This window comes from Phyllobates terribilis, unplaced genomic scaffold (assembly GCF_046119375.1).
Source record: "Phyllobates terribilis strain yellow unplaced genomic scaffold, ASM4611937v1 Scaffold_11__3_contigs__length_659146591, whole genome shotgun sequence".
NCBI lineage: Eukaryota > Metazoa > Chordata > Amphibia > Anura > Dendrobatidae > Phyllobates > Phyllobates terribilis.
Genome location: NW_027362771.1, coordinates 184,204,819 through 184,348,997, shown reverse-complemented (window position 1 = coordinate 184,348,997; position 144,179 = coordinate 184,204,819). Strand labels below are relative to the sequence as shown.

The 144,179-nt window shown below is 43.3% G+C and overlaps 1 protein-coding gene across 5 annotated transcripts; it reads right to left on the bottom strand.

Annotated features, from left to right (window-relative positions):
• Positions 1-38,894: 38,894 nt before the first annotated feature.
• PPP1R12A (protein phosphatase 1 regulatory subunit 12A) lies at positions 38,895-130,193 on the bottom strand. Of its 5 annotated transcripts, XM_073651871.1 has the most exons (26): positions 129,680-130,193; positions 100,753-100,883; positions 97,128-97,246; positions 94,245-94,404; positions 93,968-94,112; positions 92,567-92,641; positions 87,659-87,741; positions 85,940-86,097; positions 85,371-85,486; positions 80,748-80,864; positions 80,066-80,281; positions 76,789-76,883; positions 73,211-73,327; positions 72,480-72,641; positions 65,996-66,166; positions 64,177-64,267; positions 60,660-60,836; positions 60,106-60,280; positions 58,500-58,618; positions 57,501-57,566; positions 56,559-56,575; positions 56,068-56,200; positions 55,796-55,900; positions 54,322-54,369; positions 50,089-50,139; positions 38,895-41,072 (listed from the first exon to the last, which is right to left on the bottom strand). In XM_073651871.1, exons 1-26 carry the CDS (start codon positions 129,914-129,916, stop codon positions 40,986-40,988), a joined length of 3,171 nt encoding a protein of 1,056 aa, XP_073507972.1. In that variant the 5' UTR covers positions 129,917-130,193; the 3' UTR covers positions 38,895-40,985. The 5 variants fall into 5 exon arrangements, with proteins under 5 accessions (XP_073507972.1, XP_073507976.1, XP_073507975.1 ...); XM_073651875.1 differs by lacking the exon at positions 65,996-66,166; XM_073651874.1 differs by lacking the exon at positions 72,480-72,641 and having other exon boundaries at positions 129,680-130,192.
• Positions 130,194-144,179: the final 13,986 nt, after the last annotated feature.

Below are 144,179 nucleotides of genomic sequence, written 5' to 3'. Positions count from 1 at the left end.
TAGTTGTACCTGGCTGGGCACAAAAATAGGGCGAAGCCCCACGCATTTTTTTTTTAAATTATTTCATGAAATTCATGGAATAATTAAGAAAAAAAGGGCTTCCCTATATTGTTGTGTCCAACCAGGTACAAATAGGCAGCTGGTGGTTGGGGGCAGCCCGTCCCTGCCTGCTGTACCTGGCTGGACACAAATATAGTGCGAAGCCCCACGTCAATTTTTTTTTAATTATTTCATGAAATAATTTTTTTAAAAAAGGGCTTCCCTATATTGTTGTGTCTGGCCAGGTACAAATAGGCAGCTGGTGGTTGAGGGCAGCCCGTTCCTGCCTGCTGTACCTGACTGGACACAAATATAGGGCGAAGCCCCACATCAATTTTTTTTAAATTATTTCAGGAAATTCATGAAATAATGAAAAAAAAATTGATGTGGGGCTTCGCCCTATATTTGTGTCCAGTCAGGTGCAGCAGGCAGGAACGGGCTGCTCCCAACCACCAGCTGCCTATTTGTACCTAGCCGGACACAACAATATAGGGAAGCCCTTTTTTTCTTAATTATTCCATGAATTTCATGAATTTAAAAAAAAAATACGTGGGGCTTCGCCCTATTTTTGTGCCCAGCCAGGTACAACTAGGCAGCTGGGGGCTGGAATCTGCAGCGCAGGGAGGCCCAAGCTTTCTGGGCCCCACCCGCTGCAAATTGCAGTCCGCAGCCGCCCCGGAAAATGGCGCGTTCATAGAAGCGCCATCTTCTGGCGCTGTACCCAACTCATCCAGGGCCCTGGTGCGGTGGCTCACTGGGTAATAAAGGGGTTAAGGCCAGCTTGGCATTATCAGCTGGCCCTAAGCCCGAAATTCATGGGGTCACGCCAATATTAGACATGACCACCATGAATTTCTAGTAAAGTATTTAAAAAAAACACAAACACCCAGAAAAAAGTCCTTTAATTGAAATAAACACACAATTCTTTATTGTTCTAAATTAAACCATACTTACCGCCACGCCCATTCCAGCTGAAGCCAATGATCTCCTGCAATAAAAGTAAAATAATAAAGCAACATCATCCTTACCTTTCCATGGTTCCCACGACAGCTTCAGCTCTGCTACATCGAGATGACAGGCTGGACCGCAGCAGAACGCTGCCATCCAGCCTGTCATCCCGCGGACACTCAGAAGCGCAGGCTTGCTTGCGCTCCTCAGTGTCTCGCTGTGACGGCATAAAGATGAGACGAGTTCATGTTCAATGAACTCGGCTCACCTCATGCACGTCACTGACAGCGTGGGAGAATTCTCCTGCACTCAGCGCTTCAGCGTGAAAATTCTCCCACGCTGTCAGTGACGTACATGAGGTCAGCTGAGTTCATTGGACATGAATGAGCTCACCTCATGCACGTCACTGACAGCGTGGGAAAATTCTCACGCTGAAGCGCTGAGTGCAGGAGAATTTTCCCACGCTGTCAGTGACGTGCATGAGGTGAGCTCATTCATGTCCAATGATCTCAGCTCACCTCATGCACGTCACTGACAGCGTGGGAAAATTCTCCTGCACTCAGCGCTACAGCGTGAGAATTCTCCCACGCTGTCAGTGACGTGCATGAGGTGAGCTCATTCATGTTCAATGAACTCAGCTGACCTCATGCACGTCACTGACAGCGTGGGAGAATTCTCACGCTGAAGTGCTGAGTGCAGGAGAATTCTCCCACGCTGTCAGTGACGTGCATGAGGTGCGCCGAGTTCATTGGACATGAACTCGTCTCATCTTTATGCCGTCACAGCCAGACACTGCAGAGCGCAAGCATGCCTGCGCTTCTCAGTGTCTGCGGGATGACAGGCTGGATGGCAGCGTTCTGCTGCGGTCCAGCCTGTTATCTCGATGTAGCAGAGCTGAAGCTGTCGTGGGAACCATGGAAAGGTAAGGATGAGGTTGCTTTATTATTTTTCTTTTATTGCAGGAGATCGTTGGCTTCAGCTGGAATGGGCGTGACTGTAAGTATGGTTTAATTTAGAACAATAAAGAATTGTGTCTTTATTTCAATTAAAGGACTTTATTCTGGGTGTTTGTGTTTTCTTTTAACTTTGACTATGGGGTTAGTAATGGGGGTGTCTTATAGACGCCTCTCCATTACTAACCTGGGCTTGATGTCAGCTGGCATTATAAGCTGACATCAACCCCAACCCTATTACCCCCTGCCACCGTACCAGGGCAGCGTGGAAGAGCGAGGCTAAGTGCCAGAATTGGCGCATCCTATGGATGCGCCATTTCTGGGGCGGCTGACGGCTGGTGTTTCTAGCCTGGGAGGGGGCCAATATTCATGGCTCCCTTCCTGGGCTATTAATATCAGCCCCCAGCTGTCTGCCTAGCCTTTGCTAGCTATTAAATTAGGGGGGACCCCACGTCATTTTTTTGGGTGGGTCCTCCATTTTAGTAGCTAGTAAAGGCTAGGTATTCAGCTGGGGGCTGATATTAGTAGCCTGGGAAGCTCCGTGGGTATTACCCCCTTCCCAGGCTTCAAACATCTGCCCCAGCTGTCTGCTTAACCTCCGCTAGAGACTAAAATTACGGGGAACCCCACGCCAATTTTTTTTAATAATAAATCCTTTATTTTAATACTAAATGACAAGTACAGTAACCAACACTGTCACTGTACTTATTATATATGTGACTGACATGTTTCTATCTATCTAATCTATGTGTGAAGCTCTATTCTGTCTGTTATAAATTGTCGGGTACAGATGCTGAATTGCCGGCCGGCTTTTTTAAAGAGACAGTGCATGAAAACACTATTATTTTTTTTTAATAAATCCTTTGCAGTAAATGACAAGTACAGTAAGCAACACTGTCACAGTACTTCATATATATGTGACTGACATGTTTCTATCTATCTAATCTATGTGTGAAGCTCTATTCTGTCTGTTATAAATTGTCGGGTACCGCTGCTGAATTGCCGGCCGGCTTTTTTAAAGAGACGGTGCACGAAAACACTATTATATTTTTTAATAAATCCTTTACACTAAATGACAAGTACAGTAAGCAACACTGTCACTGTACTTCGTATATATGTGGCTGACATGTTTCTATCTATCTAATCTATGTGTGATTCTCTATTCCTTCTATTCTAAATTGTCGGGTACAGATGCTGAATTGCCGGCCGGCTTTTTTAAAGAGACGGTGCATGAAAACACTATTATTTTTTTTTATAAATCCTTTACACTAAATGACAAGTACAGTAAGCAACACTGTCACTGTACTTCTTATATGTGTGACTGACATGTTTCTATCTATCTAATCTATGTGTGATTCTCTATTCTTTCTGTTATAAATTGTCGGGTACAGATGCTGAATTGCCGGCCGGCTTTTTTAAAGAGACGGTGCATGAAAACACTATTATTTTTTTTGATAAATCCTTTACACTAAATGACAAGTACAGTAAGCAACACTGTCACTGTACTTCTTATATGTGTGACTGACATGTTTATATCTATCTAATCTATGTGTGATGCTCTATTCTTTCGGTTCTAAATTGTCGGGTACGGGTGTATACCGCTGCTGAATTGCCGGCTTTTCATGTTTCACTGTGAGCACTGTTCCCATCGATTTGGGCAACCACTGTAATGCCACAACCACCATGGCTGTGGCATTACAGTGAGTGGCAGGCAATCCCTGCATGATTGGTGCTCTAAATAGCACCAGACATGCAGGACACGCTTTTGGTGCACGAACAGTTATCGAACATAACCTCGAACAGCCGAATTTTTTGCAAATCGTTCGGGTTCGTCGAACAACTCGAACACCACCCAAAACAGCTCGAATTTGAGATTGGCGAACAGTTCTGGTCGAACACCGCTCATCTCTACTCCCTTTCTCTATCTAAAAAATCAAGACATAAAAACATATTATGGGAATGATACAGCCTGGAAAACAAATGTTAGCAAATCTTTTAGGTGCTTACTGATTACAGCTTCAGTGTGTTTCCTACATTTATCTTACTGAAATTCCATGTAAAGTAAAATTAGCACTGTGTGGTTTGCATAATGACGATAAAAAGGATTAAGAAAGATTCAGAAAACTAAAGTGTGAGTCATGGTCCTGGCAAAGTCAGAGGAAATAAAATCCTCCTTTAATCCTAAAACCAGTGGGACATTTTCTAAACAGCTGCCTTACAATGCCCTAAGCACACCAGGGGTACAGAAGGAATCTTCTTCCTTCATTCATAATATCAGATAAGAGTTATTTTTGTTTTTGCTTCTTTTATGCCATTTAATATGTTTCTTTTAGAAATTGAAGTGAATTGAAAAAAAAACAAGCGATTAAAAAAAAACATAACCATGATTGAACTTGGGTGCATGGGTGCACTTACATTGCACCAACACTTGTCTCCTTCTCACCCAACGTCTTACTTATGGTTTTGTAGCCCATTCCAGCTTTGTGCAGGTCTATGATCTTGTCCCTGACATCCTTAGAAAGCTCTTTGGTCTTGCCCATGTTGTAGAGGTTAGAGTCTGACTGATTAATTGAGTCTGTGGACAGGAGTCTTTTATACAGGCGACTATGTAAAACAGCTGTCTTTAATGCAGGTAACAAGTTGATTAGGAGCATCTAACTGGTCTGTAGGAGCCAGAACTCATAATGGTTTGTAGGGGATCAAATACTTATTTCTCACTGCAAAATGTAAATAAATTTATTTTTTTTATACAATGTGATTTTTTGATTTTTTTTATGGATATTCTATCTCTCAATGTTAAAATTAACCTACCCTTAAAATTATAGACTGTTCATGTCTTTGTCAGTGGGCAAACTTACAAAAACAGCAAGGGATCAAATAATTATTTCCTTCACTGTATATGGACAACTCCAGTCTACTTGCCTTATGCCAATGCTGATGAAGGGCAGATTTCACTGAGGTTCCAATTTTGGGGATAAATGTATAATGTGCAGATTTTCATGCAGAAAATCCTCAATGTAATATGGTACCAGTTTAGGTAAAAAGATTTAAAAATTCTCCTCTACATGTCATGAAAACTTTTCGCATTTAAATTGACCTGTGCGCATTTCAATTTTCTTGTGTACAATTCACTGCAAATTTCACTCTTTGCAAACTAGAAGGTAAAATTCCTTTATAGCTCTTATTTCAACTATGGATACTGTTGTGAAAATTGTGTAGGTAAGCCACACATCAACCATTGCATTGCAAATCATGAAGTATACACTGACATCTGCAGGATAAATTGACTTTCTGCAGATTTTAAATTCATAGCACTGGTAAATTTCCTGGCAGATATTTTTTTCCAGTTTGTGCATAAGATTACTTAGATGACCTTTCACCAGTTTGAGCATGTTAAACTGGCCACATCATGGAATAGTGGCTGCTGAACTGAGTAAAACGTGTTTTTTATGTTTTTTTTTCCATTGTGAAAATATTATTTTGTAAAGCTTAGGTTATAATTTATGATAAACCCAATGGGGCGTTGCTTGAGATTTTTCTCTGGGGTTGTATACTTCTTCCCCTGCATGAGGTTGACCAACTATAAACAGGCAGAAATATCTAGGGAGGGAAAAAAAAAAGAACATTTCTCACAATAGCATAGAATAGGCTTTTTCCTGTGTGAAACATTTAATGAGAGACAACCTAATCTCTTCACTGATCTCACTGCAGATCTGTGTGTAATTACAAAGTGTTGGTAATAGAGCAGAGGTGAGTGTGATTACAAACACCTTTCAGCTTTCATCTCATGAAAGTCAGTGTGGGGGGAAAGGCAGTACAGCAGAGCTAACAGCACTGTGAGAGGAGAGCTTCAGTTGTGTAGGCGTGTTCTTTTTTTTCTTGGCATGTTGCTGCCGGCCTATGATTGGTCAATTTCATGCAGGGAAACACAAAACATTAGCAGCAGTAGCGTAAGTGGCAGAAGCAATTTCTTTGAGTCCTTTCACACATTTTTTAGACCAGCTCCTGCACCAGCACAACAGAGTACAAATCTAACATGTGGTGAATGACTGGAGAGGATAGTGCAGGAGTATCTTGAGCTTAATATCAGTACCATCATGGAGGGTTTGGACCCTTTTACATTTTGGTCTTTAAAAATAGAAGAGTGGCCTGACCTCGCCTGTCACGCCTTGGAGGTTTTATCATGCTCGACAACCAGCGTTTTCTCAGAAAGTGTCTCCAGTGCTGCTGGTGGTGTCCTGACAGAAGAGCGTAACCGGCTGTCCCCTGAAAGTGTGGACCGCCTAACTTTCATCAAGATGAACAAGTCATGGATCTCCAAGGACTTTTGTACCCCAATCGCAGACTGTGCAGAGTAGGCGATGGTGTAGTTTTTAGTGTGCTGCATTGATCTCGCATAATTGCAGTCTGTGATATCTTTGTCGTGGCTTCTGTGCCTGCTGTTGCTGCTGCTGCTGATGTTAACAATCATTTTTTGAAATGTGAAGACTCCTGATTGGGTCTCCAGCTGCGGGGTTGGCTGTAGTGGAAGGGTGTCGGTCCCCATTATACTAGTTCTACTCTGGTGAAATTGATGCCACTTTGGTGGTGTGTGCCCTTAATTTTTTGAAATATGGAGACTCCTCATTGGGTCTCCATCTGATGTGTTTTCTGTAGTGGAAGGAGTGTCAGTGCCCATTGTACAATTTATATTCTGGCGAAATTGATGCAACTTTGGTGGTGTCTGCCCCTAATTTTTTTAAATGTGGAGACTCCTGATTGGGTCTCCATCTGGTGGGTTGGCTGTAGTGGAAGGGTGTCGGTCCCCATTATACTAGTTCTACTTTGGTTAAATTGATGCCAATTTGGTTGTGTCAGCCCCTAATTTTTTGAAATGCGGAGACTCCTCGTTCTCCATTAGGGTTGACGTGATAAAATCTAATTTGTTCTGTTACCACCGTGCTACAGAAAGTAGGCGACATTTGAGGTTGTAATTCTTTTGCGCTAAGATTCTGCTGCATTCAAGGCTCGTCCACAGTAAAAAATCTAATTTTTTCTGTTACTACTGTGCTACATAAAGCAGGCCGCATTTTATCTTTTAATTATTTTGTGCTAGTATTGTGCTCCAGCCAGGAGTCCACATTTCACAATATAAATTCTTTGTGCTAATAGCATGCACCAGAAACCAGGCCATATTTCAGCAGATAAATATTTTGTGCTAATATTGTTCTCCATGCAGTAGTCCAACTTTCAGAATCTAAATTGGTTGTGCTAATAGTGTGGTCCTGAAACCGTGCCACATTTAAGCATTGGACAGGGCTTGGAGCAATATTTCTAGCTTAAACTTTGATCAGTAACTGGTGGATAAGTGACAGGTGTAGGCCTGGTGCTCTGACAGCTCTGCCAAATTCAGGCAACACAAATGAAGGAGACCCAACTTGGAGACCAAACATTTCCAATAATTATGGACAGGTACCACTAAAGTGGCATCAATTTCTATTTATTTATTTATTTTACTCACTTTTATAGTGCCAATAATTCCACAGCGCTTTACAGACATTTACAGACATTAGTGGCATTGTCCCCATTTGGGCTCACAATCTAAATTTCCTATCAGTATGTCTTTGGAGTGTGGGAAGAAAAATGAATACCTGGAGGAAACCCTAGCAATCACGGGGAGAACATACTAACTCCTTGCAGATGTTGTCCTTGGTGGAGTTGGAACCCAGGACCCCAGCGCTGCCAGGCTGCTAATTAGTGATGGGCGAGCACTAAAATGCTTGGGTGCTCGATGTTTGGGTCGAGCAAATTGGAATGCCCGAGCAACGAGCCCAATGTAAGTCTATGGGAAACTCAAGATTTTTCAGGCGGCTCCCCTCGGTGGTCTGCAGAGGGCCTAAAAATCGCCCAAATCGATGGGAACAGTGCTCAAATGACATGGGAACAGCATGAGGAAGACCCCTGGAAGCATTTCTGACTCAAAGGTCACTGCTGTCAACAACATTGTCAGAGGTATTACGCCACTTTTACGGACTGATAAGAAGTAGATTAGAAAAACTCCAGCACCTTCTCCATATCCATTACAAGAGATGTAAAGTTAAAACGTCCATTTTATTAGTTCCATTAAAAAAGCGCCATATGTAAGGCAGACCTTACGTGTTTCGAACCAAACAGGGGTTCTTAATCATAGGTTACATTGCTATAGTTAAAAGACATATATATACACGTATGGACTGAAAACACAAGAGAAAATAGAGTGGAGACAACAAAGAACAGGAAGTTCATTAGTGAATGAAAATCCTCCTGAGGATAATTCCTCAGTAATATGCATAAATTAAACTTATGTGCATGGTATGCTGGTAAATTAAGTACACCATTAGAAAAAAGTATCAAAAAATGTACATTAGATCATTGCGAACATTGAGACCATTGGGAATGCGAGAGTTAAGTTTAAGAATCCATGAGGCTTCTCTGGCTAAGAGAAGCTTGCCTCTATCTCATCCATGTATTTGTCTTTGCACCTTATCTATACTAATAACCTTAACGCTGTGTGCCCACAATGCGTTTTTTAAGCGTTTTTGAAGCTTCACATCCGCATGTCCCTGGCAGGAAAAACGCATGTACAATCCACATGTACAATCCGCATGTACAATCCGCATGTACAATCCGCATGTACAATCCGCATGCGTTTTTTCTGCCAGGGAGATGCAGAAACGCTCAGGAAAAACCCAGAGCATTTCTGCATCGTGGGCACATAGCCTAAGGCTGAGTTCACACGATGCGTATTTAATGCGTTTCCGCGGCGTTTTTGCAGTTGCGTAAACGCCGCAGAAACGCATGAAAAACGCATGGTAGAAGGGCAGCAATGTTCCCCAATTGAAATCCGCATGTGCTGTGCCCATGATGCGGATTTTTCCGCAGCGTAAACGCTGCGCTCAAAAATCCGCAGCATGTCAATTAATTTTGCGTAAACACGGCGTTTTCGCCGCCATTGACTTGCATTAGAATGTGCCAATTCCGCAAGACAGCATCTGTACTTGCGTAATTGGCGCGTTCTAATGTGCGGATGGTACCCGGGTGTGGAGGAGAGGAGAGTCTCTTCCACACCCAGGTACTATTAAAAAAGCTGTAAAACAAGAATAAAATAAAAAATATATATATACTTACCATCTGTCGGCCCGCGCTGCGCTCCTGCTTGGTTCCCGGCACTTGCAGTGAGTTGAAGGACCTGCGCTGACGTCAGAGTCATGTGACGGGTCACGTGACGCTGACGTCGGCAGGTCTTTCAATTCAAAGTTGCCGGGAGAACGGAGTGTAAAGCAGGACAGCGCGGACCATCGGAGGTAAGTATATACACTCTCTCGGGTCACACTATATAAATCCACGCTGTTTGCATGGATTTATATAGTGTGACCTAGTTGTCAAGCACTTTCCAGGTGATGCTAAAATCGCCTGGAAAGCGCTTGTCAATCTGCATGCGGAAACGCATGTGAATCCGCATGTGGATCCGCATGTATTCTGCAGGAAAAACGCATGCACAATCTGCATGCGTTTTTTCTGCCAGGGAGATGCAGAAATGATGCACAAATTTTCTGCTTCATTTCTGCATCGTGTGCACATAGCCTAAGTGTGAAAAGATCACCACAGTGAAAATCAGCAAAATAAAGTGCTTGATATTATATATTTTGCCTGCACTGTCAGTAAACGTCTGGGTCTTAAACATAAATTTGCAAATATTACACTTGGTGCCTCCACATTTATAGGATCCATTAATATGAAGCCATGTGTCAGACTTTGGGCTTTTGGTGGGCAAAAAACTTGGAGATTATAAATTTCCTATATTGGGGGATTTTTTAGCAACAAAATCAATTCCTTCCTTAAGGATGCTCTGAAGTGCTTTGTCCTGATGTAATATATAAGCATATTTCCGAATTAAATCTGTAATAGCCTGATAGTCTGTACTATAAGCTGTGGAGAAAGTAACTTGTTGTTTATTTCTCTTACATACCGTGTTATTCTCCAGTAAAGATGTTTGTGTTTTGTGAAAGGCTATATTACGGGCTCTGCAGATCTGTGTATGTGAATAACCTCTATGTATAAACCTGCGCTTCAGTAAGTCACATTCATGACTATAGCTCTCATCCGTAGAGCATAGACGTCTGGCTCTAATGTGTTCACCTAGTGGTAGGTTTTTAATAGTATGTGCTGGATGACAGCTGTTTGCCGTCAACGTCGCATTGCCACTGGTTGGTTTTCTGTACAGATATGTGTGGATGCAGTTATTGCTGCTGTCTCCAGTTAAATATACATCCAAAAAGGCGGTCTCATTTTGACAAATGTTAATGGTAAATTGTAAATTAAATGTATTGTCATTTAAAAACTGTAGAAACGTGGATAGCATATAAAGGGCCTCATCATCAGGGGTACGTAAGATCATGATGACATCATCTATGTATCTGGCGTACCACCTGATGTCAGGCAAAAAAGGATTGTCAAGAGTGTGAATATGAAATAATTCCCACCAAGCTACGTATAAATTAGCTAATGATGGGGAAAAAGACGCACCCCTGGGGCAACCGCAGATTTGCAGAAAAAAATCTCCATTAAAGTAAAAAAAAAATCTTTTCAAGTATGAATTGTATCAAATTTAGTATAAACTCATTTAATTCTTTTGAATAGAGATTGGTATTGTTAAGGTGATAGGAGATAGATTGTAATGAGAGATGGTGCGGGATGCTAGTGTATAATGACACAATATCTGTGGTGACCCATCTATCATTACATTCCCACTCAAAAGATTTCACAGCAGATAATAAATGCTTGCTATCCCTGATATATCCTGTAGTGGCCAAAACTATAGGCTGTAGTAGCTGATCCATCCATGCTGCAGTTCTTTCAGTAAGTGAACCAATTCCAGCCACAATGGGGCGGAATGGGGGTGGAAATATTTCTTTGTGCAGTTTAGGAAGGGCGTGCAGTATAGGCACACTGGTGACTCAGTTAATAGATATTCATACAATTTTTGATTAATGAGTCCCTTTTGCAAGCCTCCTCTTAGGATAAAATCCAATTTTCCTTTTAAGTGATTAGTTGGATCTTCTGCTAGTTTACTATAGGTTTTAGCATTCAATAGCATGGAGTTAATTTCTCTGATGTATAATGCCTTATCAAGGATTACAAGAGAACCACCTTTGTCGGACGCTGTAATTATAATATTGTCATTGTTTTTTAACAATTTCAGTGCTTGTCGTACTTTGGTGGTCAGATTATCCATTGTGACTGATTCACTATCCAGTATTTTTATGAGTTCTCTTTCAATTATATTTTGAAAACTGTTCATCCCAGGTGTTCTAGAGGCTAATGGATAGAATAGTGGATTTGGAAATAATGTTGTGAATGAGTCATTTGGTATATCTGTTACAAAATCAGCATCCAAAGATTGCAAAGTTTTTACTGATATTTGTTCAAGTAAATTCCTAGAAAGATCAATGGGAGGTGCTGTCAGGAAAGATTGATCCACAATATGTTGTTCTTTATCCCTGTTCTCCTCAAAGAAATGTCTCTTGACTGTCAAAGATCTTACAAATCTATTGACATCCTTGATAGTTTCAAATAGATTTACTCTAGTTGTAGGAATAAATTTACTTCCTTTGCTTAATAACCATAATTGAGACAGAGAAATAATATTCGCAGAGAGGTTAACTACAGCAACCTTCTCATTGGTGATTTTTCTTACTGCTTCTCATCCCTGGATTTGCTACCAAGGATTTCCGTGCACCAGTGGACCCTTATGGCATATGCATGGTAGCCTGAAATTTTCCATTTTTTTTTCCTTATACACTTTTACGGACTCACAAACCATACAAAAATGAAACCAAAATGGATTTTTCTGGGAAATATTTTAAGGAACATCCTTTCTATGGTAATGACTTGTTTATAAGGCAAAATAAATATACATAAACAAAAAATGCTCCTCAACACATTGGGCTATGTTCACACGTAACGTTTTTGATGTGTTTTTGCACTTTTGCATTGCTTTCAACCAAGACAAATGCATGCACTGGGAAATGTCATTTTAACATTTTACAACCTTAACTGGCCATGTGGTGTGTGACGCATCATCAGACACATCCTATTTCATTTATGATGGAGGGACTCTGAAAGTCACAAAGCCTATTTTTTAAAGGGCAATCAGGCGGCCCTTACTATTCTTAAAGGGCCAGCAGTCGGCCCTCGCTATTGTTAGAGAGCCATCAACCGGCTATGTTTTGTTGTTCCCATTATTAACGAGTGTGTCTCCTATACTGTTATTGGGTATACAGTGACTGCAGTGACGTAGAGGTCAGAGAGCCTCCTAAAAACAATGTTCCCTTTATTAGGAAGTGGGTCTCCCATAGTGTTTGCCTATGCAGTGACTGCAAGGGCTGCCAAAAATTTGGAGGCACTCCAATGCCCCTTGCAAGAGACGTAGAGGTCAGAGAGCCTCCTGAAAACAATGTTCCCATTATTAGGAAGTGAGTCTCCCATAGTGTTTGCCTATGTAGTGACTGCAAGGGCTGCCAAAAATTTGGAGGCACTCCAATGCCCCTTGCGAGAGACATAGAGGTCAGAGAGCCTCCTAAAAACAATGTTCCCATTATTGGGAAGTGGGTCTCCCATAGTGTTTGCCTATTCAGTGACTGCAAGGGCTGCCAAAAATTTGGAGGCACTCCAATGCCCCTTGCAAGAGGCGTAGAGGTCAGAGAGCCTCCTAAAAACAATGTTCTCATTATTAGGAAGTGGGTCTCCCATAGTGTTTGCCTAGGCAGTGAAGCAACGGCTGCCAAAAATTTGGAGGCACTCCAATGCCCCTGGCAAGAGACGTAGATACGTTGATATGGTACATATGGTACATATGGTGGTGATATGGTGTTGGAGGATGAGGATGCAGAGGAGGAGGACAAGAGCAAATAGACAAAATCAGGAAGCGTATACCCATGTCTGGGTGTGAAGACAGAGGTGCATGGGAATAGAGTTAGACCTCCCCGAAAAAGACACTGTATTTGAGTTTATGTTATGCTATCATTTGGTGGTGTTGAGAAGTCTAGCCCAATCCAGCCTGTCAGCATTTTCAGGTGGATGCACCTATCGGTTATAATTCCACCGGCGGCACTAAAAACCCGCTCTGACAAAACGCTAGCGGCAGGGCAGGCCAGGACCTCCAAGGTGTAGAGAGCTAGTTCATGCCACTTGTCCAGCTTGGATACCCAATAATTATAACGCACAGAGGAATCATGGAGGACGTTGGTACGGTTGGCAAGGTACTCCCTCACCATCTTCCGAAACTTTGCACTCTTTGTGAGAGTACCCCACGCCTCAGGGCCTGTGCGATGGGAGGGTCTGAGAAAACTGTCCCAGAACATTGACAGTGTTCCCCTGCCTCTGCTGGATTGTATTTGTGGCTCTCTCGCCTGTAATCCTTGGTTGTCCAATGAACTGTGACCTCTGCCGCCAGCGTTTTCAGATGGGAATTTTTTTTTAATAATTCCGCAACAAGGGCCTTCTCATACTACACCATTTTATTAGGCCTGTCCTGCAAGGGAATAAGAGACAGAAAGTTCTCCCTGTAGCGTGGGTCTAGAAGTGTCACCAACCAGTAATGACTGTCACCAAAAATTTGGACAACGCGAGGGTCACGGGAAAGGCAGCATAACATAAACTCAGCCATGTGTGCCAGACTGAAAAGAGGCAAGACTTCCGTGTCGTCACCAAGAGGACGACTAACCATGCTCTCTTCCTCATCCTCCTCCTCTTCCTCTTCCTCTTCCTCTTCCTCCTGCTCCCTGTCCTCAGGCCATCCACGCTGAACAGATGGTAAGACAGTTTTGCAGGTAGTAGGAAACTAGCTCCTGTTCTTCCTCCTCCTCCTCCTCATTGTCACCCAATCCACATTGGGATGAGATAAGGCTGTGTGTAATCACCCTGTATGGTTCCTTGCTCCATCTCATCGTGCTCCACCTGCAATACATCCTCTTTAATTAAAAGCAGAGAGCATTTCAGAAGACAGAGAAGCGGGATGGTGACGCTAATTATGGTGTCATCGCTGTACACCATCTTGGTGGAGTCCTCAAAGTTTTGAAGGATGTTACAGATGTCTGACATCCATGTCCACTCCTGAGGTTTTATGTGTGGAGTCTGACCTGAATATCTACGGCCTTGTTGATGCAGGTAGTCAACAACTGCCTTCTTCTGCTCACAAAACTTTCCAAACATCAGCAATGTAGAGTTCCAATGCGTGAGGACATCACACAACAGTCGGTGAGCCGGAAGCTGCAAATGCAGCTGAAGCACGGCAAGGGCGACGGAAGCTGTAGCTGACTTTCTAAAATTGTCACACAGGCGGCGTATTTTGACAAGCAGATCCGAGTAGGTTTTGAGAAACCGCTGAACCACGAGGTTAAGCACATGGGCCAGACATGGTATGTGTGTGAGCTTGCCTCTCCTCAGAGCCGCCACCAGATTCCGGCCATTGTCACACACACGACCATGCCTGGCTGTAGGGTCAGCGGTGTCAGCCACAGATCTGACTGCTCTTTCAGAGTTGTCCACAACTCTTCAGCGTTGTGTGGTTTGTCACCTAAGCATATTAGCTTCAGCACAGCCTGTTGCCGCTTGGCCGAGGCAGTGCTGCAGTGCTTCCAGCTTGCGACTGATGTCGTCATTTCGGAGATGGATGCTGAAGAGGAGGAGGTGCAGGAGCTGTAGAATGTGGGGGCAACCCTGATTGACCCAGGGCCCATGATCCTTGGCGTCGGGAGGACGTGTTCCACCCCAAGGTCTGACTGGGTCCCGGCTTCCACTATGTTAACCCAGTGTGCCGTCAGCGAGATGTACAGTCCCTGCCCACAAGCACTTGTCCACGTGTCCATGGTTAGGTGGACTTTCCCAGTAACTGCATTGTTGAGGGCATGGCTAATGTTGTGGGACACATGCTTGTGTAATGTGGGGACGGCACACCGGGAGAAATAGTGGCGGCTGGGGACTGAGTACCGAGGGACGGCTGCCGCCATCAGGATGTGGAAAGCTTCTGTTTCCACGAGCCTAAAAGGCAACATTTCGAGCACAAGCATTCACAAAATGTGTGAATTTAGTAGTGTGGCCTGTGGGGCGTTAGCTGCGTATTTGCGCTTGCGTTCCAAGGACTGGGGTAGGGACAACTGAACGCTGCATTGGGACAAGGATGTGGACGTGCTTGCAGATGGTGCTAGTTGAGAGTGTTCAACGACAGGTGCAGGGTGGGAGGCATCTTGTCATGTGCCATGAACAGGGGATTGGCATGCACCCACAGACACTGTTCCTGGACCCTGGGGTTCGGCCCACTTAGTCAGGTGCTTTGCTACCATGTGCCTGAACATGCTAGTGGTGGTCAGGCAGATAGTTTTGCTACCCCTGCTGATGCTGGCCTGGAAGGTGGTGCAAATGGCCTTTTTGGGGTTATTGTCAGTCTTTAAAAAACAAGAAGACTCAGGAATACCTAACAGTTGTACTGGCAACTTCCGTCATGTTGATGTTACGGGGAACTGTTGCCCGCTTTCTGTCTGCGGCCACCACACTGCTTGTTCTTGCCTGTTGTGGTGCTACGCCTCCCTCCACCTGTGTGCTGCTCTCCTCGCTCTGCAGGTTACCTTGCCAGGTTGGGTCAATTACTTCATCGTCCACCACCTCATCTTCCACTTCCGCACCCTGGTCCTCCTCCTGACTTTATGGCAATTGTGTCTCATCATCATCGACCTCTTGGGACACTTTCCCACCGTCGCCTTCATGTACCGTGGCTGCTTAAATATTTGGGTATCGCTACATGTGATCTCTTCTTGCCCCGCCTCAAGTGGGCCGAGTGAGAGGCCCGAATCTATGAATGGAAAAGTGAACAGCTCTTCAGAGTGTCCAAGTGTGGGATCAGTTGTCTCCGGGCACTCGGCATGGTGGGAGGAAGGAGGATCAGGGTGAGGAATATGCAGTCCAGACTCACGGCTACTGAGACTTGACCGTGTGGAAGTCAGGGTGATGGTGGTGGCTAAGTGACTGGAAGCATTATCTGCTATCCAACCAATAACCTTTTCAAACTGCTCTGTGTTCAATAGTGGTGTTCTGCGGTCCCCTATTAATTGGGACAGGAAGGTCGAGCGAGAAGATGTGGGTGTTTGTTGTAGCACAATTTCAGCTTGCCCACGGCCTCGGCTTCGTCCTCTGCATGCACCATCACCATCACGCCACTTCCCCATCCCTTGCCCCACACCTTGCCCATTTTAAATGGGGGACAATATTTTCCAAGTTCACTACAAATGGCTGGATTTGAACCGCAGTGATATGTGATACGTATGACGGAAAAACGCAGTTTTAATTTGCTGGCCTGTAGGTTACTATTTTTCATAGCGACTTGGTGTCAATAACTTCACTGACACACTGCAACAAAATTTAAATAGAGGCCAGAAATGGCTGAATTTGGAGCGAACTTGTATGTGATACGTGTCATGGAAACCACAGTTTTAAATAGCTGGCCTGTAAATTACTATTTTTCACAGCGACCTGGTGTCAATAACTTCACTAACACACTGCAACAAAATTTAAATGAAGGCCAATATTTTCCCCATTCACTACAAATTTCTGGACTTTTATTGCTGTAATATTGAAAGGAGCTGGCTGTATTCTGCAGTGGCAATAAGCAAATGGAGCAGAAAAACTGTGTTTTCTGGATTGCTTTTTAAGCAAATAATCAGGATTAAGATAAAAAAAATTATCCCTGGCCCCTGAGACCTGGAGCTATTTCTAGAAATATCTGTGAGAGCAGCAGCAGACAGAACTGGAATGGAGCCTCTTGTGCTGTATGAACTGCAGTCTGCCACATACTCTGCCTGTCTGTCTAACTCCTACTGTCACCACTGAATATATGCAGCTGGACTAGTCCTCAGAAGGACTTTTAGTTCAGATGGATATACAGTATATAGATGTTGCGGTATACCTACACTAACTAATAAATAAGCAAATCTCTCCCTAGCTCAGCAGCACATCTCCCTACTCTGCCTGATTCTGGGGTACACTGTGATGAGCATAGCGGAGCCAGGTCTTATATAGACCTGATAACGCCATGCGACCAGCCAATCACTCTAATGCCACAACCAACATGGCTGCGGCATTACAGTGTGTGGCAGGCAATCCCTGCATGCTCATTGGCTCTCTAAAGAGCGCCAAAGATGCAGGGAGGGGACCTGCGCTCCCGCCCGAGCAACCAGGAAATACTCGCCGAGCGCCAAGCATCTCGAGCAGTGAGATGCTTGGGCGAGTACCGAGCAGTGGTGAGCAAATTCGCTCATCACTACTGCTAATGTTTTTGCTTTGATGACTCAATATTCCTGGGGTTGAAAGTCCATCACTGCGATACATACTGTTTGCCTCACTGCTGTCTTGGGGAAAACCACTCTCAATATTGTCTTCAAGCATGTTTTGATACTATAGCATGGGCGCATCCCTTTCCAGGGGGGGGAAGCAACTGGCAAAATTTACTTTTGTACCTTGGATTGAACAGAGTTGCAACCCAGTAGTCAGCACTATTTTTAATCCTAACAATATGGGCAACAATCATGTTGCAGATAGTGCTGCAAGAAGGCGCTCATGGGTTGGTCTCTCATGAGGTCCAAGTCTATAGTGTGTTGGTGGCAGGATAACACTCAAGGTTGCTTCCTCCATCCCCTCCTGGCATCCACGGACAATAGAGAGGGAATCATTATTCTCTTCATCTCCTAAATGTTGCACGTCCATCACCTCTTCCTCTTCGTCCTCTTACATTTGTTCCTCTCATGGCAAGCACCTGTGCGACGACAGACCGGAACTTAGAGATATTGTTAACCCTTCTGCATCCTCCTCTGCTTCCTCCTCTTCCTCTGGGACCACCACCTCCTCCCACGTATACTGTTCAAAGTGTGCTCCAGCATGTAAATGACCAGAATAGTGATGCTGATGACAGCATCGTCTGCACTATCCATCTTAGTAGTCATTTCAAAAATGTGCAGATGGATGCAGAGGTCCTTCATCATTCATCTGTGTCCACTCCACAAGTGTCATTTGCACCACGTCTGTACTGCATTTGTCCAGGCTATATGACATGAGATACTGTGTCAGGCCTCATCGCTGCTGTCACAGTCACTCTAACATGTGCAGAGTTGAATTACACCATGTCGGCACATTGCATATCGACCAGTTAACCAGTAGGCCGAAAGATCTCTGTAGCGACTCAAGTCGATGACCCACGGGTTGTGAATGGCAGAAGTGAGCACACAGCAACCGTGGTTTCTGCAGCAGCGCATCCAGGCTGGGATAGTGGAGGAAAAATTGCTGTACCATCAGGTTGAGAACATGAGCAATGCAAGGCACGTGTGTGACGTTGACCTGGCATAGGGCAGCCACTAGGTTTGCACCATTATTGCACACGGCCTTCCCTGGCTCCAGGTTCAGTGGAGACAGCCATTGCTCAAACTTGGAATGGATAGCTGTCCACAACTCTTGATCTGTATGACTGCGATCTCCATGGCATATTAATTTAAACACTGCCTGACTTCGGTGAGCCCTGGTTGCGCAATACGGAGGTGGGGGGGAGATTCTCTCTGCACTGTGTCTCGTTAAGGCAGAGGTTGAGGGCACAGGTGGAGGCCCTACAGGATATGGGGGAGGCAGAAGCAGTGCAGGAAGTGTTAGATATAGAGGTTTGTCCCACAAGCCTTGGGAATTCCAAGACTTGGTGTCTAGTGGTTTAGTCTCCATCCCCTGGTGTGTATTGGTTTAATTCTCCAACCTTAGCTGTTTAGTAGTTTAGTTCTCCAACCCCTGTTGTCTAGTAGTTTAGTTCTCCATCCTCTGGTAGGTAGTGGTTTTGTTATCCCTAAGCACCCTGCAAGCCTTGGGGATTCCAAGACTTGTGGAGTAGCCCATTCCCCGCCTGCCCCCACAGCCACCAGAGTCACCCAGTGCCTAGTTAGCGAGATGTAATGCCCCTGGCCATGCTTGCTTATTTAGGTGTCAGTGGTGAAATGCATCCTGGCAGACGTAGATTTTTTCAAGGAACAGGTGATGTTGTCTGCAACATGCTGGTGTAGTGCAGGCACATCTTTCTTAGAGAAGTAATGGCGACTGGGCAACTGGTACTGGGGGACTGCGACGACCATCAGTGTTTGAAAAACGTCTGTATCCACCAGGTGGAAAGGCAGCTTTTCCGTGCCCATCAGATTGGAGATGGTAAAGTTCTTCGCTTTGGCATGTAACATAGTAACATAGTTTTTAAGGTTGAAGGAAGACTAAGTCCATCTCGTTTAACCCATAGCCTAACGTTGATCCAGAGGAAGGCAAAAAAAACATGTGGCAAACACTAAGCTCCACATTGGGGAAAAAAATTCCTTCCTGACTCCACATACGGCAATCAGACTAGTTCCCTGGATCAACGCCCTATCAAGAAATCTAGTATATATAACCTGTAATATTATACTTTTCAGGAAAGGCATCCATGCCCTTCTTAAATTTTAGTAGTGAATCACTCATTACAACATCATGCTGCAGAGAGTTCCATAGTCTCACTGCTCTAAGGCTATGTGCCCACGATGCGGAAATGCTGCATATTTTTTCCGCTTCTCCCTGGCAGGAAAAATGCATGCGGTTTTTACATGCGTTTTTCCCGCCAGGTAGAAGCGTTACTCAAGCGTTTTTGCATGCATTTCTGCATCTGGGTTATCAAGCGCTTTTCCAAGCGATTTTAGCATCACTTGGAAAAGTGCTTGACAACTTGTTCACACTATATAAATCCATGCAACTGGCATGGATTTATAGTAGTGTGACCAAGTTAGTTAAAAAAAAAAAGAATAAGAATGGTAAAAAATAAAAAATAAAGAATATACTCACCTTCCGATGTCCTCCCGGTGTTTTCTCTGCTCCGTCCGGTGTCTTGGGTGGCTCACGGTGGTGTGAAGGACCTGCGGTGACATCATTGAGTCATGTGACAGGTCACATGACTCAATGACGTCATGGCAGGTCCTTCACAACAACGCGACCCATACAGCAGAACAGACGGAGTGGAGAAAACAACGGGAGGACATCGGAAGGTAAGTATAATCTTTATTTTTTAATTTAAATTCTTTTTTTTTACAGTTTCTATGGTACCCAGGTCTGGATGAGAGTCTCCTCTCCTCCACACCTGGGTACCATCCGCACATTGAACCGTGTGATATCCGCTTGTGCAGATGCAGTGATGCGGATGTCACACGGTCCAATGCAAGTCAATGGCGGCGATTACGCTGCGTTTCTGCAAAATTAATGGACATGCTGCGTATTTTTCCGCAATGATAATCCGCAGCGGAAATTTCCGCAGCATGTGCACAGCACATGCGGATTATCATTGGGGACCATGGGGCACGTATTACCAAGCGTTTTTTAAGCATTTTCGCTGCAGAAATTCCGCTGCAAAAACGCTTGAAAAGCGCATAGTGGGCACGCAGCCTTACAGTAAAGAATCCGTGTCTGTGATTATGATTAAACCTTCTTTCCTCCAGACGTAGAAGATGCCCCCTTGTCCCCGTCTCAGGCCTCAGAGTAAAAAGATCAGCAGAAAGGTCTTTGTACTGTCTCCTCATATATTTATACATAGTAATAAGATCACCCCTAAGCCTTTGTTTTTCCAAACTAAATAACCCCAAGTGTAATAACCTGTCTTGGTATTGCAGACCCCCCAGTCCTCTAATAACCTTGGTCGCTCTTCTCTGCACCCGCTCTAGTTCAGCTATGTCTTTCTTATACACCGGAGCCCAGAACTGTATTCTAAGTGTGGTTGCACTAGTAACTTGAATAGAGGTAAAATTATGTTCTCCTCATGACCATCTATGCCTCTTTTAATGCATCCCATTATTTTATTTGCCTTTGCAACAGCTGCCTGACATTGGCCACCAAACCTGAGCCTGTCGTCCACCAATACACCCAGGTCTTTTTCAGTTACAGTTTTGCCCAGTGTTTTACAATTAAGCATATAATTATACATTTTATTTCATCTGCCCAAGTGCATTACCTTACATTTATCCCCATTAAAGCTTATTTGCCATTTATTAGCCCAAGCTTCTAGTTTACATAGATCCTCCTGTAATATAAAATTGTCCTCCCCTGTATAGATTACCCTGCAGAGCTTAGTGCCATCTGCAAATATTGAAATACTACTCTGTATGCCCTCTACAAGGTCATTAAAAAATATGTTAAAAAGAAGCGGGCCCAATACTGACCCCTGTGATACCCCACTGTTAACTGAGACCCAGTCTGAGTGTGTTCCATTAATAACCACCCTTTGTTTCCTATCACTGAGCCAGTTCTTAACCCACTTACATATATTTTCCCCTATCCCCATTGCTCTCATTTTATGTATCAACCTTTTGTGTGGAACCGTATCAAAAGCTTTTGAAAAGTCCATATACACAACATCCACTGCATTTCCTTGGTCCAGTCCGGAACTTACATCTTCATAAAAGCTGATCAGATTAGTTTGACAGGAACGGTCCCTCGTAAACCCATGTTGATATTGGGTCATGAGGTTATTCTTCTTCAGATACTCTAGTATAGCATCTCTTAGGAAACCCTCCAGGATTTTACCCACTGTAGAGGTTAAGCTTACCGGCCTATAATTTCCAAGTTCAGTTTTTGTCCCCTTTTTGAATATTGGCACCACATTTGGTATACGCCAGTCCTGCGGTACAGACCCTGTTATTATGGAATCTTTAAAGAATAAAAATAATGGTCTATCTATGACTTTACTTAATTCCTGCAGTACTCGCGGGTGTATCCCACCCGGGCCCGGGGATTTGTCAACTTTAGTGATTTTTAGACACCGCCATACTTCCTGCTGAGTTAAGCAAGTGACATTTAATGGAGAATTTTTGTTATCACTGATCATGTTTTCTATCATGCGATTTTCTTGTGTAAATACTGTTGAAAAAAAATCATTTAGCATATTGACTTTTTCCATATCCTCGTCCACCATTTCACCCAGACTATTTTTAAGGGGGCCAACACTATCATTTTTTAGTTTCTTACTATTTATGTAGTTAAAGAATATTTTGGGATTATTTTTACTTTCTCTGGCAATGAGTCTCTCTGTCTCAATCTTTGCTGCCTTGATTTGGTTTTTACAGAATTTATTTAATTTTCTGTATTTATTTAATGCCTCATCACTACCTACTTGCTTTAGTTCTCTAAATGCTTTCTTTTTGTCACTTATTGCGCCCCTTACATCTTTATTTAGCCATAGTGGTTTCCTCCTATTTCTAGCATGTTTATTCCCATAGGGTATATATTGTGCACAGGTCCTATTCAGGATGCTAATAAATGTCTCCCATTTGCTTTGTGTAGCTTTATGTCTCAGGATATCGTCCCAGTTTATGGCACTAAGATCATCTCTCAACCATTGGAAATTTGCCTTCCTGAAGTTTAGTGTCCTTGTAACCCCACTACCAGGGCCGTCTCCAGGTTTTTCTGGGCCCCTGGCGAAAGAGTCTCAGTAGGCCCCTTTAACACATACCACGATTCATGATGCATAGATACCGCAGAGAAATATAGGTATAGTACAGTGCCAAAGATTTCACTTCTTACATTACATGAGTGATATCTATTGTAAATTCCACAATAGCTCAGAAACCGGCGAATCGCTCCACACAGTATACTGGCCCCCATAAAATGCTCCATATAGAATACTGGCCCCCATAAAATGCTCCATACGGAATACTGGCCCCCATATAACGCTCCATATGGAATACTGGTTCCCATATAACGCTCCATACAGATTACTGGCCCCCCTAAAACGCTCCGTACAGGATACTGGCCCCCCATAAAACACTCCGAACAGGATACTGGCCCCCCATAAAACGCTCCATACAGGATACTGGCCCCCTTATAATGCCCCATGCAGGTTGTTCCCCCATATAATTCCCTATGCAGGATGTCACTTCTGCCCCCCATATAATGCCCCATGCAGGAAGTCCCTTTCCCCCCCTATATAATGCCCCATGCAGGATGTCCCTTCCCCTCCCCCATATAATGCCCCATGCAGGATGTCCCTCCCCCCCATATAATACTCCATGCAGGATGTCAACTCTCCCCCCTATAAAATGCCCCATGCAGGATGTCCCTTTCCCCCATATAATGCCTCCTGCAGGATGTCCCTTTCCCCCCATATAATGCCCCATGCAGGATGGATACATGAAAGCTTATTATTTTGTGATTACTATTACCCAAGTGACCCCCAACTCATATATTTCATATGCGGTCTGGCCTGTTGGTTAATATTAGGTCTAGCAGTGCCCCCCTTCTTGTTGGGTCCTGAACCAGTTGTGAAAGGTAATTGTCTCTCATAGTTGTCAAAAACCTATTACCTTTGCTAGAACTACAGGTTTCTGCTCCCCAATGTATTTCAGGGTAGTTGACGTCCCCCATAATAATGATGTCTCCATGAGTCGCTGCTTCATCTATTTGCTTTATGAGGATATTCTCCGCTGCTTCCATTATTTTTGGAGACTTATAACAAACCCCTATCAGTAATTTATTATTTTTTCCCCCTCCCCTTATCTCCACCCACAGGGACTCTACATTTTCATTAGATTCACATATATTCTCACGCAAGATGGGTGTTAAGGATGATTTTACATATAAACACACAGCCCCTCCCCTCGCTTGCTCGTACGGTCATTTCTGAACAGACTATAGCCCTGTAAATTAACTGCCCAGTCATGGCTCTCGTCCAGCCATGTCTCAGATATCCCCACCATGTCATAATTATTTTCCAACAAAATTAATTCTAATTCTTCCATTTTGTTGGTGAGGCTTCTGGCATTAGTGTACATGCATTTTATGTATCTCTCTGTACCTCTATTCCTTCTTACTATGTTGACTGTTCTAACCCCACCCCCAATTTCTTTATTTGTGCCCAGGACACTATCTGCACTATCTTCCCCACCTATAAAATGAATACCCTCCCCCCCAATCCCTAGTTTAAACATTCCTCCAACCTTTTCTCCCCCAGCACAGCTGCACCCTCCCCATTGAGGTGCAGCCCGTCCCTAGCTTAGAACCTGTAGCCAACTGAGAAGTCGGCCCAGTTCTCCATGAACCCAAACCCCTCATTCCTACACCAATTCCTGAGCCACTTATTTATCTCCCTAATCTCCCGTTGCCTCTCTGGCGTGGCACATGGTACAGGCAGTATTTCACAGAATACTACACCTTGGAGGTCCACCTACCTCTAACTTTGTCATTTGTGCCAATTTGCACCATTACCGCTGGGTCCTCACCAGCCCCTCCCAGTAATCTGTCAACCCGATCAGCGATGTGCCGGACTCAAACGCCACGTAGGCAGCACACTGCTTGACCATCCCTGTCTTTGTAAGAGATTGCCCTATCTGTTCCCCTAGTAATTGAGTCCCCCACTACCAGCACCTGCCTGGCCTGCCCTGCTCTCCTATTTCCCCCCTTACTGGAGCTGACACTCCTCCGTCTTTCAGAGGACATGCCTTGCTACAGCAGTGCTACCCCTGTACTGACATCCCCCTCATCTGTCAACTTTGCAAACTTATTGGGGTGTGCCAGATCAGGACTAGCCTCCCTGGCACTACCCCCCCCACCTTCTGTCACCCAGCTAGCAGCCACACTGTCCTGCAGCTCCATACTACCACCCTCCCCCACGTCTACCCCAGTGAGCAGCAGACTCCTTTCCATATTGTCTATGGATCTCAGTGTTGCCAGCTGCTCATTTAGATCCAGTACCTGGGCTTCCAAACGCACAACGTGCACACATCTCGCACAGCAGTATGCACCCCCGACCGGTTGTTCATGGATTGCATACATGTGGCAAGATGTACACTGGATAGCATTGTCAATAATAGAGTTCATTTCCTAATGGGGATTGCACTAGACAGAAATGTTAAGTAAAAAGAAATGTAAATAATTAATAAGATACAGACAGCAATTCAGTCCAAATTGCTCCCTTCTAAACTTGTGATTCACTGAATCACAAGTCACACACTTCCGTTTGCACTTACGCTTCATTCACACTCGCTAAGGAAGAAGATTTAAAGAGTTTTTTTTTCCCTTTAGCAACAATCCAACCTACAGCTCAATGCACTTTCAAAGGACTGGAAGCCCCAACCAGCTGCCACTTATAAACCATTAATTATGACCCCTCACCCTTAATTAACCCCTTGTGAGTATAGCTACAAGGAGGTGTGTGTAGAAGGAAACAATCTTTTACGTGACTGTGGGACTGAGGGCTGGCTGCTGTGCTGAGAGAGGGTGGAGTAGGGTGAACACGACAAACTGCTGGACTGCGAGCGCGATGCAGACGGAGATGTTATGGTGGATTGAGAAAGATGGGGTGTGCTCGGTGTCTGAGATTGGTCAGAAACAGCAGGCATGTCCACTTCTGTAACAGCTGATGGGCTCTCACTCACCCTGACTGTAGCAGTAAACATGAGTTTCTGTGGGCCGGTGACCTGTGTGAGAATGCTTTCCATGGTGACAGAGGAGAAAGAAGCAGCAGTTGTGGTTGATGGGGTGGCCGGTGGTTGGCGAGGCCTGCTAGTCTGCATTTTAGCGCAGTGAGATTCCCAGTCTAACGCATGTTGATCACGCATATGCAAGTTCATGCATGTAGTAGTCAAGTTATTTCAAATTTTGCCTCTACTCAGTCGTTTTTAACAAAGTTGGCAGATAATGTACGTTGTGTCATCCTTTACGGTCTCCAAAAAGACCCAGGCTAGGCAACCCTGCGAACTGCAGACGCGTGACGTCTGCTGAAATCTTCAAAAGGAACCTGAAGATCCACCTCTTCTGACAAGTGTACAACTTGCAGTAACCCTTACTCCACCATATCGCTGCACGACCAGCTCTACCCTCACCTACTGTATCCTCACCCATCCCTTGTAGACTGTGAGCCCTCGCGGGTAGGGTTCACTCTCCTCCTGTACCAGTCGGTGACTCCTTTTGACATGTAAAGCGCCATGGAACAAATGGCACTATAATAATAAAAAGTAATAATTATACTATTTGTACTGTGAGTCATTTGATGCCACTTTTCCTGGTGTCTGCCTCTAATTTGAGCTGTTTTGCCAGCTTTTGGGTCCCTTAGAAGGCATTGTGTATGCGTTTGGTTTTGCCTCCCATTGATTGCAATGGGATTCGGATATGTTAGACGAACCGTTTGACGAATTGTTCTGAGACCATTGGTAAGTTCGCCGATCCAAAACTAATCGAACCTTGAGAGGTTCACTCATCCCTAGTCCTAAACTCTATTATTAAAACCTTACCATTTGTCAAGTGATGTAAAATGTGAATAAGGGCTAAGAAGGACTGAGACTCGGCTAATAGACACCCCGCCATGGTGAACTATATGAATGTAATGTCCAGCTCAAGGAAATGGGAGGCCACACCCTTATTTGCACAGAGCGAAAAAAGCCTGAAACAAAAATCTAAAGCGATGAACAGGAATATAACTTGGTGTGTATGCAGTGTGTAGGTGTATGTTCTCGCTGGCCACTAAACAGACAAAACCTAAGATAAAAACAAAATAAGCATATAGTTTCACATGGCAGGTCCATTAATCGGGTCTCAGTCCTTCTCAGTCCTTATTCACATTACGTCATTTGCCATTTGGTAAGGTTTTAATACTAGAGGTTAGGATCGTCCCGATTAGGGTCACCTTGACGTGGTGGGATGGCATTTACATTTTTTATATCAAAATTACGTTAACTTAGTACCCTATATTATTTTCATGCACTATTGTTATTTATTTATTTACTGCAGGGTATTTGTTTATTTTTATCTTAGGTTTTGTCTAACACACCTGAAAAATTCTTCAATAAATGTGAAAAAGGTTGAACAATATAAAAAATGGTCCAATCTCTAAAGTAAAACCTCTCTATGTGCCAGCAGGCCTCAATAGATGCATGCAGAACAGAACACAGGTATGACTGTTTATCACCTGCCCGTGGAAATCTATATAAAGTAAAAGCACAGACCAAAAAATGGGAAGCCATGCCCCTGCATGTACTAAAAACTGAAGCAACACCAAAAAAAATGATCTGGAACATTTCTTCGGCTGGCACATAGAGAGGTTTTCCTTTAGAGATTGGACAATCCTGAGTGGGCACATCTTGTGGCGGTGGGATGGCTTATACGCTTTTTTGATCAAAACACTGTACACTGAGTACCCTATGTTAGTTACATGTGCTATAACTATTTACTTATTTGCTTACTGGTATTTATTCATTTTGTTTTAATACTTGGTTATGATCCTTAATGACCACAGTGTGAATGTGTACCTACACAATACAATTATATCAAAATGTGTTTCCGTTCACTCATTTCTTTGGTGTTGCTTTATTTTTTTGTACTTTATACTTACAGGATTGTGGCTCCCCTTTTTTTGGGCTGTGCAACTAGTTTATATAGCTTTCCATGGGCAGGTGTTTAACCCCTTCATGTTGCAGCCCTTTTCCGTGTTTGCGCTTTAGTTTTTGCTCCCCTTCTTCCCAGAGCATAACTTTTTTTTATTTTTCCGTAAATATGGCCATATGAGGGCTTGTTTTTTGCAGGACAAGTTGTACTTTTGAACTACACCATTGGTTTTACCATATCGTGTACTGGAAAACGGAAAAAAAATCCAAGTGCGATGAAATTGCAAAAAAAGTGCAATTCCAGAATACTTTTTTTTTCCATGTTCACTAAATGCTAAAACTGACCTGCCATTATGATATGATTCCCCAGGTAATTACGAGTTTGTAGATACCAAACATGTATAGGTCCTTTTATATTTGAGTGGTGAAACAAAAATCCAAAGTTTGTTTTAAAAAAAAAAAAAAAAAATGGCGCCGTTTCCTGAGACCTGTAGTGTCTCCATTTTTTGGGATCTGGGGCTGGATGATGACTTATTTTTTGCGTGCCTAGCTGTTTTTATTGATACCATTTTGGTGTAGATACAATCTTTTGATCGCCTGTTATTGCATTTTACTGCAATGTAGCAGCGACCAAAAAAACGTAATTTTGGCGGTTTGATTTATGTCATTTACCGATCTGATTCTTTTTTTATATTGATAGATCCGGCAATTCTGAACATACCAAATATGTGTATATTTGATTTTAATTTATTGTTTTATTTTGAATGGGGTGAAAGGGGGGTGATCGCGATTCCACCCGCAGCTGTTAGGGGTACATAACAGCTCAGCTGTCATGTGCCCGGAAAGGTGTGGGCTCCGGAGCTCGCACCAAATGGGGAGACCCGACATGTGCCGTACATGTGAAGGGGTTAAACAGTCAGATCTGGATCTTGCTTTGCCTGCATCTATTGAGACTGGCTGGCACATAGAGAGGTTTTACTTTAGAGATAGGACCATCTTGAGTGGGTACACCTTGCCGTGGTGGGATGGCTTTTATGCCCTTTTGATCAAAACAGTGTCATCTAAGTACCGTATGTTATTTACATGTACTATTACTATTTACTCACTACAGTGTATTCATTAATTTCGTTTTTATTCTGGGTTATGTTTTTGATAATGGCCACAGGGTGAATGTACACCTACACCTTACACTTATATTAACATGTGTTTCAACTCAATTCTTTAGTGTTCCTTCTTACCTCTGTTGAAGCGATGTCTGGCTTTTTAGATGTTTTTCAGCACACAAAAGTGTTGTCTACCACAGTTGTGTACATGCCCAAAAGGACAGATACCGCCAGAACAGAGGCCAGACAGAGTCTAAAGTGATCCCATCTGCCTCATTATAGTTAGTGGTTCTATTGTGGGTTTTGTTTGAATGACATTGTTTGGAAATTTACATGGAAACCTCGAGATAAGTGCTCAGAATAGAGCACAGGATAAAAGAGATTCTAGCCTCACACTAAAAGAAATCAAAAAATTTTATGTACTCCAAAATGTTACCAATAAAAAATTTCAATTTATTCTGAGAAAAAAACAAGTGCCCACTCAGGTCCATCATCTGTCAAATTGCTGCTTATTTATATGACAAATGTTCTGGAAAAGCGGCATGTAACTCCCCTCACCAAATAAAATTCAGGGAAATCTGCGCTCTCATATCCAAATCTCCCACTTCTGAGTCCCACAGTGTGCCTAAACTGCAGTCAGCATTACAGCCGTTATCCATATATTCCTGGAGGGGCTTAGTTTCCAAAATGAGGATCCATTTTCCGGTTATCCACTGTGAAAATTACACATTTGGGCCTAAAACAACATTTTATTTCAGAAAACTAAATTTTTAATTTTCACGTCCAAATATAAAGTTCTGTAAAGCACCTATGAGTACAAAATGGTCATCACACAACTAAATTCCTTGAAGGATCCAATATTGGATGGGGTCACATGTGAGGGATTTTCTGTTGTTTTGGTACATCAAGGGCTCTGCAACTGAGACAATTTATCGCTAACAAAGTACAGTGTGTCACAAAAAACTTTCTCAGAATCACTGGGATACACTGAAGTCAAATGCTTAATACAAGCTTGATCAGTTGGCTCCGACAGTGGAGATATTACTTGTTTCAAGATTAAAGATAAGTCCCAAGACAGAAGAGGAGCATGAAAGATAGAGGTTACATTTTTTTGAAAAAATTATGTATTAGTGCGTGACCAGATAACGTGCTTAGTAGATGAGCATTGATTGCTAAATGCTAAAAAATGAGCCTTTAATGCACAGTATTGTGCAAAGGCTTTAGGCCGGTGTGGAAACAATGCTACAAAGTAAGAATGCTTTCAAGAATAGAAGTGTTGAGTTTATTTTTATCAATTAATAAAATGCAAAATGAATGAACAAAAGATAAATCTAAATCCAATTAAGGTTTGGTGTGATCATCCTTTGCCTTTAAAACAGCATCAATTCTTTTTGGTACACTTTCACAAAGTTTTGGAAAGAACTCGGCCGGGAGGTTGTCCCAAACATCGTGGGGAACTAAGCAGAGATCTTCAGTGGATGTAGGCTTCCACAAATTCTTGTCTCATGTAATCCCTGACAGATTCGATAATAATGAGATCAGAGCTCTGTGGGTGCTATGTAATCACTAGGACTCTTTGTTCTTCTTTACGATGAAGATAGTTCCAAATGGCAATGTATGTTTTAAAGTTGTTGTCCTGCTGCAGAATAAATTTAGAGCCAATCAGATGCCTCTCTGATGGTTTTCCATGATGGAATAGAATATCAGTCTATATTTCTCAGCATTGAGGACAATCTTGACCAAATCCTCAACCTCATTTTCTGAAATGACTTGCAAGGCCCATCCACCATACATCACTGTTGTTTGTAGACACTCATTTTCGTACTTCTCTCTAGCCCTTCAGCAAACAAAAGCCTTCCGTTACAGTCAAATAGTTACAATTTTAAAAAAGAAAAGGGGGGGTTGGTGGCATTATTTAGGTAGGGCTTTGACCTGCTGCAGGAGAGACAACTACCACAGTTGTCTAATGGATAAATAGAGATAAAGTCTATATAAATTATATATAGGCCTGCGCTGGTAGCAAAGTCTATACCAATATAGCCAATTCTATTAAACCAATGTTATAAAAAGATAGGGGGGGGGGCAGGTTAAATAAATAAAAGGTAAGAATGAAAGGTGAGGGTTAAGGAAGATCCTGTTGGTCCTGGGTAAAGTGCAGAGTGCTTCTTAGTATAGCAGTAGGGAGTTCTGCAAAGGGGTAGAACTCCCTACTGCGATACTAAGAAGCACTCTGCACTTTACCCAGGACCAACAGGATCTTCCTTAACGCTCACCTTTCATTCTTGCCTTTTATTTATTTAACCTGTCCCCCCCCCTCCCTGTCTTTTTATAACATTGGTTTAATAGAATTGGCTATATTGCTATAGACTTTGCTACCAGCGCAGGCCTATATAATTTATATACACTTTATCTCTAGTTACAATTTTAACTAAGTCCAGACCACATCCTGCCATTTTTCTGCACCCTAGTTCCTACATTTTCATGCAGGAGATGAATATGTTGAGTGCCTTCGGCCATAACTTCTGCCCGCTTTTCAAAAAAATAAAAAGGAGCTGACCAAGATTGCTGTGAAAACACAAAGTGTAAAAAAAACTTTCCAACATTTTAAGCAGTATTACATCAGAATTCTGCTGCAAACTGTTTGATAAATTGGCCATCTTTCTTCAATTGACTAAGCGGCTTGTTTTGTCCAGAATTTTGATTTTGTATTTGGCCTGCACTTAGGTTTCCCTGTAGGTGTTTGATAATATTCCTGGTGTTCTTAAGGTTTGGAAGCATTCATTAATCTATGCTTATTTTGGCTTATTGAAGGCTGTGGTCTAACATTCTTGGTGCCCTTCAATCTACCTAGGTAAACTCCTCTTTGAGACTAATTCACCTCCCCCCTCACTACTCCTCTGCCATTCCCTTCACTGGTTTCCAATTGTCCAACAAATCCAGTTTAAATGACTAACATTGCCTTACAAGGCTGTCCATAATCTGTTTCCCCCATACATCTTAGAACAAGTGATGAGCGAGTATGTTCTGTTAACCCTTTCAGCGAGTATGCTCGGGCCAAGCACCTGAGTAGTTACAGCTGCTCGGTGTTATGTTTGAATCACTCCCGTGTGCATGATTTGCGACTGTTTGACAGCTTTATTACATGTGAGGAATGTCTATTTCTTACACATTCCTCACATGTAATAAAGCTGTCAAACAGTTGCAAATCATGCACACGGGAGTGATTCAAACAAAACACCGAGCAGCTGTAACTACTCGGTGCTCGCCCGAGCATACTCGCTCATCACTACTCAGAACTAAACTGCTGATACCTCCCCACACGTGATCTCTGGTTTTCACAAGCTCTCCCTTCCTCCCAAGACTTCTCCTGAGCATCCTCCATCGAATGGAACTCAATTTCTCACCATCAGATTGTCTTCCCAAATCAAAGTTTTCATAAATAACCCGAAAACCCATATTTCAGGAAATTTTATAACCGGTCACCTCATTACCAGCAGAGCTGTTCCAACCCCCCTAAACTACAGTCGCCCTACCCCAAAACATTAAAGATTGTAGGTCCACTAGGGCTGGGTACTCTCCTCTTCTGTACCAGTTATGTTACTGTTGGTTTGCTTATTGTACTTGCATTTTATACATGTATTATGTGCGTAAACCATCTTCACATGTACTGCACCCTGAAATTAATGAGGCTTTGAAATTAATTAAAAAATCTACTTCTGTATAGTTTGTATTGTGAAATCTGGTGATAGGAAATAGGTGACTTTGTAAGACTGTTCATTTCAAGTGAATCTGAGTAAGCCTGCCTCTCCATCACCAGATTCAAAATACCACCATAGCTGACCTTTGATAGCAGAGGACCTCCTTGACTATGTACATACGCCTTAGTAGTGTTCCTCATGACACAAACTACAAAAAGTTGGGAATGTATGCCTTTAGTAGATGGCAGCACAAATTGTAGATAAACTAGTGTTTCCATGGACAACCAGGAAAATTTAGAAACAGATGTTCTTCTAAGAGGAACATAGCTGGTTTAGTTAATAAGTCATGTGACACTCATGAACAAAGCAGAAAAGATGTGCATTGTGCTATATAAGGCAAGACGAATCTTAAGTTGCATACATTTTATAAATAGGACTACAATTCTTTTTTGGTGCTTTATAAACTAAAACTTCAGTACTTGTGTTAAAAATGCTATGCATCAGATTTCAGTTCCCTATTGGCAGCAAAGCTTCAGTTTCTATTAATGAAAAATTCTGTAGCACCCTCTACTGGATAGAAAGTTAGAAATATCCATTTGAAATGTTCAAAAATAGCTCTACTATTTGTGATAAAATCGGGCTTATAAAATACATTTTTCATAAAAGGTACGAGGTACAATGATATGATCAATGGTTTTATTAATGCATTTAGTATCTGCTGCCATAAAATTGCTAGGTGTAACATACAGTGGAATTAAAAAGTCTACACACCCCTGATAAAATGGCAGTTTTTTGTCATCTTAGAAAAAAAAATCATACCAAGAAGAATCCATTTCAGAACTTTTTCCTCCTTTAATGTCACACAATCTGTACAATTCAATTGAAAAATAAACAAATCTTTTTGGTTGGAAAAAGAAAAATAAAAGACAAAGGAAAAAAACTAAAATAATGTGGGTGCATAAATATAACTAATACTTTGTGAAAGTACCCTTTTAATTTATGTTGGCATTTAGGCTTTGTGGGTATGAGTATCAGCATGGCACATTTAGAACTGGCAATCTTTTTCCACTCTTTCTTGCAGTAGCACTCCAAATTTGTCAGACTGTAAGGGCATCTCCACTGTACAGTCCTCTTCAGGTCAACCCACAGATTTTCAATTTTACTCAGGTCTGGGCTCTGGCAAGGCCATTCCAAAACTTCAAACTTCTCATGGTGAAGACATTCTTTTGTAGATTTAGAGGTATGCTTAGGCTATTGTCGTGTTGAAAAGTAATATTCCTCTTCAACTTTTTGGCAGAGGTCTGAAGATTTTGATGTAAAATTCACAGATACTTGAACATGTTTGTAATTTCCTCTACTTTGACAAAAGCCCCAGCTTCAAAAGCCAGCCCAAATGCATAATTCTGCCTTCACCATGCTTCACTGTGGGTATAGTGTTCTTTTAGTAATGTGCAGTATTGGCTTTGCGCCAAACATACCCTTTTAGAATTATTGTCTGAAAAATCAACCGCAGTAGTCTCAAACCATAAAGTGTGTTCCCACATGCTTTCTGCAGACTTGATGTAGGTTTTTGCAAAACATAGCTTGGTTGGGTGTTTTTCTTTGTAAGAAAAGGCTTCTGTTTTCTCATTCTACCCCAAAGGCCAGCCATATGAAGATAACGGGACATTGTTGTCACATACACTAAACAACCAAGTTTCCAGAAATTCTTGACAGCTCATTTAAAGAAGCATTCCAATCAAACTTTTTATCCACTTAATATATTGCAACCACTTATAATTGCTCATTTTGCTTTTCTACCCAGTTAATTCCTCTTTTCTCTGGTCTGAGTCATCTTCCTCTTCCTCTCCTTCCACTGGCCTGGGGCTTTTGCAGTGATGACTCATGCAGGGGAAAGACTTCCTGTTTCTACATAGACCTTAGAAGGATTCAGCTAGTCTGTTTTTAATCATGTGATGTCACAAACCACATGGAAAACAGAAGAATTAACTGGATAGAGGGTCAAAATGAGAAATTGTATGTACTGTGCACAGTGCTATATAGTATGATGACTGCAATTACATAAGGCTAAAAATTGTGATGGGAGTGCTTCTTTAATGTTGCTGATGGCCTCTTGGAAGCATTCTAAATTTATTTTCATCTCGTACTTGTATTTTCATACGTTTTGAGGGACAGCCAGTTCTAGGTAATGTCAGTGCTGTGCCTAATTAAGGCCACTTCTTAATGTCCGTCTACACAGTGTTCCAAAGTGTAACTTTCAACAATGCGATCTCTTTGCCGGGTTGTGTGGAACATGCTGAATAATGCAACTAAGGAAAATGCTTCTGGAAGAGATACATTAAACGGGGCTAATTAGAATCACTTTAAAGCACCACTCCAATGTTTTTTTTATTGCAGTGCAGGAGTGGTGCTACTATTGAAAGGTCCCTGCACCTATTATACTCAACACCTGCTGTCTTCAGCTGTTCCTGGTGCCATCCTGTGACCACAACTTCAGACTGACCAGAAGTCAGAGGTAAAAGTCACAAGCTCTCAATGTAAGTCTGAGAGCCAGAATGAGGCTCTCACAGATTTACATTGAAAAGTGACCTCCGGCTTGTTCCAGTAAACATTGGAGCAATCAAGCAGGTCACAAACTGCTCGACACCAACCGGAGTCGATCAAAGATGAAGATGGCAACTGCTAAGAGTAAGACTAGAAGCAGGAATCTTACATTATTCGCATCACTCCAGCGCTGCAACAACAAAAAAACACTGGAATGGTGCTTTAAATGATGGCAGCTATGTACTCACTACCATTTATGAGTTTAAAGGTGATTGGCTAATTTTGAACACAATCACATGACCAATTATAAGATTCTGTTCACAATTGTGCAACCACTATTATTTTTATTTTGTTATTTTTATTTTCCCCCTCAAAATTATTTCACTTGGGTCTCTCAACGAATTTGTGCAGTTTATGTTTGACATTAAAGGGAGCCTGTCCTCCCAGGAAATTTTTACCTATTAATATGGGCATACAGGTAATAGAAGGGTTAAACTAGTCTTACCTGTATGCCCATATCTGCAGTCTTGATGTACAGAAATAGTCTTTTATTCTGATTTCTACCAGGCTCCAGGGCGCAAGGTTCCTGGAAGAAATCTCCACCTCCCGTCTTTAAATAGCACCTCTCTCCCATCGGTGTCACACTGGCCCGTGACCTGCATTTCTGGCCACGGAATCCCGTGCCTGAGCCCTGCAATCGCACGATTATACTTACCTATTCCTCCCTTCTATGGGCAGTGGCTTCATCATTCTTCTGTGCAGGCGAGTGCTACTCAAGTAACAGTGAACTGCCGACGTCTGCGTATCACAATGAAACCCTGCTGTGTGCAGAACAGGCGATCGGATGATCGCAGCTTCTAGTCTCCCATGGAGACTATTGAAGCATGTGAAAAGTACAAAAACAATTGTGTTGTTGAAAAGCACAACTTGTTCCATAGGTGAGCATACCAGTAGTGACAGCGATCCGATTTCCATACTGTTACTTTTTCTTCTAGTTGTAGTTTTCATGACATTAAGGGAGATTTGCTAAGAAACGCACCCGCATTATGGCTTACAGTGCCTTGAAAAAGTATTGATACCCTGTGAACTTTTCCATTTTTTTTTTCATGGTACACCCACAAACTTAAATGTATTTTATTGGAATATGTGATATGCAAGCAAATGTAAGAAGTATTTGTTAAGTGTAAAGGAAATTATACATGGTTTTCTAAATATAAATCTGAAAATTGTGTTGTGCACTTGTACTTACCTTGTGTAAGCAGTAACATCTGTATGTCTCTGCCTCTGTCTCTCTGAAAATGCCCCCTTACCCTCCTTCTCCCTCTGCTTTTTACATAGATTCCTTTAGTCAGTAACTATAAGCTGATCCCTCAGTGTTTTTACCTCTCCAGAAAGGAGTAAGATTGGGGTCACAGTCTGACCATGAGAGTGCAAACTACAGCCTGGTTTGGGTCAGGAGACGCATGGCTGTACATCACCGTCCGTAAATGAGCCATGGATGTAAGACTTGTCTAATATGATCAGTATAGGGGGGCAGAGAAAAATAACAGTATAAGCGAAGAACAGCATTATGTAACAAGATAGAGTAAAATGTTTCATATCTTTGCTTGTCCTATTTATGGATTTCATGCTAAATTTATTGAAAAGACAGCAACTCGATCCAGGCTTGTACTATGTAGCCCAGGAGTCTCAAACTCAGCCGGATAAATGGGCTGCACATAGAAAAAAATCTGAATATGCAGGGCCCCGTTCTTTGCAGGAGATTACATTTTCAGTGATGCCATTATTTTTCTATATAACTGATTTTTTTTTTTTATACAAAGGTCTTCTGTTGCTTAAATTTTTACATAAAACAGCATTTTATAATGGGCAAATATTATTCCATTATTTTTTCATTATTATTCAATTTTATTTATTTATTTTTACTCTCAATCAGCCCTACACAGTAATATAGTTTTACAATTAGAACCATATAGTAATTTTGGCACCATTCCTGTAATGTTTCCAATCCTGTAATAAATTTCCATATCCTGTAATAATGTCCCTTGCCCTGTAATAACATACCCAAGCTTGAAATAATGTCCCTCAGCCTGTATAAGTGGCCTCTGTCCTGTAGTAATATCCGCAAACTTGCAGTAATGTCCCCATCCTGATGTCATCCAATACAACCCCTGGCAAAAATTATGGAATCACCGGGCTCGGAGGATGTTCATTCAGTTGTTTAATGTTGCTGAAAAAAAGCAGATCACAGACATGGCACAAAACCAAAGTCATTTCAAATGGCAACTTTAGGGCTTTAAGAAACACTAAAAGAAATCAAGATTAAAAATGTGGTACTCATTAAGGGTCATTTTTTTCAGACAAAGCAGAGGGAAAAAATTATTGAATCATTCAATTGAGGAAAAAATTATGGAATCACCCTGTAAATTTTCATTTACAAAACTAACACCGGCATCAAATTAGATCTGCTCGTTAGTCTGCATCTAAAAAGGAGTGATCACACCTTGGAAAGCTGTTGCACCAAATGGACTGACATGAATCATGGCTCCAACACGAGAGATGTCAATTGAAACAAAGGAGAGGATTATCAAACTCTTAAAAGAATGTAAATCATCACGCAATGTTAAAAAAAATGTTGGTTGTTCACAGTCAGCTGTGTCTAAAATCTGGACCAAATACAAACATGGGAAGGTTGTTAAAGGCAAACATACTAGTAGACCAAGGAAGACATCAAAGCCTCAAGACCGGAAACTTAAAGCAATATGTCTCCAAAACAGGAAGTGTACAACAAAACAAATGAGGAAAAATGGGAGGAAACTGGAGTCAATGTCTGTGACCAAACTGTAAGAAACCGCCTAAAGGAAATGGGATTTACATACAGAAAAGCTAAACATAATACTGGAACTTTTGTTTGGTGCCGTTCCAATTAGATTTATAAAGATGACTGCATGAAGATAACATGCAAATTTCCACAGGTCATTGATGATATGGGGCTGCATGTCAGGTAAAGGCACTGGGGAGATGGCTGTCATTACATCTTCAATAAATGCCCAAGTTTACATTGATATTTTGGACAGTTTTCTTATCCCATCAATTGAAAGGTGTTTGGGGATGATGACATCATTTTTCAAGATAATGCATGCTGCCATAGAGCAAAAACTGTGAAAACATTCCTTGAAAGACGACACACAAGGTCAATGTCATGGCTTGCAAATAGTCCAGATCTCAATCCAATTGAAAATCTTTGGTGGAAGTTGAAGAAAATGGTCCATGACCAGGCTTCAACCTGCAAAGCTGATCTGGCAACAGCAATCAGAGAAAGTTGGAGCCAGATTGATGAAGAGTACTGTTTGTCACTCATTAAGTCCATGCCTCAGAGACTGCAAGCTGTTATTAAAGCCAGAGGTGGTGGAACAAAATACTAGTGATGTATTGGAGTGTTCTTTTGTGTGTTTGTTTTTCATGATTCATAATTTTTTCCTCAGAATTGAGTGATTCCATAATTTTTTCCCTCTGCTTGGTCTGAGAAAAATTACCCTTACTGAGTACCACATTTTTTTATCTTGATTTCTTTTGGTGCTTCTTAAAGCTCTAAAGTTGCCATTTGAAATGACTTTAGTTTCTGCCATGTCTGTGATCTGCTTTTTTTCAACATTAAACAACTGAATGAACATCCTCCGAGCCCGGTGATTCCATAATTTTTGCCAGGGGTTGTAGTAATGTCCTTGTCCTGGTCCCATCTTAGAGTAATCTTCCCATCCTAGTTCCATCTTATAGTAATCTTCACATCCTGGTCCCATCCTATAGAGATGTTCCCTTCCTTGTCCCCCTTCTTGTAACAGTGTCCCACATTCTCTCACTCTTTACACAAAAAAATTCTTCTAACTTGACCTCGCTCCCTCTGCAAAGTGTCCTCTTCGTCCTCCACAGCTGGGGCGCAGAGCAATGATGCCATGTGGGGTCGCACCAGGACGCTGACATCAGCTGCTGGATTATGATTGATGATCAAGAGCAACGGACGTGCATTCAATTGAAAAAAAGCGCTGCTGTCACCGGCCCCTGACTAGTTGGATGCAATTGTTTCAGGGGTCCTCAGACCGCACATCAGAGCCCCTCTGGCCGTGTGTTTGAGACCCCTGATGTAGAGGCTAACAAACATTTTAAAGCTCAATATTAATAAAGCTAACATGGTGATGCACACAGTTAAAATACTTTAATTCATTTTTATTTGTATATGTCAAAATACACTTTTCTCCAAAAGATTAGGTTTGTTACTAGTTTCATGCAGATACAGAGCCTGCTCAGTACTACCAATAAAATCAATGTAGCACAGTAGCCAATCTGTTTCAGATAAAGAATAAATAACCTAAATATAAAATACTAAATTAGAAATATATTTCATCATTCTTCACAGACACCCAAGCTTTACCAAGTACAGTTCAAAATAATTAAACTTGCATCTCCAGACAGCCATATCAGCTGCAGATTTGTTTGTTTTTTTGCCAATCTGCATCCTCAAGATGCAAATCCCTATCACCCCACATACATATTAAATGAATATAACAAAACCCCACAACTATCTTTGTACCTTAAAAGTCAAGAATCCTGAGCTTGGCAGTAAAAGAGAGGCTATGTATCTCCATAAAACGTAGGAACCAACAGGAGGACATCAAGTTTGGATACCCAAAAGAAAACAAAACCCACAAAATATAGGCAGTAGATCACAATGACCTTTTTTTTTGTTTTGCAAATTAAAGGGGTACAAATTCACATTTAATATAGTATACATTATAGTCAACATTACAATAGCTGCTGCAAGCTTTACAATTTACAGTTTTGTTTTAATTACCAAGCTTTTTCAGTGGATTAGATTCATGTGCCAGTATTACACTGTTCATGGGTCAGTGAAAATATAAAAGCTAACAAAAAAAACAAAAACAACAAGAAAGCATCAACTCACTTAGCCGTATACACATACATATTTAGAATATTGGTTACTTTCTGCAAAAAGGCCACTGAAATGTAGAAAATGATATGACGGTGGTTTTAAATTACATGCCTTGTGACATGGCAACAGTGCATTTATACAACAGAGTGCATGGTAGGAGTATAAGCATAGTGACTTCACTCTGGCTAGCACAAATGATATTAACAGTACTCAAGGAAACATGAAATGTAGTGAAATAATATACGTTTAATAATAATTGTGACTTAATAACAAAATCAGATTTTTTTTTTCCCAACAGCTATAATTGAAGTCACGCCTCTGTAAAACAGACAAGATATCATAAAATGACCGAACTTTAAGATCACTATTCAGGAACATTCTTTGACCGGGAGTAACAGACGTTGCAGAGAGGCCAAGCTAGGCATGCCACACAGTGGTATGGAAACGCAATAAGGATTCTCCATATATACGTATATATAGATATATGGTAGCATATCTATATATAGTTATATACACACACGCACACAAATATATACACACGCACGCACTCAGTACCTGCTAAAATGAGAGAAAGCTACAGTACTGAAAAGCTAATTGAAGCCTTCTTATAAAAAGAGAATGGAGAAGGGGCAACATTACTAGTTTTCCACTGAGAAAATGGACAAAATGATCAATTCAACTGCCCCAACTAATATAAGAGTAGTCAAATATATGCAATACAAGAAGAGAAAATGGTGCCTTGGTGCTGCAGTTCTAGGTGCTGTAAACCAATACATTAATTTTTGGACTGTCATCTGCTGAAATACATATTCCGCCAAGCCTTGCCAGTTTGGGCTTGATAAAGCCACGGGCAGTTTCTGCAATCAAGCAGCCTATAAACAGTGCATGAAGAAAACAGCTGGCAATCGCAGTTAAAACCTCAGTTACACAAAAGTAATAATAAAAAAAAAAACCGTGAAGGGAAGGATCTAGTCTGTGGCACAACATAAACTGTGTAGTAGCAGAAAGCTTTTGGATTGCAAAAGGCTTATGTACAACTAAGGCTTACTGGTTAAATGCAGGAGGCATCTGGCCTTGAACACTTTCCTTGCACGATGTAACTGTAAACAAGAATTCATAGTCATGTATCTCCTCAGCAGCCACACTTTAATACAAAACAAAGATCTCTGTACAAAAAAAAGAAAAGAAGAGGGAGTTTGGCAGGATATCTGAAAGTTGCAGTCGCCAAGTAATTGCCCCCCTCCCCCCACATATCCAGTGACTGCCATGTAATGGTCCACTGGAGTAACTTGTGTGCAATGCCATTAAATTGCTGCTGCCGCTGTAGGAACCATTTATTTGGAAAGTTTGCTTATAACTCTGATCAAGGCGCCATTCTCATCCTTTAACCGCTGGTTGTCTGCTTTCAGGTCAGGTAACATCTAAAAGACAATAAAGACGGTAAAATGTGTGTAATTGCAGATTTATATAAAACCTTTTAGAGACGCAATACTGAATTGTAAGCCTGTGTCAGTCCTTTGCCATTTTAGGCTAGTTTAGCATTCCTTGTAAAAGCATTGGACATCAGTCCAAAACTGACCGCCATTTAAAGAGGACGCAACAGGTTCCGGACATACCTACATTAGTCAATACTTGTACGAAGCAATTCCAGAGCAACTTTTAGGAACGCTGTTTTGTGCCATTCTTCTGTTATTTCTCTAAACATATGAATATATTGACATCTGGGAATGCAAAGTGGATACGTCCACAGTCAATGATTGGTCAGTATCAGATTATGAAGGGACACGTCCAAAACATAGTACCACCCATCTGGTTAACGGGCAGAACAATTGAGGAAATGCACATCACAGTAGATGTTTGAGAATTGTACAAGTATTTACTAAAATACACATTACAAGAGCAGACAAATCCCTTTTACACTGACCATAGACAAGATTAAGGTCATCTTGGCACTATACTGACAGATAGCCTGCCTATTTCATGCCCCAACAGTCTTACTAACAGTTAAGGCAATGATCCCACAGTGTTGCAGGTCAGCCTTTTATTTTTCAGGGATAAAAGCTTGTTAGGCTGTGTGCCCACGATGCAGATTTAATGAGTTTCCGCGGCGACATTAAAATCGCTTGTTAAGAGGTCTGGGATGTAGCCCAATGATAATCCGAATGTGCTGAGCACATGTTGTGGAAATTTCCGCTGCGGATTATCATTGCGGAAAAATCCGCAGCACTACCAAATTGGGTGCGATTTCGCGGTGAAATCGCGCCCATTGACTTGCATTGAACCGCATAACATCCGCATGTATACATGCGGGTGTTATGCGGTTCAATGGACGGATGGTACCTGGGTCTGCAGAAAGTGAGACTCTCCTCCAACCCGGGTACCATCGTACCTGCAAGTAAAAAGAGAATTATAAAGTAAAAAATAAAAAAAAATTCACACACACCTCTCCGGCAGCACCGATCTCCACCCGGCGGCGTCCTCTCTCCTCAGCGTCCCGCGGTGTATTGGCGGGACCTGCGGTGACGTCATTTAGTCAGCTGATGGTCAAGCGACCATCACCTGACCACAGCGGTCGCGTGACCATCAGCTGACTAAATGATGTCACCGCAGGTCCTGCCAGTACACCAAGGACGCCAAGGAGAGAGGAAGCTGCCGGGTGGAGAACGGGGGCCGCCAGAGAGGTGAATATAAAGTTTTTTTTATTTCTCTTTACTTTTTAATTCTTTTTTTATTTTATATTAGATGCAGCATTTGATAGTAGAAATTTCCTCTAAGTTGGTCACACAATATAAATCCATGCCAGTTGCATGGATTTATATTGTGACCAACTTGTCAAGCCCTTTTCCAAGGGATGCTCAAAATCGCTTGGAAAAACGCATGTATGAACGCATGTAAAAACGTTGAAACGCATGGAAAACCCGCATGCGTTTTTTCTGCTAAGGAGATGCAGAAATGCTCAGGAAATTTCTGCTTCAAATCTGCATCGTGGGCACATAGCCTTATCATATGCCTATGACCAGTTTTGCTTTATACAAGACACATGTAAATGTCCAGGCGGCAGTACTTGGATACGGTCATATATTTAATCATTGCATATTACAGGGGAAGCTAAAATAGTGAAAAACGAAGGTTTGGACAAAGCACAAAATTTGTATTAATTACCTTAAGGAGGTAACTTTTTTTTTTGTATAAACCAAAAGTACACTTGAAAAGAAGAAACTCTTTCTCCTGCACTGGTTATTCAGTCTCGAAACTCTGAATTCAGAGGCAAAATACGTCTTCTGGGAAGACAGATCTTCCCATTATGGAGATAGGAGTAGACAGTTTATGCTCAAAGATCTATGGAGAAATGTAATTGTGGTTACACAAGAACATGCAGCAGAAGTTCTGCATCTTTCTCCAGATACCCCCATAGAATCCTAAAAAGTACCAATTATCATATCTCTCAGTAATGGGAAAGTTGGTCTTTACTGAATACAAATTTTACCCCTGAATTGAAAAGAGAAAGCTCAGTCCTGGTGGAGAAAGAAGCAGATTTCTCTGATAATACGTTACTTATTTTCATGTATACTATTGGTTTATGAAGTAAAATAGCGGCTACTCTTTAACTGCATGAATTCAGTTCATCAAGCCCTCTGTATGTTACCTACGTGTTAATTCACAAAAAAGAAATCCACAGCCATTATTAAAATGGGCAAGAACATGCTCGAAGCTTTACAAAATCTGAAAAAAACCACACCCCTACAACTACTCTTTGCTTAATTTAGCTAAACGCTTTATGAAAACTAAAGGTTTTCTAGATATTTGAATTTCATTGCTAGATTATAAATATATATTTTTCACAAAAACATTACTTTGTGCTTACAAAATAAATAAAGTGAAAAATTAGAAATACATAGCTTAAGTCCAAGTAGAGTTTACCCTTAAATCTGCAGCAAGAGCAGAATCAGGTTTGCTACAGATTTCACCCTGTGCACTGCAAAGGGTCAATCAGGCAGCAAAAATATTTGGGGCATTCCTGCAAAAGAATGTTCAGGCTAGTGATCTACAAAAATGTACAGGGAAATTACCCAACTAATTGGTCATTATTTAGAAGACCACAGATTACTGCACATTAGTGATGAGCGAGTATGTTCCGTTAACCCTTTCGGTGTGCATGCTCGGGTGCTCGCCGAGTATCTTCAGCGTGCTCGTGTGTTATGTTTCAGTCAATCTGTGTGCATGATTTGCGACTGTTTGACAGCTTTACATACATGTGAGGAATGCCTAAGAAACAAGCATTCCTCACCTGTATTAAAGCTGTCAAACAGTAGCAAATCATGTGCAGAGTGACTCAAACATAACACCAGAGCACGCTGAAGATACTCGGTAAACACCCGAGCATGCTCGCTTATCACTACTGCACATCAGTTTCACCATTAAATACTTGCTTTGCCAGGCAGTAACGCAGTCTCTGCTCATTTAAAAACATATTTTACAAATAGGTCATAGGCAACTAAATTCATGCTGTTATCGTCAACTAGTCAGAAAAGAATAGTGGAGAGTTATCAAAACTGGTAAAAGTGAAATAAGCAGGAATTGCAAACAGCAACCCAAAGGCGATTCAAATCATGGGTCTCTTGAAATAAGAGATGAAATCTCTTCATGGGTAACACATCCAATCTTTCTTTGTAGCAATTTTCAGATTCCAAATTTATAAACGTGTACTCCCTACCCATCCAAAATGAACAGTCTGTGGGCTATTAGGAATAAATTCTTGTGTGCAGTTTTACCCCCACTTAAGAGTCAGTCTAAATACTTGGCAAAGCTTGAAATGGACATTTTATGTACAAAAACTGAGAAAAAAACATGCCAAATTTTTAAAATAAAATAACTCCTTAAGGACGACAGCAATACGTGTAATGTGAGCCGTGCAATCTATATGGAGCGGGCTTAGGAGTTGAGCCCGCTCCATGCAGCTCAGGTGTTTGCGTTGTAAAAGCCAGCACCCGGCAGGAACTGGTGTGATTGGAGCGTCAAGCTTGGCAGCGACATTTGAGAGGTTTTAATATGGCAGCTGTCATGGTGGCAAACTGACTTGTTGCCATGGCAGAAGGGGGCCATCTCAAGGGCTTTGTGCCTGCCATGAGAAATTTTATATGACGCCCAACCTGTGGCTCAACATCATAGAAAACCAGTGATTTCAGTATGGAGGATGAATCAATTTCAGGTTAAAGGCTCTACGGTGGGCTAATAAATTAAAAGCCATAAAAAAAGTAAAAAGTATAAAAAACAAATTAAAAAAAACACAGTAAAAGGGAAAAAAAAAAAAAGCAACAATGAAAAGGTCGCCCACTCCCCTCCCAGGTACATACATACACATATACACAGCTCAAAAAAATAAAGGGAACACTTAAACAACACAATGTAACTCCAAGTCAATAACACTTCTGTGAAATCTACCTGTCCAGTTAGGAAGCAACACTGATTGTGGATCAATTTCTCCTGCTGTTGTGCAAATGGAATAGACAACTGGTAGAAATGATAGGGAATTAGCAAGATACCCCCTATAAAGGAGTGGTTCTGCAGATGGTGACAACAGCCCATTTCTCTGTTCTCATCTTTTTTGGCTGCCGTTTTGGTCACTTTTGCATTTTTTCATTGCTCTCACCCCTAGAGGTAGAGTAGCACGAGGCAGTGTCTACAGTACAACCCACAGAAGTTGCTCAGGTATTGCAGCTCATCTAGGATGGCACATCAACGTGAGCTGTGGCAAGAGAAGTAGCGGTGTCTGTCAGCGTAGTGTCCAGAGGCTGGAGGTGCTACCAGGAGACAGGCCAGTACACCCGGAGACGTGGAGGGGGCCGTAGGAGGGCAACAACCCAGCAGCAGGACTGTTACCTCCTCCTTTGTGCAAGAAGGAACAGGAGGAACAGTGCCAGAGCCCAGCAAAATGACCTCCAGCAGGCCACCAACATCCATGTGTCTGCTCAAACTGTAGGAAACAGACTCCATGAGGGTGGTATGAGGGCCTGACGTCCATAAGTGGGCGTTACACCATGCAGGTGTAATTGGCACTTGCCAGAGAACACTAAGATTGCCAGGTTCGACATTGGCACCCTGTACTCTTCACGGACGAGAGCAGGTTCACACTGAGCACATGTGACAGTCTGCAGACGCCGTGGAGAGTGATCTGCTGCCTGCAACATCCTTCAGCATGATCGGTTTGGCAGTGGGTCAGTAATGGTGTGGGGAGGCATTTCTTTGGAGGGCCGCATAGCCCTCCATGTGCTCGCCAGAGGTAGCCTGACTGCCATTAGGCACCGGGATGAGATCCTCAGATCAATTGTGAGACCATATGTAGGTGCAGTGGGCCCTGGGTTCCTTCGGATACATGACAATGCTAGGCCTCGTATGGCTGAAGTGTCAGCAGTTCTTGCATGATGAAGGCATTGATGCTATGGACTGGCCCGCCTGTTCCCCAGACCTGAATCCAATCGAGCACATCTGGGACATCATGTCTCATTACATACACCACAGACTGTCCAGGAGTTGGCGGATGCTTTAGTCCAGGTCTGGGAGGAGATCCCACAGGAGACCATCCGCAACCTCATCAGGAGCATGCCCAGGCGTTGTAGGGAGGTCATACAGGCACGTGGAGGCCACACACTCTACCGAGCATCATTTTGTTGTCTTGAGGGATTCCCACTGAAGTTAGATCAACATGTAATTTGATTTTCTACTTTGATTTTGAGTATCATTCCAAATCCAGACCTCCATAGGATATTAATTTTGATTTACATTGATCATTTTTATATTTTTGTTTTATTGTTCTCAACGCATACCACCATGTACAGAATAAAGATCTGCAACTGGAATATTTAATTCAGTGATATCCAGGATGTGGTATTCTAGTGTTCCCTTTATTGTATTTTCCCCGTTTTTCAGTACATTATATGTCATTCAAAACTACAACTCATGGTTATGCTGAAAGGAATAAAAAAAAAACAAAGGATTTGAAAGGGAAGGAAAGGAACGAATGCACAAAAAATAAAAATCACCCGGTCTATGACAGGTTATTCGGAAGGTATCCGGGTCTTGAATGGAGAGGAGGTGCAAACACTTGACCGCTGCTCCATTCACTGTCAAGTCAATCTCATAGGAAGCAAATTATAGCCCATAATATAGATTATGTCCAAAATCTAAATGTCAACAGTATTCTGGTCTCGTACAACAAAAACATTTAGATATATGGGAATAAATTATAGTCAGTTTTTCCTTTTTATAAGCAACACTTTTATAAGCTGTTGAGCTCTGTGATGAAGTGAAGGCAGATTGAAAGATCTTTCACCATACCTGAAAGGGTATGTGCACACACGTTGTGTTTATTCTGCACCAAAATCTGCATGAAAACTGCTGATAACTTTTCTTTGGCAGGAGATGAGCTGCATCAAAAACGCAGGTTTAGTTGCGTTTTTTGTTGGGTTTTCGCAGCGTTTTTTTCACTGTCCTGTCTATTTAGTAATGCTCAAAGTTCTGTGAAAAAAAAGACTACCATTCTATTTTGCCATCAAAAACGCTAAAACGCTGCAAATACGTAGCAAAATACGCAGGTGCGTTTTTGCAGCGTTTTTTCATCCCTCCATTGCTTCCTATGGGTGAAAAAACGCTGAACGTGACATGTCACTTCTTTAAGCGTTATTCTAATCACTGAAAATACGCAGCAATCAAAAAGCAACATGTGGGAACAGTGAATTTTGGTTTCTCAGACTTTGATGGTACTGCCAGACAGCAGAAAAAAAATCTGCTGCAAAATATGCAGCAAAACACAACATCTGAGCACATACCCAAAGACTATCAACAATAACTACATCACTATCTTTCATTTAGAAATGGTTGCTGAAGAATGATAAAATATGGCTGCTATCTTACAAAAATAACCCACCCCCTGGGTCTGTTAATACAGCTCAGCCCCAATGAAGTAAACAATGCTGAATTGCAATACCGCACACAAACGAGTGACAGGGGTAGCGCTCTTTTTGGTAAAAAGTAGTTTTTGTGAAAAGTATCAGAACTGGCAAGTAATGTACTCGCCATATGACAAGAATAAACACTTCAATGACTGCTCTATGGTTTAGGCTCTCTTCACATCAGTGAGTGCAGTGGCTTGCACCCACAATGCTGCCTCAGATGCATTGCAAGGCCTGGCCAACATTTTGATGATAAACTATGCACTGCATGCACTATTATATTTCCAGAAATCTGCGACAAAGGAATCGCTAGGAAGCAGATTTTCTAAAAGGTGAGGGGGAAACAGATTTTGGGTAAGTGTTTGTGCTGGGGATCAGGATTTCAAACAAGCACTGCATGCACAAAGCCACACTGTAATTTACAAGCAATCCCCAGGCACACTTATGCACTAGTAACAATCCATAGCAAGGCAAATGCTCCACACAGGGCACCTGCCTGGCTAGCCAAGGGTGAGGAAACTACAAGTCCACAGACTGGAGCTGTCTACAGGACTCGGAGAGCTTGCCAACAACTCTGGTCAAAGCTCTATTCTCAGCCACCAGTCGTTCATTTAACTGTCTCAAAGACTGTATCTGTTTTACTTGATGGAGGTTCTGCAAGGATCAGATATGACAGACGTGAGAATGATTACTGGAAAATATACAAAGATGAAAGGGAAAAAAACTGAGTAAATCCGACATTCAAAATTTCCAAATTCCTACAGTTTAACTAGGATGCATAATTTTACGTATAAGATCAAAAAGTCATGGTGTTACACTGAAGGTCTTAAGAGGGTCGTACAGCTTAGACAGCTCTCTCCTGGTGTATTTGGACCTGTTCAACTACAGCACTAGCGGGATAACAAACCTCATTCAGACAACTGTTTTTCACAGACAGAACCTATACTCAGTCTATATGGCTGTTCGCCTTTTTTTGTGCAGATTTTGTGTATCTGCAATAAGAAAAACCACGGAGACCCGTTTACTTTTGACCTACCCCATGAATAAAAATAACCCATACAAGTCTATAGGTCCAAGAAAATCATGGACAGAACAAGAATGGCGATGGCATGCAATCTGGGAGATGTCCATGTTTAACACTGTAAAGGATAGGAAAAGCTTTGCACTTTATTTTTTTAAATGTGAAAATCAGTGATGAAACTGATGGTAAAACCTAAAACACTGAATTTCCTCAGTGATTTTTCATCTACGCCAAAACAGATGTCTGAATGAGGCTTAAGTGCTTTAACACACAACGCAGGCTCAGGAGCAGTGCCCAGCTCACCTGCAGGTGTCAGCTGGATGATACCTCCAATTTCAGCTGTTTAAAAGAACACCTACACTGTTCAATAGGTGACAAGGCCTGAAACGTCCTGTAAATTAAGGGATTGATCAGGGTCCAGAGATCCAATCAATCACTCAGAATACTTGTCACAGATATACTACTCTGGAAGCATGCACACAAAGCGGTGTATGGTGTTCCTCCTTCCTGTCCATACATAACACTTGTCATGAACAATCGGTAGGGGTTTTCAGGATCTGTAGGCACTCTAAAGGAAATCTGTCAGAAGGCTTTTGTTATGCAATCTGAGGACAGCATGATGTAGGGAGTTGAAACACTGAATTCAGGGATGTGTCACTTATCAGGCTGCGTGCTGTTTACTTACAATAAAAGTTTTAACACCAGGACATTATGACTGTGGACTAGGGACTGCTACACAGACAACGTCCCCTCCTGTGATAAGCAGCTCACCATCAAACAATGTACACAGAAAGCTTTTGTGTTGGCGGGGTTAGCTTTCTGAGCTCTGCTTCACACAAGAAATCTGTCAACTGCTGCACCCAGTAAACTAAGTGATACATTACAGGATTCAGGGTCTCTAATCCTACATTATGCTGTTCTCAGATGAAATAGCAAAAACCTGGGGACAGATTCCCTTTAAACCCTCAAAACGCTGCTGTCAATAATGATCACAGCTGTCAAGTGAGACAGTAGCAGCAAACCCTGCCATTTCTGCCAGCCACGTACAAGAGTCTATTAGTCCCACTTAAAGGGACTCTGTTTGAACAGTCGTCCTGTGCTGACAAAGTAAAGGCACTCAGTGCTTCATGGTGGGGCCACTCATTTATATACACCTCCCCACCTGTTAGCTTATTCTCAATATCCATCCTTCTCTAGCTCTATGAAGCCAGAGCTGTCAATCAAAGAGGGGGGCTGGAGATTGAGGGCAAACAAGAAAGTGGGAAGGAGTATGTAAATGTTAGGCCCTGCCATGATGCACCACCTGTACTTGGTTTGAACAATTATTTTCTGTTGACAGAGTCCCATTAAGTATAATCAAAATTCTAAATTTTAGGACATGATGGTTTTCCTAAAATCAAAGTGAAAAAAAAAAGTGTTTAAAAAGGCAAAAACTGTTTCATTCTTAGTCTCAAAATCGTTACTTACTTTAAGTTCTTCTTCCATTTCAGATATTCGTCTTTCCAGAGCTCTTCTTTCCTAATGTAAAAGTAATGATAATTAGTTGGATGAGGCCCTTATGGACTAGTAGGAATAATGAGAAGGCATGCATATGTAACACAAACAAATCTTTACAGTGTAGGAACTCCCTGTGAACCAATATACAGTGCCTACAAGTAGTATTCAACCCCCTACAGATTTAGCTGGTTTGATAAGATGCAAATAAGTTAGAGCCTTCAAACTGCAAACGAGAGTAGGTTTTATGAACAGAAGCATAAATCTTACAAACCAAAAAGTTATGTTGCTCAGTTGAATTTTATTAAATTCTAAACATAAAAGTGTGGGTCAATTATTATACAACCCCTATGTTTAATATTTTGTGGAATAACCCTTGTTTGCAATTACAGCTAATAATCGTCTTTTATAAGACCTGATCAGGCCGGCACAGGTCTGTGGAGTTATCTTGGCCTACTCCTCCATGCAGATCTTCTCCAAGTTATCTAGGTTCTTTGGGTGTCTCATGTGGACTTTATTCTTGAGCTCCTTCCACAAGTTTTCAATTGGGTTAAGGTCAGGAGACTGACTAGGCCACTCCAACACCTTGACTTTTTCCCTCTTGAACCAGGCCTTGGTTTTCTTGGCTGTGTGCTTTGGGTCGTTGTCTTGTTGGAAGATGAAATTACGACCCATCTTAAGATCCTTGATGGAGGAGCGGAGGTTCTTGGCCAAAATCTCCAGGTAGGCCGTGCTATCCATCTTCCCATGGATGCGGACCAAATGGCCAGGCCCCTTGGCTGAGAAACAGCCCCACAGAATGATGCTGCCACCACCATGCTTGACTGTAGGGATGGTATTCTTGGGGTCGTATGCAGTGCCATCCAGTCTCCAAACGTCATGTGTGTGGTTGGCACCAAAGATCTCGATCTTGGTCTCATCAGACCATAGAACCTTGAACCAGTCTGTCTCAGAGTCCTCCAAGTGATCATGAGCAAACTGTAGACGAGCCTTGACATGACGCTTTGAAAGTAAAGGTACCATACAGGCTCGTCTGGAACGGAGACCATTGCGGTGGAGTACGTTACTTATGGTATTGACTGAAACCAATGTCCCCACTGCCATGAGATCTTCCCGGAGCTCCTTCCTTGTTGTCCTTGGGTTAGCCTCGACTCTTCGGACAAGCCTCCCCTCGGCACGGGAGGACACTTTCAAAGGCTGTCCAGGCTGTGGAAGGCTAACAGTAGTTCCATAAGCCTTCCACTTACGGATGATGCTCCCAACAGTGGAGACAGGTAGGCCCAACTCCTTGGAAAGGGTTTTGTACCCCTTGCCAGCCTTGTGATCCTCCACGATCTTGTCTCTGATGGCCTTGGAATGCTCCTTTGTCTTTCCCATGTTGACCATGTCTGAGTGCTGTTCACAAGTTTGGGGAGGGTCTTAAATAGTCAGAAAAGGCTGGCAAAAGAGATCTTTAATCCACACATGTGAAGCTCATTATTCTTGGTGCCTGAACTACTTCTTAATACTTTAGGGGGACCAAACAGAATTCTTGTGGTTTGAGGGGTTGAATAATAAATGACACTCTGAATTAACTTTTAACGTTTTAAAAAAACAAACAAAAAAAAAAAAACAATATTTGCTGCAGTGCATTTCCCACTTCCAGGCTGATCTACAGGACAAATGTCACAATGCCAAGTTAATTCCGCATGTGTCAACCAGCTAAATCTGCAGGGGGTTGAATACTACTTGTAGGCACTGTAAAAGCATATATTACATAAAACAGACTAAGTTCACATGTTAAGCAATTATCAGCTTTCTTAACAACCCTCTGTCTTCGATTTGAAAAGGATTCAGTAAGAAAAAAAATGGATCCTTTTCAAATAGATGAAAAACTGATTGCTATTTAACGGATCAGTGTTCCAGAGACTTCAATGTCAAAAAAACTAATCCAGTTAAAAAATCTTTTTTTTTTTTAAAGGCTGCGTGCTTACTATGCGTTTTTCAAGCGTTTTTGCAGCGGAATATACACAGCGAAAACGCTTAAAAAGCACTTGGTAATAAGTGCCCCATGGTCCCCAATGATAATCTGCTTGTGCTGTGCACATGCTGCTGAAATTTCCGCTGCGTATTTTCATTGGGGGGGGGGGGGGGAATAAAAAAATATATACATTATACTCACATTCTGACAGCCCCCGGTCTCCTCTATGGTGCGTCCAGTCTCTTGTACAGCTCGCGATGGTGTAAAAGGACCTTCCATGACGTCATTTAGTCATGTGACGCCATCTCACGTCAGCGGTCACGTGACCTGTAACATGACTAAATGACGTCATAGAAGGTCCTTTTACACCACCGCGAGCCGTACAAGAGAGGAGACCGCGGGCCATCAGAAGGTGAGCATAATGTATATTTTTTATTTTAAATTTTTTTTTTTTTTTTTTTTACAGGTTCTATGGTACCTGGGTCTGGATGAGAGTCTCCTATTCTCCAGACCCGGGTACCATCCGCATATTGAATCGCTCAATATCAGCATGTGCACATGTAGTCATACGGATATTAAGCGATTCAATGCAAGTTAATGGCCGCATTTCCACAAAAATAATGGACATGCTGCGGATTTTTCCGCAATGATAATCCACAGAGGAAATTTTCGCAGCATGTGCACAGCACATGCGGATTATTATTGGGGACCATGGGGAACATATTACCAAGCGTCTAAGCATTTTTGCTGTGGAAATTCAGCGGCAAAAACGCATAGTGGGCACGCAGCCTTAGCCGGACAAAAAAAAATTGAGTCTGCACAATTTTTTTGTCAACAGATTGCTACTGGACCCGTTCTAACGGATGATCACTGGACATGTGAATTTAGCCTACAATTTACAACCTCATGAGTAAGGAAGGCTCCTGTGCAGCTACTATACACAATGAAAATATGCAGACTCGGACACTCACTGTGAACAAGATCAGTAGAGTCCGGCTTCAGAAATCATTGTAAGATTGACTGAAGCCATGCCTACTCTTCGTGCAACACAGTGATGCAGTGTGTGTCACCAGCACAAGAAGCTTTATATCCATCTGGTTATAAAACTGAATGAACAGTTATTCAGTTGTGCTATCCCATTGGGAGGAATAGGAGAAAACTAATGCTACACGTCATGCAATTTTATTTCCAAAACGAGGAAAAGAGAGTATATTAAACAGGTGAAAAATCACTAAATAGAACAATGATTAACCTCTTCACGCCATGGCAATATTCAGTTTGGTCTTTTTTTTTCTCATCCCCTTCTTCCAAGAACCATAACTTTTACTTTTCTGTCAATATGGTCATGTAGGGGCCCGTTTTCTTGCGGGACGAGTTGTACATTTGAATGACACCATTCATCTAAATCACAGTGTACTTGAAAAAAACCATAATTCGGGCTTTTTGTTCTTCATTGCGCTGTTTACCGATCGGATTAATTTATTTCATATTTTGATAGACTGGACTTTCATGAACGCTGCAATACCAAATATGTGTACTCATTTTTTTTTAATTGCTATATTTTTAATAGGGGCCAAAGGGGGTTGATTTGAACTTTTTTTAATATTTTTTTACATTCTTAAATTATTTTTTTTTTTACACTGTATTTAATAGTCCCCCTTAAGGAAACCATATGATCACTTGTGCTATACATATTAGTGCATCAGCATTGCTATGTATAGCAGAAATCAATCTCCTACAAATGCCGGCCACAGGCTGGCTTTCACAGGAGAATTGCAATGTAATGGCTTAATCAGCCATCCTGTGCGGGCAAAGACGTGGGCTCAGTGTGAGAGTCTGCATCAAAGTCAGAGTTGTTTTTTTTTTTTAAATGTATACTTTTTCAATAGAAAAAAAAAACTTAATACGGAAATTATCAATTTATCAGTCTTAATCTTTGTGCCTTCCACACAAATGAATGGGTCCTGTGTAAGGACAAACAGAAGATTCTGCAACTTTAATGTCCCCTTATTTCTATCCATCTTGGCTAGACAGCCAAATCTGACCTACTTCAGAGTGTAAATGCAACAAAAACACTAAAATACATGAAAAAGTAATTTGAAGCAATTATTTTGCAAAATGTTACCCCCAGATATCCACAGACACAATTTGCACCATGGATTAAAAATTCAGGGTAATAATACGAGACCTTTAATCATATCTGCAACACAAGCCAAAGAAAGGAGAAAAAAAAACATCACACTTACCCTTTTTTCGATTTCCAGAAGTGATCTGTCTGCAAATCTTTCTTGCCTCTGTAACATAGAAAGCTTGGGTTACGTTACATAATTGTGGCCACATTACCTGGATAGCTAGCTCATTCCAGGAAGCTCCTTCATTGTATTGCTTCCACTAGGACAACTGTACTCTACAGGCTAACCAATAACCAAGAGACCTGTTTTATGTCAATTGGATTTGTAACAATCAGATTCAAAATGTCTTTTCTTGGGCTTGGTCTTTAAAGGCTTGTCATCAATAACATGAGGATGGGACCCGTATCCACGTTTGAATAGTGCTATAGCCACTAGCTGGAGAGGTGGTACTTGTATAGAAGTCCACAAAAGCACTAAGGGCATTTCACCTCTCCAGTCACAGGGGCCGGACCACCAGTCAAAATGGGGAATTGTGTAGACAGAAGATAAATGTTGGTACTTTTAAATGGCCATTTTACTAGAGATCAAATTAGTTTCCAATTGTTTAGGATGTGGACACCTTAGCAGACAACTTTTTACTTAAAAGGCATGTATTTGGTGTTAAAAATCTGCCAACTCAACTACAAAAATGATTTTTAGCCCAAAATACGAGCATTTAAAAGAACATCTGTCAGTAGGATGAACACTCATAACCTGTCTATATGGTCATAGAAAGCTAAAAAAAATTATACATTAATATTTGCAACTCTGTCTTATTCCAGGGAAATCCACGTTTTTCTTATATGTAAATGAGCTGTTTCCAACTATTGGCAGAACACTGATCTGCATGAGAATCCGCCAACAGAGCTTATTTTACATGAAGGGGACATAACCAGTGTGATGTGTAATGGCTTCTCTCTGCTCTCCTGATCTCACTGCAGAGCTGTGTGTGGTTATACCTGACATCTGCAGGGTCCTCTCAGCTTCCAGCTCACAGGTAGACAGGGCTGTAATATTGTTGTAATACAGCAGAGCTGTGAGAGCTGCAGCAAATGTGTTTGTAACAAGACAAAGTTCAGTTCTCCTGTTCTGTGGTAATTACATGTCTCACACTGATAATGCCTCCTTTCATTTATAATCATCTCTGGAAGCAGATTCTCATGTAGATCAGTGTCCGGCCCATAAATCTTAGCTCATTTACATAGAAGAAAAGCATGGACTTCGCTGGAATAAGACATCTGAGCCACTCGCTCTTCAATTATGTACTGCAGAACCGGCTGTTAATCCGTGCCAGGGGGTGCTTTCAGTCGCTGCTTTCCATGCTGTTAGCAGTGACTTATTGCTCTGCGCACACCTGTATAACCTAAAGCCGGCAGCTCCAAGGAGAAAAAGTTAATTTTCTTCTGGGTTCCGCACAGCGGCCAAGCACCTTCATAACGCCATTATCCTGCAGATTAACAGTTATCGGACCTCAGAAATGCCCCTTAAATACTAAACCCACAGTGAAATGTTCTATTCCAAGATGAAATGATTAAAGCTTCACGCAAACCTGTGTTGCTTTTTCAAGTTGTAACTTAAGCTCTGTCAGCTCCAGGTTGGTGTCGTGCAGCTGGGCCTTCAATTTCTCATTTTCCGCCATAATCTGTTCATATAGCTGAAACAGGTAGAAAAATGAATTTCTTAGTTACAGTCTGAAATTGTGAACGCCAAGTAATAAAGTATGACTTTCTTATTGGCACACAAGTAAAGGAGAGGCAACTAAATAAAGCTTCTCAATTAGGTTTCACATTTACAGGACCCGCACAGAAGCCTTTTTATTACCTTTTTAAAGTCTGTGGAGTCATCTTTATCTAATCTGCTATGGCCAGGTCTAATCCTTTCTAAGTAACTGGACGACCCAGTATTGGATTCATAACGGTCAGTCGATAAAACACCCGTACTCCCGGTGGTATATCTAAGAGCAAATGTAACAATTGTACAATTTATAATATACACACAACTCTCACGTATATGTCTGCAGCTTTAAAATAAGATAGCGGTGACAACTGTGCTAACCAATGGAGATGCAATAATGCTGCTCAGTAAGCAGAGTACACGCTGCAGCCATCAGTCTATAAACATCTCAACTATGGCATCTGTTAAAAACCACATTAAAGGTCGACTGTTACTACGGGCAATTATTTTGGTACCAAAAAAAAATCAATCATTTCATGAAATGGGAATAATCAGGATAAAAGTTAAGATTTATTTTTGAAAAATACATATGCAAAAGATAAAAGCAATTCTTGTATAAAATGCAATTTAACACTTACCGTGATGTGTTATCAGTCTATAGAAAAAGGGGAAAAGGAAAAAAAAAAAAAAAAATTACACACTGGCAAGGTTCAGAGGTAAAGAAGCATAGCCAGGTTTTAGGCAAGAAAATGCTGGTGACAGTACATCATAAGGTGTGGCCTTTGGTTATCGTTCAAGGAAACTACAATTCTTCTTAAAACTTACCAGGAATATATAAAAGGTAATTTATAAACTTACAAAATAGACTTTAGGGAGTTTGTATGTCTGGTTACAGAATTTCCAGGCAATAGTGCATATGTCATAGCCCCTCAGCAAGACACTTACAGACTAGAGAAGATCAAAACAGATTTAAATGGTTGCCAAATCTTGTCGTATTAAATCTCTTTAACTGGTTTGTCAAGTTCCCATTAAACTTCTTGGCAATACAGGTTAGTGTTGGGTTGCTCTTGGATCTCCGTGGCTGACTAGTGACCTCTGATTGCTTGCTAGCATTCTTGAGCTGCTGCCAGGTTCAGTGCTATGCTTTACACATCAGCAAGAATAAACTACTAAGAGGAACCTGTGAAGTCTGTTAATCTTATTTACACAAGACATGGCAGAAAGAATGACTGACACAAAAATCTCAAACATCCTGTCCTGCAAGCAGTTTTGCCTATGTTTATGCAAGCTTCATTGCAAGCATACATATTAGGAAATGCCTCTCTGCACGTGTTAAGCAAAAAATGAGGAAACTATGTTAAATAAAGCAGATCTAGACTGTGAAAGGCACATAGCTTATAAAATGATGAAAGCCAACTTCTGGAACATTATAAACATGTTACAAGTTTGTATTGATGAATGTCCATGAACTGGGAACCCCACAAACCATAAATTACTGTGATGATCATCATGTATACTAGGAGAGTCATCACACCAGCATTTTTTCCCAATGAAAACCCTACATATATGAGAATACTCACTCTACTGTCCCTCCTATTCGTGCTGTCATCTGTATCTGATTGTTGGTCTTGGTCATTTTCATCACTCTGTAGGAAATGACAAAGGGAATGTGACTATGTGAATGACCTAGTGACACAGCAAAATATACTAATCTAAACCTAAACACCTCGCTGTATTAAATATTTCCAGAAGTTTAGTATCACGGTACTCTTGAATCCATAGAAGAAATTAAGAATCTGGACTGTTAAGAGTTTTCCCACTGACAAGTCTCCACCAGACCAGAAGGTATGGCATCATGACCAGTGACCTGACAACAGAGGCAACTGATTGGCTGAAGGGCAGACCACTGGTGGTCAGGACATCATTGCTCCGGTGTAGGCTTTCCATTGGTATGTCTTTTTTTTTTCCCCCTTTCTTCAGGCTGACTTTCTCCTGTGAAGTCAAAAATGTAGCGTGGGTTGTACGCGACATTTGCACTGTTATTGTGTCAACTCCTGCTCCATACTGATGTGGTGAATGTGCATGGCCTAGATAGTGTAAATTCATGGTAGACATCCTGGTACACCAGCCTTTAACAAGCGTCTCTGCCCTGCTAGCAAAATCTTGAAATAGTGTTGTGGCTAGAGCTATCAAAAGTACATTTCTTCCATAATTAAAGTAATTCTTATTTACAGAATAAAAACTGAAGGAATCTGGAGATTGCTACTCTCAAAACATTTCATAACTACTACTCCTATCTGACGAATCTACACGGTGGCTCAGTGGTTAGCACTACAGCCTTGCAGCGCTGTGTACAAATCCCACCAATGACAACATCGTTAAGAGTTTATGTTCTCCCCATGTTTGCGTGGGTTTCCTCTGGGTTCTCCGCTTTCCTCCCACACTCCATACTGATAAGGAATCTAGATTGTGAGCCCCAATGGGGACAGTGCCGATAATGTGTCTGAGTTGTAAAGCGCTGCGGAATATGTTGGCGCTATATAAATAAAGAAATTATTATTATTATTAGCTACACTTACATCTTGAGTCCAAAAAGATACTCCTGTAGACCGCCTTTTCTCCCTTGGCCGTCGTCTTTCTCTTATTGATTTAGACTGAGATTTGTCCTCAGACTCTTTTTCCTCCTCTTTTCTCTCATCTACAAAAGACTTGATTGTTAAGACATTAAAAGGATGTTTAAAGGGGTAGTCCCTTCTCAAAGATCCTGTCCCAATATGTAGTAGGTGTAATAATAATATTAGCAAGTGCTTTCAAATTAGAAATGTAGTTTAGTACTTCTGATTCGCCATTTCATTTGCCCCATGTGCAGGGCATTATAGTAGCTTAGTTATTCATGGTTACAACAACGCATAGTGCCAGTTAGTTGTTAGTGGCCGTAACCATGGCTATCCAAGCTACTACAATGCCCTGCACGTGGGGTAAGCGACATAGCTTATCCGAAGAACTATACTACATTTCTAATTGGAGGTATTTTCTAGTAGTATTAGACCTACTACATATTGGGATAGGATTTTGGAGATGGGAATACCCCTTTAAGTATATAAAAATCACTTCCCATTGAATAGGTGAAATCTTTTAGATTTCTGTGGGTTCTGCTGTTAGGATCCCCATGAAGATCGCAGAGAGCTGTACCCATCATCACTCCCATAAACGACGAAAGAGGGCGGCAGAGAAAAAGTGAGATTTGGCCTCTCCATTCAACTCCACAAGTCTTTCATTAATGCAGGTCCCTCCGACTGCTACAATCTGAAAACTTTAGTGTTTAGGTGATCATTTTTATAGACTGGCATATAGCTTTTTAAATAGAATTGGGCTTATCAGACAGACCTTTTATATAAAAAACAAAAATAAAAAAGCATGACTTGTTTGACAAATTCCCATTAAGTGTATACCACCATCTGTTGGTCTGCCCTACTAGGTCAGCATTTTATAAAATATTTCCATATTACAATTACTCAATGTAATTTTTACTGTTTCAGCCTTAAGTAGTTGAGTGCCAAGTTATAGTATAGTTATAAGTAGGGAAGCTAAAGAACTGTGCACACTCCTAAAGCTGAGATTTGCCATTCTAGGGGAAATTATTTTCAGAGACATTCCCAGTCTCATGCTGTAGTTTTTAAATGCAGCAATGTCCTGTCATCTTGGACTCCCCATTTAAGCAACCCCATGTACACACTGCTAATTATATATATATCATATTATATATTGGTATAGTGTAACAGTAATAAAAAGAAGGATAGGAGTTACAATTAAGTACAGTGGTTTTAAGATGGAATTTCACATTAGTGGGGTTTGTCCTAGTTTAGGAGTCTACAGTCACTGTCAACCCCTCAATACGGTCGGTGTATGCGGTCACGTACCAGATTTTCTCATTTAACTCCTATTGAATGATGCCAAATGTCAAAAGTGGGAAAGTGATCGTGTGAAAATCACATACATGTGGTTGTGTGAGAACTAGCTCAACCAGCAACACAGAGGAATCGTGATAGTGTGCGCAACATTCTGAAGTCCGTAGTCACAGTCACTCAAACCAGGCCAACCGCTTCCAGAGTTGGAAAAAAAAAAAAAAACACTACTACTATTTGTGCAGTTAAACATGGTTTAGAGGAAGACCTTGGAAATTACCTCTCTCCGGCTCTTTTGAGGAGAACCTTGATAAGTTGGAGTAAGAAGAGGACAGTCCAGTTAGGCTGCTTGGTCGATTTAACAAACTTGAAGAAAATAAAGAACTGGTGGATGACGACAGTGATGGCGTGGACGACGATACAGCAGTAGTATTTGTTGATGATGGCCGGTACCTCTGAAAATTACCAACAAATGAAGGTTGTTTTATGCAAAACTTGCAGAGCTGATGAAAGAATGCCAGATGCATAGAGCATTACATACATGCTACGTTCTACATTTGGAAAGTCCAACATAGAAAAAGTGGAAATTTCTTCATGATCATTAGCAAAAGTCGGAAGCTTAGGGTCACGTATATTTCTTTTGTTTCGAATGTGTATTTATAATCGCAGACAATCTTTTTGGGGTGGTTTCATTAATAGTGGCTTTGACTGTTGCTTTTTTCATTTTTGCAGCTATTGCAGAGTTTTTGTAAAGCTTTTGTCTTTTAGGCCTTGGTATGTAATCAAGGGGAACTCCTGAATATGCCCACATCCCATTTTACATAAAACATTTACCTCTTCCACACTGCGAGAAAACCTATAGCGGTAATCATCATTTTTAATTTCGGCTTCTTTCTTTTCCTCTTGTTTTTCTTTGTCTTGTTTTTCTTCACTTTCCTGATCTTTTGTTTGAGTAGGGCGAGTTCTTCCAATTGTTTTCTCGGCTTCCTGGAGATCTGTTAACGTTACACCCTGCAAAACATGCAATATGAAGTTAATCAATGGACAAAGTTAAATGTGTGGGGTTTTTTTTTGTTTTTTTTTAAAGGCTTCTTTTAAATTTAGTTTGGTCAATTTACATTTCCTGCACTAAAGTGAATGCATAACATTTTGTCTAATAAAATGTGAAATATTTAATAGGTTTTCATTTTCTAATACTAGTTTTTATTCTCTTTCGTACATAATTGCTAATTAGACATATGCTTTACATCAGCCTCGTTCATAGGAAACGTGATGATGTTCACAGCTTTTATGGAACGCTTTCTAGGAAAGCTCTGATCTGTGCAGGGGTCACAGCAGGAAGATTGGGGGAAGTGAAATTTAACCATGAGCTACTGTGAACATTGTCATCCTGTGTTATCCATATATAGCCTACTCACAAAAAGTTAGGGATTTTTGGCTTTTGGATGAAATTTCAGGATGAACCTAAAATGCACTCTAACCTTTTCAGGTGAACTTAGTGCGACCTTTTCTAAACTATTGAATGCACGCGTCCAACTGTTCAATGTTTCAGTACTTTTTGCACAACTTACTATTCTGCAACAAGGAACTTAATGGCAAAATTCACAACAGTGTTTGAACCATGAATCGGCCAATAAACTTCAGGATTCAATTATAATTGATATTTAAACAGTCCTTCACATCATGAGACCAAGACACCTAACAATTGATCAACAATACCTTTGCCATTGCGAGGCTTCAAGCAGGATCTTCTCAGATGGAAGTGGCCAATGAGCTTAGAGTGTCACAGAGTGTCATCAGCAGGTTGGAAGAGAGTTTGGTAGAGTCACTGAAAGGCAGAGAAGTGGACGTCCTTTGGCCACATCCCACACCGATGACCGCTTCATTGTAAACAATGCCCTTCAGAATCAGATGATGAATGACACACAACTCCAGGCGCATTTAAGGGAGGCGAGAGGCATTCAAGTGTCACACCAGGCCATTCGAAACCATTTACATGAACGTGACGTGTGTGCTAGACGACCTGCAAGGGCACCTGATCACGCCAACAGGCACAGGAGTCATCGTCTTGCATTGGCCAGGGAGCAACTACTCTGGACCAATGGGCCTAAGTGCTGTTCACTGATTAAATTTATGTATGCTGAGCAGAAATGATGGCTACCAACGATGTTGGAGACGTCAAGGAGAGCTCTATGTAACAGCCACTGCTGTCACCAGTGGTGGTTCGTTACAGTGTCTAGTCAATACAGAACTGCCCTACACTTTGTGAATGGTACAGTGACCAGCCCCTACTACTTGAATAACAATCCAGTCATTGTGCCTAGGCACAAACACCACCAGCCTAATTTCATCTTCATGGATGACAATGCTCCAGCTCATTAAGGTGACATCATTAGGCAACAGCTGCTGGAGACCGGGTACCTCAAATGGAATGGTCTGCACTTTCTCCAGACCTGAATTCCATAGAGAACCTATGGGATCAGCCGAGTCGCCATGTAGAGGCTCGAAACTCTGTACCCCAGAACCTCAGTGACCCGATGGCCGCCCGTTAAGAAGAGTGGGATGCCATGCCTCAGCAGACAATAACCCGACTTGTGAACAGTCATTGTCAAGCTATAATTGATGCTCAAGGCCACATGCCAAGTTAAGACTGGCATTTTTGTTGGGCTATACTCAACACTGTTGGCTTTGGTTTCAATAAATTGTTTGACATGAGGAAATCATTGCATGCTTCTACTTAAATGCCCTAACGCCAAATATCCCTAACATTGTGAGTAGTGCAAGTTAATTCTCATTAGATTCATCAGTCTGTTAAGAGGTTGTTAAAGAAATGTTTAATTTTATTTAAATAGGTAATTTTCTGATGACATTTCTTTTACTTGCATACATCAATAGGTTTTGGCAGGAATCGCACATGCAGTTTTCTGGAATGGGTAATGGGCATCAAAAAAAGAAGAGGAATTTTCCATCTGTTTGGATTTACACCTGGCCGTCAAAAAAAAAAATGCATGTGCAATTTCATCCCTATGGAGAAAAGCAAGCATACTTCCCCAAGCATGCAAGGCCGCTACAAAGCAGTTGAGCTGGAAGAAACGCTACCTTGAGCGAATTACTTATCAGTCATGCTTTCACACTGCAATGTGTTTTTTCTTGGGCCAATTCCTCTGTCTTTCTTATATAATATTTTCTGCATGCTTAAAGAAGCTCAGAATAAAATAAACTTGCCTATCCTAACCAACAAAACCAATGTCAGGTGTGTAATTTTACGCTCATCTATGAATTCCAAAAAAGCTACACACTACTAAATCCTGCCTAAGAACCTGCACAACCCTAAAAGGTGAATTCAATGCTCAAGAGAAACCAAGGACTAATTTATTTATTTTTTTTACTATGGGCCTGAAAAATAAAAGGCAGGTAGTTGCCAACTACCGGCTTGTTCTAACCGGCATTGACACAGCTGCTCCACGTCAACAAAGCAGCTCTTCCGGGCTACTCTGTGGATGGGGCTAGACTGCTGACATCATGCTGATTAACAGCACACTTCCTGCAGTTAAGCAGTGGGGAGCCATCTGTCAATCAGCATGACTTCAGCAGTCACGCCCCATCCACAGAGAAGCAGAAGCCCCTGAATCCCTGGCAGGGGAGGTCTGTGACTGTTCTGTGCCAGACAGAGACCGGCCCCTGGCAAAACAGGCAGGCAGGTAGCAACTACTTGCCTGTTCGTTCTTAGGCCCATAGTAAAAAAAAAAAAAAACAGTCCCAGATAACCCCTTTAAGTACTGAAAACAATTATATAGCCCATAGAGAGCTTTGTATAATAATTTATCTATACAGCACAGAATAGTCAGCATTTTTGCACTATAAGACTCAATTTTTAGCAAGAAAAAAAATCTTGTTAGAAAGAGTGCGTTTCATTATCTGAAGGTAGCTTCCTGTGATCGAGGAGAATGGTGACAGTCCTTCCCGATCACAGACAATTCGTGGTGTAGCTGAGCTGTGCGCTTTGATGATATTGCTGATGTAGCTGTGTGTACTGTGCATGCAGCAGTGATGTGTATGTGTGTGCACTGCAGAGCATACATAATCTGCGTACTGGACCGCTATGTGTGTGTATAATACACATGCTGCAGAGAAACACTAATAGATCCATAACTCCCTATTCTTTCTTTGGGCATTTAAATTTAGTGATATAAACCACTTTACTTCTTTACAGCGCCAGGGAAGTTTTACCCATTAAAAAAAATGTTTTTCCTATTTTCTATTGTGTAAACCTGGCGTGTGTCATACATATGGCGTGTCCTACAGTCTGCCGAATACGGTAGCTCCTGATTACAGGACAATTCAGGCATACCTGTGTTGATCTTCTGGACTGCCTTGCTTGTCTTGATCTAGCTTTTCTTTGAGACTCTGACTCTTCATCCCGAACTGGAGTGAGATATGACCTGGAAGTATGACAACATAAGGAAGGTACAGTAATTGCAAACAGTGTCACTAACTGGGTTAACACAAAACAAAAAAATAAATAAATAAAAAAAATCTACACTTAAAAATAAAATCTAACAGTAAAGTTTTGTGGTCTTTTCTGAACTATATGGACCCTTGCCACTTTGCTTAACTCCGTTAATTCATAGTGCATGCATGACTGCCATAGCCACAGCAGGTTTAAGGTCTCAATTCTAGACAACCAACAGATTAGACCCCTAAAATATAACTTATTTGAATATGCTAAAAAGGACTCAATAGTCACCACAACAACAAACACAAAAACAAGACAAAATGCCAGGGAACAGGGATAAGTCACACATCAGTCAGGAAGGATTACGGGCTCTATCTGTCCCTAAATTCTCTCCCTTCCTGACAGCGGAGGTTGGTACCCTAATTTTTGCTCCGTGGCGCCCCCGCTCAACGTCGGTGTCCCTAATATCCCTGGTAAATCTCTATCTTTATATTTAAAAAACCACAATCGTGAATAAAAGATAGAGAAAAGTGAACGTACAGATTAAGAAGCCGACAATTCATCATAGATATGCACTTAAGGAGACCCAAGTCTATATATTGAGACAATAATAATAGCCCTGGGAATTTTTAGAAGGTAAGATTTGTCTCAAGATAGCTGGTTTATTACATTCATACATAAACCAGCATATACTAAATAACCAAAGCTAATAAAGCAGGTTCTGTTATATATGAGACTAATCCCCAGAAGTAATGCCCACAGACCGGTATCACATGTGCATCCTGCTCTATGTCGTTCTAAATTGTCAGAGCCAGAATGTGATAGAGACTAACACATACAAGCAAAACAAATGACCAATTCTAAATGCATTAAAACAATCTCAATATCATTTAGTAAGGAATAGCATTTATCATTGGTAATGCATTATGTCACATCTCATAGATATCAAAGAAATAACACATATCATTGGTGATTCCTAATATCCTATCTCAGAAAATACAGGGACTTAGCACTTATCATAGATAGTCCCTTATATCATGTCCCAAATGCAAAAACAGTCTGATATCATATAAATAGATAGGGAGCAGCACTTATCATTGATGATCCCTCATATCTCGTCCCAACGCGTTTCTCTCTGGTACTCTCCAGGGTTCATCAGGGGAACTGGAGAGGCAATCAATCCTTCTCTCATATGCAGCACTGATTAGGGTGCCAACCTCCGCTGTCAGGAAGGGAGAGAATATAGGGACAGATAGAGCCCGTAATCCTTCCTGACTGATGTGTGACTTATCCCTGTTCCCTGGCATTTTGTCTTGTTTTTGTGTTTGTTGTTGTGGTGACTATTGAGTCCTTTTTAGCATATTCAAATAAAAGTTATATTTTAGGGGTCTAATCTCCTGTTGGTTGTCTAGTTTTGTAATTGGGCCCCGCTTATACATTCCTTGTTCAGGTGTTTTATTAAGGTCTCAATCCCAAATGAAGTGTGGCAAGGGGTGTTATTTTGTCCAATTGTGGGAGAAGCTAGACAAAGATAAAAGCTTAAAACTTAAGCGCAAAAGCAAATTGACATATGCTACAACTTTACCTCATTATAGGCAAGCCTGGAAATCTAGCTTTCAGAAGACATCACACAGACCATATAATTCACTACTGATGCACAAACAATACGGCAAGGCAAGAACAGAAAATAGACGCATGCAAGAAAGGTACACACCTGCGTCTTTCCCTGACCTCCGCTGTGGAAGGAACGGTGCCAGTGGAAGTTGTGGTCATAGATGTGTAAGTGGGATTTACAACAGTTGGTGCAACTGGAATGGTGACTGCTGTAGGGACAGTATCCTTGTCTTTCTCAGAGCTATCGTCTGCCCACAAACGGTTTGAGGTACTAAAACATGGCCAGTAGCAAGACACAGAGGAAAGAACACACACACACAATGAAAGCCAATACTATGAAGCACAGTTACAATTAAATACAATTAAACAAATCTGCTTATATATAAAAGAGCATGGCACAAAGAGGCACAGGGACATTAACAAAAGAAAGGCTAGAAATTACATGGCGGAAAGGGTTTTTTTTTTGGCTTTTTAATGGTCAGGATATCCGCCAAAAATGTAAAGTATATTAAAAAGCCAGAATTTTAGGCAGTGATTAGACAGTATTTTGGGTAAAGAGGACATTTCAGTAAATGTTTCAAGTTGAACTTGACACATGATACATCATGGCTGCAGAGTGGAAAATAGACCACTAAACGTTTTAAGTGGACAAAACCAGAGATATTTCTCTGTGGGGCATGTACTTCCTCTTTCTCACCAATCATAAGCAGGCAGCAACACCCTGGCAATCTCATTATAAACACTTCTCATAGCTCTCCTCTCAGTGCTGCCAGCTCTGCCAATCATAAGCAGGCAGCAACACCCTGGCAATCTCATTATAAACACTTCTCATAGCTCTCCTCTCAGTGCTGCCAGCTCTGCCAATCATAAGCAGGCAGCAACACCCTGGCAATCTCATTATAAACACTTCTCATAGCTCTCCTCTCAGTGCTGCCAGCTCTGCCAATCATAAGCAGGCAGCAACACCCTGGCAATCTCATTATAAACACTTCTCATAGCTCTCCTCTCAGTGCTGCCAGCTCTGCCAATCATAAGCAGGCAGCAACACCCTGGCAATCTCATTATAAACACTTTTCACAGCTCTCCTCTCAGTGCTGCTAGCTCTGCCAATCATAAGCAGGCAGCAACACCCTGGCAATCTCATTATAAACACTTTTCACAGCTCTCCTCTCAGTGCTGCTAGCTCTGCCAATCATAAGCAGGCAGCAACACCCTGGCAATCTCATTATAAACACTTCTCATAGCTCTCCTCTCAGTGCTACCAGCTCTGCCAATCATAAGCAGGCAGCAACACCCTGGCAATCTCATTATAAACACTTCTCATAGCTCTCCTCTCAGTGCTGCCAGCTCTGCCAATCATAAGCAGGCAGCAACACCCTGGCAATCTCATTATAAACACTTCTCATAGCTCTCCTCTCAGTGCTGCCAGCTCTGCCAATCATAAGCAGGCAGCAACACCCTGGCAATCTCATTATAAACACTTCTCATAGCTCTCCTCTCAGTGCTGCCAGCTCTGCCAATCATAAGCAGGCAGCAACACCCTGGCAATCTCATTATAAACACTTCTCATAGCTCTCCTCTCAGTGCTGCCAGCTCTGCCAATCATAAGCAGGCAGCAACACCCTGGCAATCTCATTATAAACACTTCTCATAGCTCTCCTCTCAGTGCTGCCAGCTCTGCCAATCATAAGCAGGCAGCAACACCCTGGCAATCTCATTATAAACACTTCTCATAGCTCTCCTCTCAGTGCTGCCAGCTCTGCCAATCATAATCAGGCATCCACATACAAGGGAAAAAAGAACACGCCCCACTATAGCTTAGAATAGGCTCTGTGAGAGACATGACAACATTCAATGTGGGGAGAGATGCAGTTGCTTTGGAAATGTGAAGGATCTTTATTGGCAGGACCAAATACACATTGTAATTTGAGAGCAGAGCTATTAGAAGTGTTTGTAATAAGACTGATCTCCTACAGTATTGCCTTTCACCACACAATGCCAGAGAGGAGAGCTGAATGACACTCAGGTCTGCTGTGCACCAGCACGTCATCACACAGCAGTGAGGAGAGCAGACCATTTCTCAATGCTACTATGAGTGTGTTGTTCTTCCCAGTGTATTGCTGCTTGCTTTTGATTGATCAAAAATGCAAAACGTATTATAGGAGGGATACAGATGGCAATCCCCACCTTACCAGATCCACAAGGTAAAGCAGGAATAAGCATATACAGTGGATATAAAACTTAACTTTTACTTTATAATAGTTAAAAAACTGGCAATCCTAAAACGTTTGTAGACAATACACATAACATATACATAAAATACAAACAGCTGAAATATTTAGCCTGTGTCCCTGTATGGGATCAGAAGACTGGCTATAGTCAGAGAAAAGGGAGGCGCATAGGGTCAGTCCATTGCTGTCTAGCTACAACAGGGCCAGCTGTGGACTGCCCTTGTAAGGGCAGGAGTCTGGGGGTCCCAGGGTCAGTTCCAGACAATAGGGACTGACAGTGACAGTCTACCACCACGACTCGTTGTGAAGGGGTGCTTGGAGAAGGACATTGGAGGTGCTCAGAGAACTATGTAATTGGTGAGACCGTTCCTGCTCTCTTTCCTTCATTAAAAGCACTGTTTCTCAGACAATATGGTCTGTTTTTTGCTAGGCTGCTTTTCACTGATATAGATATTTGCTGATGCCATTTTCTCTGACTAAAGTAAATTTTCAGACCCCATACAGGGACACAGGCAAATATTTCAGCTGTTTGTATTTTATGTATATTATGTGTATTGTCTACAAATGTTTTAGGATTGCCAGTTTTTTTAACTATTAAAGTAAAAGTTAAGTTTTATATCCACTTTATATGCTTATTCTCGCATTTGATTGGTCAATGCCAGAAAGAGAAAGTACACGTCCTCGGTGAAATCTCTGAAAATGTCAACTATAACTAATAACTAACTGTTTAGGTGGCAAATACTTTGATCACCAATATCTACGCAACAGAGGCGAATAAAAAAACAAACATTTTTTAGGTTTAAAAGAGTTGTCTTTGCTGGTCAGTCTTTTTGTTAGGAAGTTTCCTCAAATAAATGGATAAAAATGCATTTCCGAGATCAGCTGAAATCTGTACAAGATTCTGGCAGATGATGTTCAATCCCCTTAAAGTGCCAATATTAGGAATTATTACCTAGTTCCCATTGAAAAACTATAGTATGTCATCCTGTGATTCCCTGAATTGAAAAACATGTTTTGTTTTTTTATAATGAAGAGTTGATGGGAACAGAAAAAGAAAAAATTATATCTGCTTTCTCTGAAAAAAAAAAAAAAACGTTGCAGACCTCTACACCCTGTCTGGGACCACAGACTAGCATCACTCACTTCAACTGAAATGTGCAGTAGTCCAGATCCAGCTCCTGGACATGTGTGGAATGGTTTCTGGCAGGAAACTATATTTTCAATATCTTGTAAAACCCTTTTAAAAAAAAAAAAAGTGTATGGGCTTTTTCACTTGTTGCATTTTACAGAACATGTGCCCACGATGTAGAAATGCTGTGGATTTTTCCTGAGCGTTTCTGCATCAACCTGGCAGAAAAAACGCATACAGATTTTCCATGCGTTTTTTCTGCCAGGTAGAAGCGTTTGTGAAACGTTTTGAACATACGATTTCGCATGTGGGTTGTCAAGCGATTTTAGCATCACTTGGAAAGTGCATGACAACTTGGTCACACGATATAAATCCATGCAACCGGCATTTATATAGTGTGACCAAGTTACTATGCTGCAAATGCAGCATCAATAATAAAACAAAAGAATAAAAATGGAGAAAAAAAAAAAAACACATTCTACTCACCTTCTGATGGCCCCTGGTCTCCTTCTCCGGTGCGTCCGGTGTCTTCGGCGGCTCGTGGTGGTAAAAGGACCTTTTACCACCGCAAGCAGCCGAAGAGCCAGCAGCACCGCAGCCTGCAGACAGGGGGCCATCAGAAGGTAAGTATATGTTTATTTTAATTCTTTTTTTTACAGGTTCTATGGTACCCGGGTCTGGATGAGAGTCTCCTCTTCTCCAGACCCGGGTACCATCCGCTCATTGAATCACATAATATACGCATGTGCACGTGTAGTCATGCGGATGTTATGAGGTCCAACGCAAGTCAATGGCGGCTAAAACGCTGCAATTCCGCAAAATTAATAGACGTGCTGCGGATTTTTCCACAATGATAATCCGCAGCGGAAATTTCTGCAGCATGTGCACAGCACATGCAGATTATCATTGGGGAACATGGCAGACCTATTACCAAGCAAACGCTTAAAAAACACATAGTGGGCACACAGCCTTACAGCAAAATGATTGAGATTTGTAAAATCTCATTTCACATAAGTTTTCCTTGAATTTTTTATAAAAAGGGAGCCTCTCAGTGTTTTTACTGTAGCTTTTCTACATCAAGATCAAAATGGTTTACCTGCATAAAAAAAAAAGAAAACAAAAAAAAAAAACTTCTAGAAATGCATTAACAAACCACACCAAAAGGCGTGTGATTTTAATTTGGGGTTTTGGGGGGCATGGTCAGCATTTCTCATGCAAAAATGCCTTCACACAGTGCTTTCTGATACACAGAAAATGACTCCACAGCTTGTGCACAAACATCCAGGTTGTTGTACTGAGCATCAGCATCCATCACCACGTAGTGACAGTAAGTGGACATTGTAAGAGGGAACTGATCCATCACCAGGGGACGACATAAGTTGATAACAATCATATCGATACATTGATTGTAAGAAAAATTCTGAATCAGAATAATAAGAAAAGCAGCTTCTAACAGAAATTACTTAACAGAGAACCTGTCAGCAGGATTTAGCCCTATAAACTAAAGGTATGGCTATAATGGCGCTGTGAAGCTGAGTAGTATGATACCTGATGTGAAGGAATCCACTTACTCTCCTTATGAAGTTTTCAGAAAATTACATTTTGTGTGCTTCGGGACGGGATGTGGGGGCAGGGTCTTCTTCTGGTTCTCCGCCCCACCACCAGTCTCCTCTGTTTCATGCGTAGGTCACTGGTTATTCAGTGATCTGCCTCCTTTTTAAAATTCCACGCTGCCATCAGTGTGCGGGACCAGTCGTCCTGTGTGCAGGACTTCAATAAAATGGAGCCGGAGGCAGACCGAGATTTCTGCTCTTAACGCAGCATGCATCGCCGCCGGCGCCATTTTACTCAAGTCTTGCACACAGGATGTCAGATCCCACTGCGCACGCACCGCCCACACAATGATGGTGCACAGAATTTTAAGGAGGCAGGTTACTGAATCAGTGACTTGCACAAGAAACAGAAGAGGCTGGTGGATAGGGGGGGAGCGGAGAATGAAGACCCTGCCCCCACGTCCCGCCCTTAAGCACAGAAGACGTCATATTCTAAAAACTTCACAAGGTGCGTATCCAGCAGCCACTGATCGGATCCCTTCACAGCGCCATTAAAGTCATGCCTTTAGTTTATAGAGCTAAATCCTGCTGACAGGTTCTCTAATATTTTACATTTGATCTTTGTATGTAACCCCTTGTCATGTACAGCAAAATGGAATCAATGAAGGTGAAGGGTGATAAAGAGGAACAGTCATTCCGCCATTGCTCTTTGCTTTTACAGCATTCAGTGTATGGTAAAAAAACGACCTGGTAACAATTCTCCAAGTCCATATGATTACAACACTGCCAAATCTTTTCAGATTTTTTTTTTTTTTTTTTTAAAGGAATTATACAAGTGGTGACAAAAAAAAACAAGAAAAAAGAGAAACCTGTAACTTAATTTTACCATTGATAAAGCTGTGTGAGGGATGATTATTTTTTGCACCTTGGGCTGACATTTTTATTGATATAATGTTGGGGAACATATAATATTTTTTCATGGGGAAGTAAAGTGGACAAAACGGCAAATCTGTCATTCAGATTTTTTACTTTTTGGCGTTTAATATACAGTATAGCAGAATATAAATCACGGCTCTCCTTTGAGGCTTAGACCGTGGTTACCTCAACAGGGAACAAGAATGGCAGTTACAAGGGGTGGAGGGTGTTCTTTAGCGATCGCGGGGAATCCGATGAATTAATATGGCAGCCTGGGGGCGTCGAGTCACAGGAGACAAAGTAAGCCAATGAGTATTTAAATGGCTAAACTGCAGCTCCGGTCCCTGCAATTAAAGCCAGGTGCCAGCTTTGTCAGTCAGCATCTGCCACTTATGAAGCAGGCTCAGCTCCTGAGACTGCTACTTACTTTCCTTAGTGACCTATGACATGACAGATCATTAAGCAGTTAAGGTACTTTAATATTTAAAGGGAGTCAGTCAGCTCAAACGTCCAGTAAAAACTAAGCACATGGCCTTGTAGTCGATAGAAAGGAAACCAAAACAACTTAATGGCCAGTTACTACCGTTCGTTAAAATACAGCATAATATACAAGTATTATCAAGCTCACCAAAATTATTCATGGGTCAGTCGTCCATATATAATTCTCTCTAGACCTTACATTTCATTTAAACTTTGTTTTAATATAAAAAGGTGAAAGATCCAAAACCACCTGATGAGGAAATTAGCTATAAATACCTGCTTGATAAGCCTGAAGAGCCTATACTACTCCTTGAAGTACTAAAGGTGCTAGACAGACTCCGTGTTAGCCCAGAAGAGGTAATAGTTGGTGTAGAACCAGATGTAGTACTTGGAATACTAGAATTTATGTGATCATCTTGTCTTCTACAAAAAGAGCCACTAAAAAAAAAAAAAAAAAAAAAAAAAAAAAAAAAAAAAAAAATCAAAAGTGAAACCATTACAAACAAAAAATACTTAACCAAAAAAATAAAGATGGAATACACTCATAATAGGTTTAAATACAGGATTGTGTGTCAATTTTCACAAAAATGATAGCAGCAATGTGCCTTGGGACCCATTTTAAAGGATGGATGGCTGAATGTATATGTTACTTCATCATGAAGAGGCAGATAAGTTGTTAAAGGCTTATTAAGAAATTAACTGAAAAAGATACGATCTGGAGTTTCAACTGAAATTTATGGTGTATGTCATGTAAAATCTAAACAATCTTTAAAGGGACATAATTACTAAGCAAGGACTTGAATCTGGCGAAGAGGCTTCAGTGTAACAAAATCAAGTAACAGTAAACTTCAGATCCCAAGTCCTTAGAACATCCAGCAAATTGTACCCTATTGAGTATTAGAGGGGTGTCATCTTCTAGGGAACCTACATATCTGAGCAGAGCGATGGTGGTCATCTCACCACGTGGCTATGTTATGTAGTGTAAAACTAATGAAAGCTGTGCAGACCTTCCTTGATAGCTGGTATTTAAAATTTCATTAACAGAACTGTTCTTCTTCAGGTCATCCTCCCATCTTCTTCTTGTATAGGAGCCACCAAGGCGTGATAGCCCAATAGAAGATTCTCTGTGAAAGAACGTACAACCCAATTTAGTAAATGGTATGTACATTCACATCTAAAAATAGAAGATTAATTATATCAGATCAGTAGGCATTGTAAAAAAATTTCAAAATGCCAGAATTACAGGTTTTGGCTGCCACAACTCCACAAAAAAAATCCAATAAAAGTGTCGTATCTACCCCAAAATAGCATAAATTAAAAAAAAAATTTAATCACAAATAGAGAAAAAAAATTATATGCAAGTTTGGTATAGTATAGTATAAACCATATGAGAAAATCAAAATCGATAGTGTCATTCAAAAGTACAACTTAGTCCCACAAAAACCAAGGTCTGTCAACAGGAAAATAAACTTACGCCTCTTTGAAAAATATAATTAAAACCAGGTCGGGTCTGAAGCCATTGAGAGATGCGTACAAGTCTGAATGTGATCGAAAATCTAAAAATCACATACGGCGCAGTCATGTCACAACGGCCAGGAGTGTGTCAAAGAGGAATCCAAAGGCTACAAGTCACATTTTTGAGAATGCACACTGACTACAGAGTTTCAGAAAACCAGTCATGTGTTAGAAGATTTTTGCTATGTAATCTGAAGGCAGCATGGGGTTAGGGTTAAAAACACTGAATTCAACCATGTGTCACCTAGGCTGTGTGGGATTTTTACATCTAATGAAGGTTTTATTACTAGGACATTGTCATTGCTGTGACTAGCTGGCGCAAGCAGTCATTCAACCACGCCCCCTCCTGTGATAGGTGGTTCACTCTTAATAGACTACGTACATAAAGAGCCTGGTGAGGGCGGGGTTAGCTTTCTCAGCTCTGCTGCATTTAAGAACTCTGTTACAACTGCTAAACCAGTAAACTAAGTGATACATCGTTGGATTTAGGGCTTAATTTCCTACATTATTCTGCTCTCAGATGAAGCAAAAACCTGGCGACAGATTCCAATGGATGGAAAACTGATGGACACACTAAGTGTTAATTAGAAAAAAGGTTGACCATTTACCTTCAATTTTTAAAAAACGTGTAAACAGAGGCATAGGGGTAGACACATGGGTCTGTCCATTTTTGATGGATGTTAAAACTGAAACATATGTGGATGACCATTACACTGTCTATTACACTACCTACCTCCCTAGATTTATATATGGCCAAACACTATGCACAGGGGGTTATTCACTATTCCGATAACCCCTGTTCAATCAATAAGTCCCCCCCAATGTAAAACGGCAGCAGCAATACTCCCCTCCGATGCCATTCCAGCGATTCTGTGCTTGGTCTCCTGTGACATTGACTGCTGGACTCACTGGGCATAACAATCAGTGGCCACTTCACTCTCACTTCCTTTGGACGAAACTGACACGTAAGAAAATATAGGGTGCTGCTGCTCTCAGACTATTCAAGTATGGCAGTTTTGCCTTGAAGGAGGAGAGAGTGAAGCGGCCACTGATTGGCTACAGGGCTCAAGAACAATGTCACGGGAAACCAGGTGTCAACATCTCTAGAATGGCACCGGAGGAGAGTATAGCTATTTAACATGGGGAAAATACAGTGATTGAGCAGAGGTTATCCAGGTTATTACAATGCATTAGGAAAAAAGCAAACAAACCATAATTGCTTTGTAAACACGTAGGGAAAAAATTCTTGACAACTTTAAACATATTCCTGTTTCCATTTCATTTAAAGCAGGGGTCTCAAACATGCGGCCCCTGAGGCTGCTTTATGCGGCCCGCAGGCACAGACCCCTTGACGATCCCGACCTGGTCCAGGAGGAGCCGCCGACAGCAGCGCTGCATTGCCGCACAGAGACTGTTTCCCAGCACTGTATTTCCAATGCCAGCCGCTGGCCAATCAGAGGCCAGCAGCTGATATCTGCGTGTCGGCGCAGCGAGTATGACGTCATTGCCATATGCAGATGTCAGCTGCTGGCCTCTGATTGGCCGGCGGCTGACATTGAAAATGCTGTGCTGGGAGACAGTCTCTGTGCGGCAATGCAGCGCTGCTGTCGGCGGCTCCTCCTGGACCAGGTCGAGATCGTCAAGGGGTCGGACTCTGTGGTGCCTGCGGGCCACATCTGCAGGAAGGCCGCCGAGGGAACGGAGGACAGGTGAGAATCATCTTCTTTTTTTTTTCTATTTTATGTGTGTGAAGAACAGCACAGGGGGCACAGAGCCACAACATGGGGACCAGGATGGGGCACATAGCCACAAGAGGGGACCTGGATGGGGCACATAGCCACAAGAGGGGACCTGGATGGGGCACATAGCCACAAGAGGGGACCTGGATGGGGCACATAGCCACAAGAGGGGACCTGGATGGGGCACATAGCCACAAGAGGGGACCTGGATGGGGCACATAGCCACAAGAGGGGACCTGGATGGGGCACATAGCCACAAGAGGGGACCTGGATGGGGCACATAGCCACAGGATGGGGACCTGGATGGGGCACAGAGCCTCAAGATGTGGACCTGGATGGGGCACATAGCCTCAAGATGTGGACCTGGATGGGGCACATAATGGGGACCTGGATGGGGACCAGAGCCACAAGATGGGGACCAGAGCCACAAGATGGGGACCTGGATGGGGCACATAGCCACAGGATGTGGACCTGGATGGGGCACAGAGCCTCAAGATGTGGACCTGGATGGGGCACATAGCCTCAAGATGTGGACCTGGATGGGGCACATAATGGGGACCTGGATGGGGCACAGAGCCACAAGATGGGGCACAGAGCCACAAGATGGGGACCAGAGCCACAAGATGGGGACCTGGATGGGGAACATTGCCACAGGATGGGGACCTGGATGGGGCACATAGCCCCAAGATGGGGACCTGGATGAGGCACATTAGTACAAGATGGGCGCCAGGATGGGGAACATTGCCACAGGATGGGGACCTGGATGGGGCACATAGCCACAGGATGGGGACCTGGATGGGGCACATTAGTACAAGATGGGGACTTGGATGGGGAACATTACTACAAGATGTTTTCCATTATTACTATATGATGCTAATTGTAAGACAATATTACTGTATGAGGCCAATTGGGGGAAATAAAATTGTAAAAAAAATAAAAAATAAAATAAAGCATGCAAAAATATTGGGCACTAAAAATGCTGTTTTATATGTAAACTAAAGTAAACACAAAAAAGTGCACGTTTATTATCGCCACATCCATAACGACCCAAGCCATAAAAAAATAAACACGGCAAAAATGTTCAAAAGGTGTATACAAAAAAAATGGTATCACTAAAAATGTCACATTGAACAAAGAATGCGGCCCCCCAAATTAAAATTTTTTCCATGTGCGGCCCATATACCCAGCCGAGTTTGAGACCCCTGATTTAAAGCCTCTACAACAAAAACAAAAAAAAAAGGGGGCACTAGCTGGGACCTGACACATCAGACGTTTAGAGCATGGATTAAAGAGAGGTCCAAGTGAGATGGAAAATAGTGGGTATACATTACCTGTTCTCCTTTTCTTCAATGTCAGAAGTACTAGCAAGCCGCCTTGGGATTGATGGAGCAACATACGCTAGCCTGGTTGATCTAGCATCTTTCTCCTATAAAAACAGGACAGAAAATACATTACATAAAACAATCTCTAGCAAAACAACTCCCACTGCTATAAATCTTCCTACATCCAAAAGGAAAACTTGTCATACAAGAAAAAGCACTTGGTCTAATTTATAGGATGGATTTTTTTTCTTTACTGTTCTATTGCTTGCATCACTCCAAAATCACCAGAGATTTCACATAAGCGGCAACTTTCTGTATATTCAACACATGCAGGAAGAGTCTGAAATCCTGAAACAGATCTTATTTCTACCCTCCGAATGCAAACCGCAGCAGCACAGGTCCCTACATTACACCTTAGTCCCATGCTATTCTTGTATTGTTCTTGTCGAATGGAAAAAAAGGACTGATCTTCATCTGAATATCAGCTTTTGCGTGTGTGTGTGTGCGTGTTAAGAAGTTCTCAAGCTTGAGCCGTACACTGACCAACATCAGAAACGTCCTTGTGTTTTGGTGTGGACCACTAAGTCCGCAAAAATACACAGGCATGTTAAACAGTAAGGCTATGTTCACAAGTTGCGTTTTTATTGCAGTTTTTTCTGCAGACAAAACCTGTTCTCTTGGCAGTAAAGAATACGCTTAAAAAAAAGCATTTTTGCTGCGTTTTTAATACTCATAGTTTAGTGCCTGTTCCACAGTTTTCTGCACCAAAAACGGATACCTGCATTTTTGCACTTACTAATTGCGTTCTATGGTGAAAAAAACGCTGCAAAAACGCTTAAAGTAGTGACATGCAGCAGTTTCCAAAAACGCAGCAGTTTTCCAATCCAGTCAGGAAAAAAAAAAAAAAAAGGTGTGTGCATGAGTTTTCTGAAGTCCCACAACTATTGCTAGAGAGTCTGTCTGGGATAGCCTCTCTGTATATGGTATGATACCTTGATTTATTGCTCTGTCTGTACTATGGTGTGCAGTCTCCTATGCACTTGGGCACTTTATATGACTTGATTTACTGACATTAACTATATCTGTATTTAAAGGGAATCCGTCACCCCCTGGGCGGTATCAGACCTTTACTATGGGCATACAGGTGATAGAAAAGTAAATCTATACATACCTGTGCAATACAAGGCTGTGGCACAGTACGCAGCCGGAGGGAAACAAAGCGAGCTCCATGGGAGCGGCGCTTTGCGCATGCGCGGGAGGGGAGTCAGAGCAGGGCACATCACAGGGACATGTGACGTGCAGGGGAGGGGAATATGGTAATTTAGCACAGAGGCAGCGATTTAGGAGAATAAGCAGATAGGAGGGACGTCAAGCCTCTGGAAAACAGACTTTATAAAGCCAGATTTCTCTGGAATCAGACCTCTGCTATGGGTCATACAGGTAAGTATAGATTTACTTTTCTATATCCTTTTTTAAAAAAAAAAAAAAAAAAAAAAAAAAAAAACACATTATACTCACCTTCCAACGGCCCCCCGATCTTCCCGGTGGTGTAAAAGGACCTTCCATGGCATCATTCAGTCATCTGACAGGTCATGCGACCGCCGACGTCAGCGGTCGCGTGACCTGTCACATGACTGAATGATGCCATGGAAGGTCCTTTTACTCCATCACGAGCCAAGACATACCGGATAGAAGGCCGCAGGCCATCAGAAGGTGAGTATAGTGTGTGCAGATGGTACACGAGTCTGGAGAAGAGGAGACTCATCCAGACCTGGGTACCAGTAACTGTAAAAAAAAATAAATAAATAAATAAAATAAAATATAAAAAAAAAACACTATACTCAACTTCTGATGGTGAGTATAGTGTGTTTTTTTATTTTTTTTACAGGTACTATGGTACCCACGTCTGGATGAGAGTCTCCTCTTCTCCAGACTCGGGTACCATCCGCACATTGAATTGCTTAATATCCGCATGTGCACATGTAGTCATGCGGATATTAAGTGATTCAATGCAAGTCAATGACTGCAAAAACGCCGCGATTCCGCAAAATAATTTGCAGTGCTGCGGATTTTTCCGCAATGATAATCCGCAGCGGAAATTTCCGCAGCATGTGCACAGCACATGCGGATTATCATTGGGGAACATGGCAGACCTACTAACAAGCGTTTAAGCGTTTCTGCAGCAGAATTGCCGCTGCAAAAACGTTTAAAAACGCATAGTGGGCACACAGCCTAATTGTTTGTAGGTTATCTAGCTTTTGCTGGTACTGTAAAATGCAGCTTTTAATTTGCATAAAAAAATGGAGCAAAAAACGCAATGTGTGAACATAGTCTGTTATTTTAATTTTTGTTTCATAAGTCAATAGCGCACATGAAAATAAGCAACTTTGTAATGTATCTTATCAGAGAAATCTGCTTCTTTCTCTGCCAGAATTGGTCATTACCAAAATTCTCTATTCAGTGAAGACACTTTCCCATTACTGAGACCGTAGCGGCTCAGCCATTTCCTATCTCAGTAATGGGAAAGTCTTCACTGAATACAGATTTTTGCCTCAGAATTGAGAATTTTGATAACTGATCAATTCTGGCAGAGAAAGAAGCAGATTTCTCTGATGAGATATATCACAAAGTTGCTTATTTTCATGTGCGCTATTGATGAAATAAAAATTAAAAAACGACGGATACACAAACAGATCCATAGACTACAATAGGTACAATGAATTTGTACGTGAAAAACTGATGTCTGAATCAGGCTTTAGTTCATTAAGGCTTCATTCACACAGCCATATATAAAATATTATTTTTGAGTGCAATGTGCTTAAGGCCAAAAATTGTATTGGATCCTGTTCAGAGAAGTGGAGAAAACTTTTATAATAGGAAATTCTTGGGATTTTATTTCCAAAAGTTAATCGTTTTTGGGCACAAAGCACTAGCAAGTGAAACGAAGCATGTATAGAGCCATGAGAAAAAAGACTTTTTCAGTGAATATAGTATCAATTCATGTATGAGCCTCATTATTAGCACCAAAAATGGTATTGCTATCTGACGTGTATGGAGGCCTTCCGACTTTCCACTGACAAAATATATCAAAGGCCTGATTCTTTTGTTTTCAGGGGAAGACAAGTGTCTGGAAGTATCTGTCTATTGATTAGCTGAACATTCAGGTGCATTGGGAAATTGGAAAAAAATGGCCAGCGTTTGGTCAACGCCTAGTTTGTTAATTAAGATTGCAAAGGCAAATTATTACTGCATTTTATCTGAAGTCGCTGATCTTGGCAAATATTACCTTTTCTTTATTGTCTAGGGAGGAGGAAAGTCTAGGACTTGAAGCCGATCGCATGACACCAGTAAAGTCCCTCTCCTTTTGACCTTCTTTAGATGCAGTAATCTCAGATAATGCACCATAGCTTCCAGTCTTGCGCAGTCCTAGACGCCAGGAAGCTGGAGATTCATCCTTCCTTTCTTCTTCCTTAGGAGAGATTTTGGTTGCAGGAGTAGGGAACTGTAACCATAAATATTGAGGAAATTATTTACTCTCACAAAAATCTTAAATCTCAAAAAATCCCAACACCAAAAGCAATCATCCTTGAAATTTCCAAAAGGCATTTGATCAAGTAATGCAAGTCGAGCCGTAACGATAGAAGGATTTTATGTCAATTGTCACAAGGAGGAGGGGGGACTTTTGATTAAATAACCCAAGTGTGAATCTCAATGGGGTTAAAATATCACTAAAAAAAACCAAAAAGAACAAAAGCACACAGGAAAACTGTTATTAGTAATAAAAATGATGGAAAATGCCCACTGTCAAAACCAAAAAGATTGCCATTGAATGTTAGACAAGGCATTGAATATAGCATATAATGCAGATACAAGATTAACATTTGTAAGTGTAAGACCATGCACAGTGATGTCAATCTGATTAAAGCACAGCCTGTAACCACAGCCAAATGAGCACACTAGTTCCTCACCAGAGATTTGTCACCTTTACTGGGCACAAGGACAATGCCAGTTCTGCGCAAGCCCTGTCTCCATGAATTAGGTTGTGCGGAATCCACCACTGGCATGAAAGGTGCCATGAAATCATACTGAACCCAAGAAGAGCAAGACAGAATAAGGAGGAAAGCATAGCATGAGAAAACAAAAAACCCAACTGTTCTTTCTGATTCACATGGCTACTGAGGTAGAAGTCCAAGGCTTTGTAGCTTTAGTGCATGGGTACAAGCCAAGTAAAAAAGTAGATACATTATAACCAAGCTATAATTTTTCAATAATCAAAAAAGCCCAACTAGAAGAGCAGAAAAATGTAGATCTGGCACCAACTTTAGGCTCAGTAACCTCTTGCCTAACTAGTGCCATTTACTAACCATTCTGTAGTCATGACAAGTGAACAGAACATAGAAGGCACTCGAGTTCTGCGACTCCCTAGCTGTAATATTACACTAATTTCATATGTATCACTTCCGCTTTTGCAGAATCAAAGGACCAACTTAAATCAGACTTGTAGAAATGCACTACTCTCCAATTACTCCATAAAAATTGTTAATAAGGCTGGGGTTGTGGCCCAAGAGCACTGCACACCATAAGGGGGTTAACGGATGCCTCTCTCCTGCACTGGGAGATAACAGGCATATTTGCAGGTCTTCTGCACTTGCCCAATTAACCTCTTCATCCTTGGGCCCTTTAGTTTTTTCCCTCCCCTTCTTCCAAGAGCCATAACATTTTTGGCAATATAGGCATATGAGGGCTTGTTTTTTTGCAGGACAGGTTGGACTTTTGAATGGAACCATTGATTTTACCACATAGTGTACTGGAAAATGGGAAAAAATTTCAAGTGCCGTGAAATTGCAAAAAAAAATAGTGCAATTCCACAATTGAGTTTTTTACTTTCCATGTTCATTATACGGTAAAACTTACCTGGCAATATGATTCCCCAGGTCAGGACAAGTACGCAGATACCAAACATGTATAGTTTACTTTTTAAGTGGTGAAAAAAATTCTTAATTTTATACAAAAGAAGTTTTTGCTTTTGTTGCAATTTTCCAAGACCCGTAACGTTCTCGATTTTTCATTATCTGGGGCCGGGTGATGGCTTATTTTTTGCACTCCGAACTGACTTTTATTGACACCATTTTGGGGTAGAGAGGTTGTTTTCATGGCCTCTTATTGCATTTTATTGCAATGTTGAATCAACTAAAAAAAAAAAACGTAATTAGGGCGTTTCGATTTTTTCTCATTACGCAGTTTAGGAATCGGAATCATTTACTTCATATTTTGATAGATCAGACATTTCTGAATGCAGTGATGCCAAATATGTGTTGTGTTTTTATTTCCCCAATGGGGCAAAAGTGGGGTTGATTTAAACTTATGCTTTTTTTCATATTTATAAAAAAACAACTTAACTTTACTTTAATAGTCCCCTTAAGAGACTTGAAGCTGCAACCATGCGATCGCCTGTGTTACACATAGCAAGGCTGGCGTTCATAGGAGATTCACAGTGACAGGCACAGGGGTCTTCAGCAGACTGTTAGCTGACATGACAACTCATCGGTGCCTCGCGATCACGTAACGGGAGTGCCGATGGGCGCGTGGAATGACGCGCAGCCAGCCGGCGCGTGTTAAATCCTGCTGTCAAAGATTGACAGTAGAATTTAACAGGTTACCAGCCGCGGGCGGAGGCACAGGACAATTGATCAAATCAGGTGTCGTGTGGGAAAAGATGCGGGCTCTGTGTCGGTAACATGCGTCATATGTCATGAAGGGGTTAATTAGTATAGGACCAATAACTAACTGCTAGTCATGCATGAGACTTGGAAATCACACATCTATCGCAATATCAGCAGAGCAATGCAACATTGGTAGTGAGTCTTTCTTCCCAACATGGAAGCACAAGTAGTCAGATAACCATTTTAAGAATGAGTGGTCGGGTCTACCTTAGAAGAAACTATGATTAGAAAAATATTTCTCTGCCAATATTTTAAATTATTAAAGTAGTGGTACCAAGTTTTTAGGTTATGCTCATCAATAGAATAGGGTCTAACTTACTGATGGTTAGAGATCCAACCACAGGGCCCCCCACTGATGCCAAACGCAAAGCTTTGCAGAGCCCCATCTGAATGGAGTGGAGGAGGAGCATGCACACCTCTGCTCCATGCATTCTTCATGGGGCTGCTAAAGAGCACAGTGCCTGCCCCTCTAGGACAGTCTGTTAATGAATGGAAAAGCAATGTGCATGCTCCATTCAGACATGAGTTTAGAGAGCCCCTTTAGTCAGGATCACTGAGGTTGCCACAGGTTGGGCCTTTAACAATCAAGTTAAACCTTATCCTATCAGGAGCTATGAATAAGATGACCTAAAAAGATGAAAAATACATGTAAAGGGTGAAACTAATTTAAAGAATATGAGACAGAATCTGGGTTTAAGGAGGCGATAGTCACTCATTAAAGCAATAGTGGATTCCAGTTTTCTGTTGGATAAGAACTTGTGATTCAACCAACCACCATGGACAAATCTGACGTAGCTTCAGCCATCCAGGGAAACCAAAACTCATACTGATGCATGCAGTAACATAGTAACACTGCAAAAAGTCTGCCATGTAGTCCCGGCCAAAGACTGGAGTGTGACAACCCACAGGCCATCACTCATATGTTGTTCAAGGTCAGTGCAATTATAGGTTACTGGGTTTAACCCCTTACAGACTGGTCATATGCTAGCTCCCTGACTGATACATACATATATACATACATATTCAAACCACCCACATCTTCCCTTATTAAAATAAAAAAAACCTCATATTTGGTATCACTGCGATCGGTAAACAGCGCAACAAGGGAAAAAAAAAAAAAATCAAAGCACCAAAATTGCCGTTTGTCATCCACCGCAACAACATACGTTTTGATTGCCTACATACATTTTTTGTATCTACCCCAAAGTGATATCAATAAAAACATTAACTCTGGGAGCAAAAATCAAGCCCTCACAGGTCTATATCCCGAAAACGTTACAGCTCTCAGAATATTGCGACAAGAATTTTTTTTTTTTTTTTTTTTTTAACACAAATTTCTGAATTATTTTTTTTCTCTACTTCAAAAAAAACTATACATGTTTGGCATCTGCATAATTGTACTGACCTGGAGAATCATATTGCCAGCACATTTTTACTATGTCTTGAACGCTGTAAATAAAGAACCCATAAAACAATTGTGGTATTGCACTTTTTTTGCTCTTTTGCCACACTTGGTATTTTTGCAGTACACCACGATACAATGGATGGCGTCATTCAAATGTACAACTCATCCAGCAAAAGACAAGCCCTCACACAGCTATGTCGAAGGAAAAATAAAGTTATGGCTTTTAAAATAAAAAAGGAAAACAAATGGAAAATTGCCAGGTTGGGAGAGGGTTAAAGTGTTTGTCACCTTGGTGAATATCCTTTAGGCCATGGCCCCACTATCAGTATTTGGTCAGTATTCGGTCAGTATTTTTTCTCAGGAGTGGGAGCAAAAACCAAGTGAGGAACAATCAGAGAAAAGGTATAATAGAAGCAAGTGCACCAATTCTGCATTTATCACCCACTCCTGGTTCTGGCTCCCACTCCTGAGAAAAAATACTGACCGAATACTGATAGTGGGGCCGTAGCCTCACAAAACCTCTTGATCATGTGGTGTCCAACCTATAATGGGACAAGTGCACAATACCTTTTGATTCCACATCTGTCCAAGCAGATATCAAAGAACAAATGCTTTTATCAATCAGATAAAGGTCAGTGGTGATAAATGATTTCATGGCTAGATGTCAGGGAGACCTCCTGGGTCTCTCACAAAAGATATGGGAATCTAGCATCAAGCATATTGTTTTTCAACACCTGAACATTTTCTTCTCTGGTGAGATAGGTTGCCTCTCAGTATCTTAGTCCATGCTCTTTAACGAACACACAGACGCTCAGCCGAGTTGCGTGTGTGTGTATATAGGCGAGACAGAAATAACGCCTCAGAATTTGTCTGAGCTATATCTGAAGTGGTTAGACCTTATGTCAAGAGATTTCCAAATAGGGCTGCTTCATTTACACATCGGCTCAATATTCAGTGTGAATTTCCAAAGAAATCAGAGACAGACATTCCGGTTTCTGCCGTGGATTGTCAGCGGATGCATTTCTGTACATGCATTAGTTCAGCCCAGTAATTAGCCCAGGGGAGGGTTAATCATCTGTATCTCCATCTGAAATAAGCAGCATGCTACCCTTTTTCATGGGAGAAATCTGTCACATGGAAGCAAGTTGCAGTATCCCCCATTTACATGCATGGGATGTAGATTGTTATCAGATTTGACCCAGATAATGGAGCAGGTTCTGCAATGAGATCAGTATCAAATGCTACTAACTCAAATGGGGCCAAGAGGAAGTTGTTACCCTGTGACAGATTCTCTTACTTGACCAGCCTCAAGCACAAGTTTGCCTTTAACGTGTCATTTAATCATACTTTGAGTAAATGTGCCAATTAAAGGGATGGACAGGTAATATAAGCAGGCCCAACTAGCATGCCCTTAAAATAGACGCTGGGAAAAAAACAAATTTACTTGTGAGCAGATACTTTACCTTCTTTATTGGTGAAGTAGGTGTGACTTGCCCAGAAGGTACAGTGGAAACAGGGGCAGTTACATTGGTCACTTGAGATCTATTGTTCGGAGCATTTGCAGATTGTTTAGCTTTATCTGCAATGGTAAGAAAAAAGCCAAAATAAAAGAAAAGCATCAGATATGCATGATCTAAACAGGCAGTATGTCCTTGTTGCCCCAAGTAATAATCCTCTACCAGAAGTGTATAGGATCAGCTAATCTTCCCTTTACTATTGAAAAAAACATGGGCAGGAGAGTAAGAGTAGCCACAACACATTTTAGGTCAGTGCTGCAGGGTAGAAATGAGCTTCACCTAGACCTAACAAAATATAGTAAATATACCAGTGACCGGTTCAAATATCCTTAGAATATCGATAACATGACATCTAGAATTTCCTACGTTTGAGGTTTCACTATCAATTCTTGCAATATAGAAATTCAGATTTTATTTTATTTTTTTAAGTTTATAAATATTTCATAAATATCTAAAAGTGGATATAGTAGCAGAAGTCTTTACAGATGTAGGATGCACTTTCCCCATTTAGTTACCTGTTTCTGCTTCAGATTCAGAGTCTTCCTCCTCCTCTTCCTCACTGGAACAACTAGATTCATCTTTCTTTCCTTCATCCTCCTCATCTGCCTTTTCTTGCTCAAGTGACTCAATGCTCGAAATGGTCTTTGCATGCTCAATAATTAAGGTATCTTTGCTACAAGAAAACACATCTCGCACTTTAGTATACATGTTTCTTTTGTCCTGAATGCATTTAGGCACAAGAATTAAGGCTAGTGGGGTAGAAAGTTGGGCTATTTAGCCCCCTTGTCTGCTAAGTGAACAAACAAAATGACAGTTAAAAACAAGTCCTCTGTGTAGCATCAGTGCACATTCCCATCCATCTCTCCACTTCTCTGGCTGCAATCACAAAACAGGAGGGTAGCGACAGATGAAAAGCAAATAAGTGGGAAGGTGCACTAAATTGTTTATGGACGTCAAGGGTTTGGACAGTCATTTTGTGCTGACAGACTTCTCTTCAACAGGCAGAAGATCATATTTATTTATCGTCGTGCAGTTAAGGGTTCTTTCACATTACGTTCTGTGTCCCCGTGGGAGCATACGTTCTAAAATTCCTTGCAAAACGGGATCTGGACATATGCTGTGACGGGGGCCATAGACTGCAATGGTGACGGCAAAGAGAACGTGCGCTTTGCTGTGCTCTTTTTTCAGGAGTGTGCGCCCACAGGAGGCGGAAACGCAGATGTAGCAGCCTACGTCTGAGTGTCCGCCTCCTGTGGGAGCACACTCCTGAAAAAAAAAAAAGTTAGCCTTGCCGTCACCATTGCGGTTTATGGCCCCAGTCACAGCATACGTTCGGACCCAGTTTTGCCGGAAATTTTAGGACGCATGTCCCAAAAGGGACACAGATGGCAATGTGAAAGCACCCTAATAATTTATAACACTACATGATGGAATTATACAATATTGTAAATTGTTTTTTCAAACGAACATCCCAGAAGAACAGATTTTTTTGTATATTAGGTAATTATTCCAAATCTATAAATGCATGACATCAATAGCAAGTGTTTAGTTACTGAAATAAGCCACAGTCTTTGAATGACAATAGTGTGTAATGTAATAGACATATATTACATTTTCTACCCTTTCTTTGCTCAATGTAAAGCTTGAAGTAGGTTTTTGACCCTTGCTGCAATAACTGTATGTGGCTATTAGAATTAACTTTGCAAAAATGTCTGACCCAAATCCTATATGAATTATAAAAGTAAGTAGTCAAGTCTTGGGGCTGACTGCAGCTGCCACATGTACAACCTTCATGCTATTCATTAAACATGCAACACAGAACTTAAAAGAAAGGAAACGGTCCAATCTTTAAATGATTGACCCATAAAATGGTCAATTCCTAAATATTCATGGCATTTTATAAAATAAATTAAAGGAGTTTGCTCATCTTTTTTTCCCTCAGGAGCCATGGCCTCCTGACTTCTTGCTTGCCAGGGGTGGAGCACTTCTGATTGACAGTTTGGACCTGCTGGACCGAACTGAGGACTCTGCCATTCTGCAAGAAGAGGCTTTGTAGCAAAGAAGCAGCGCAGATGCTGAAGCTGGTCAGAGACCTGGCCCACATCATGGCAGCATTTCTAGGCTTTTAAGGCACAAAGCCTGCTAATGGCTCACACTCCTTGCCTAAGAGACTGGCCACTAAGAATGTAGAGTGAAACATTGGCAATAGAACAGTAATCCCAGAAAATACTTACTTCTGCAGAGATTTCAGTGACTGGTTGTTTTCTGTAGTTGAGGATTCAATTAAAGGAGATTTCTCTTGTTTTTCACTAAGAAGCTGTAAGACAATAAGGCAAAACAAGAAGCCATTACAGTAAATCTTTATTGTTCTTTAAACATCCTGTGGTTGTTCAGGATTCACAAGATATTAAATCCAAAAGGTTTACTAATGCAGAGCCACCACATTAAAGAATTATGTTTATACCAATCTACCAAAAGTAGCATGTTGCAAATCAGAGGCAACAGAAAGTGGCCATTGTGATGAGCATCTCTTCCCAGCATTCAGGAGAGGCATGTTTATAACCCAGGAGCACAGACACGTCATTTATTTTCCCCCATACCTATACTCCCCTAAAATAAAATTGCTTTGGCACTACTAGGACAACCCCTTTTTGATCTAAATGTTCATCCCCGATGAAATAAAAAAGCCAACACTCACCTCCCGTGCCAGCACTGTTCCAGTGGTGGGGCTCCAAGGACTGGCGTAAAGGTCTTCGCCTTCGGACAAATCGAACATGAAGAGGAAGTCCAGGCTGCAGCTGATCTCTGACTTCCCCCTTCATGTTCAATTCGAGAGGAGGCGGGGACAGCGACAACAGTGCTGATTGGGCGCCGGAGTCACGTGTCACAACACGGGAGGAGAGTATAAGGTTTTTTTATTTTATCAGGGCCAAGAGTGGGGTATGACAAGGAGTTGTTTAAGTAGTGGACAACTTCTTTAACCCCTTTACAACCCAAGGTGGTTTGCACGTTAATGACCAGGCAAATTTTTACAATTCTGACCACTGTCACTTTATGAGGTAATTACTCTGGAACGCGTCAACGGATCCCCCTGATTCTGAGATTGTTTTTTCATGACATATTGTACTTCATAATTGTGGTAAAATTTCTTCGATATCACTTGCGTTTATTTGTGAAAAAAATGGAAATTTGGTGAAAATTTTGATTTTGCAATTTTCAAAATTTGAATTTTTATGCCCTTAAATCAGAGAGATATGTCACACAAAAGAGGTAATAAATAACATTTCCCACATGTCTACTTTACATCAGCACAATTTTGGAACCAAAATTTTTTTCTGTTATGGAGCTATAAGGCTGCGTGCCCACGATGCGTTCTTCATGCGTTTCCGCTGCGGAATTTAAGCAGCGGAAACGCATCAAAAACGCATGGTAATCCGCACCCCATGGTCACCAATGGCATTCCGCAATGTCAATGCACATGCTGCGGATTTTTCCGCAGAGCTTCTGCAGCACAAATAAATCCGCAGCATGTTCATTAATTTTGCGGAAGCGCCGCCATTGACTTGCATTGAGACGCACATAATCCGTGTCTGTACATTTGTACAAGCGGATTCTATGCGTCTCTATGTGCGGATGGTACCCAGTTCTGGAGGAGAGAAGACTCTCATCCAGACCTGGGTACCATTGTACCTCTAAAAAAAGAATAAATAAAGTTTATATTCACCTGTCCGGCGGCCCGTGCAGCGCTTCTCCTTCCAGGACCTGAGATGACGTCGCGGTCATGTGACCGCAGGCTGTCTCGTGAGATGCCAGCAACCCGGAAGAAGCCAGGACGAGCGCGACAGCACACGCGGCGGGGGATGGGGGGTAAGTATAGCTTTATTTTTTTATTTTTACGGTCACACTATATAAATCCATGCCTTTTGCATGGATTTATACAGTGTGACCTAGTTGTCAAGCACTTTCCAAGTGATGCTATCGCTTGGAAAGTGCTTGTCAGTGTACGCATGCGGAAACACATGCGTTAACGCATGTGGGTAAGCATGTGAATCCGCATGTATTCTGCAGGAAAAACACATGCACAATCTGCATGCGTTTTTTCTGCCAGGGAGATGCAGAAATGCTGCAGAAATTTTCTACTTCATTTCTGCATAGTGGGCACATAGCCTAAGGGTTAAAAGTTGACCAGCGATTTCTCATTTTTCCAACAAAATTTACAAAACCATTTTTCTAGGGACCACATCACATTTGAAGTCACTTTGAGAGGTCTTTATGACAGAAAATACCCAAAAGTGACACCATTCTAAAAACTGCACCCCTCAAGGTGCTCAAAACCACATTCAAGAACTTTATTAACCCTTCAGGTGCTTCACAGGAATTTTTGGAATGCGGAAGAAAAAAAATGAACATTTAACTTTTTTCACAAAAATGTTACTTTAGACCCAACTTTTTTTATTTGCTGTGCAATTTCCCCTGGGCACGCAGATACCCCATGTGTGGGGAAAAACCACTGTTTGGGCGCACGGCAAATTTGCTTGAATAATTAGCGGACACCATGTTGTGTTTGGAGAGCCCCTGATGTGCCTAAACAGTGGAAACCCCCCACGAGTGACCCCATTTTGGAAACTAGACCCCCCTGGGAACTTCTCTAGATGGGTGGTGAGCATTTTGAACCCCCAGGTGCTTCACAAATTAATCCGTAAAAATGAAATAGTATTTTTTTTTCCACTTTTTCATTTTTACGAATCAATTTGTGAAGCACCTGGGGGTCCAAGTGCTCACTATGCATCTAGATAGGTGCCTTGGGGGGTCTAGTTTCCAAAATGGGGTCACTTGTGGGGGAGCTCCAATGTTTAGGCACACAGGGGCTCTCCAAACGCGACATGGTGTCCGCTAACAAATTGAATGGAAAATCGTCTCAAATTGTTAGCGGACACCATGTTGCGTTTGGAGAGCCCCTGTGTGCCTAAACATTGGAGCTCCCCCACAAGTGACCCCATTTTGGAAACTAGACCCCCCAAGGCACCCATCTAGATGCATAATGAGCACTTGGAACCCCCGGATGATGGAGCTGTATGGCTGCTTGTTTTTTGCGGGACAAGATGACGTTTTCAGCGGTACCATTTTTATTTATATTAGTCTTTTTGATCGCGTGTTATTCCATTTTTTGTTTGGCGGTATGATGACAAAGCATTGTTTTTTGCTTTGTTTTTTATTTATTTTTTTTACCGTGTTCACTGAAGGGGTTAACTAGTGGGACAGTTTTATAGGTCAGGTCGTTCCGGACGCGGCGATACCAAATACGTGTACTTTTATTGTTTGTTTGCTTTTTTTTCATAATATTTATTGATGGGTGCATTATATTTTTATTTTTGGTGGATTATTTTTTTTATTTTTATTTTTTATATTTTTACAATTTTTTTTTTTTTTTTCACTTTGAAAGTTTTTACTTTGTCCCACTCTGAAGCACCATCCCTGTGCTATGCAGGCAGTCAGCGCTGCACAGTGAGAACATTGTGTGATCGTGCACTGCGCATGACCAAACAATGTTCCTGCTGCCTGGTAACCCGGATGTTGTCATGACAACATCGGGTCATCATGGCAACACCCGGGAAGCCGCGGCAGACAGCGCTGGAGGCCGGAAGAGGAGGTGAGTATACCGATCACCTCCCCTTGCCACCGCAATGCTGCGATCGACTTCAATCACAGCATTGCGGGGGTTAATGTGCCGGGAGCGGTGCGGAACCGCTCCCTGCACATAGTACCGGGTGTCAGCTGTGACAATCAGCTGACACCCGGCTGCGATCGCGATGACGTACTAATACGGGTCAGGCTCATAAAGCCCAGGGCACTGACGCGTATTAATACGTCATGGGCTGTAAAGGGGTTAAAGCAACATGCACCAAAACTAAAACGCTTGTTTTAAAAATAAGACATAATAGTGATTCATTTAAGTCATTCTTAGGCTATGTGCCCACGTAGCAGATTTGATGCAGAGCGTTTTTGCCTCTCTGGCAGAAAAAAAAATGCATGCAGATTTACATGCGTTTTCTGCCAGAGAGAAGAGTTTTTTTCATGCGTTTTTTCAAGCAGTTTTCCAAGCGATTTTGAGCATCACTTGGAAAAGTGCTTGACAAGTTGGTCACACAATATAAATCCATGCAACCAGCATGGATTTATAATGTGTGAACAACTGATGCTTTAAATGCAGCATTTATAGTAAAAAAAAAAAAAAAAAAGAGAATTAAAACGTTAAAAATAAAAAAAACCTGTATATTCACCACTCCGGCGGCCCCCGGTCTGCTCTCCGGTCTCCTCCAGTCTGCTCCCGGCCGCGTCGTCTCTCTTCAGCGTCCCGCAGTGTACTGTCAGGACCTGCGGTGACGTCATTTAGTCAGCTGATGGTCACGCGACCATCACCTGACCACCGACATCAGCGGTCCCGTGACCATCAGGTGACTAATTGATGTCACCGCAGGTCCTGCAGTACACTGCGGGACGCTGAAGAGAGAGGACGTGGCCGGGAGCAGACTGGGGGCCGGCGGAGAGGTGAATATACAGGGTTTATTTTTAACTTTTTATTTCTTTTTTTCACCGCGTGGTAGCCGGGATGAAGAGGAGTTGTAGTCTCCTCTTCATCCTGGGTACCACACGCACCGCAATTACGCTGCAAATTCGCGGCCATTGAATTTAATTGAAACAAGCAAATCCACATATACCTGCGGGTTTGCTGCGTTTCAACATTCCTCAATGGCCGCGAATTTGCAGCGTAATCGCAGTAGAAATGGTCATGCTGCATTTTGCAACGCAATGCGAATTCGGGTCGCAAATTAGCGCATCATGTGCACAGCACATCAGAATTGACATTGCTTTGAATGGCAGACTGTTTTACAAGCGTTTTCGCGGCCATAAAAACGCTACAAAAACGCTACGTGGGCACATAGCCTAAAGAGAACACAACCAACCTATCTGACCAGATAAGCACAGAATAAAAACAATACCCTCCCTGTGGGTCACAAATCTGCATCTTAATAGTAAGATTAACAGAACCACTGCCATTACAGAAAGAAAGATTGTAGCAACAGGAGAAGGTGGTAGAGAAATCAAAATCTGAAAGTGATATTGGAAAGTACTGCACTAACCAGATTTTGTTTCTTCTGAAGTTCTTCCAAATATCCTAAAATATCTTCATCTGCAACATCGCACGCTGTTTGACCCTGCAAGAAAATATCATTTCAAATCATTTGGAAGCTAGAAGCAGGTGTTTCTACGTAGATCAAAGAATTTCTAGAATAACTAATGAGACGCAGGCAAAACCTAATCTGCTGCAGCAACTAAAGTCAATGTTGGTGACATACAGAACTCAGTAAGGGCTCATTCATACAGTCTTTTGCATGAGTGCTATCCGTTTTTTTCAAGAACGGCACCCATACCTATGACAGTCCACGGGGATGTTTACACGTCTGATTTTTTTGCGGACTGAGGGGTACATGCAAAATTGCGGAGATATGTCCGATACGGATTTAAATGTTGGATCAAACTCTACAATGAAAGTCTTTGGGCCTGTAAAAAAAAAAAATCAGCACTTAGATGCCATCCATGTGCTGTCAGTTTTCCACTGACTGATATGAGAAAAAAAAAAAGTTTTCCCACTTTCTCCTAATTGAAAATAACTGATAAAACAGAGTCCGTTTTTCTTGTACGTCAAAAAAACTGACAAGTGACATTATATGCAAAGTACCAAATATATTTAAGACCGCTAGACATAGACAACCACTTCCCATATGTTTACTTAGTGCAGGCATCAGACCATTTCAGAATACATGAAAATAACAGAAGCAAGGCTCTGCACACTGCCTTGGAGCCCCAAGTTTGCTGTATAGGCTGGAAAAGGTGCAAGTGTACACATTAAAGGCAGAAATAGGGCTCCACTCACAACACAGGGCAGTATTTCTATGCACATTGTTCAACAGTATAGGAAAGCACAGCACACTGTTTATGCTATAAAACTAGCCATAAGTGAAGGGGTTAAAGAAACCCTCCCATGAAGTTATTTTTTCATTAAATCTGTGCATATGTGCATGTAAGTGTGAGTGCATTATTATACTGGCCTACTGGCGACTTATTCCAGATCCAGTGCCGGTTCTTCCCCTCTTCTCAGTGACATCACCGCTCTTACAACTCTCCGGGCCACGCTGAGCTCTGCGTGACCTGGAAGTGGCTTTTACAATGTAAGCCTATGGAGAGTCTGAAGAGCGGTGAGGTCACTACGAAAAGGAGCCGAACACCCCTGGATGTCGGAGAAGGCGGGAGTAAGTGAATATATTACCACACTAACTACATATATTAAATGAAACCAAACTTAATGGGAGGGCTTCTATAATGGGCAACGTATGTCACAATATGGGTATATAGCTGCAAAGGTCAGAGGAATAAGTCTGTAAATCTTTCCCAAACAGAAGGCTCAAAAGGGCATGTACAGAACTGCCAAAAGTGGAAGCACTGACATTACACCGGAGCTCCTGATCACATGAATCACCTACCACTTTGTTGACAGCATCCATATCACACAGATTTTCCACAAGGATCCTAGAAGCCTCTTCTTTACCCCAGTGAGCTGCAGCATGAAGTGGCGTCCAACCATCATAATCCTTAACATTAATATCATAACCGGCTTGAATTAAAAGCCTGCAAACAAAGAAGTGATTCATTTTTAATCTTATTGTGGTCAATAAGTCTCAGGGAATTACATGTGAAAATAGGAAAATCCAATAGTACAAGTATGGTGTATTACGACATCCTTTGGCTATAAATACTTACTTTAAAACTTCAGTGTAACCTTTGGCGGCTGCTACATGCAGAGCTGTGCCACCAGATTTTGTATGCCGCATATCATTGATCTGCCCGCTGTTCAGCCATTGTCTCGCATCTCGAAGCATGATCCGCTCTTCCTCTTTCCTAGCAGCTTCAACATCAATACCTGCTCAATACACAAAGTATTACATTATATTCAATACATTGCAAACAAATTGTTTTATATGTAACAGATAACAGAACAGTGGACATATATATATATTCTGTGCAACTAAAAGTAACTGACAACTGGTAAAACCAAGCCTTGCGTCAGTGTGAACACAACCTTATGCAAGTTGCATCTACAGCCAAATTTGTTAATTGAATATATATTAAAAAAGGGGCATTTTAACCTTTCTTGCAGCTGAAAAGAAAAAAAAAAATTTATGTTACACTTTAAATTATATGTTATCTTCTCTCATTTTCTCATTTGTATTGCTTTCCCCTTTAGTGATGGTGATCATTGCCACTAAATCTTTTAAATCTATATATAAAATCTCCAGAATCATCAAGTGGTCAGGGCCTATATGAGTCCAAACTGCATTTTTAACTTGTCCCTTTAAAAATAAGCCTCATTCAGACGACCACGTGTCACATGTGTGTTCAATCACAGCTAGAACATGCACCCATTAACAGCACAATGCAGGAGTTAAAAGATAAGATGCTCCAACTGAAATAAATGTAAAAATGATAACATAAAAGGGATTGCGGACGAGTGACACATTACTGTTTCAAGTTCTGTTTAATGCTTTTTCCCCTTCAAGGAAATGTGTACAGTATGCTGCACATTATGTCATTTTATTTTATGGCCTTGCAAAAGATGTTCCAGAAATAAAAAAACATTAGGTTTACTCTGATGTCAACTGCACATCCTTTGGGATTTACTCACTGTTGAGCAATCCATGACTTCAAAAGCAAAGGAGTCAAACAATATGACATCTACTGTAAAGAAATTGAAAATTTAGATTGATATTCTCAGTGCTGATGAACTGGACAATAGACAACGTGGAGATACTTTTGCTGTCTCCGGGGCCAGCCAATATACTTTTGTCATAACCTCAAACTGATCAGAAATCAGGCAAGATGCCTTCATTGGGGATGAGGATGGAAGACAAACCCTGATTGCTTACAATTTGGTGCACAGATTGAGGGGTTAAATCAGGATCCTTATATTAGAACATGCCATAAAAACGCTATGCCAGTGGGACCAATAGTCGTAACGGATCAGTCACACCAAAAGATGGCCACCATGAAGGTTCACAAGTTAGAGCTGGCTTCACGCTGTCAGAGGGAACTATTATGCTATTTGGGTGATTAGACTCATCATTGGGGCTGTATGACACTTTAATATCGGACTAGTTCCACAGAATTTCTGGAAAGGGGGTTACACCCTCTTGACCAACTGGAGGCGACTACATACTGCAACCATTATCAGGAAATTATGAAACCGTTAAGTAGATTAATCATATCCGTTAAATATTTATTTACTAGTTTGTTAGGTGCTCTTTAATATCTCTGTGGAAAAGTTTTAATTGGTTGGGCTCTGAGTACTTAAGACAACCCACTGATTCCTAAAACAATGGGACAGAAGAGCAGCGTTAATTAGGTTAGCCACGATTTTTTTTTTTTTTTACTGGGGGCATCACAACTATGGACCAGACCTCAATCACAGGATAATAAAACTTTCACACTCCTTATCTATGAACTATTCCAATATTTACGGCCACATCTGTTTCTCCCTATCCCATACTGATATTTCTTCTTCACATTACTTGTTTTATATATTACATTATTCCTGTGCCCTGTTGTGTATAAATATTTGACTCTTCAGATTTTGTCTTTTACTATGCCTGATGGAGACCTGCGTAGTCTCGAAAGCTTACGATTTGTTACCATCTTTTCACTCCATCATTAAAAAGGCATCAACCACTGAGGACTCAAATCTTAATATTTTAATGTCCATATTGTAAGTCAATTAGTTGCCAGTGCAGTAACTTAAAGGGACCAGTCCTAAATGTCTACAATAAAACAGGGCTGTCTCGCAAGTAGAAGTGAATTGATCTAATCAATACCACAAAATACAAGCTTTCATTTTATTCAAGATGTAAATTTGATTTACTAAGCAAGACGCTCCCGCTTCTGAAAATTGCTATTACACACTTATTATGGCACCCCCCTGCTCAGGAATCAAAGGGGTGAAAGAACAACGAGAATCAACCATTTTTGTTTGGGTTTAGTTTTTTCTGTATGACCTGGTAACCTTTTAGAATTTAATGCTTGGAAAATGATTATAAACATAAAAGTATTTGGGAAAAATATCTGGTTTGTGTTGCCATTATCACAGAAACGTAACCATTTTTCCATTGACCATACAGTGAGTGCACTGTAAGCATTGACAGCCTGCTCTGCAGTGTATGTGTGCCGAGCAGATTGTCAGTGTCAGGAAGTGTTTGCAGTGCACTCAATGTGTAATGAGCAGGGACTAACCGCTCGCTGCATCGCCCTGATGACTTGTAGAGCGTGACTGCAAGGAGAATATCACTTCATTTTCTCCCTGTAGCTGCTGTTCCAGTAAATCAGCTACATGGGAAACGCCATTTACCTCCAGATGATCCCAATATCTGTAGCCAAAAAAAGTGATTCTGGATGTGACAGGTTCCTGTTAAACGTCCAAAAAGTTGTAAAGTTTCAGACAACCCCCAAGATTAACAGAAAATATATTAAACTGCACTTCAGGTATTGTTCCAGGGTCTACTTTGTGTCTGAGGGTTTTGATCAGCACATTGCACATCAGTAAATCTATACACCGTAAACATATTGAAATAGAAGTGTAGACATATTGTTTAGTACCTTGACGATTCACTTCATTCTGAAGCAGTTCTTCCATTGCCTCTTCTTCAGCAATGTCTAATGGAGTGTCACTTTCACTATTCACTGCTCCTACATTTGCTCCTTGGCTAATTAAATATCTGCAAGACAGAAGGATTTACTAGACATTAAACAAAGCTAAGATAGTTACCAATTAATATCTCTCTAAATATCTGGCCTGATTTGGGGCGACTTCAACTTACAAATGTGGAAGAAAAAAGAAAAAAAAAAAGTAAAAAAATTAAAAGGTCTCATTCACTATACAGATGAGCATCAATTTTTGGGGCAGAGCTGCGGCTCTGGCAATGGCGGGAGCAAGTGATAAGGAAAGGTCATCCATACCATTAGCCCGGACAACCGCTTTAATCCCTTGGCGTCACAGTCAGTTTTAGCCTTTAAACCAGGCCATTTTTTCCACTTATCTATAGTTGCATTCCAGGACTCATAACATTTTTGAGAGACATAAGGGCTTTTTTTTTTTTCAGAATGAGTTGTAATTTCTCAGTGGCATCATCTTGGGGGTTCATAGAAATTAAAACTTAGTAACTTTACGGGAAAGAATTGAAAAAGTATATTTTGCCACTGTTCTTTTTTTGCATTTTAAATGTTACGCGATTAGTCATGTGACAAGTGTAAACTTTATTCTGCGGGTCAGGTACAAATATGACGATAACAAAATGATGAGTTTTAATACTCCAAAAAGAAAAAATCCTATGGTTTTGGTTTTTCATCAGTGCGGCTGTATGAGGCCTTATTTTATGTGGGACAAGCTGTAGTTTTCATTAGTGTTATTTTGCATAATGTGTCTTTTGATCACTTTTTAACAACTCAAAGAAAAAAATTCCTTTTGCTCATTTATTATTTGAAACACTAATCACCATTTGGTATAATGCTCATGCTAGTCTGGGAGTTGATATCACACCGATATTAAATTTATGTAGGTTTTATTCATGTTTTGCCACTTTTACACAAGAAATTACTTCTTTTTTTTTTTGGGGTCATCATATTCTGACACCCATAACGTTAATTTTCCATAGATGGAGCTGTATGAGGACTTGTAGTTTGCAGTACAAGTTGTAGTATTAGAATTAAATCTGGAGTGGTTTTTAAATTTTATTTGTTACGGAATTGACAATGCCATATAGTGGACATGTTTTTATCAGCCCATTCAGCAGGAACATGGCTGTGTATAATAAATAGTTCTTGTGCCTTTCCTAAGACATAACTGTTTGTCCAATTGCGGGAAATTATCGTAATAGCCCATTTTCCTTTTTGCGGGGTTTTTTTTTTTTCTTTTTCATCCACATAGATAACTGTAAGCCGGCTTATTTTTTGTGGGAAGAGTTGTAGTTTTGAAAGACGTCATTCGTTTTACTGAAAAAAAAAAAAAATCTATGACCTTTTTTTTATTTAAGTGGAGAAAAAAAAAATCAGAAATTGATACAATAAATAAAATTTGTGTTTGTATTGCAATACTCCAAGATTATTGGGTTTCATTTTTAGCTATATACGTTTTGATCAGTTTATTTATTTTAGGGAGGAATGGAAACAAAAAAAAAACACATTTCCAGCATTTTGATTGACTAGCTATATGGCATTTACCAAATCAGGTTAATTAATTTAAAATTTTGATAGGACAGATAATTTTGAGCACGGCAATGCCAAATATGTTTATATATTTATTTCTATACTTTGAATGGGGGACAAAGGGTGTGATTTGTACTTTGATCTCTTTTTTTTAATCCCCTTATGGGACTTGAACCTGCAATTTGTCCAATCACTTATACTACACCACAGTTTTGCAGTCCATAGTGTATATCTGTAGCTCCTTTGAAGAGCTGCATATGGCTGAGCAGGTCCCCGTCTGCAATAGTAACCCATCGACTGCCCACGATTCTGTCACAGGGAGCTGGTAAATGCAAGCAGCAGTGCAGTCCATTTAAATGCTGCTGCCAAGATATTGACAGCACACTAAATGGTTAAAGCACACTCCAATGTATTTTCTCCCAGCCCTGGAGTGGTGCTTCTAATGTAAGGTTACTGGCCCCAGTCTTACGCCAGAGCCCCACTATCCGTATTTGGTCAGCATGTCGCAGAAGTGGGAGCCAAAACCAGGTGAAGAACAATCAGAGGAAAAGTATAATAGAAACAAGTCACCAATTCTGCATTTATCACCCACTCCTGGTTTTGGCGCCCACTTCTGAGAAAAAATACTAACCGAATACTGATAGTGGGGCCGTAACCTCATACTCCCCCCATCGGAGTCTGCACCTTTTTTTTTTTGGCGCCACTCCGGTCCTGCAGCGCCATCTTGTGATGTGAGAGCAGCTTCTGACTGGCCAAAAGTCAGAAGTTATGCCACGAGCTCTCAATGCAAGTCTGGGAGCCAGAAGAACGAGGCTCTCAGATTGTATTGGAGTTGTGATCCCTGGCTCACTCCATGAAACACTTGAGTTATCTGGCAGGTCACAAACTGCTGGAGTCCAATGGGAGCAGTGGTTATAATAGGTGAAGATGCTGGCAGATGCGTATAAGACTAGGGTCAGGGACCTCAGATTAGAAGCACCACTCCAGCTAAAAAAGTCCCTGCTGGATGAGTGCTTTAAAAAGCTGCAGTCTGACCTTATCTCCAGCAGCATCTGTTAGAGATAGACACTTAATATATCCAGTATCTGCTATGTGTGGCGGGAACTCAGCTCTTGAGCCCTCTCCACAAGAAATCACCCCCCAAAATCACCATAATGTACACAATATTGCGCAAAAGGGAACCTGTCATGTGAAAAAATGCTATTAACCTGCAGGTTGTAGCCACCGCACTGACAACCCAGCTGCTGAGCGGAAATGAACTTTAATCCTCCCAGCCGCCTCCAACTTTCAGTCAGAGGTGTCAAATGATTGACATTTTTTGATGCAGATGTTGGGGTAAAAAAGGAAATGGATGTTTATTTTTCCACCCTTTTTTTTTTTTTTTAAACATTAAAGTACAGCTGAAAAAACAAAAAAATTGTAGTTGGTTTCCATATTTATAAATTGGGCTTTTTTCAGTTTTATTTTTTTCCACTTATTTGACACAAGGAGGGCATTTGAACATAATACATTATTTTGATTGCCGTTTTACCCTGTAACTGGTACTGCTTTATTAGCCCCAGCTGCAGGAGAAATTCACCTTCCAGGCTACATAGCAAAGCTGACGGGTCTCCTGGCCCCAGCAGCTCCTACTTCCTACACCATCAGGAGGAGGAAGCCTTCAGTGCTTGCTAATCTGTATAAACAAGGTTTGTGTACACCAGCGATCAGGAAGGCAAACAAGGTAAGAAACCATCTTTACCTTTTTTCTGTGGAGTCCGGCTGTGTCTGACAGACAGCTTCCCATAGGCACACAATCTTCTACAAGCTATTTACTATGCAGCAGCATTTTCAAATGTTAGCACAGAGAAAAGTGTAGACTGTCTGGCCCAATAAAGTCTATGGGCAGTCAAGAAATAGTTAAAGGAAATGCCATTTTTTTAACATACAAAATAGATGACTAAAGCCACAATGCAGATGTGAACAAAGGCTTATTAATATGGTGTCGCTCACATTCTTAATTTTAGGGTGCATAACTTACTCTGCTATGTCAATATATCCACAGGAAGAAGCAGCGTGCAGTGGGATCCAGCCTTCATTATCTGGTTGATTAATACTGGCTCCATTCTCCACAAGAAACTTGACCATCTCAAGGTTATCATCAATGCAAGCCTGTAGTTGGAAAAAAGAAAAATCCCTGTAGCCATTTTTTCAGTAATGCAGAAAAAAAAAGTTATCTGTTCCCAAGCAGAATATAAAACAAGACATAACAGACATAACCTAGAAAATTAGAAAACCACCAAAAATTATTTTCTTTCTTATAAAGTAGCCTCTTATAAAGACTAGTTTTGATTGATGGGTTACTTTAAAACAACCCTTAGACAACCATGAGGCCTGTAATAGAAATCAGTGCTCCAAAAACATTTGGCGGCCTTTCACTTTTCTAACATAGCCAATTTAAAAAAGTAGAGCTATCATCTTAAAATGGCATTAGGTTCCCCTATTAAGCCAACCCTAATCCATTATTGAGTTGGGGAGAAAGTGGTCATCTACTGAAGGCTACAGACATCATTGAGGTGGTGGGGGGTAGGAGGAGGGGGTCGCTTACTAGTGCCTTCAATCATGGGGGAGCACATTAGGGGAGTTACCTACTAGAGCCTACAGACATCAGAGGAAGAATGAGGAAAAACTCTTCTGTTTCACAAGTTTTTCCTTACTTTGGCCATAAAAGACAAGAATTGGATGAAAGAATTAACAAAAAGAAATGTTTAAAGAGTAAATTTGTTTTGCTCTTAAGTTTTATTAATTTGTGATTCACAGTACTGTCATTTTGAAGTTTTTGGCAAACAGTGTCAAGCATGCTTTTGTAAGCAGGAACTAATGTAAACTGAATTAAGGCCTAACACCAGGCAAAAGGGCACCTCCAATAGGTGAAAAGAGGTTAATGGATGTTTAGTGTAAATTCATAGGAGCATTTCCCTGCCAATGGGAGGGGGTCTAACATGACGTCCACTTTGAATATTATACCAACTAGAAGGGAACGATGAGGTGGTACAGCAACTAGGTATCCCGACAGCCCAATACATCCTGAACTTGTGTATCCAGTGTGGATATTGGTGGACGCCCATCGGAGGCACTGCACACGTCCAGTATTTCTAAGCATTTCTTTCTCCCATCACATGACCTGCAGCGCTGTCTGAATATCCGTGCCACTCCAGAAAAAGTAACATTTTCTTTTATTTCCTTAGTTCTTCCCAATTGGAGATCATGTAAAGAGCTTTGGTCACCAGGTTTTTGCTACTTGAAGAGAAACAGTGAAATCCTCAACTCACTTCCTGAAGCTGCTCTATCACAGATTAAAGCACCACTCCAGCGTTTGTTTTTATGTTTGCGAGCTGGAATGGTGCTACAAATCTAAAGTCCCCTAGTATTATACTTACCAGACGCTGTCTTTAGCTCTTCCTGGCATCGCTCCAGTCCCACACCGCCATCTTGTGATCACAACTTCTGACTGACCGTCAGAGGTAATGGTCACAAGCTCTCAATTTAAAGGGATATTCCCATCTCCAAAATCCTATCCAAATATGTAGGTGTAATAACAGCAAATACTTCCAATTAGAAATGTAGTATAGTTCTTCTGATTCACCATGCTGCTTAGCTTACCCCATGTGCAGGGCATTGCAGTAGCTTAAGTATCCAAGGTTACAACCATTAACAGCTATCACTATATGAGTGGTCGTAACCATGGATACCTAAGCTACTGCAATGCTTTGCACATGGGGTAAGTGACACAGCTAATCAGAAGAACTATACTAAATTTGTAATTGGAGGTACTTGCTAATATTATCACACCTACTACATATTGGGATAGGATCTTGGAGATGGGAACACCCCTTTAAGACAATGAGCGCCTCGTCCTGGCTTTTATAGACTTGCACTGAGTTGTGACCTCCGGCTCACTCCAGCTAACACTCAGTGATCCAGTAGATCACAACCTGCAGTAGACAACCAGAATGGAGGTAATAAAAGATGAAGGCGACGACTGGTAAATATAAGGCTAGGGGCAAGGAACTTAGACTAATATCACCACTCCAGTGCAGCAATAAAAAATAAAGCACCGCTCCAGTGTTTTATTTTAAGCACAGTTCTCAGGTAGCATTAAAAAGTATGGTTGGTTTAGGAAATCTATTTCTTCTGAAGATAATGAAATTTGAAGTTGAAGGGAATTTTTCACCAGGTTTTTGCTTTCCCATCTGAAAGAAGCATGAAGTAGGGAGAGAGATCCTGATTACAGCAAAGTACCACTTACTGGGCTCCTTGCTGTTTTGATAAAATCCCTGTATTTGCTGCAGATCTACCAGTTCTCTGTTTAACTCCACCCACACCACTGATAGCTTTGTGTACACTGTGCATAGGCAAAAAGCTGCCAATCAGTGATGGGGAATGTGTTATAAACAGCTCATGACAGACAAAATATAGCATGTTTACTAGTCCTCCAGTGATAAAATCACTATTGTCCGCAGGAGATTATCAAACCTACAGGAAGCCGCACAGTAACGGACATCACTGGAATCGGTCTCAATGTATATCATGCTGCTCTCAGATTAGGTGGCAAAAACCTTTTGGTGACAGATTTGTAGTTTGGTCACAAAAAACTAAGCTTAATTTATTTTCTTTATTTCTTTTAGGCTATGTGCCCACGATGCAGATATACTCAGGATTTTTTCCTGAGCGTTTCTGCATCTCCCTGGCATATAAACCGCATGCGGATTGTACTTGCGGATTATACATGCGTTTTCCTGCCAGGGACATGCGGATGTGAAGCGTTCTTCACATGCATTTCCGCATGCGGGTTGTCAAGCGCTTTCCAAGCGATTTTAGCATCACTTGGAAAGTGCTTGACAACTCGGTCACACTATATAAATCCATGCAAACCGCATGGATTTATATAGTGTGACCCCAAAGAATGTCAAAAAATAAAAAATGAATCTATACTTACCTTCCGATGGCCCCTGCAGTCTTGCTGTGCTCCTGTGCTGGCTCCCGGCAGATCACGGTAAGCTGTACTGAAGGACCTGCTGTCACATAACTGAGGTCACCGCAGGTCCTACAGATCTGCCCGCAAGCACAGAGAAGAAGTCTGGGGTCCGTCGGAAGGTGAATATAATCTTTATTTTTTTTATTATTATTATTATTGTTTACAGCTTTTAATGGCACCTGGGTGTGGAGGAGAGTCTCTTGTCCTCCACACCCGGGAACAATCCGCACATTAGAACGCACCAATTACGCAAGTACAGATGCAGTCTTGCGGAATTGGCGCGTTCTAATACAAGTCAATGGCAGCGAAAGCGCAGCACTTCCGCAAAATAATTGGTAGTGCTGCGTTTTTTTCCACAATGATAATCCACAGCGGAAATGTCCGCAGCATGTGCACAGCACATGCAGATTATCATTGGGGAACATGGCAGACCTTCTACCATGCGTTTTTAAAGCGTTTCTGCAGCGTTCTTGCCACTGCGGAATTTAATTTCCCATTGGGGCTCACAATCTACATTCCCTATCAGTATGTCTTTGGCGTGTGGGAGGAAACCGGAGAACTCAGAGGAAACCCACACAAACATGGGGAGAACATACAAACTCCTTGTGTTGTCCTTGGTGGGATGTGAACCCAGGACCCCAGGGCTGCAATGCTAACCACTGAGCCACCGTGCTGCCCACTTAGTTAAGCGCACCAGGCTGGATGTTTCCTACATCTACTATATAATCAGCTTATCCCGTCTGTCTGTCCGTCCGTCCAGGAAATCCCGCGTCGCTGATTGATCTGGCCGCGGCCAATCAGCGACACGGGATTTCAGAACAAGATGGCGGCCGTTAGCGGCTCATCTGCCGCACGGAGGTCAGCGGCGATGCAGCCGGGAGATGACCGGCACTAGCCAGTCATCTCCCGGCTGCTCGCAGCAGAAGTACTCTGACCTGCGGCCTAGGCGGCACCGCTCCCTGGTCCTCCCTTCACACTTGCCGTCGGGAGATCAGCGGCCCTAGCTGCTGATCTCCCGACGGTAGCCGCATGGAGGTCAGCGGCGATGCAGCCGGGAGATGGCCGTCACTAGCCGTTCATCTCCCGGTTGCTCGCAGCGGAAGTACCCACACAGGCAGCGCCGCTCCCCGGTCCTCACTAACACTGTTTGCTGATTGGTCGCGGCCAGGACGAAGGCCACCGTCGGGAGATCAGCGGCGACGCAGCCGGGAGATGACCGGTGCTAGAAGGTCATCTCCCGGCTGCTCGCAGCAGAAGTACCCCGACCGGCGGCCTCGCTCCCCGGTCCTCCCTTCACACTTGCCGCGTGGTCAGCGATGTTGTCACAAGCAGTATTGGCAACATGACGTAATTACAAAATTCATTAGGGGCCCCGGGGGGATACATTGGGGGGTTAATTTAAAGTAGTGCACAACCCATTTAAACACTGCTTCGCTGATTAGTCGCGCCTGGTCAGCCGCATACATATTCTAGAATACCCGATGCGTTAGAATTGGGCCACCATCTAGTAAATACATAATCACATACTGCGGCACTGTAATCCAGATGAAGATCTTACACCACGGACTGAAGGAGGTTCCAGCTGCCTAATATTTACTACAAGCTTTAGTTCTGCAGAAAGGCCAAAAGTTAAAACACACCAATGTTATACGTTTCAAATTGGTTCTACCCCTCCCCAATGAAAAATATCTAGAATTTGATTGGTCGCCAAAGGCATAACTGCTTATGCACACTGGCCTGTGGGAGAATGAGGCCTGCATGTGTATAAGTATACCACATCACACTGACACTCACGTCAATCATTCTTACTACAGGAGATATTCAAGCCATAGAAGAAGTGCAGGACATACTCCACAAGCCTCATCATATAGTAATGGCTTGTTAGAACCACAGAGCATTGCAGCAGGTACGTGTTCACACTATTAGAAGTTTGACAGCCTTTTTTCTGACCATGTGTCCCTCCCATTCAGTCACAGGTGGTTTTAACTAGCTCTACCAGCCCATACATTGTAGGTTAAAAGCCCAAGCAGAGACATATTGTCCATACAGGCTTACAGCCCAAGAGTGGCATATCCAGTGGTAGTGTAGCGTAGTTTCCCATCATACGAAGGTGACCTTGTCATGGTTGATGGGCACACATAAATTGGCCAAATTATGCGCAAAAAACCTTCATTTTTCAAAGTGACACTAGTCCAGATACAATATTTCTTATATTTTCATGTATGGAGTGCCGAAGTTCTTTTTGCAATTGTTAGAACCACATACATAGAAGAATGTGACTGGACGGCATTCCAGCAATCAGAAAACGTACACAACTTCACCTAAAGCAAATGAGGTGAAATATGCCATAAGCTAGGAAGTCACGCTGAAGACTAGCGCTCCGCAGCAGAGAACTGACCAACACTAAGGGCAGGAGGTGGGACATTATACCCACTGTCACTCCGACCTCTAGGCGCCATCATAGCCGCACACTTATTGTTCGGTAGAGTCTACTTTTCAGCAGTCATATCATTATCACAGACAGAACAATGGAAAGTACCACCTACATTGAGTTACTACAGGAGCCCACAATTCATAATAAGCAATTGTCACAGATCTCCTCCTCACTGCACAGGTCAGATCTGCCCACAACACCCTACTGTAGCAAAATAGGGTGCCGAAAAGCATATATATGAAATGCTGTTAAGAGCAGTAGCTCAGACAAGATGGCTGCCCCATAATCATGTGGACACATGTACAACCGAAAAATAAAAGCACAAGTTTCACTTTTCAGAATTTCCATTCCATACAGAAGTTGTCCGACCACGAAATCCAATTTTTTTTTCAAGCTACAATATATACTTGAGTATAAGCAGAGTTTTTCAGCACATTTTTTTGTGCTGAAAAAGCCCCCCTCGGCTTATACTCTGGTAAATACTCGAGTATATAGAAATTCCTTTGGTGGATAGTGGGGGTGGGGTTGCAGCAGTGGAGGAACAGGGCACACGCAGTAGCCGCTGCTGCAACTACCATGTGGGCCCATTGCTAAAGGGAAATGAATATTCCCTCTTCTCCACTCCCATGGGCGTGCAAAAGAATGAATATTCATTCTCTTTAGTAGTGGGCGAGGAGGAGCAATGAGCCACAGGCTCCTGCTGACAGTGCCCGCTACTAAAGAAAATGCATATTCACTCATCTCCACGCAACTATAGTCCCGGCGTGTTGAGGAGTGAATATGCCGGCAGCTCACGTCTGAGAGCGCATGGCAGCGCTGCTCAGATGCTGACATGACCTCCTGCAGCAGAGGTGAGGAAGGAAGGCGAGTATAAGTGTTTATTTTTTTATGTGTGCAGTGATGGGGCCATGCATCCCAGGATTGGGGGAGGGTGGGCCAATCATACCAGGATTGTGGGGGGGATCAGGGGGCCATACATACCAGGATTGGGGATGAGGAAGCAATGTGTATCAGGATGGGGAAATTTACCAGTAGCAGCTGCATTTCCCACCCTAGGCTTATACTCGAGTCAATAAGTTTTCCCGTTTTTTGGTGGTAAAATTAGGTACCTCGGCTTATACTCAAGTATATACGGTAATTTATGCAGTATTGTAATATACAACACCCCTATAAATTTTTTTGTTTCTGCCTTTCGTTCCTCCTGAGATTCATTTCATTACCTGTGGCACTACCAAAATTGAAAGCTCCCTGTGCTGTATTATCTAACCTCACAGACAGAGCTGGCACCGCCCAGCCTCAGTATACAGCACCGCCCTCTGCCCGCCTACTCCAGAATTGAACATAACAGCAGTGTCCTCACCTGTGGAAAGCAGCACAATCGCTGCACTCCACATATATACCACATAATACACCTCAGCTGCTGCAGAACCTCAGTCTATGGTGATGTGTACATACATACATACAACATAATACACTTCAGCTGCTGCAGAACGTCAGTATACTGTGATGGATGGATATACACAGCACATTATACTCACCTATGTAGAAGCCTTTTCCTTCCTGAGGCTGGAGCAGGAGGAGGGGGAGGGTCTGGCAGAGACTAGGGGTGGTGCCTGTTGCAACCTCACTGACTAGACTCTGCCATACAAGGAGTGAGCAGCTCCTCCAGAATCAAGAGAGCGGCTCACATGACTAGGTGTGATACCTAGGACACCATGCAGAATACTGACAGAGTATATTACAAACAGTCAGCATTTTGTAGCCTAGATACACACAAATTATACAGAAAGCCCAGACAACCGCTTTAATACCACAGCAGATTCCCTGAAAAAATTAAATGCTTCTTCTTCTGGGGGAACCACTAATACCATTTCTGCTTCAAGAAGGCTAGACATAGCAGAAGGTAAAAAGTCTTTAATAATTTGTGTCTACATAACAAAACATAGAAAACGGTCTACAGCCTATCCCTATTGTAATAATGTCAGGTCTTGCAGCGGAGTCCTGGACAACCTCTGGTTTGGGCATAAGGATACCTGGGAACCATGTGTGGGAGAGCATGATCTAAGTGATATTCCCTTAAAATTGTCCTCTGGGATTTTACAATAAAGGAAATGTTATGAGATTGACTTTAATCATTCTTAGCATGGGAAATACGGAAATAATTTTGAGACTTTTCACAGAAAAAGCAATACGCCCACAAAGCACATTGCAAACAATATAATGAAGCAAAACCAATGATTAATTAAAGGGGGTTTTCTGGGCTTAGAAGTAGAGAAAAATATGCAGTCACAGTCCCCATAACTGCAGATTGCTGGACAGTGACCATGTGCGAGCAGTGAGATGCAAAGGAGAATCTAAGAGGCACAACGACCACCCAGGAGGCAGAGAGGTGAATTTGCCAGTCTGCAATCACATACAGTGCCTGCAGACTTCTCATCTGGTTCTGGAAAACCCCTTTAAATATTTATATAGAGTTGAGCTCAATATGTATAAACCAATAAAAACATTCACCCTGTTTGAGATGGAAAGTTACTCCCATTAGGTATTCTGGCAAAAGACTGACGCTGTAGCATTTACTGTGTAATCAAAAAGCATGGTAAATGGCCTGAAAACTAGCAAGGTCCAGCCATATTGCCACATAAGGCATTCTATCATTAGCTTCACTACCACTGGAGCCCGGGTGTCACAGACGAGAAGCAACGTCGGCCGGCTGGGTGACATCACTGCATAGTCTTGGCTATGACTATAGAAGGCCTGGCCGTCCCCATGGCCATGTGATGAGTTCAGAAATAGTGACATATCAGTAAAGTGCCCAATGTCCTCACATAGTGGACATTTCTGCTGCATGAACGGCCTGAAAGAGACCATGTTCCCTTGTAGCAGAAATAAACAGCAGATGTTCTGCACAAACAGTAACATTTCAAGCACAAGGGGAGAAGACCTCCTGAAAACTCGTGCACACTGTGCCTTTAAGGATGATGTTGAAATATGCGTTTGTTTTTCTGTATATTTTTTTATGTAGAGCCTGAAAAAAATGGAAGTAAAACCACTATGTCAGAAGGAACCATGGGAAGAATGTAGTAGACACTGGTTTTATGACTTCAGATGTGTTAGACTCAAACACTGCGGCGTTTCAGAGAAAAAAAATTGACGCATGGAGAGAGTCATCAACACCTGAGTGGCTCCGACCCTGGCCAGTTGTTACACCATGTTTTTTTCTGAAACGCTGCAGTGTTTCGGAGTCAGACCTACCTGGTGAAATCATACAGCCAGTGCCTAATACACGCTGCCAGTGGCTCAGGCTCATGCATCAGCCGTCAGGCTCACTAAAGTCTAGAATCCCAGTATTTTGTATTTAACGCATTACAAAATGCATCAAATCTTCACCAAAAACATCAAAAAGGGGGAAATGCTGAAACAATGCATAAAAGCAACTTGAGCAGACTGCTACTTATTTTTGGGGCAGATACTTGTTATAAAAAAAAAACCTGCGTATTTGAACATAGAAACATGGAATTAGAGCTTGTTCACATGTATTTGTTGTGTTTGTATGCAGAATAAAATGCATCAATCTACAGTAACAGCAAAAAGAATGAAATTTCGAAAAATCTTATGCATAGTGTTTTTTCTTTTCGTCTGCAATGTGTCAATTCATTCAGCGATCTAACTACAGTTTCTCCCCAATTGAGATCAATGAGGCAAAAATCTGTAGTTCTCCGCTTCAATTTTTCAGAGTCCATTTTACATGCAGGGGGAAAAAAATAATAAGCATCAAAAACACCATGTGTGAACGCTACAGAGACCTTTTCTGCAGATTGGTAATCAGTAGGAAATGGTCAGCAGAGGTGGGCTGCAATTCAGGTTACTGGCCATACAGTAGTTACAGAAACATACAGACGCTCGGGGGAATTGGAGTTTCAGGCCATTACATAATTTCCAGTGATGAAACACGAATGAGATTGAACAGAACGGAAGTGTGGAAATCCTTTTATCTTTGTTAGGTCACACAATGTATCATGTCCCAATACCATCGGAGTCAATCACCGTAAGCAGATTGCAAAAATTAGAACATTTTACGCCTAAATGGCTAGTCTCCACCAACGAACGGAAACTATGCTGGTTGGAGGGAAATTTTATATGGTAAATACAGAAATTAATGAAGAAAAATAAAAACACAAGCAAATGCCTTTCTGAAGGAGCGGCTACAAATCACAATGCCTCAGCTTCTCCCTGCTCAAACCTAACCCTCAGCACCATCTCTGATGATCTTTTGAAGTTGCTCCAGCCTCTTTACACCAAACTTTATTCTGCACTCGATCATTTAGTGGCCTCAGTTGTGAGGAGTAGCCTGTAAACCAGAACCCGATCATATGCTCTGGATTGATGTGGTAATAAAGATGCAAGCATTGTCTACATTTACTTTTCCTTTCATATTTTTCATTCTTCACCAAACCTTTAAGGCATTCACTACTTGAACAACCCCTTAAATACTATAGTCCCAAGTGAATAATATAAATTCGATACACTCTGCCTGCAGCAGCACCGTTCCAGCGCCAAGTCTCACGGGACTATCGTGATATTGGCTGCAGTGGTCACGTGGCATAACAATCAGTGGCAGCTAATGGGCTACAGCTCTCACTTCCTTCTGATGTCAGACATTCATCCAAAGAAACTGGGAAAAATGGCACATTAGCATACACCGATTGTTACGATGGAAAGGCACCAATGCCGTAGGAGTGTATCTATTTTTTACTTTACATTAGGGCATTTAGCATTTAAGACAAGGTTATTTTAGTGAAACAAGCCCTTTATTATTTTTTTCTAGTTCTACAAGATGGACAGTGAGATCAGGTAAGTTTTTTTGGATACATTCTCTTCTATGGAGAGGCCAAGGTACAAAGAGGTTAGCATGCCATTGTTCTCACAGATACAGGGTTGCTGGGCAGACATTTCTTTACTACAGTGGATAAATGTGGAAAAACAGGAGATACAGGTTTCATATGTTCAATTGCCTCAGTTGGCTGGATGCTAATGTCCTACCAAACAGTAATGTGTACTAGGCTGGAATGAAGACGACATTGTAGAAACTAAAAATAGGGCCAGTCAGGAGACATTGGGCACAGGTCTCCACACCATTGCACCATGTGTGACCGGCAATCATCTTGCATAGAACCAATTCCCATGACCTAGCCTAAGAACTCACTGTATGGGATAAAATAGCAAACCTTTGTCCATCATGTCAATTGCCACATGTAATTTACATGACTCCTGAAATTGTACCAAGTTTATCAGAATGATGCAAGTGACATAATGCATTTGGCATCTCATGGCTGGCACACTAGAATTACATTTCTCTATTTCCAATGGAAACATTTGGGGTTAAAATTCTTGCACTACTTTTCAAAAACCTAGAAAAGTGACAAATATACCCAAACTAACTCCAAAAAGGTTTTTTTTCTCATTCATAAAAACCAATACAGACATGTGTAATCACATGTCACAGGTACGTTCGCTAGCCAAATGGCAAGTACAGGGAGATTACAGTGTCACTGAATGTTTTCCTTAGAATCAGACTGCAGGATCCCCACAAGATGCTAAAACAAGACACTGTGGTGCCCCATATTCCCCCAAATGTTACTAGAACTAGAAGGTGCACCAACCCTCCCCCTACCACCACAAACATTCCTAGAACCAAACTGTGCCCCCCAATAAACCTACAACATATTTTGCACAGAGCAGTGATATTGCACCAATGGATGTTTATTGTGTCATATTGTACTTGCTAGTGCTAGGATTTATACTTTATGCCCCTCTGACCACTACTACTATTGCCCAGCTGCTGAGGACAGACACAGCTTGCTAGTGCTAGGATTTATACTTTATGCCCCTCTGACCACTACTACTATTGCCCAGCGGCTGAGGACAGACACAGCTTGCTAGTGCTAGGATATATACTTTATGCCCCTCTGACCACTACTACTATTGCCCAGCTGCTGAGGACAGACACAGCTTGCTAGTGCTAGGATTTATACTTTATGCCCCTCTGACCACTACTACTATTGCCCAGCTGCTGAGGACAGACACAGCTTGCTAGTGCTAGGATTTATACTTTATGCCCCTCTGACCACTACTACTATTGCCCAGCTGCAGAGGACAGACACAGCTTGCTAGTGCTAGGATTTATACTTTATGCCCCTCTGACCACTACTACTATTGCCCAGCTGCTGAGGACAGACACAGCTTGCTAGTGCTAGGATTTATACTTTATGCCCCTCTGACCACTACTACTATTGCCCAGCTGCTGAGGACAGACAGCTTGCTAGTGCTAGGATTTATACTTTATGCCCCTCTGACCACTACTACTATTGCCCAGCTGCTGAGGACAACTTGCTAGTGCTAGGATTTATACTTTATGCCCCTCTGACCACTACTACTATTGCCCAGCTGCTGAGGACAGACAACTTGCTACTGCTAGGATTTATACTTTATGCCCCTCTGACCACTACTACTATTGCCCAGCTGCAGAGGACAGACACAGCTTGCTAGTGCTAGGATTTATACTTTATGCCCCTCTGACCACTACTACTATTGCCCAACTGCTGAGGACAACTTGCTAGTGCTAGGATTTATACTTTATGCCCCTCTGACCACTACTACTATTGCCCAGCTGCTGAGGACAGACACAGCTTGCTAGTGCTAGGATTTATACTTTATGCCCCTCTGACCACTACTACTATTGCCCAGCTGCTGAGGACAGACAACTTGCTAGTGCTAGGATTTATACTTTATGCCCCTCTGACCACTACTACTATTGCCCAGCTGCTGAGGACAGACAACTTGCTAGTGCTAGGATTTATACTTTATGCCCCTCTGACCACTACTACTATTGCCCAGCGGCTGAGGACAGACAACTTGCTAGTGCTAGGATTTATACTTTATGCCCCTCTGAGCACTGTACAGGAGGTCCCCCAACATAATGATTGCATCAATTCTGGAAAGTGTTAATCTTTAGATCACATTTAGCCATGATGCCACATAGTTGGTTATAGCCATTCAACTTTAACACTTAAAGCAGAAATACCTAAGTTAATTAAATGGCAAAAGAGTCATTCTATAGAGGCATACACTGTAATGACTACTTGCAGAAAATACTCAACTGTGCCCATGTTGTGACGGAAAAATAGGGCAGTATGCAACGTTAGGCTTCTCTTTACAACTGATGGACTCGTTCTAACGCATCCACAAATCCAATGTGAACAGAACCTTTATTCAATAGAACAGCAAGGGTTCCGACTGTCTTACTTTAACTACTCAGGACTAAATTAAGACGTCTGTTTTTCATGGATAGCAAATGTACTCGGTCTATGTGGGCTCATGTTCACATGTCTGTGTTGGGTCCATGAAAGACCGCATTTGGCTGCCATACTATTTGCAGTCTAGTACTGCATTTTGTGTTTCTTAGATAGGAGAATTTTGAGGAACCTCCATCATATGAGAAAACCTTACTATAAACTGACATATTGACCAAACACTGACACTTATACAGCCATTCTGAAATGGATTTTCAAAGGCCTCATCAGGTCTAATACAGATAAAGGAACACCATCACCTCATTATTACCTTTTCAATGATGACCAAAGTGTAGTTTGGAGGCAGAAGCGAACGGAGAAAGTGTTCTAATAGTGCTACTGCCTTCCAGTCATTGGAGCAGGGCGCAGCCTGGTGCAATCACGGCTGTTCTTAAATTGCGACCCCCACTCGGAGGATAAGCAGATATCAAGCGAGCATGACCAGAAGAACATTGCTGCTCTGCTTTAAGATGCCCATGTGAGACTTCACAAATGGTGAAAATAGTTAGTGACCCCCCAAGCAGAATAAAGTCAGCTAAACCCTGGTAAGGTGTATGGTGGCCCTCCAACTGGAGAGGAATACAGCTTGCTTATTTTCAGTGGCTTATCCTGTTGATCTCCCAGGAGAGAAGCTGCTGCCAGAAAAGGCTGGCAGCCACTCTCAGAACAGACACGTTCGCTTGTATCCGTGTATGGAGGTGCCAGCTATCTAGTGTGTATGGGGACCCATACATGTGGTAGTCAAATATAATGAGGATGGAGGGCTTCTAAAAACACTACTTTTTCTAAGAGGAGGCATGAGCGTCATTTTCTGTCTGGTTATACAACATATGCAATAGACTTGGAAATATAAAAAGCTAGCAATGACTACAGAAAATTTATTATAGACTTTCACTATTTACCTGGTGCAAAATAGTGATGAATTTGTCCAATAGTCAGGTGTCTAGCCTCCCAATGTGAAGCGTCACCCAGTACTGATCACGGTCCCCCAGTTTAGAGAAATGCTAAGCAGCCATCTGATGAGCAGGTGTGAAGTGATGCCGAACAGGACTGACACCATTTGCCCAAATTTACAAAAAGGTGCAGAAGACAATTTCAAGAAGTACTGAACCACAAACTTGTGAAATACAGCTAAGGTTACTCTTTCCCCTTTTTGAGTTTTGTCGACATCAACTGCAATATTTCTATACAAAAAGAACAGAAATCGCAGGAAACCTTTGGTAAGCGACATGAAAAGGCGAGTGTTAATCGAATCCCCCAAAAATAAAGAAACATTGCCCAAATGATCTGCACACATCATTCTGTACTTCATCGGTGAGCGCAGAGGTTCTGCAGAGCCGATCTGGTCGCCTGTGGCATTTGTTCACTGCTGGCAATAGTAGTCATCATACTGCGTATCTCTCAGAGTTTGATGATGGCCGTCCAAAAACAGTATACGCCATAAAAGTCCAGAGATTATGACAGAATCCCCCCAACAATTTACTGCATTAAGAAGGGGGATTGACTATTGTCTGCCCTTGGACACTTTCAAAAATCCCAGAATACCCCTTTAACCTGTTTTGGCTAAAGACTGCTGCCATCTATAACTCTTGCTCTTCAGTCTGGTTTTAGACTAAGAATAGAGAAGCATGCTGTACTGTTCTCTCCAGATAACCCAATAAAAACAGATTAGTATAATAGATCATAACAAAGCCAGCATGGGTAGTGTAATACAATACAGGACAGACGCACTAGTGCATCCGGATTTATTTTGGTACACAAGTGGCTCATTCTGCACAGACTAGGACTAGTTATAAACTACAAATTGACCTTTAGCTGGAGCCTACAGCTGTCACCGACAGCTGAGCTTCCCTCCACCTGCCCTAGCAAGGTGGACTGTTAATTGGCCAAGCAACGCAGATTTGTGGACAATAACTATCTGCAGCCCTGGCATGCCAATAGGTACAATCATACAGGAGATTCAGGGCAAGGAGCCAAATTCCTGACATTCTTCAAATCGTAAAACTAAAGCAGCTGTCCTAGAGTAGCCGTATATATGGTGTCATCTCAACTGTAGCTCATCAAATTATCCAGAACAAAACCGAGAAACATCAGTGCTTGAATAAAAGGGATCCTACACACACTAGGCCAAACATATCTGCCACTATAGCCACAGAAGTGACCAACTGGGACTTCATTTCACTGGAGACCTACTGGAGCCACAGGATCAATTGTGTCCAACGCTACATTCACACATATGGTTCAGTTACCACATTCATCAAAACGGACTGTTTCTCTCGTGTCATCCATTTTGCTTGCATCTGCTTTTAAAAACTGAAGGTAACACCTTAGACACGGTCTGATTTTTTTTTTTGTTTACTGACTTTGATCAGTTAAAAACGGATCAAACACAGATGGAAAACTGAAAAAGTATGTTCCATATTTAAAAACGGACCCCAATAGACATCCGTAAAACGGATGAAAATGAGGACCATGTTCTAAGTCTGACGGACCAGACAAATTTGTTACTACAATGGATGTGTGGATGGATCAATGTAGCCCTATAGGCCTCCGAGCTGTCCATTTAATATACAGACAGGACAAGGATGTGTACAATGATGTGTGATTGTAGCCTCAGGCCAGGTTCAGAAGGGTCCAGTTTCACAGACTGCAATACCTGGACCAAACACAAGACTCCCCAACCTAAGCTCAGCCTCATAGGTATAAATCAGCTGTTGAGGTCAGATCAGGAGCACTGCGTTGGGTGCCAATATTGTGATCCGTATCTGGATTGTGACTTAAGACAGGAACCAGAAGGTGAAGAACATGAAGATCTCTTCATCTACAGAAACAAAAATAGCGATGCTCACAGATATGACATGCCCAAAAAAAAACAGATTTGGGGAGAATCCCCCCCGCCAGCCATTTGTTTTTGGCAGACGGAGTTGATTTGTATTCTGTCCGGCCTCTGTTCCATCTACTGCGCTTTTGTATCAGCCTAAAAAAAAGACAGGTTAATGTCGGACAGAGCGAACTTCAGACAAAGCGCAAAGAGACTCAGTGTTTCATTGTTGGATGGCTACCTTGTGGGTTTAGCTAAAATTAATTTTTGGGTGATTAAGATCAATGCTTGCATGCAAAATACAAAACGTACGACCCCCTCCTGAAGATCTAAAACAGTACAACAAGATCATGAGAGCCCAGGAGCCACCTAATATTAAAACAATCACTGCACTGTAGAACAGGTTGCTGGTGGACAAAAGTCAGATGTCTCAAGTGTGGGCAACACATTAGCAGTTACTGGCGGCAGCACTCACATGGCACATACCAGTATCACAAGCGCCGGAAAACCCGCCACCATCACTGCAACAACAGCGGGATTTTTATTTCACACAGGTTAATACATTTTAAAGGAGTCACCCTCAAAACCAAAATTAGACACTTGACAGAGATATCATCGACTTTGTACCACTATGATTTTTTGGGGAACTGTGTGAGGAAAAACACTTTGAATTTGCATAAAAATGAGGGGGCTTCGGAGCACCTTTGTCATGGCCAAGAGTTCAGCGCACCACAACACCCCCTCATTCTGCATGTTGAGAGTCTTATTCCACTTCTCATACAGTGCTCGCTTCCCAGATCAAGCACTGTCTGAACTCAGCCCATGTAAGTGTACATGCACACTGACACTGCCCGTGCGCATTTTCCTCCACGACTCCTCTCTGCAGATGTCACTCACTGCACTAAGACACCTGAAAGTGCAGCGAGTGGAGTCAGCAAGGTAAAGCCAGGGAGTGCCAGCCCCAGTTCAGGCAGTGCCATGCACACACATGCAGGCAGAGTTCAACCAGTTGGGGGAATGCCCTTAACATGCAAATTGAGGGGGGCATAACAGTGCACTGAACTCTTGGCCACACCAAGGCCCCCCTCATTTCCATGCACATTAAAATGGTTTCATAAGGCTAATGTTCACACACGTTATGTTTTTTTCTGCTGCAAATCTCGTGATTCGGGGTGGGACTGTGGGGGGCACTCTACCTGGTGCTCTGCTTACATACTCATCTGTATGCTTTTATGACAGCTCACTGATCCTTCACTGACCTGCTTCCTATTTTACATAATGCATCTAGTAGTGCGGGGCTAGGTAAAATAGGCAGGTCAGTGAACGATCAGTGAGCTGTCAGAAGAGCATACAGATGAATATGTAAGCAGAGCACCAGATACAGCCCCCCGCACAGTCCCACCTCGAAGCACGGGCATATCATTATCTCCAAACTGAAAGTAAAGATTACACAACAACCACAGGACGGATTTCATCAACTAAGGTAACATATTAATCAGTGTAATGTCACCCCCTGACAGCAGGATTGTGCTCAGTAAACTACATACACTGACAGGTGAGCTTTAAGGAGATGTCCGAGTAGTGGAGAGTTTTTTTTATCTCAGTATTTCTAAGCCAAAACCAGGAGAGGGTGAACAATACAGAAGTGGTGACGTGTTTCTATTATACTTTTCCTCTGATTGTTCCTCCCCTGGTTTTGGTTTACAAATACTGAGGTAAAAACGCAAATACTCCAGGTGTGAATGTGGCGTAAAGGAGGCCACACAACTTGGATAAATGTCAGTCCATCCATAACATGCACCGCTGTGTGTCCGCATGTGTTCTCATCTGGGCGAGAGGAATAAGCTGCTGCCAGACACAATCGATAAGAGACTCATCTCCTTAGAGTACAATGGATTGGGCAGGTTTAAACTCAACATGCCCAACCTCTCTTTTCTGCCAATGTCCACAAATAAAGGAAGCATGGGACCTCCAAAACACAATAGAAGAGTGGCCAGTCTCATTGAATTCAGCAGGTTTAGCCAATGTGTCTAATAAGCATGGCCCCAGTCAGAATTCAGGGGGCTCTAGTGCCACAAAACAGCATACACAAGATAGTTTAGACAGCAGAGGCGACTTTTCATGATATGATACAAACAGAACAAAGTATCAGTGTAAAAGTTAATATGCAATATTTGGTTTTCCACATCTTGAAGGATGCAGTCATTAGCAATACAGAGTAAGTCGTTCATGCCATAGGACAATTGCATCCCATCAAGAGAACGCCGGCGCAGGTCACAGACCCAGGAATAGATGCATTAAAGTTACTGTCCAACTTTGGGAATTTTGTTTTGTTACTTAAATGGATACAATTGGGACTAAAAAATAATTTTTACAATTGAGTTTAATTAAAAATGTAGCTCTTTTTTCCTCCTATAGTCTCTATTAGGCTACGGCCCCTCTATCAGTATTCGGTCAGTGTTTTTTCTCAGGAGTGGGAGCCAAAACCAGGTGAGGAACAATCAGAGAAAAGGTATAATAGAAACAAGTCACCAATTCTGCATTTATCACCAACTCCTGGTTCTGGCTCCCACTCCTGAGAAAAAATACTGACCGAAAACTGATAGTGGAGCCATGTCATTACACTGTATTGCTGACTGAAAAGTTAGTCAACGGGGTCGGCCATTTTAGCTTACCTTTAACAGATGTGCGGAGGACACAATTTTGTGTTAGCCTGAAACTTGTATAAATAAGTATGTGCACACGTTCAGGATTTGAAACAAAAATTTCTGCAGCATTTTTCTGCATCTCCTTGGCAGGAAAAACGTTGCGGAAAAAACGTGCGGTTTTGATGCATTTTTTGAAGCATTTTTGTACATCAATGAATGCTTTTTGGAGCTAAATAAAGTTATTTGGTGGGACGTGGCTTAAACCCTCAGAACTGGAGTGAGTATATTGGTTAATTTAAATAATTAAAGAATGTGTCTGTTGTATTTCAAATAAAGTGTTTACTCTGTCAGTGTTTATTTATCTCTTTACTTTAATTAGGTTTGGTGATGAAAGGGTCTGATAGACACCTTGTCATCACCAAACAAAAGAACTAGGTGTCAGCTAATCCCATTCGCCCAATGTCATTAGCATTTCCATTCATGTAATTTCTGGGGCAGCTGTGAGCTGCTATGTTTAGCTGGAGGACATCGCTAGACAGGTGAGAATAAGTTTTTTTATTTTATTTTTTACTGCCAGTGGTTCCCGGCTCAGCTGAGGAGACTACTGCTCCCCTCTGCCGCATCGCTCTCGCTATCAGCGGGAGCGGCAGTCAGATGAGGGGAGTAGTATTCCTCCTCTGCTGACCCAGGTACCACCCGCACCGCGTTTCTGCAGCGTTTCACCGCCCATTGGCTTTAATTGAAACACAGCAAATCCGCAGGTATAAATATTAGACCTGCAGATTTGTAGCGGTTTAATAAAAGTCAATGGGCGTGAATTCGGTGGCGGAAACGCGCGCACAATTGACATGCTGCGTTTTTTTCCACAATGATAATCCTGAGCGGAAATTTCCACATCATGTGCACAGCACATCAGGATTACCATTGCAATAGCTGGCAGACCGATTAGCAAGAGTTTTCGCTGCATCTCCACAGCGAAGACTCATCAAAAACGCCACGTGTGCACATAGCCTCACAGGTTCTTCTCCCACACTTGTTACTGCAGCTTTCCTCTGACTGCACAGCTCTCCTGTCCACAATATGGCCACTTGTGGAGGAGCAGGTGACCAGAACAGTCCATCAGCCTCCTCCATTAGAAAGGCAGCTTTCCCATGTGAAGGGTTTATGAATTGGAGGAGGCTGATGGACAGGTCTGGCCACAGTCTCCTCCACCAGCAGTCGTTTTATGGACAGGAGAGCAGAGCTGTCTGAGAGGAAAGCTGCAGTAACAATAGCAAGAGCAGACCCCTTCATATAATAGTAAGGACCACAAACTCATTCCCTAAACACATCTGTTATAATAACGCCAACTTTTTTATCAAGTAGCACTAATGTGATGATGCAATAGGTCTGCACTTACTAGGAGATTGGGCACCACTTAAAAAAAAATCTGTTCCTATTAGACCTGATTAGCATATCATTAGCACCCAATGTAGGTTATATTCTAATCTGGGTCCCTGGTGCATCCAATCAATGACAATACAGTAACTAATAAAATACCTGCTCATTCTGGGCTTGGCAGACAAGGGGGTGTTCCTAATCAGTGACTGACTGCTATTCTATGTACGCTTACACAGACATAGCTGTCCATTGCTGATTGACCCACCCACTGGACTGATACGCCTAGAATGAGCAGAGATTTCAATGAATACACAAGTTATACTGAAAGTTCCCTTTAAGGGTAAAAGGGTAAGGCTGGTCATACACGAGATGAGTCGTCAGGGCTGATTGATGATCTCATCTCAGGGATTTAGTACAATGGATTTTAATGTCTGATCTAATACTTTTTCTGATGAATACATAGTGAAATAAACAAGCATGCCACGTTAAACTGAGCATGCATGTTTATAGTGAAACAAAAGAAAAAAAAATAGGTCATGGACATATGACAGCTACTCCGGCTATTGAAAGGGAACCTGTCACTTGAAAAATGCTATTAACCTGCAGATATAGGGTTAATCTGCAGGTTAATAGCAATTTGAACCTGCTCGGCGCCAGCACTTAGACCTCCGCTGTTGGGAGGAAATTAACTTTATTCCTCCCGGTAAAGTTTGGGTTTTAGTCAAGGGGGGCAGCGCCTGCATGGGTTCAGTCATAGAACTATGTATAGAGAGCAATGGCTGTTACCGCACCCCAGGCACTGACTGACACCTAATGCTAATGTGTAGTCAGACAGTACCGGGGGTGCGGTTAGAACAGCTGGTCTTTATTCTCAGAGCGGTGACTGAACCTGCGCCAGTGCCGCCCCCATGACAGAAACCGCAACATTACTTGGAGGAATAAAGTTAAAGTTAGAGCCCCGCTGCCGGGAGGAAATTAAGTGCAGGCGCCGGGCAGGTTCAGCTTGCGATTAAGGCTATGTGCCCACGATGCAGAAATGCTCTGGGTTTTTCCTGAGTGTTTCTACATCTCCCTGGCAGAAAAAACGCATGCGGATTGTACATGCGTTTTTCCTGCCAGGGACAAGCGGAAGTGAAGCGTTTTTTGCATGCGGGTTGTCAAGAGCTTTCCAAGCGATTTTAGCATCACTTGGAAAAGTGCTTGACAACGTGGTCACACTATATAAATCCATGCAACCGGCATTTATATAGTGTGACCAAGTTATAGTAAAAGAATGTTAAAAAATAAAAAAACCTTATACTCACCTTCCGATGGCCCCCGGTCTCCTTGTCTGGTGGCTCGCGGTGGTCTAAAAGGACCTTCCGTGACGTCAATTAGTCATGTGACAGGTCACACGACTGCTGACGTCAGCGGCCGCGTGACCTGACACATGACTAAATGACGTCACCGCAGGACCTTTTAGACCATCGCGAGCTGCCGGGAAGCCAGGAAACATCACTATGGAGACAGGGGGTTATCAGAAGGTGAGTATAATGTATTTTTATTTATTTTATTTTTTTTTTTTTTTACAGGTACTATGGTACCCACGTCTGGATGAGAGTCCTCTTCTCCACACATTGAATCGCTTAATATCCGCATGTGCACATGTAGTCATGCAGATATTAAGCGATTCAATGCAAGTCAATGGCGGCGAAAACGCTGCGATTACACAAAATTATTGGAAGGGCTCCGGATTTTTCCGCAATGGTAATCCGCAGCGGAAATTTCCGCAGCATGTGCACAGCACATGCGGATTATCATTGGGGAACATGGCAGGCCTTCTACCATGCGTTTAAGCGTTTCTGCAGCGGAATTGCCGCTGCGAAAACGCTTAAAAAAAAACGAATAGCGGGCACACAGCCTGACAGCATATTTTCACGTGACAGGTTCCCTGTAACTCACAAAGAATTGCCAAGTTTGAGTAAAACAGAAAACTTCAGAGCGGTCTCCTCAAAAATAAAAGCCCGGCCTAATGTTAAAGTGTTTCCTGGGCTAAAGAGAAATTTCTGCAGTCATTATTGTGAATCATGACAGCGTGCAATGTGCATAATATCAGGATTCCCCTCTGCTACCAGTGCAAGTGGGTAGTCATGTGACCGAGAGTACGGTATGCGATTTGCTATGGTCATGTGCCTTATTAACTTTTTTTCTAATAGTCTACTCTTCAATCTGTAGAAGTTTCACTTGAGTCAACCTGAAAACGCATGGCTTTACAGCTCACCCAACAGGGACTAGCCGTGCACCATGATCCATGCTACCAACAGATAGAACATGAAAAAATCCAAGATACAGAAAGTTTTGACTTTTTGCACAAATTCTATTTCCACAAAATCAATCAGGCTGAGCCAAAACAAGTAGATATGCATGTCAATCTTATTGTATAGTGATGCCATCTGATGCTCACCGCAAGAACATTTACACATGAGCATTTTTTCTGTAAAAACACAAGAAAAAAAAATACATATTTCAATATAGTTTCCTAAAAGCAAATGCAGTAAAATGGAGGAACTTCCTCCACACATCGGAAATACATGGCCAGCAGAAAACAATGGTTCAAGATCCAATCCACCCAGGGCTACAACTATACACAGTGGTATCCCTATGATAACACAGCAAGGCATGTAGTTACTAACAAATCATTCCCACTTCTGGCAGAAGGACCTGACATCTGACAGTTTCCCGCAGTGGCAAGCTACAGCATCCATTTTTAGAAAACTTTCTATAGAGTTGGGCTGGATAAATCCTCAACTACAGGCTGCCATGGCAACCAAGTGCCAGCATCGGAAGACAAGAAGCTGAAGCTGTCACGTCATTCCTGAGCAGCCATCAAACCAGTGCCAGCTGTCTGCACTCCGCATAGCCCTCTTCTTATGCCAATTATAACCAGGGAGTGCCCCGCTGAGAAGATGGGGATTTCTTCATGAGTAGATGCATGATAGCAGTTGAAAGCGATGAGTAAAAACACACAGTCCTGTTATACCATACGTCACCAAATACATCTGTAATGGAAAACGCTACATAAGCTGGTACACAAGGAGGCAGTATTGTCAGTGTAGGTGCATTCAGTGTTTGCAGTATACATCAGGCTTGCAATTGAGAATATAATAGAGATATAATAAAATTTCATTATTTTTACTATGAATAGAAAAGCAACATACTTAAAAGGGTTTGTCCACTACTGGACCACCCCCATTAAATGGATTCAGGAGCCCATTTACAATAAAAACAATGGATAGTGACCTCCCAGAAGGGTCACATGCAGGCTGTAGTCTTAAGGGGGTATTGCCATCTTCAATATCCTATGTAGTACGTATAATAATAATATATTAACAAATACCTCCTATTAGAAATGTAGTATAGTTCTTCTGATAAGCTATGTCACTTAGCCCACGTGCAGGCATTGCAGTAGCTTAGGTATCCATGGTTACGACCACTCACTGTGACCGTTAGTTGCTAGTGGTCGTAACCATGGATATCTATGCTACTGCAATGCCCTGCAAGTGGGGAAAGAGACACAGCGAATCAGAAGAACTATTCTACAATTCGAATTGGAGGTATTTTTTGATATTATTACACCTCCTACATATTTGGATAGAAATACTCTTAACTATTCCATCAAAGCAGATGTTGCTCTGACAGAATATTGGATGAACTGCAGCCAAAGATTGGCAGAAGCCTGCACATGACAAGTCACTTCCCTCTCTGGGAGGTGACTATCCACTGTCTATTATAATTTGGGTCCTGAATTGATGAAGCACAGGCTGTCCTTTAAGAGGGCCTGTCACTAGGTCAAAATCACTCCTTTGCACTTCCTCCCTTCAGTATTCAGGTTTTTTCTTTCGTTTGTTTTTCCTTAAAGAGATAATCAAAGTTTAAAAATTTTACTTTTTTAAAAATTTGTCACATTTCTGATATTTTTATAAATAAACACAAAACTTATCAACCTAACTTTACCACTATCATAAAGTATAATGTGTCACAAAAAAACATTCTCAAAATCAATGGGATATGTTGAAGCATTCCAGAGTTATTACTACATAAAGTGACACAGGTCAGATTTCAAAAATTTGGCCTGGTCATTAAGGGGTTAATCCAGAGTCATACCTCACAAAAGTATTAATAAATAACATTTCCCTCATGTCCGCTTTACATCAGCACCATTTGTAAAATGTTGTTTTATTTTGTTAACATTTTAGAAGGTTTATAATTGTAGCAGTAATTTTCTTTTTTTTTTTTTTCCAAGGAAGTTTACAAAACTTAATTTTTAGGGACCTATTCTGTTTTGAAGTGACTTTGGGGGTACTGGAAATCCCCAAAAGTGATAACGTATTCAAAATGGCTTTAAGGTAGTTTATTAACCCTTCAGGTGCTTTTCAGAAATTAATGCAAACTGACATGATAGGAATGAAAAAATGTATTTTTACCGCCTACATGTTACTATCTTCTGAACAGGTCACTATAGCTGGAAGACTTTAAAGCGCACCTGTCAGCAGGATTGTGCTCAGTACACTACATACACTGTCAGGTGGGCAACATTACACTGATCAAAATGATACCTTGGTTGATGAAACCTGTGATTCTTGTGTAATCTTTACTTTCAGTTTGGAGATAATGATATGCTTGTGCTTCGGGGCGGCCTGTTGGGGGCGCTGTAGCTGGTGCTCTGCTTACATATTCATCTGTATGCTATTATGACAGCTCACTGTGCCTTCACTGACCTGCCTCCTATTTTACCTAGCCCCGCACTACTAGATGCATTATGTAAAATAGGAAGCAGGTCAGTGAAGGCACAGTGAGCTGTCATAAGAACATACAGTACAGATGAATATGTAAGCAGAGCACAAGCTACAGCGCCCCCAACAGGCCGCCCCGAAGCACAAGCATATCATTATCTCCAAATTGAAAGTAAAGATTACACAAGAACCACAGGATGGATTTCATCAACCAATGTATCATACAGTATTAATCAGTGTAATGTCGCCCAACTGACCGTGAGCAACAATCCTGCTGACAGGTGCGCTTTAAGGCCGTTATTTGTCCATGAATTGCCATGGTAAACATCAGGACCACACGATCAAGATCTCAGGGTGCCGATGGGGTTAAAGAGAGCCCCCACACTGTTAACCATCTAGATGTGTCAATCACTATTGCCAGCAGTATGTAAGAGGTGAAAACGGCCATGGTCGGTGAAAACACTGAACGTGGCTGATGCACCAAGCTGTCAGCTAAAGTATACAACTGATAGCTGCTGGATTGTCACCCGTCAGAGGTTGCTAGTCTCTTATATCCCAGGTAAGTTTTAAGTTGTATTGGCGGTCATTAAGGGGCTGTCCACTACTCAGACAACCCCTTCTGAATCCCTATGTTTCCCTCTTGTATAACAACACATACTGATCTCCGATAAAACAGTGTCACACTGGCTCTCCCGGGGCTCGCGTGACATTATGACACACGATCCCTGCAGCCAATCAGCGCTGGCTTCACTCCCCTCTCCTATGGACATAATTGACATCCAGAGGAAGTAAGAGCAGCAGCAGCTCTCACTTCTTCCAGATGTCTTGATTTCTTTGAAGGAGGGGAGTGTGAAGCCAGCACGGATTGGCCACAGGGACTGTGTGAAAATGCCATGGGAGCCCTGGGAGACCAAAAGCTGAAATTGCTGGAATGGTGCCGGCACAGGAGGAAAGTATAAATGTTATTATTTTACGGAGGGAACCCCTATAAATCTTCCATATGGTTCCAGATATATGGGCCTTTTTATTTAGTGCTAATCTTTATGGTTTTTACCAAGGAAGCGGTGATCACAAGGCAATAATACAAAATAGATTAAAGACATTCCCACTGTCCCACGCCACCTCGTAAAGACCATAAAAATTAACACTAATAAAAAGGCCCATATCTCTGGAAACGGGGAGAAAACAGAATGAATGGGGGCAGCGGAGAAAAAAAAAAAAACTGACCAATTTTGACTTCGTGATAGGTGCTCTAACTTATGTGGAGGTTTGAGAGAGGGGGAGGAGCATGCATGTTTCACACAGTGGCCAGGGACATGGACACATAATAAGCTGTGTACTATAATCCAGCACAATGGAAAGCCATGGTGGTATGGAGTCTGATGTGTAAGTACGTAGCTGTGTTTTTATTGATGACTCCCTATATTACAGCAAATAGAACTATCTGGAAAGAATGGGTCAATTTCAAGACTCAGATCCTACAGGCTTCAATTACTTCAGCTCCACGCTGTTAAAGGGAGTGTGTCTGCAGAGCTGAAGAAGCCAAAAGCCAATCTGCTTTAGCCCATGGCTATCTGCTTCACATTTAGATGCACAGTAAAACTCTATATTGACCTTGACTGAAATCTCAGATTCCTTATGTTTGTGCAAGTCCAATCCTAGCTAAGCAGCTGTACACAAAGCCCCATGGTGCAACCCGAGCGCGGCACCTCCTGCATTATCTCCCACTGCTAACCTGCCCTTATTTGGCCAACACAGATTCCAATCTGACTGCCACAAACATACACAAAGCCTCTTACTGAGGAAGCCCTGCCACCAGCTCTTTACCAGCTGCTGGTGGGCATAGGTGGCTGGCATTATGGCAACCTAGCCACTACACAAATACAAGTCATTTTCCTACTGCGATGTTCTGTGAACCCATAAGAATACAGCACAGGCAATATGGCACTGAAATAATCACACGCAAGTCCAAACGTCAACTAAATATCCTGCAAGAAGTTATGGAGAACCTGCTTCTATTAGGCGGTCGATTCTTTCCTATCGTTTACTTGGGATAGTTTCTTCCTTCTCTGGAAACCGCTGGCTGTCAGCAATACCCCTGAGTATGTAGGGTCACTGAGGGGATCAGGACATCACTAGGAAAGACAGCCACTCAAAGCCATTGGAGAGCTGGATGATAAGCCCCAGGGAGCTAGAAAGCTCATACCTTCCAACATCAGAATGGAAGACCAGCAGTGACTGGAAGTGATCCTACTCTCTCTGGATGTGAAGGAATTTTAGATCGAGGGGAGATCCTGAGAAGCAAATTTTATAAAATTCCAATATATATGAATAAAATGTGCCCAACAGACACTCATCTCCCACCGAGCACACAGCTACACTCCACTTGGAAAGGAACTAAGCACAGAAGTTGTTAATTGTCACTTTACAACATGGAGTACCTGACAGACCCTCCCCACACCCTCCAGGGGTCATATAAAAATGACCAGTAAAACCCACCCGTCACTTGACAATAGGCACAACAAACCTCAGATTCGTTAGAATTTCTTGGCCAATCCTGCTATGTGATGGGGGATCTGACACGGTGATATAACACCGGGGATAGGAATAGTGGAAAGATGTGCAATAGTGGTGAATATTTCCTTCTAGGGATCAGTGTGCGACTCCGGTGACATGGCCACAGTAACTAGCCACAAAGGTGGTCTAGCACAGTATAAATGACTGGCCTGTACCCAAAGGAAGAGTTGGTACAGTATAATCACCTGGACTGCCCCCCACTACCACCAGGTATGGATGGCACAGTAACCTTGGTCTGGCCCTTATGTAGGGAAGGCACAGCCTGGCCTTCCAACCTTACCGACTCTCCCAGGTAAGTGTTGGCACAGTACGAGTACCCGGCCCGCTCCCCCCACCCCAGGTAAGTGTTGGCACAGTACGAGTACCCGGCCCGCTCCCCCCACCCCAGGTATGTGTTGGCACAGTACGAGTACCCGGCCCGCCCCCCAGGTATGTGTTGGCACAGTACGAGTACCCGGCCCGCCCCCCAGGTATGTGTTGGCACAGTACGAGTACCCGGCCCGCCCCCCAGGTATGTGTTGGCACAGTACGATTCCCCGGCCCGCCCCCCAGGTATGTGTTGGCACAGTACGATTCCCCGGCCTGCCCCCCCAGGTATGTGTTGGCACAGTACGATTCCCCGGCCTGCCCCCCCAGGTATGTGTTGGCACAGTACGATTCCCCGGCCTGCCCCCCCAGGTATGTGTTGGCACAGTACGATTCCCCGGCCTGCCCCCCCAGGTATGTGTTGGCACAGTACGATTCCCCGGCCTGCCCCCCCAGGTATGTGTTGGCACAGTACGATTCCCCGGCCTGCCCCCCCAGGTATGTGTTGGCACAGTACGATTCCCCGGCCTGCCCCCCCAGGTATGTGTTGGCACAGTACGATTCCCCGGCCTGCCCCCCCAGGTATGTGTTGGCACAGTACGATTCCCCGGCCTGCCCCCCCAGGTATGTGTTGGCACAGTACGATTCCCCGGCCTGCCCCCCCAGGTATGTGTTGGCACAGTACGATTCCCCGGCCTGCCCCCCCAGGTATGTGTTGGCACAGTAGGATTCCCCGGCCTGCCCCCCCAGGTATGTGTTGGCACAGTAGGATTCCCCGGCCTGCCCCCCCCGGTATGTGTTGGCACAGTAGGATTCCCCGGCCTGCCCCCCCCGGTATGTGTTGGCACAGTAGGATTCCCCGGCCTGCCCCCCCCGGTATGTGTTGGCACAGTAGGATTCCCCGGCCTGCCCCCCCAGGTATGTGTTGGCACAGTAGGATTCCCCGGCCTGCCCCCCCCGGTATGTGTTGGCACAGTAGGATTCCCCGGCCTGCCCCCCCCGGTATGTGTTGGCACAGTAGGATTCCCCGGCCTGCCCCCCCCGGTATGTGTTGGCACAGTAGGATTCCCCGGCCTGCCCCCCCCAGGTATGTGTTGGCACAGTAGGATTCCCCAGCCTGCCCCCCCAGGTATGTGTTGGCACAGTAGGATTCCCCGGCCTGCCCCCCCAGGTATGTGTTGGCACAGTAGGATTCCCCAGCCTGCCCCCCCAGGTATGTGTTGGCACAGTAGGATTCCCCGGCCTGCCCCCCCAGGTATGTGTTGGCACAGTAGGATTCCCCGGCCTGCCCCCCCAGGTATGTGTTGGCACAGTAGGATTCCCCGGCCTGCCCCCCCAGGTATGTGTTGGCACAGTAGGATTCCCCGGCCTGCCCCCCCCCAGGTATGTGTTGGCACAGTAGGATTCCCCGGCCTGCCCCCCCAGGTATGTGTTGGCACAGTAGGATTCCCCGGCCTGCCCCCCCAGGTATGTGTTGGCACAGTAGGATTCCCCGGCCTGCCTCCCAGGTATGTGTTGGCACAGTAGGATTCCCCGGCCTGCCCCCCAGGTATGTGTTGGCACAGTAGGATTCCCCGGCCTGCCCCCCAGATCTCAGTTGAAGGCCCAGCAGGGGGCCCTGTGCCGGCCGGCGGTGCGGGTACCTGGTGCAGAGCCGTGAGCCCGTCCACATTGGCGTAGTTGATGTCAGCCCCCCGGTCCAGTAGCTTGAGCACCTCGTCGCTGTCTCCGCTGGAGCAGGCAGCCAGGAACACGGCGCCATCGTCGAACTTCACCTTGGTCTTCTTCCGCTTGATGACGTGCGGCTCCAGGTCCGTCTCTGAGCCGATCCAGCGTTTGAGCTGCTCGTTCCTCTTCTGTTTAGCGTCCGCCATCTTCATTCCCTCCCCCTCCCAGCCCCGGGTCCTTCCCTTCCTGCCGCTGTCTTCCTCTCCTCTGCTGCGAGCTGTCGGACAAGTGGGCTATCTCCGAGGCCGCCGTACACCGCAGCCCCCACGTCTCCGCCGACTCCGGGGCCCACACCCAACTCTTCTCACTGACACACAGACGTCTGCAGGCCCCGACCGGCTGCGCACACACAACGCGCGCCCGCGACGCTCATCTGCATATTCTCGCGAGAGACGCTGACGCCAGGACATATAGCTCGGGCAGAAATGCTCACCGCCTTCAGGGAGAGAGGCGTGGCTATGGGACGGAGAGCACCGTGATAGGCTGTAGCAGTGCTGACGTCATATCTGCCTTGTTTGGCTGAGGATGAGTTGTTACTTGTAATAGAAGCAGTGCTGTGCCTGTGCGGGTGGCCGCCGGCTGCTCCGGTGACGCGGGCGCTCTGTGTATGCAAATCCCTCAGAGGGCTGAGAATGCGCAGTTATTATTACTACTCAGACTGAGCCCTATGCAATGTGTCTGTTATATCTCTTATCTGCCCGCTATACAGATAGGGTCACACTGCCGAATGGGGCTTGCATTCTTCCACTGCTAAAACTACATTTCCCAGTAGCACTTGCGTCTCCTCAGTGCTGCAGAGCCCTCCCTCTCCCCTGTGTGACCAGCCCCACCTCTGTGAGGTGTCAGCACCCTCTGCTCCTGTGCAGCTCCCTGCCTTACTCATTATGCCTTCTGCCGTCTCCCTCGGTATGGCTGCGGTGTGCTTTACCTCATTAGCTGGTTTCTGGCAGAGCTCAACTCTCCTGCACTCCTCCACAAGGAACTTGACAGTGTAGACCTGTTTGCTGCCTGCTGCTGACAGATCAGTGATGTGAAACTGCAAATGCCACACTATTGATCCACATGACAGCCAATTACTCTCAGCTCTTCTCCAGACTTCTAGATGAAACCTATGATGTTTTTGGAGCAGATCCGCTCAAAGAAAAAAATCCCGAAATAGTGTGATCTAGACCAGAGGTCCCCAACCTTGCCACATCCAGCTCTAAAAGAGGGTTACGAGCCACAGTCCGCTCTGATAGAGGGTTGCGAACCACATTCAGCTCTAAGGCTGTGTGCCCACGATGCGTTTTTTAAGCGTTTCCAGCTGCTGAAACGCTTAAAAACACATGGTAGAAGGCCTGCCATGTTCCCCAATGATAATCCGCATGTGCTGTGCTCATGCTGCGGAAATTTCCGCTGCGGATTATCATTGCGGAAAAAAACGCAGCACTACCAATTATTTTGCGGAAGCGCTGCGTTTTCGCCACCATTGACTTGCATTGGAACACATGGAATTCGCATCACTGCATCTGTAGATGCGGAATCCAAGCGTTTCAATGTGCAAATGGTACCCGGGTTTGGAGAAGAGGAGACTCTCCTCTGGACTCGGGTACCATAGTACCTGTAAAAAAAAGAATAAAATAAAAAATAAATGTTATATTTACCTTCTGGCGGCCCCCGCTGCGCTCGTCCTCCCTTGCCGGCAGCTCGCGGAAATGCATGTGAAGAACGCTTCACATCCACATGTCCCTGGCAGGAAAAACGCATGTACAATCCGCATGCGTTTTTTCTGCCAGGGAGATGCAGAAACGCTCAGGAAAAAATCCTGAGCATTTCTGCATCGTGGGCACATAGCCTTAGAGTGGGTCGTGAGCCACAGTCATCTCTGAGAGAGGGTGACAAGCCACATCCAGCTCTAAGAGGGTCACAAGCCACAGTCCGCTCTGATAGAGGGTTGCGAGCCGCATTCAGCTCTCAGAGTGGGTCGTGAGCCACAGTTCCGAGAGAGGGTCACAAGCCACATCCAGCTCTAAGAGAGGATCACAAGCCACAGTCAGCTCTGATAGAGGGTTGCGAGCCACATTCAGCTCTCAGAGTGGATCGTGAGCCACAGTCAGTTCCGAGAGAGGGTCATGAGCCACAGTCAGCTCTGATAGAGGGTCACAAGCGACAGTCAGCTCCGATAGAAGGTCACAAGCCACAGTTAGCTCTTATAGAGGGTCGCAAGCCACATTCAGCTCTCAGAGTAGGTCTTGAGCCACAGTTCGCTCTGACAGAGGGTCATGAGCCGCATCCAGCTCTGAGAGAGGGTCACGAGCCACATTCAGCTCTCAGAGTGGGTCGTGAGCCACATCCAGCTCTGACAGAGGGTCGCGAGCCACATTCAGCTCTGAGAGAGGGTCACAAGCCACAGTCAGCTCTGATAGAGGGTCGCGAGCCACATTCAGCTCTCAGAGTGTGTTGTGAGCTACAGTCAGCTCTGAGAGAGGGTCATGAGCCATATCCAGCTCTGAGAGAGGGTCACGAGCCACATCCAGCTCTCAGAGTGAGTCGTGAGCCACAGTCAGTTCCGAGAGAGGGTCACAAGCCACATCCAGCTCTAAGAGAGGGTCACAAGCCACAGTCAGCTCGGATAGACGGTTGCAAGCCACATTCAGCTCTCAGAGTGGATCGTGAGTCACATTCAGTTCCGAGAGCGGGTCATGAGCCACAGTCAGCTCTGATAGAGGGTCACAAGCCACAGTCAGCTCTGATAGACGGTCACAAGCCACAATCAGCTCTTATAGAGGGTCGCAAGCCACATTCAGCTCTCAGAGTAGGTCTTGAGCCACAGTCAGCTCTGATAGATGGTCATGAGCCGCATCCAGCTCTGAGAGAGGGTCACGAGCCACATTCAGCTCTCAGAGTTGGTCGTGAGCCACATCCAGCTCTGACAGAGGGTTGCGAGCCACATCCAGCTCTGAGACAGGGTCACAAGCCACAGTCAGCTCTGATAGAGGGTCGCGAGCCACATTCAGCTCTGATAGAGGGTCGTGAGCCACATCCAGCTCTGAGAGAGGGTCACGAGCCACATTCAGCTCTGAGAGTGGGTCGTGAGCCACAGTCAGCTCTAAAAGAGGGTTGCGAGCCACATCCAGCTCTAAGAGAGCGTCACAAGCCACAGTCAGCTCTGATAGAGGGTTGCGAGCCACATTCAGCTCTCAGAGTGGATCGTGAGCCACAGTCAGTTCCGAGAGAGGGTCATGAGCCACAGTCAGCTCTGATAGAGGGTCACAAGCCACAGTCAGCTCTGATAGAAGGTCACAAGCCACAGTTAGCTCTTATAGAGGGTCGCAAGCCACATTCAGCTCTCAGAGTAGGTCTTGAGCCACAGTCAGCTCTGACAGAGGGTCATGAGCCGCATCCAGCTCTAAGAGAGGGTCACGAGCCACATTCAGCTCTCAGAGTGGGTCGTGAGCCACATCCAGCTCCGACAGAGGGTCTTGAGCCACATTCAGCTCTGAGAGAGGGTCACAAGCCACAGTCAGCTCTGATAGAGGGTCGCGAGCCACATTCAGCTCTCAGAGTGGGTTGTGAGCTACAGTCAGCTCTGAGAGAGGGTCATAAGCCACATTCAGTTCTGAGAGAGGGTCATGAGCCACATTCAGCTCTTGAGAGAGGGTTGCAAGCCACATCCAGCTCTGATAGAGGGTTGTGAGCCACAGTCAGCTCTTTTTTTAGGGTTGTGAGCCACATTCAGCTCTCAGAGTGGGTCGTGAGCCACATCCAGCTCTGACAGAGGGTCGCGAGCAACATTCAGCTCTGAGAGAGGGTCACAAGCCACAGTCCGCTCTGATAGAGGGTCATGAGCCACATCCAGCTCTGAGAGAGGGTAGCGAGCCGCATCAAGCTCTGAGAGAGGGTCGCGAGCCACATCCAGCTCTCAGAGAGGGTCACGAGCCACATTCAGCTCTGAGAGAGGGTTGCAAGCCACAGTCAGCTCTCAGAGAGGGTCCAGAGCCACATCCAGCTCTAAGAGAGGGTCATGAGCCACATCCAGCTCTAAGAGAGGGTTGCGAACTACAGTCAGCTCTGAGAGAGGATCACGAGCCACATCCAGCTCTGAGAGAGGGTCGCGAGCCACATCGATCTCTGAGAGAGGGTCGTGAGCCACATCCAGCTCTGTGAGAGGGTTGCAAGCCACAGTCAGCTCTGAGAGAGGGTTGCGAACTACAGTCAGCTCTGAGAGAGGGTCGCGAGACACATTCAGCTCTGAGAGAGGGTCGCGAGCCACATTCAGCTCTGAGAGATGGTCGCGAGACACATCCATCTCTGAGAGAGATTCGCGAGCTACAGTCCGCTCTGAGAGAGGGTCGCGAACCACAGTCAGCTCTGAGAGAGGGTCGCAAGCCACAGTCAGCTCTGATAGAGGGTCACAAGCCACATTCAGCTCTCAGAGTGGGTCGTAAGCCACAGTCAGCTCTGAGAGAGGGTCGCGAGCCACATTCAGCTCTGAGAGAGGGTTGTGAGCCACATCCAGCTCTGAGAGAGGCTCGTGAGCCACATTCAGCTCTGAGAGAGGGTTACAAGTCACAGTCAGCTCTGAGAGAGGGTCACGAGCCACATTCAGCTCTGAGAGAGGGTTGCGAACTACAGTCAGCTCTGAGAGAGGATCACGAGCCACATCCAGCTCTGAGAGACGGTCGCGAGCCACATGGATCTCTGAGAGAGGGTCGCGAGCCACATTCAGCTCTGAGAGAGGGTTGCAAGCCACAGTCAGCTTTGAGAGAGGGTCACAAGCCACATCCAGCTCTATGAGAGGGTTGCAAACTACAGTCAGCTCTGAGAGAGGGTTTCGAACTACAGTCAGCTCTGAGAGAGGGTCGCGAGACACATTCAGCTCTGAGAGAGGGTTGCGAGACACATTCAGCTCTGAGAGAGGGTCGTGAGACGCATCCATCTCTGAGAGAAATTCGCGAGCTACAGTCAGCTCTGAGAGAGGGTCGCGAACCACAGTCAGCTCTGATAGAGGGTCACAAGCCACATTCAGCTCTGAGAGAGGGTCACAAGCCACATCCAGCTCTCTGTGAGGGTTGCAAACTACAGTCAGCTCTGAGAGAGGGTTGCGAACCACATCCAGCTCTGACAGAGGGTCGTGAGCCACATTCAGCTCTGAGAGAGGGTCTCGAGACACATTCAGCTCTGAGAGAGGGTCGCAAGCCCCATCCAGCTCTGACAGAGGGTCGGGAGCCACATTCAGCTCTGAGAGAGGGTTGCGAGCTACAGTCAGCTCTGAGAGAGGGTCGCGATACACATCCAACTCTGAGAGAGGGTCGCGAGACACATCCAACTCTGATAGAGAGTCGCGAGCTACAGTCAGCTCTGAGAGAGGGTCGCGAACCACATTCAACTCTGAGAGAGGGTCGCAGGCCACATCCCACTTTGGAATGGTTGTGAGCCACATCCAGCTCTAGGAGAGGGTCGCGAGACACATCCCGCTCTGAGAGAGGGTCACGAGCCACATCCAGCTCTGTGAGAGGATTGCAAGCCACCGTCAGCTCTGAGAGAGGGTTGCGAAATACAGTCAGCTCTGAGAGAGGGTCACGAGACACATTCAGCTCTGAGAGAGGGTCGCGAGCCACATTCAGCTCTGAGAGAGGGTCGCGAGACACATCCATCTCTGAGAGAGATTCGCGAGCTACAGTCCGCTCTGAGAGAGGGTCGCGAACCACAGTCAGCTCTGAGAGAGGGTCGCAAGCCACAGTCAACTCTGATAGAGGGTCACAAGCCACATTCAGCTCTCAGAGTGGGTCGTAAGCCACAGTCAGCTCTGAGAGAGGGTCGCGACCCACATTCAGCTCTGAGAGAGGGTTGTGAGCCACATCCAGCTCTGAGAAAGAGTCGCGAACCACATCCAGCTCTGACAGAGGGTCGCGAGCCACATTCAGCTCTGAGAGAGGGTCTCGAGCCACAGCAGCTCTGAGAGAGGGTCGCGAGCCACATCCAGCTCTGACAGAGGCTCGTGAGCCACATTCAGCTCTGAGAGAGGGTTACAAGCCACATCCAGCTCTGACAGAGGCTCGTGAGCCACATTCAGCTCTGAGAGAGGGTTACAAGCTACAGTCAGCTCTGAGAGAGGGTCGCGAGACACATCCATCTCTGAGAGAGAGTCGCGAGCTACAGTCAGCTCTGAGAGAGGGTCGCGAACCACATTCAACTCTGAGAGAGGGTCGCAGGCCACATCCCACTTTGGAATGGTTGTGAGACACATCCAGCTCTAGGAGAGGGTCGCGAGACACATCCCGCTCTGAGAGAGGGTCACGAGCCACATCCAGCTCTGAAAGAGGGTGCCGAGCCACATCCCACTCTGAGAGAGGGTTGCGAGCCAAATCCAGCTCTGACAGAGGGTTGCAAGTCACATCCAGTTCAGAGAGGGTCGCGATACACATCCAACTCTGAGAGAGGGTCGCGAGACACATCCAACTCTGATAGAGAGTCGCGAGCTACAGTCAGCTCTGAGAGAGGGTCGCGAACCACATTCAACTCAGAGAGGGTCGCGAGCCACATTCAGCTTTGAGAGAGGGTCACGGGCCACATCCCACTTTGGGATGGTTGCGAGCCACATCCAGCTCTAGGAGAGGGTCGCGAGACATCCAGCTCTGAGAGATGGTCATGAGCCACATCCAGCTCTGAAAGAGGGTGGCGAGCCACATCCCGCTCTGAGAGAGGGTCGCGAGCCACATCCAGCTCTGACAGAGGGTTGCGAGTCACATCCAGTTCTGAGAGAGTTGCGAGCCACAATCAGCTCTGAGAGAGGGTTGCGAGCCACAGTCAGCTCTGAGAGAGGGTCGCGAGCCACATCCAGCTCTGAGAGAGGGTCACGAGCCGCATCCGGCTCTGAGAAAGGGTCACGAGCCACATCAAGCTCTGAGAGAGGGTCGCAAGCCACATGCCGCTCTGAGATAGGGTCACGAGCCACATTCAGCTCTGAGAGAGGATTGCGAGTCACATCCTGTTCTGAGAGGGTTGCGAGCCACAATCAGCTCTGAGAGAGGGTTGCGAGCCACAGTCAGCTCTGAGAGAGGGTCGCGATCCACATCCAGCTCTGAGAGAGGGTCACGAGCCGCATCCGGCTCTGAGAAAGGGTCACGAGCCACATCAAGCACTGAGAGAGGGTCGCGAGCCACATGCAGCTCTGAGAGAGGGTCACGAGCCACATTCAGCTCTGAGAGAGGGTTGCATGCCACAGTCAGTTCTGAGAGAGGGTGCCTAGCCACATCCAGCTCTGAGAGAGGGTAATGTACCATAGTACCTGTAAAAAAAAGAATAAAATAAAAAATAAATATGATATTTACCTTCTGATGGCCCCCGCTGCGCTTGTCTTCCCTTGCCGGCTGCTCGCGGTGGACTGAAGGACCTGCGCTGACGTCATGTGACAGCAGGTCCTTCAGTGTAGTGTACCGCGATCTGCCGACAAGCCAGGACGGAACGAAGCAAGATTGCGGGGGCCATCGGAAGGTAAGTATAGATTTATTTTTTTATTTTTTACCATTCTTTAAGGTCACACTATATAAATCCATGCCGTTTGCATGGATTTATATAGTGTTACAAAGTTGATAAACACTTTCCAAGTGATGCTAAAATCGCTTGGAAAGTGCTTGTCAACCCGCATGCAGAAATGCATGTGAAGAATGCTTCACATCCGCATGTCCCTGGCATGAAAAACGCATGTACAATCTGCATGCGTTTTTTCTGCCAGGGAGATGCAGAAACGCTCAGGAAAAATTCCTGAGAATTTCTGCATTGTGGGCACATAGCCTTAGAGTGGGTCGTGAGCCACAGTCATCTCTGAGAGAGGGTGACAAGCCACATCCAGCTCTAAGAGGGTCACAAGCCACAGTCAGCTCTGATAGAGGGTTGCGAACCTCATTCAGCTCTCAGAGGGGGTCGTGAGCCACAGTCAGTTCTGAGAGAGGGTCACAAGCCACATCCAGCTCTAAGAGAGGGTCACAAGCCACAGTCCGCTCTGATAGAGGGTTGCGAGCCACATTCATCTCTCAGAGTAGGTCGTGAGCCACAGTCAGTTCCGAGAGAGGGTCACAAGCCACATCCAGCTCTAAGAGAGGGTCACAAGCCACAGTCAGCTCTGATAGAGGGTTGCGAGCCACATTCAGCTCTCAGAGTGGATCGTGAGCCACAGTCAGTTCCGAGAGAGGGTCATGAGCCACAGTCAGCTCTGATAGAGGGTCACAAGCCACAGTCAGCTCTGATAGAAGGTCACAAGCCACAGTTTGCTCTTATAGAGGGTTGCAAGCCACATTAAGCTCTCAGAGTAGGTCTTGAGCCACAGTCAGCTCTGACAGAGGGTCATGAGCCGCATCCAGCTCTAAGAGAGGGTCACGAGCCACAGTCAGCTCTGATAAAGGGTCGCGAGCCACATTCAGCTCTCAGAGTGGGTTGTGAGCTACAGTCAGCTCTGAGAGAGGGTTATGAGCCACATCCAGTTCTGAGAGAGGGTCATGAGCCACATTCAGCTCTTGAGAGAGGGTCACAAGCCACATCCAGCTCTGAAAGAGGGTTGCGAGCCACAGTCAGCTCTTTTTTGAGGGTTGTGAGCCACATTCAGCTCTCAGAGTGGGTCGTGAGCCACAGTCAGTTCCGAGAGAGGGTCATGAGCCACAGTCAGCTCTGATAGAGGGTCACAAGCCACAGTCAGCTCTGATAGAAGGTCACAAGCCAGAGTCAGCTCTTATAGACGGTCGCAAGCCACATTCAGCTCTCAGAGTGGGTCTTAAGCCACAGTCAGCTCTGATAGGGTCATGAGCCACATCCAGCTCTGAGAGAGGGTCAAGAGCCACATTCTGCTCTCAGAGTGGGTCGTGAGCCACATCCAGCTCTGACAGAGGGTCGCGAGCAACATTCAGCTCTGAGAGAGGGTCACAAGCCACAGTCAGCTCTGATAGAGGGTCATGAGCCACATCCAGCTCTGAGAGAGGGTAGCGAGCCACATCCAGCTCTGAGAGAGGGTCGTGAGCCACATTCAGCTCTGAAAGTGGGTCGTGAGCCACAGTCAGTTCTGAGAGAGGGTCGCGAGCCACATTCAGTTCTGAGAGAGGGTTGCAAGCCACAGTCAGCTCTCAGAGAGGGTCGCGAGCCACATCCAGCTCCGACAGAGGGTCTTGAGCCACATTCAGCTCTGAGGGAGGGTCACAAGCCACAGTCAGCTCTGATAGAGGGTCGCGAGCCACATTCAGCTCTCAGAGTGGGTTGTGAGCTACAGTCAGCTCTGAGAGAGGGTCACGAGCCGCATCCAGTTCTGAGAAAGGGTCACGAGCCGCATCAAGCTCTGAGAGAGGGTCGCGAGCCACATCCAGCTCTCAGAGAGGGTCACGAGCCACATTCAGCTCTGAGAGAGGGTTGCAAGCCACAGTCAGCTCTCAGAGAGGGTCCCGAGCCACATCCAGCTCTAAGAGAGGGTCATGAGCCACATCCAGCTCTTAGAGAGGGTTGCAAACTACAGTCAGCTCTGAGAGAGGATCACGAGCCACATCCAGCACTGAGAGAGGGTCACAAGCCACATCGATCTCTGAGAGAGGGTCGCAAGCCACATCCAGCTCTGTGAGAGGATTGCAAGCCACTGTCAGCTCTGAGAGAGGGTTGCTAAATACAGTCAGCTCTGAGAGAGGGTCACGAGACACATTCAGCTCTGAGAGAGGGTCGCGAGCCACATTCAGCTCTGAGAGAGGGTCGCGAGACACATCCATCTCTGAGAGAGATTCGCGAGCTACAGTCCGCTCTGAGAGAGGGTCGCGAACCACAGTCAGCTCTGAGAGAGGGTCGCAAGCCACAGTCAACTCTGATAGAGGGTCACAAGCCACATTCAGCTCTCAGAGTGGGTCGTAAGCCACAGTCAGCTCTGAGAGAGGGTCGCGACCCACATTCAGCTCTGAGAGAGGGTTGTGAGCCACATCCAGCTCTGAGAAAGAGTCACGAACCACATCCAGCTCTGACAGAGGGTCGCGAGCCACATTCAGCTCTGAGAGAGGGTCTCGAGCCACAGCAGCTCTGAGAGAGGGTCGCGAGCCACATCCAGCTCTGACAGAGGCTCGTGAGCCACATTCAGCTCTGAGAGAGGGTTACAAGCTACAGTCAGCTCTGAGAGAGGGTCACGAGCCACATTCAGCTCTGAGAGAGGGTTGCGAACTACAGTCAGCTCTGAGAGAGGATCACGAGCCACATCCAGCTCTGAGAGATGGTCGCGAGCCACATGGATCTCTGAGAGAGGGTCGCGAGCCATATTCAGCTCTGAGAGAGGGTTTCAAGCCACAGTCATCTTTGAGAGAGGGTCACAAGCCACATCCAGCTCTATGAGAGTGTTGCAAACTACAGTCAGCTCTGAGAGAGGGTTGCGAACTACAGTCAGCTCTGAGAGAGGGTCGCGAGACACATTCAGCTCTGAGAGAGGGTCGCGAGCCACATTCGGCTCTGAGAGAGGGTCGCGAGACACATCAATCTCTGAGAGAAATTCGCGAGCCACAGTCAGCTCTGAGAGAAGATCGCAAACCACAGTCAGCTCTGATAGAGGGTCACAAGCCACATTCAGCTCTGAGAGAGGGTCACAAGCCACATCCAGCTCTGTGTGAGGGTTGAAAGCTACAGTCAGCTCTGAGAGAGGGTTGCGAACCACATCCAGCTCTGACAGAGGGTCTCGAGACACATCCAGCTCTGAAAGAGGGTTGCGAGCCACATCCCGCTCTGAGAGAGGGTTGCGAGCCAAATCCAGCTCTGACAGAGGGTTGCAAGTCACATCCAGCTCTGAGAGAGGGTCACGAGCCGCATCCGGCTCTGAGAAAGGGTCACGAGCCACATCAAGCTCTGAGAGAGGGTCGCGAGCCACATCCAGCGCTGAGAGAGGGTCACGAGCCACATTTAGCTCTGAGAGAGGGTTGCAAGCCACAGTCAGCTCTGAGAGAGTGTCCCGAGCCACATCCAGCTCTGAGAGAGGGTCGCTAGCCACATTCAGCTCTGAGAGAGGGTCACGAGACACATCCATCTCTGAGAGAGATTCGCGAGCTACAGTCAGCTCTGAGAGAGGGTCGCGAACCACAGTCAGCTCTGAGAGAGGGTTGCAAGCCACAGTCAGCTCTGATAGAGGGTCACGAGCCACATTCAGCTCTCAGAGTGGGTCGTAAGCCACAGTCAGCTCTGAGAGAGGGTCGCGAGCCACATTCAGCTCTGAGAGAGGGTTGAGAGCCACATCCAGCTCTGAGAAAGATTCGCGAACCACATCCTGCTCTGACAGAGGGTCGCGAGCCACATTCAGCTCTGAGAGAGGGTCACAAGCCACATTCAGCTCTGAGAGTGGGTCGCGAGCCCCAACCAGCTCTGAGTGAGGGTCACGAGCCACATTGAGCTCTGAGTGAGGGTTACGAGCCACAGTCAGCTCTGAAAGAGGGTCGCGATACACATCCAACTCTGAGAGAGGGTCGCGAGACACATCCAACTCTGATAGAGAGTCTCGAGCTGCAGTCAGCTCTGAGAGAGGGTCGCGAACCACATTCAACTCAGAGAGCGTCGCGAGCCACATTCAGCTCTGAGAGAGGGTCGCGGGCCACATCCCATTTTGGGATGGTTGCGAGCCACATCCAGCTCTAGGAGAGGGTCGCGAGCCACATCCAGCTCTGACAGAGGGTTACGAGCCACAGTCAGCTCTGAGAGAGGGTCGCGAGCCACATCCAGCTCTGACAGAGGGTTACGAGCCACAGTCAGCTCTGAGAGAGGGTCGCGATACACATCCCACTGAGAGGGTCGCGAGCCACATTCAGCTCTGAGAGAGGGTCGCGGGCCACATCCCATTTTGGGATGGTTGCGAGCCACATCCAGCTCTAGGAGAGGGTCGCGAGCCACATCCAGCTCTGACAAAGGGTTACGAGCCACAGTCAGCTCTGAGAGAGGGTCGCGAGCCACATCCAGCTCTGACAGAGGGTTACGAGCCACAGTCAGCTCTGAGAGAGGGTCACGATACACATCCCACTCTGAGAGAGGGTCGCGAGACACATCCAACTCTGATAGAGAGTCGCGAGCTACAGTCAGCTCTGAGAGGGGTCGCGAACCACGTTCAACTCTGAGAGAGGGTCGCGAGCCACATTCAGCTCTGTGAGAGGGTCGAGGGCCACATCCCACTTTGGGATGGTTGCGAGCCACATCCAGCTCTAGGAGAGGCTTGCGAGACACATCCAGCTCTGAGAGAGGATCACGAGCCACATCCAGCTCTGAAAGAGGGTGGCGAGCCACATCCCGCTCTGAGAGAGGGTCGCGGGCCACATCCAGCTCTGACAGAGGGTTGCGAGTCACATCCAGTTCTGACAGTGTTGCGAGCCACAATCAGCTGTGAGAGAGGTTTGCGAGCCACAATCAGCTGTGAGAGAGGTTTGCGAGCCACATTCAGCTTTGAGAGACGGTTGCGAGCCACATTCAGCTCTGAGAGGGGGTCGCGAGACACATCCAACTCAAGGAAAGTCGCCAGCTGCAGTCAGCTTTGAGAGAGGGTCGTGAGCCACATCCCACTCTAAGAGAAGGGCGCGAGCCATATCCCGCTCTGCGAGATGGTTGCGAGCCACATCCAGCTCTGGGAGAGGGTCGCAAGACACATCCCGCTCTGAGAGAGGGTCGTGAGCCACATCCAGTTCTGACACAGGGTTGCGATCCACAGTTAGCTCTGAGAGAGGGTTGCGAGCCACATTCAGTTCTGAGAAAGGGTCACGAGACACATCCAACTCTGAGAGAGATTCGCGAGCTGCAGTCAGCTCTTAAAGAGGGTCGCGAGCCACATTCAGCTCTGATAGAGGGTCACGAGCCACATTCAGCTCTAAGAGAAGGGCGCGAGCCATTTCCCGCTCTGAGAAATGGTTGCGAGCCACATCCAGCACTGGGAGAGACTCGCAAGACACATGCCGCTCTGAGAGAGGGTCGCAAGCCACATCCCGATCTGAGAGAGTGTCGCGAGCCACATCCAGCTCTATCAGAGGGTTGCGATCCACAGTTAGCTCGGAGATAGGGTCACGAGCCACAGTCAGCTCTGAGAGAGGGTCACGAGCCACATTCAGCTGTGAGAGAGGGTCTCGAGCCGCAGTCATCTCTGAGAGAGGGTCCCGAGCCACATCCAGTTCTAGGAAAGAGTCGCCAGCCACATCCCGCTCTGAGAAAGGGTTGCGAGCCACATCCAGCTCTGGGAGAGGTTCGCGAGACACATGCAGCTCTGGGAGAGGATCACGAATCACATCCAGGGTCCTCAACCTGTGACTCCCGGGCTTAGACTAAGCCTCCATATTTTTTCTTAGAAGCATTGTATTTATTACCATGGAAGATAGTCAACAGGGTGGCTATATTGGTCAATGTTATAGTCTTTGGAAATGTATTTTTGTAGATTTTAGTTATTAGGTTATTATTGCCACTTTAACAGATAAAAATAAATAATTGAGATGAGAAAATTTTCATTTTTTATTTAGTTGCATAATAATTCTGCCCACTAATAGTTCCCCAATAATTATGCACACATTCTCCTAAGAAAGACAAAACCTAATTTTTACTTTAAGGTTTATTTAGCTTTTAGATTGAAAAGTAAAAGTAGTCACTGATGAACTCACCAAATTATCTGTATATAATCCGGACATGCTACATAACATCATGTGTGGGGAAATGGTCTCCCTCGTGGGCTTGTCCTCCATCAGGAACCTCATCTGTAAACCCTCTGACAAAGGTGGGGGGTACATAGTACTGATGGATCATGATAAGTATAAACAAATGTGTTATTCTCTCCTACATAAAAAGGATAATTACTGTATACTAGACAAAGATCTACTTGTGAATTCTCTGAAGTACTAATTAATATACTGATTACAGTCTTAGATCAGAGACTCATATCTAAAAATGAGATGGAATTCATGACCTCCAGATAGCCAGTTATACCTACCTTTTATGCTTTGCACAAGATCCACAAAGGACTAAACCCCATATAGGGTCACCCAATCATGGTGGGCATTGATTCAATTTCCCAAAATGTGAGGATATACCTGGATACGGTGCTGCGTCCATTTGTGACCTCCCTATTTTCTTACATTAGGTACACAAGTGATCTCCTGACTAAACTTGATGCATCAATTGCGCTTAAATACAGTTAACCTTTACCTAAACACTAGAGGTACACATTTCTATCGCCCTAACCACCTGGTGTTACAATTTTAGGCATATATACTAACCCACAACTAATTTCGTCTTTGACTGTAAATATTAGCACCAGCTCAGGAGCACAGTGATGGGGAGCCCATGCGCCCCCTCCTATGCAAATTTGTTCCTGGGCTGGTGGGAGGACACAATTGTTTTCCAAAAACACTCTTAACATGGGGATCCATGATCGCTTTTTGGGGACATTTCATAGATGACATTTTAATCTTATGG

Coding starts and splice junctions, on each gene's coding strand:
- PPP1R12A (XM_073651871.1), bottom strand. CDS start 129,916: ATGAAGATGGCGGACGCTAAACAGAAGAGGAACGAGCAGCTCAAACGC. Junction 86,098..87,658: donor TCACTGAAATCTCTGCAGAA/GTAAGTATTTTC, acceptor GTTTTCTTGTAG/CAAAGATACCTTAATTATTG. Junction 85,487..85,939: donor TGAATCTGAAGCAGAAACAG/GTAACTAAATGG, acceptor TTACCATTGCAG/ATAAAGCTAAACAATCTGCA.